The sequence below is a fragment of the Bradysia coprophila genome (genome assembly GCF_014529535.1).
Source record: "Bradysia coprophila strain Holo2 chromosome X unlocalized genomic scaffold, BU_Bcop_v1 contig_20, whole genome shotgun sequence".
Taxonomy (NCBI): domain Eukaryota; kingdom Metazoa; phylum Arthropoda; class Insecta; order Diptera; family Sciaridae; genus Bradysia; species Bradysia coprophila.
Window position 1 is genome coordinate 3895307 of NW_023503307.1, and position 132693 is coordinate 4027999.

Genomic DNA, 132693 nt, shown 5'->3' on the forward strand with positions numbered 1-132693 from the left:
TCTCCTCTCCCAAATTTATCCGTTATAAAAGAATAATACATCGAGTGGATGCTGCGCATTATAACCGAAATTGAATATAATTGGGAGAGAATGAAACGCTCCAAGGCGTATAGACATTCTTTACAGATATACAGACAGATAGATGTGATATGCATTAGAATCATACGCACATAATTCTAATCTTTGCTTTGTATACCAGCATGATGGAATTGAAAATTGCAACAATTGAGAAAGCAGTAAGCAATCAAAAGACGATAATAATTATGAGCTTGATTGCACACTATTTGTCAGGTCTATTGACCGTTTATATTAATCATTTGGAATCAATGCGTTTTGTGGCTAGAGGAAAAAAAGAGAAAAGCACTTGATGCTTCAAATGCTAATATTTGTTGAGCTTGAACTAAGGTCGTATATGCTGCTACGGTTAACACAAAGTGAATGCTACCGCAGGGTAGTTCAATAAATAATTGCGTGCAGATTCACCTTTTATACATAGTTCGCTGAATATATTGATGTGGTTTTTCATTTCATTAGGAAACATTTTGCTGATACTAATTCAAAACATTGATTTGTGGAAAGAGTAGAAATCTGCCGAGTTTGAGCTGAAAACGGGCCGCAGCACCCACTAAATTTTTAATCGACTGGAAGTCATAGGACACCGTTAGCCAAAGATAACGGGGGTTAATCGGTGACTGAGTATATCAGGGCCTCTTTTTCACATTTTTTAATGAATTTTCATTAAATTTTCAAATTGTTATGATCACGGGCTGATTAAAAATACTCGCTATGTGTTGCAGGTAAATTTCATATAAACCATATCGAGGGCAATATCACATATCAAGGAAAGATATTTGTCTATTTCGTTCACAAAAGATTTGCCAAACGACAGTCCTCTTAGGATTTTCAAGAATTTTCCTATATTAAAGGATTTTCTAAGAAATTTTTCCCATCGGGATGTAACAACCATAAAAGCCGTTAGTTTAAAATATATATTCATATACTTACTTACTTTACTTTACCGGCGCTACAGCCACTTGTGGGCCTTGGCCTGGTCGAGAATCCGGTTCCAGCGTGCCCGGTCATTCGCTGCACTTTGCCAACCTCTTATTCCCAGCGCCCGAAGATCTGATTCGACGCCATCTATCCATCGCATTTTAGGGCGTCCTACTCCTCTTCGCCCTTCTGGATCATTTCGGAATAACATTGAGGGGGCTCTGTTCCTGTCCATGCGTGCTACATGTCCTGCCCACCTCAACCGTTGGACTTTCACCACTGCCACAATATCCGGCTCGCCAAAATCACGTTTCAATTCAAAGTTGTATCGTCGCCGCCACCTTTCGCCTTCACGCATCGCTCCGAAAATAGTACGAAGGACCTTACGCTCGAACGTTAGGAGCAACTGTTCATCACTTCTCTTCACCGTCCAAGATTCGCATCCATAGATCAGAACTGGACGAATGAGCGTTTTGTAAACTTGGCACTTCGTTTTCTTCGATATCAACTTTGAGCGTAAATGTTTGATTAGACCGTAATAGCATCTGCTTGCCGCCATGATTCGTCTTTGGATTTCAGGTGTATTATCGCCATCCGAACGAATCAGCGCTCCAAGGTAGATGAATTCTTCGACTACCTCGAGGTTGTACTCTCCAATGCTTATCACGTCCCCTTGTTGATTGGCAACCGTATTGGGCTCGGCCTTCATGTACTTGGTTTTCGATTCGTTGATCATCAAACCCATTCTCTCCGCTTGGATTTTCAGATTTGTGAAAGTGTCTACCGCTGCTGCATGTGTACGACTGGCAAGATCCAAGTCATCTGCAAAGCCAAGAACTTGAACTGATCCATTCACCAGTGTTTTGTTGGTTTGGATACCAGCACGTCTCATTGCGATTTCCAAAGCCAAATTGAAGAGCAGGCAAGACAGTGCGTCGCCCTGTTTCAGCCCTTTCCTTACAGCAAAAACGTCAGACAAGTCATTTTGCACCTTGACACGACATCTGGTGCCCTCCAATGTCGCTTTCACAAGACGAATCAGTTTTGTTTCGAAGCCCAGCTCCTTCATCGCAACATACAATTCCCTACGCTTGGTCCTATCGTAGGCTTGCTTGAAGTCGATGAAAAGATGGTAAGTCTGGACTTGAAATTCCCTGCCTTTTTGCAGAATCAGACGAAGGTTGAATATTTGGTCAGTTGTTGAGCGATCTCGTCTGAATCCGCCTTGATAATCTCCAATGACTGCCTCAGCCCGTGGATTTAGTCACTCGAGCAAAAACCTTGTACGCCGTGTTAAGCAAAGCAATACCACGGTAGTTTTCGCAAATCATCCTGTCACCTTTCTTGTGCAGAGGTAAAATGGCACCCTCTAACCACTGATCCGGTAACGATTCGTTGTTCCATATTCGCTCGACTAATTCATAAATCACCTTAGCCAATTCCTCACCACCCATTTTCAGCAGTTCCGCTGGTATATTATCCGGACCTGAAGCTTTGTTGTTTTTGAGTGAGGAGATTGCTGCTGAGACTTCCTCCAATGTTGGTGCTGACACGATACGACCGTCGTCGTTGAGAAAAGAATCATCGGTAGCATTGCCGTCTTCAACATCCCCGTTTAACAGAGCACTGAAATGTTCCTTGAATCGTTCCAGGACATCATGTTTTGCTGTAAGCAAAGTGCCGTCAACTGCTCTGCAGATAGTCATTCGAGAATTGAAGCCTCTTCTTTGGTTGTTTATTCGTTTGTAGAACTTCCGTGATTCGTTTGCACTACATAATCTTTCCAACTGAAGAAGCGTCCTTTCTTCAAGTTCCTTTTTCTTGCGCCGGTGCAAGCGCTTTTCCTCCCTCCTCAGATCTTTGTAGCGCTGATCCGCTTCCGTTTTCCGTTCTCTAGTTCTCGCCGATTCCTTCTCAATTCGTGCAGCATTTTTACGATCTGTAACATCAGCACATTCTGCGTCAAACCAGGTCTTAAAATCATTAGGCCTCTGATATCCTAAGGTGTCGATTGCTTCCTGCTTAATCACATCACTCACCGATAGCCATTCGGGAGGAGTGTCGCCTGGCTGAGCTTGTCGTAATTGTTGAAGCTTTGTGCTAATGTTATCAGCAAACGTCTCCGCTATCCGTGTATCCTTTAATTTCTCCACCGAAAACGCCTCACAGTTTCACTACGTCCATTATGAAACCGGGCTAGATGTGCTCTCAACGTTGACACAACCAGATAATGATCAGAGTCGACATTTGCTTTCCAACATGATTTGACGTCAATGACGTCGGTGAGGTGCCGCCCGCTAATCAGTAGATGGTCAATCTGATTTGCTGGCAAATTGTCATTGGGATGCTTCGAGGTAGCCAGGTGTCTGCTTTTATGTTTATGGAAAGTACTTTTCACAACCAGGTTCCTTTCGGCAGCGAAGAAAATCATACGCTGACCGTTCTCATTCGTATTTTCATGCAGACTGTACCTTCCTATTGTTGGTCTGTACACTTCCTCCTTGCCTACTTTGGCGTTGAAATCTCCTATAACGATTTTAATATCGTGTGCCGGTAATTCATCGTAGGCTCTTGCAAGCGCTTCATAATAATCGTCCTTATCACCCTCCACCGATTCATTATGAGGTGCGTGTACGTTTATCACGGAGTAGTTTTTGAAACGGCCTTTCAGACGTAACACGCATAGGCGCTCGTTGACCTTTCGGAAGTCCAGTACCAGATGTTCCTTTTTTGTGGCTACCATGAAGGCAGTACCAAGTACATGGTCTCGACTGTTGCTGCTATGAAATGTAGTATAGCCATTGAAGCGGGAAGTTTGTGCATTTTGATTGTAACCGCTCTCTTGAATAGCAGCAATGTCGACTTTGGCTTTCTTCAGTTCATTTGTCAGTTTCATCAATCCTCCTGGCCTGTAAGTTTGACATCTTACATTCCAGGATCCAATTCTCATGTCCTTTAGGCGTTTCCGGGTCGTTACCGAAAGCCTCGAGCAATCCGAATGAGGCTGTGTTGCTCCGCTTTCGCTTTTTTCTCTTCCTTTCGTTGCAATCGTTTTTCCACAATCGCTCGCAGTCATGTGTCTCAGAGCCAGGTCGCAAGCCTCGGCTCAAACCCCCTCTTCATCGGAGGACCAATTTGTGTTTGATGGTAATCCAACTGACTAGGATTGTGTATGCTGCCGTTGTCTCTTGCTGTTGAGATCTTCCGCCACCATACTAGGCCGCTATCCCATCTTGATAGTGCCCAGCTGTCTCCGGCCCTCTCTATACGTAGCGTTAAGATACTACCCGAAGACAGTCCCCCTCATCCTTATGTTAAGTGACCCACACTACTACATCAGGGTTGGTTACCTGATCGTTCATGGGGTTGCTCACTATAACAGGTGTCACCACGGGTAGGATAGGATGTAGGAGTTGGTGAACAGAGGCTATGGTACATAAGGAGTACTACGATGCGCGTGAAACACCCTTTGACACCCACCAATCATATAATATACCATCATATAATATAATAAAAACCATTGTCACTAATTCCAACGATACACTGGAGGGTGAAGCAATATAAAAACCACATTTAAAAACCAACTTTTCTGAAATGTTTCAAAACATTTCTTTAGTCCAAATCAGTTTCACGACAGTTTCGTAGAACGTCGTTTATCCCACATTTTGATATTTTTGAAAAATTTCTCGTCGTGTCACATAGACCTACTTCACGATTTTTCGTGCAAGAGTGTTTGCGACAAAAAAATCATTTTACGTTGAATAACATCCTGGATAATTTGGTTGTTCTCAAAGTTTGTCGAAATTTGTTCGGTTTTTCGACCATATTGTTCCGATCCATTGGTCAGATTGATTCAAAATGCGGTTAAAAAATGACAAATAATTCTAGCTTTCAGGGGAAGTTTGTTATAATCGGTTGAGTAGTTTTAGAAATATAGTTGTTACGCTTGTAAGTAATCGTTAGTCGTGTTGCCCTCGATATTGCTTAGATGATACCTTGTCGTGTGAAAGTTGGTATCGACGTTGGTATCACTCGCACGGTGTGGCTGAACGAACTTTAAATAAACATGTCGACTTCCATCTCGGTTCTTTTCATAGCTGAGTTAGGGGAGGCGTGTACTATCGAACGGCACATGTTGCAGGCGCAACCGCTGAGCCGTTTCTGAGAACTAGGAAAATCATCGCCTGGCTCCGCGGAAATTGCTGGACCAGTGTTTGAAAGTGGAATCGGTAGAGGGACAAATTCTAAGAACAACCATGTAAAAATTATTGCTCTCGGTCATTTGATCGCAGAGCAATAGAAGCTGAAAGTCGAAAATTCCACCTCTTCAAGAGGTGATGCCTCCCCGACGAAGTTCTTGATCCAGCACTTTAATAGCGTTTCTAGACAAGGTTAATGTGCTCTTTCGAATGGCAATAAATTTTTTTTGAAAGTGGTCTCTTTTGGTACATTTTCAGAAAAGCTACTTTTTTGCTACCCTCGGTGAACTTTGGCTGCTTCCATACCTTGCCGGTTAAAATATTTCAACACAACATACCTTCTTAAAGTTAGCCTGAATTCCTACCTTTCCAATGATACCAAATATGCCATATATGATTCTCAGCAAGAACTGTTTATGATGAAGATTTTGCATCGAGGTCGTGCTACTGGCAAATTTAGGGTCATTGAAAACGAGCCCGAGAGCAATAATTTTTACATGTTTGTTCTAAGAATTTGTCCCTCTACCGATTCCACTTTCAAACACTGGTCCAGCAATTTCCGCGGAGCCAGGCGACGATATTCCTAGTTCTCAGGATAGTACGCGCCTCCCCTAACTCAGATATGAAAAGAACCGAGATGGAAGTCGACATGTTTATTTAAGGTTCGTTCAGCCCCACCGTGCTCGTCGCCGCCGGCCATTTTTTCGACTCCAAGATATAGCAGACTTATTGAACTTTATGAACTAGCTGTCCACTCTGTACTCTTTTTGTAGATCATTAAATTCGTCAATGGCAACAAGACTATAACAAGTATTTAAAATTCCAATTTATTTTATTAGTCCAGCAGTGTCTATTCTTTTGTGATGAGAATAATCCAGTCCATACTACATTAGAAAAATGACTACATATTATAGTCGTGGATGTGTTAAGTTCACCCTGTTCCCATAAATGAAAATTCAAGAAACTGATAAGAAGTGTTGCGAAGGGGGTTTCTTTCTCGCTCCTCGCTCCATGCATATGGTGCATGGTTTTATTATTGTAATCATGCAACACTTAATTTCTCCGAAGATCATTAACACAACGATGCACTTAGACTTTCAAGTTAGAGTGGCTCGTTATATTTATTCTTCAATGTTACTGTTGATGTCAAGCAGCACGTTGTGGTGGTTTTAATATATTCTATGTTATAGCTCTTTTTCACACTAAAACGGCTAAAACAGTATGTGATGAACATTTCATGGATTTGGTAAATGGGAAATTAAATGAGACGATGATAAAAAGTCAAATTGGAAATGATAATGAACTAGCAGCAACATTTATAAATTTATAATGACCGATATAGGTACTTTAGTAGAGCTTAATTGAACTAAATTGTATTCGGGTAGACAATAAAATAGTTTTCGATGACAAAAATTTCCAAGGAGAAACCCAAGCGATTCGTTGTTGCAACAACATCTATGAAATGCACTATATAACATTTTGAAGGCTAGGCGGAGAATGCAATGCCCTGTATTCATTCCAAGTACGTACACTAACAATGGTAAGAATGTTTACGTATGAAAATGGTTATATAATCGTTAAAAATGCCCCATCTTTGCTTTCTCCCACAGTAGCCTAGAAGCAAATATGAGATCATTTATGAATTCATTTTGGATATTCAACTTCATGGACCAATTAAAATGCTATATGAAGTGTTTCCGTAGCTTCGTTAAGTCAATCGTAAAGTTTTTGATCAAAATTTAATTTGAAATGTTTTTGTCCTTGGTCGCTTATTACGTTTTATACACAATCCATTCAGGACTATGTTTTATTGATGAGCATCTCGTTCAACAACCCCCCATATCTGTCTCTCAAGCATTTACCATACATTTTCATTTTTCTTGCTTTGTAATATAACATACAAATTGCATAAATTACACAAGAGACAAGAATCCAGCTGCTGCATACGATGTGAATACGATGTGATAATATGTCTTTTGCAATATCAAACGCAGCAGGTAGATACATTATCCAATAGACTTTAAAATGAAAATTGATGAGATTGCGGTTGATTTTTGTGGAATTTATTTTTTAAACTTTAATGACATTTCCAATTGTACCACCGAGGAGCGGATGAACTAGAAAATACTCTGTCAACCAAAAAAATTATTAGGAAATTCCTTCAAAAATTTTGAAAACTAGAAAATTCTTTCATCAGAAAATCCTACAAAGTTTTCTTTGAGTAAGTAATTTAATTTTATTGAAGCGAAATTATATCGTGCCATATTCATGTAGGTGTGTTATACGTTCATAGAATGAACCGCTCACTTACTTTTGCGTACTATCATGTTCGTGAATCTCCTAAGTTACCTTAAACAAAGTGAAGTTGCCAAAGTAAACAAACACAAAATCAACATTTTTATATTCGGTTGAAAATTTAGCAAGTGGAAAAAGTAAAAGTTTTTTCCAAACGAAATAACTAAATAAAATGGATAAACTATTGAAAACTGGGGACATTGAGTTTTTTCCCTCTGGAGTATTCAAGACTATATTGAATGAGGTGAAAAAATCATGTTTGGATAGTGATATAGCTGTCGATGAGCAACTGGTATCTGTTATCATTAAACTATTGAGTCTTGATCCATCATATGGCTTACATTCGGATGGTAAGATGGATCGTCGGTCATTAGGATCGTTTGCAAGGAAATGCATCGATATTCTGATTGGTAAAATGCATATTTTGAAATAAAGAGATAAATAACTTGCCCTCAACGAAAAATGTTTCGTTAGACAAATCCAGTGGCTTGTATCTGACTCTAAGTATGCAAATGTACTTTGCCAACCATTCGATTAATGTCGAACGCATATCTGAAACACACCGTCAGACCTTACGTGAAAGTACAGCTGCACTGACCAAAGAAATCATAACCGGTGAATATAAGATCAACTACGAGCAGGAACGATTATTGAAGAAAATTGCCGTCGATATTCTTGTCGCAATGTCTATGGGAAATCCAATAAATGGAAAGGTAATCTTGACTACTTCAAGTTAGACTTTAAAATGAGTTTAACGTCTTACAGCTCGTCCAAGAAACGTTGAGTGCATTGAAAAGTGTGCTGTCGAAAAATGAAATTGCTTCGTTTATAGCAGCAAAAGAAGTCGATAGGATGGAATCGCTAGAAGGGATTCGCGAGGTGGTTTGCGGTATTCTTATTTTTAACAGAGACAACGGATTTTATGTGGAGGATAAAATTGATGGTACGTGGTCTTATTACAGTCCGTCAGTGAAATTTATACAGGAATTTGCTTCAACTAATTTTCATCTGGTCTACTCATACAATCAAAACTGCTTATAGGTCTCTGTACGCATTTGCTACTATCACTCACGTGCTTGCAGCTATTCCAGCTGTATAGACAAGTACGTGTATGAGTGGAACAGCTGGAAAACAGCTGAATTAAATTCCCATCTAAATTCCAATGTCGTTTACTGTGCTGTTGCTGTTAGTATTAGGTTTCGCTTCCATTAATTCTACCTAATTAAAATTCGTTTTCTATTTTCCTTTATATTTGATTATATTCACCGCATGTGTTGAAAATCCATTCCTGAGCCTTATAGGGTAAAACTACCAGCTTCTGAAATAATCCTCTATTGTCTTATCTTTTGTTCGAACGGCAGAGGGCTCGTATTACCGTTCGTATTTGGTAGTTTTACGCTAACATGTTTGATAAAAAGGTTACAGCTGGTGTTGTTGTTGATGTTTTTTCTTTAAGAGATTGACTTTTTTTTATTATTTGGGTTGAGACGCACAATACGCCACCTTTAGAGTTTTGTGTGTTCCGCTTATCAAGTTACCATTAGCTATATCAGATGTTTTTGTAGGGAAAGCCACAAGAACCACAAATTAGAATTTATATGCTCACCTATCAACTGTGTCGTTTGCACAAACTCTCTAAGACGGTCTCACGTATGTTTCTTTGTTTGTTTAAAGTATCACCTGGTGTTTGATGCAAAATCATTTGTCTTGACATATACATTTTCACTGCATTGATGCTATGCAGATATCGCCGCTCATTTTTGTTGATAACAAATGTGTAGCCACTTCTGGAAAAAAATCTTTACTCTGAGGTACTACTACTCTTCGCGTTGTCATAATATTACTAGAAATGAAAGTAGCTTGTGCATCAAATTTATGAGGTTGAAAGGTTTCATTAAGTATGCCACTCACTAAAGTTTTCCAATTAGATGTCTTCAGTGTCGAAACAATATTATTTTTACCGTCTGTTCTTGCTATGTTTTCTGTGTCACTGGCTATTTTGTTGTTTCTTATGAATATCACCCACTTCATACAAATCCGTATAAAAAATGTAACGTACAATTTCCAGCATGCATGTTTAATTAATTATAAATTTTGCTTAATTCGCATTAATTCGGATCTCAATTAAAATTTGTTGAAAATTTATTGGCTTATGTGATGCGAGATATAATTCAATTTTATCATTAGCGACAACGTACAATCAGCAAATGAATTTCTTGTGCAGAATTAGCAACATTTGCTTATCCACCAGCTGGTAAGCGTAATAATAGGAACTGGAGCTTCACAAAAAAGACAGCACCACCTGCACATACTTTTTGAACAAAATTTACATTTGAATTTTCACAAGCAAATCTCTGACATTATGCAAAACGCATTGATCCTGTCATTTTCACTCCCTCCTCCCACCTAGTGCAATACAAGCCCTTATTACCGAACTTTGATTAAATCGTAGGGAATACGCTCCGATCGTTCGTGTTACCAATGTGACCTAGTGAAGGAAAGTCAATTAATGATTCATCAAGCTTACAGCAGAGTTAATGCTATAACAATTTGGGATTGCATTAATGCAATATAACAAACAGTAAAGTTATAAGCATCACGTCTAAAAAGTACATTCTAATGAATATTGTATTAAAGTTGTTCGTGCGAAAACAACAATCGTATGAACTGCATTCTGCAAAATCCAACATAGTATTGTATATATAGACTATAATGTTCAATAGTACATACTTCTGAAGAGCGATATCGCGAAAACGTCGAACAAAATCAAACATTTTGGGACACGGGATCACGGATCGGATTGAGTTATAGCTCTTTCGATTCGTTGAACTGTTGCGAGTAAAACGTAGTACTACGTTTGAAAAAATTCATTCATGTTCCGGCACCAAAGGTCGTGAAGTAACGGTCTGTCAAAAGTTGGTCAAAATCGATTTTTTGATATAACTCGAATGAAACAATTTTGGGAAATTATTTTTTTTTGCTAGGCTTGTAGGTCTTGACGAGACGCACAATTTGAGTATGCACACCACCAGGTCCATGTTGACCTGTCGGTGGTATCAGCCATTTTAGGTGAAAAAAATGATCGTTGTCCCGAGTCCCTGGCCAGCTGCAGTGTCCATATTCCGTGACATGTTATATATGGTAAGAAAGCCTAGTCTCTGTACTACCATACCATGAAAAAACATCCTTGGTATAGTCTCACTGCATCGGACGGGAGCGACTTTTGTGGAAGTCTACCCAAAATCGACAAAATTTGATCACTTTTTACCACGTTTTTAAGTCTTTTTGTGTGGTTATTCATTATAAAGTACTTAAAAGGGGTGAAAGAAACTAAAATAAGGAAAACCATGACATATCCACGACTGTCATCCACACCGACCACCCAAACTTCGACCTTTGTAGGCTATTTTCTGTATAAAAGTGTGGTATGAAGTATTTCTTAGACTTTTGGCGTACTTATTAATTATATGTTGTTAATAAAATAATTAGTAACAGCGAAATCAACTAAAATAAAGAGTCGAAGTATTTATCCACGTCGGTCACACTCACTACGAACTCATATTTCGATCGTTTTCCCGGATAATTTCACTATTTTCAAAGAAAATGTTTGTAAATGGTAAATTTCAGCTCTAGTTAGACTTGTCTCCTTCACCATACAATGAACTATAAACATTGCTGCTGTTGTAGTTGTAGTTGTAAGGAAATGCTGCTTAAATCACCCAAAAAGTAATTCTGAATGTTTTTCTCACCGGAAGAGCGATGAGTAATAAATCTCTAATCTTCTGTCTATCCTTGTCAGAATATCGGCTACAACTACAACAGCAGCAATGTTTATAGTTCATTGTAATGGTGAAGGAGACAAGTCTAACTAGAGCTGAAATTTACCATTTAACAAACATTTTCTTTGAAAATAGTGAAATTATCCGGGAAAACGATCGAAATATGAGTTCGTAGTGAGTGTGACCGACGTGGATAAATACTTCGACTCTTTATTTTAGTTTATTTCGCTGTTACTAATTATTTTATTAACAACATATAATTAATAAGTACGCCAAAAGTCTAAGAAATACTTCATACCACACTTTTATACAGAAAATAGCCTACAAAGGTCGAAGTTTGGGTGGTCGGTGTGGATGACAGTCGTGGATATGTCATGGTTTTCCTTATTTTAGTTTCTTTCACCCCTTTTAAGTACTTTATAATGAATAACCACACAAAAAGACTTAAAAACGTGGTAAAATTTGATCAAATTTTGTCGATTTTGAGTAGACTTCCACAAAAGTCGCTCCCGTCCGATGCAGTGGGACTATACCAAGGATGTTTTTTCATGGTATGGTAGTACAGAGGCTAGGCTTTCTTACCATATATAACATGTCACGGAATATGGACACTGCAGCTGGCCAGGGACTCGGGACAACGATCATTTTTTTCACCTAAAATGGCTGATACCACCGACAGGTCAACATGGACCTGGTGGTGTGCATACTCAAATTGTGCGTCTCGTCAAGACCTACAAGCCTATCAAAAAAAATAATTTCCCAAAATTGTTTCACTCGAGTTATATCAAAAAACGATTTTGACCAACTTTTGACAGACCGTTACTCCACGACCTTTGGTGCCGGAACATGAATGAATTTTTTCAAACGTAGTACTACGTTTTACTCGCAACAGTTCAACGAATCGAAAGAGCTATAACTCAATCCGATCCGTGATCCCTTGTCCCAAACTTGTTCGAAGATTTCGCGATATCGCTGTGAATAGTTGGAATGTATGTTATAATGTAGAACGCATATTACTTAGGGGCCGTTCATAAATTACGTAACGCAAATACCCGGGGGGGGGGGTGTTGACCTGGCGTTACGGTCCATACATTTTTTTTTAAGTTCCATACATTTTAGCGTTACAGACCCGGGGGGGGGGTCTGAAAATTATCAATTTTTGCGTTACGTAATTTATGAACGGCCCCTTATGGTGGATAGTAAATTAATTACAGTTCTATTTGGTTGGTAAAGTTACAGACTATTGTAATGTTGACCCACGGCAGAGTAAAATAAACCAGGAAGAGCGGTTCATTTTCGAAACGTCAAATAAGGGACCTAATACACCGTATGAAAATGAACACTGGGTGTTGAGGAATTTCGCATCGCGTCATTCACAATAGCCGCTAAAGTGATATTTTCCTTATACAAAATGTGTCATTTTGTCAATTATTGTGGATGACGCGTCGCGAAATTCCTAGCAGCCGAACACTGACATAAATTGAAAAATTTTGTTCGCAAAAAATATTGGCCTACTAGATTATTCAGGTCCCTTGTCGAATCAGTGCTACTGCCTGGTTATCTTTACTCTGTCGTGGTTGACCACTATTTCTGCTTGTTGAACACTCACATCTGTATTCGCCTAGTCGGTTGGCCTGTAGAGGCGCCACATTTTTTTATAGTACCTCATTCTCACTGTACTATTTTTTTGTGTAACAACTTCACATTGATTCATTCCCATGAAATGTCACTGCAGTGAAGTTTGTTCATGAAAAACAAATTCAGTGACAGCAGACTTCAGATGAAGAAAAGTACTAAATTGTAATAGATTCTACCCTTAGTTTCTAAACTCCATTCTCGTATTTACATTTGACTCAATTTATAATTGAATTGAAAGTGGATTCATGAAGTGAGAACCTGTTATTTTCGGAAGTCATGTGTTATCGATAACTAGTTCAAGAATAAACGACAAGCTCTAACAAGCTGTGTTAAATACCAAATAGAATGTTCAAAGAATTGAAGCAAAAGATTTGAAATCAATCTATTGGAAAAACTTTGAATGAAGTAATAGATCCGATAGCAGAACTGCTCATATGCTTGTCGTGGTGACCCGCAAAGTCGACCCGTCCAATATCGTACACAGTGTACAATTTAGTCCCAGTCCAATTTCGTTCTGTATATTTTCGTCCAGACCAATATCGTTAACTGCTTCAGTCCAATATCTTTTTGTCCAATATCGTTCTGTCCAATATCGTCAACCGTCCAATATTGTTCTATCCAATATCTTTCTTTCCAATATCTTTCTGCACAACATCGTCAACCGTCCAATTTCATTCTGTCCATTATCTTTCTTTCCAACATCTTTCTGTCCAATATCGTTCGCGGTCCAATTTCATTTTGTCCAATATCGTTCTGTCTAATATCGTACAGTTCAATATTGTCAACCGTCCAATTTCATTCAGCACAATATCGTTCTGTCCAATATCTTCCAGTCCAATATCTCTCAGTCCAATTTCATTCTGTCCAATATCTTTCTGCCCAATGTAATCGCTGTGTTCACTACAGAATGATATTGGACAGAATGAAATTGGACAGTAAGATATTGGACATTAAGATATTAGACAGATGGGCCGCACGGTAGTAAGTAATCTCAACTTAATTCATAATTTTCTTATCGCCATAAAGGCGTTTTGTTTGTTCCTAGGGAATTCATCCTTTTACGAAATGTAACGTAAAGTAGTTTAGCTTGTCCCTACAAAATTTATTTTTTACGAAATGAATACAAATATTCTTTGCACATAAAAAGCGTTTTAACACGCCGAGCGATCCGGCCCATTGCCCCGGAGCGAAGCGAAGGGCCGCAATGCGAGCCGGGCGCCGGAACGGTGTCGGTAACTTAGGAGTTAATTTTTTTTTCTCGCATCGTCTAAGCATTAGTCTGTGTCATTTGTTTTATATAAAATTTAAATTTACTGACAGCAAAAATAGACAGATAAAATTACATTATTAGACGATGCGAGAGAAAAAAATTAACTCATAAGTTACCGGTTCGTGTAGATGGAGAAATTTTTGTAAGAAAAGTGCAAGTTTTAGTTTTTGATCACCTTTCGCCAGCTACACAAACTTCGAAGAATTTTTTTGAAAGTGGTTTTGGCTTCTAGGGTCAAATACCTTTCTTGTCACATAACAAAAAATCCACTATTTGCACACAAATAGCCAAAAGTATGTAAAGACTTACTAACCTTAATATCTTTCTGTCAATATCGTCAACCGTCCAATTCCATTCAGCACAATATTGTTCTGTCCAATATCTTTCAGTCCAATATCTTTTCGTTCAATATCATTCAGTCCAATATTATTCAGTCCAATATTATTCAGTACAACAAAATGCGACTTGACGATTTTGGACTGAGAGAAATTGGCGAAATTGGACAGAAAGATATTCGACAGAACTGAGTGAAATTGGACCGTGAACGATATTGGACATAAATATATTGGACACAAAGACAATGGACAGAATGAAATTGGATCATGAACAATATTGGATAGAACGATGTTGGACAGAATGAAATTGGACGGTTGACGATATTGGACAGAAAGATGGTGGACATAAAGATAATGGACAGAATGAAATTAGACCGTGAACAATATTGGACAGAACGATATTGGAAAGAACGATATTGGAAGAAATGATATTGGATTGGACGATTTTGTAACAGATGAAGTTGCACGGGTCGATTTTTCATAGTGCCGCTTGTCGTCTGTGAAAGGTTAAACGTTAAACGTCACTTAGGTAGGGATAAAGAGATGAAAAATAGAGTTTTTGTGTGAATTTCATCTGAGACGAAACACACGAAAACCAAATTTTTCATTTTTATCTCGAGAACGTCGAAAGTAGTGCAAAACATGAGAAGTACGTCTTTCGACACATATAGCCGAGTTGTAGCCCGAACGACGGGAATCTATTGTTCTTAGATGAGCCCATTCTCACCATTATTTGTTGTCCTTACGTCTCTTTGACAGACCCCTTAATTTGAAATCCTCAGTTGAGCAAACATTACATTCCGGTTTCACAACAACAAGATCCCAATTGAACATTTCATTGAATGAATTACGATCTCGATTGGATCTCCTATCAACTGTACTAGCAAACTGCATTAACGTAACGGACGACGCAATTCAATTCGACAATTCAATGGACCCGGCAATATTTTCAAAATTAGTCAAAATATTGATTCTGTTCCGTCAGCACGACATCTACGTAACAAGTCTCACAAAATCTTTGGTCGACGCAAAAACGGTCATCGATGCCAGTCTAAAGACATTCCAGGATCAGCTTCGTCGCATCCACGAACTTGTCAAGTTTCGTACGGCAATTCCAACGGATAAGATTTTTGTAAGGATTTGGTGATACGTTGAATACGAACAGACAAAATAATTACCAATAATTCCAGCCTGAATTTACTGCACTAGCACAACATTGGCTCCGGTTACAAGACTTAATTCTACTGCTGTCGGAAATTAATCTTGTCAACGAGGAGTTGATGAAATTTGCGGACACCGTCCAATCTTGGGAGGACACCGCATACTTACTGTTAGGAGATAGTCAAATTGAGAGCGATTCAGAGAGAACAAAACAGTTTCAAAATTTCAAAATCGATTTTTTTTCTGCAGACGTGTCTGTTCTTAAATATTCCAGTGAAATGAAGGTTAATTTTGCACTCGAAACGCTAATTTCAGTTTAATTGACTGCTTGTCTTCTGATTCAAACAGATTGAAAATAATGGACTGTGTACATGGTGTTTGGTCAGCGGGAAAGGACTGTTGCTACCAGCAACGTTAACCATTGGTGTGTGCAAGTACAAAAAAAAGTTCTACGGTTTCATAAATAAATGGGCAGCAAATGAGTTCAAGAACAATCCCGAAAAGTAGTCAAACATGCTCACGATCCATATGGTCACTTAAGATTTAACATTTCAATTTTCACTTTGCAGATTCTTGTTTAGCATTATCGAAATATCTCGCACTAATCCCGAGTTAATTCACTTTCTGGACAAATTAGATGACCTCCAGAGCCACAGAAACGAATTGCACTACGTCGGAAGTCGGGCATGTGCATCGGTAACGACGTCACAGGACGTCGAAACGCAAACCGAAACTCATCCAATACCAGTGCATGTCGATAGGAACTACCATTGGAACATCTGGAATATAAGGCGTAAAGCTATACAATTGACCAATCTGATGAATAGCCAAACCCATTCCAGTCAAACAGTTCTGTCGTATGGTAACTATAACGCAAATACCCAAACGTATTCATCGAAAGCTGGAGAAACTCAGACGCGTCGCAACAGAAGTACGGACACCATGCCGAAGCCTACAAAAATGCTCAGTTATATACGTGACATCGATTTCGGAGGCATGTCCGATGAAATGCTAAGTTTGAATTTAGTTAAAGATTTGGATGTTGGATCGGCATTGAAGTTTTACGAGGCAGAGATGTCGTCAACAGTCAATGATGAAACGAGCACATTCGAATGAAAGGTTGTGGGTGGTGAGAGTGTTCCGCCAAATTTATATCGTAACTGTGTCACAAATAAAGAAAAAATTTTCTTTTTATCGCAAGCACGACGTATTTCTTCGAGAAGCAGAAGCTACAGAAGAACAGAAGTAGAAAATAGTTAAATTCTTGAACAGCAATGAGTACAGTTAGAAGGTGTGTATAAAGACTTATGACAACAATATGTTTCACCTCGGGTGTTTGGTTGGACAGTATAAATGATATTGAAAAAACTGCTGATGTATACGATATGTGGTCACTCTCAAGTGGATATAGCATGAAGGAATATAGATTCAGATTTAAAAGTCGAATGTAGACGACAAATCGGTCAACCTATATTATTTTGCAAATGAATGGAAAATCGTTTCACATTTCGTCTAACATACCTTACGAATTGTTGGGCTGCCAATACAATCGCTGAAATTAACAAACAACATTCTGCCTAGCCACAACCGTTCTGTTAGTTCAAAGAATTGAGTGATTCGTTCGTAAAAACTTCTTTATTTGAACATTTCCATTTAGTCCCAATACTTTATCAAACCATCCCAACCAGCTGTAACCAATCGACTAGGTTCGTGCGGATGCCAAAGTGTCGATATGCAAACACCTTCGTGTGCTTGCCATTTCTTGTATAGCTTCGTAGTCTTCCAGTCCCAAATGTATGCTTTACCATCTCCGTCACCCGATACCAGATAGCTGAAAACGTAGAAGAAAATTCTTAAATTTTTGTCTCCACAACCAACAAGCTTGGATTTTCTATTGAAAACAAGATAGTTACCTCATGTCCGGCGAAAAGTCTAAACTGCACGCATAACCAGACACCATATGACCGGTGAATGTCTTTTTGCGATTCATCTTGAATCGATTCAAAGCGGAGAAAATGACAATTTTGTTGTCTAAACTTTGACACGCCAACCATTTGCCATTCGGGGCCAATGTAACCGACGGCATCGAATGCATGGTCGGATCAGCAATGTATTTCACGTCAACGGGAATGTCCCATTCCCATATTCGCATACTTTTGTCGTCGGATGTGGTTACGAATCGACGGTTCTCATCAACGAATGTTATTGTATTTACAGCTCCCAGATGACGGTCATATTCCTGAACAATGTCACCGCTGCGAATGTCCCACTGAAATTGAAAAATTTATATTTTCAGAAATGATTCGACACTAAATGCCACAGCAGATATACTTACACAAATGATCTTTTTGTCTGACGTGCCGGCGACAAACAAATGTTGCTTGTTGTTATCCGGATGGAATTTGACGCAGAACGGAATTTTCCGTGAGGTAAATCTATGTACAACATCGCCGGTTTCAGTGTCCCATAACTTTATGTAGCGATCATATCCGGCTGACACAAACTGTGTTCCCTTGTTATTGAAGCCAATGTCTTTAACGGCTTGCCGGTGTCCGAAGTAGGTACGTATGCATCGTCGTTCATTGTACACCTCCCACAATTTTATGCGACAGTCCATACTCGATGACAAGAGTAGGTGAGCAGTCTTCGGAATGAAGCGAATAGCAGAAATGCCTTTCGTATGACCGGTCCACGAATGTATGTGCGATTTTGGCAGAAAACATCGGTCTGGCGGAGCGTCTGTTCTCAAATTGACGCCGAGATCGTGTGGAGCATGCAAAAAGGAGCGTCCCTGGTAATCCAGTGGATCTTTGACTGAAACAAACGGAACAATGTTAGTAAGCACAGTGAAAACTACGCCGATTCGATTAGACTTACTGTGCAAAATGGATTTTTCTTCCAGTGGTTTATCCTCTGGAATGCGACTGCGTCGGTGTCGTTTGGCTAACAGTTCTTCCAAGGCCGCTTTTTCTTCTTCAGATGGCTTTGCAACTGTTTGTTCATTTTCGTATTTACCCCATGGACCCAAAAATCCTTCAATGTCAGCCGGATCGTCATTTTTCTCCTGTTTTCGTTTCTTCTTCGGCTTGGGCGATTCAAAAACCGTTTTACCATCTGTATCGTATGCGGTTTGCAGATCTCCCACATAGCTGCTACCATCAGCTACTTCACCGTTTACTGACGGATCTAATGCAAAGCCGTAGGTGTGAAATGTTCTTCGTTGGTTTTCAAAGTTGAACGCTGAGATATGCGCCTTCTCCACGTATCCCGAAAGTGTGTTTCTCGGGGCTCTCATTTGTTCCGTTAAGAAAGGATTTTCTGGACCTTGAACCGGTGCAAACAATTCATCGAATTTGGGGTTATAGGCCAGTTCTTTAGTACTCGGGTCAATAGCACGCGCCACATCGCTGGCACCCTAAAATATATAAGTAAAATATTTATTTATTTATTTATTTCGTCAATGGCATCCGCCCCCTGACTACTTGCATTTTTAATATATTAATATAAGTATATAAGTAAGTATATCTACCTCATGAAAATACTTGTCACAGAAAATAAAATATGCTTAACTTACCACAGGAATAACATCCGGAGCAGCAACAACAGCTAACGTTTTTGCAATTGAAACACTCGGATCTACTGGCTTCAGGTGCAACGCCAATTCCGACTTTTTCTCAATAGATTCTGAATCAGAGTCAGTCTCTGTTTCGCTGCTACTTCCATAATTTTGCAGTGAATTCATGGCAAAATATCCTTTGTTGAACGTAAAATCAGGAAAATGGAGCGAAAACGATTGAAAACACAAATGAGACCAAAACAAAATATGTCATACACGAAACAGTGTGTACAGTTGTAAGGTCTGTATATGAATGTCACCGCTGTCATTTTGATTGATGGTGGAACAGATTGAGCCCATTGAGGCGATTGAGCCGCACGTCAATTTCAACGATTACAGCGACATCTCTTGCAAAAAAAAATAATTTCACAAGTGCGCTCAAAAATTGAAATTGGAAAGTACAATGCAGTATTAAATGCAAGGTATAAATACATAAGGTTACTGAGATCACTGAGATTATTACTATTAATTTAATTAATCGACAAAACAACGATTAATGAGTTCTAAATTAAACCACAACAGATTTTAGATTTCAACATTTAATTCTTCTAAAAAGACAATATACATTTCGCATGCAACGCATGCATTATCAAGTCTTGTATAATTTGAATATTTTTTATGAACTTTTGAATAAAAATCAATCAATTAATACAGTCACTGAGGTTGTTATCGCAAAAAACACCTCTACTCTGAACTGTGCCGTAATTGTCAAAATTTAAAGTGAAATTAGAAGAGAAATCGAATCAATGAAATTAAATCTGAAATAAAATTTTGATGCCACGACTGGGACCCGAACCCAGAATGTTCACCTTGACGAGGTGTTGCTCTAACCAATTGAGCTGCCGTGGACATTTTAATTTCAGATCTAATTTCGAACCGTCGCCGCTATAATAATGTAATTTCGAACCGTCGTTACATTACGAAAGCGGCGACGGTTCCAACCGTCGCCGCTTTAGTAATGTAATTTCGAACCGTCGTTATATTACTAGAGCGGCGACGGTTCGAAATTAGATCTGAAATTAAAATGTCCACGGCAGCTCAATTGGTTAGAGCAACACCCCGGCAAGGTGGGTTCGGGTCCCAGTCGTGACACCAAAATTTTATTTCAGTTTTAAGTTCATTGATTTCTCTTATAATTTCACTTCAAATTCTAAGTTCTAGATTATTTCAGTCACTATTCACGCCGTAAGTGCGCCATAATTGCGGAATTGATCACCTTCCGAAAGATTGTCTCCTCTCTTAAAAAGATTGTGAGTATTGTTAAAATACAATATTATCGATGAAAGGGACATTAACGAATCCATTATTCCCAATATCATTTGATCAATACATTCCAAATTGAATGAAATTGAATGCAAACAATGGATCACGTCAACAAAAGAATTTGGAATTTATTTATTTTTACATTGACAGACATGAAATTTTCCTGAACATTAAATCACCCCCGATCCGTTGCAAAATTTCAAAAATTGAGCGAACTGACGGCGTAAATTACTGATAAAAATATTCGATTATCAAAATTTAAGAACAATTTCAGTTCAGTTGAAATTTTGTATGGAAATGCAGTTGAAGTTACTGATTACGCCGATCGCCATATTTCACTGGTCTCGCAAAAAAAAAAAATGGCGGGTATCGGTAACTCACATAGTTTTGAGTTTTGTGTTTTCTGAGATCATGACACACTGACAGTTTGTTTGACCAAAATCCGTGGAGTTAAAATTGAAAATTTTTTCAGGTGAACTGTCAAAGCTATGCCATTTATACGCAATATAATAAAATATACTTCATATGCTAGATATACGCTCGTATATCGAGTATAAATAAAATGAAGGGAACAGCCCTGTTATGACAAACGTTACGGATGCAACATAACAAATTTTATATTCACCCGAAAGTTGAATTCCGTATTTTTGTAATCTACAGAAGGTTTGCATTACTTTCAGTGTTCATATACTTTATATTCATGGTTAAATCCAAGGTTTTATATGAATAGGTTTCGCCAATCAGTCTCACCAAAATCCACTGAACTTTGCTGTAATACAAACTTATAGAGCAATTTCAGTTCTGTTGAAATTTTGTACTGATATGCAAATAGAGTTACCGATAGCCCCCATGTTTTTTTTTAAGATACGGTCCCAGTGAAATATTAGCGATCGGCTTGACCTTCTCATTCTCATATACAACCTAACCTTTGTTAAATCACTCCCATTCTCACAAAATAAAATATTAGGTTAGGTGAAATTTTAAGCCGCACTTACGTAAAACTTCCCTGTGTACTCTTGCCTGGATAGCTTAAACAAACTGAAATATTCCGAAAGAGTTCAAAATAGCATCCAATTAAAGAAATCGCATATTCAGTGGAAGTAGACCAGTGAATTCAGATTCTAAATTTGAGTTCACAGTCATCTGTTTTCATTCCATTTTGAATATTAATTGATATGTCAACTGTCACGTACACGCAAAACTGTCATGCAAAACGGAAGGAAAACAGATAAAATAATTTTGCTAAAATTTGACTAAACAAAATCAAAAATAATTTAATTTTTAATGTCCAGTGTCGACATCTGTGACAATTTTATCAATTATTATCGACGCGGTACGTTGGCACCACTGCACCACTATCACTATTTTATTCTCTCACTGGCGTCTCGTCAAAACAGATGTAATTGTTTAATTTTGGAAGAAGTGTTTTGTCGATCGCCGTCGAATTTTATACTTTTTTTCATTGTCGATTGAAACAAATCTCAGCGATTTTCAAGTGGAATGAAACCGAATTAAGAACTTTAAATACAGACGGAAGTAAAAGTTGATGTGGACATCAATTTAAAGGTCTCCAAATGTTATCATAGGTAAGTAAACAACAAAAGATCACCTTTCAAATCGCGTTTCCTAATTCTGTCCGCAATCTAACTCTTCAATTTCCGTACCGTAGATTCGTCTATACAAATCATAGAGGATAAAAATTATCTGGACAATCAATCATCAGTGCGGCATCGTATAAACACAGCGTCAACAATGGACGAGAATGTTGAACAATCAAATAAAACAATAGGACAGATGGACGATTCATCAATTGATACAGAAATTGAAACGTGTCGTCTACGAAGTGGTCTGAACGAAGACTGTCTGTTGAAAATAATGGAATTTTTGAACGTTTACGATTTGATACAAATGTGTCACTTGGGCGCATACTACAAAGACTTGATAACCAAATGGATTATTGGCAAAAAAATGCTCAATCTGCGAGGCATGACACAATCGGCCAAGGATGAAATTTTCGAGATATTCGGCCAAACGATGAGAAAATGCATCATTTACGAGTCGGATTTTCTGAATTTTCTCGATACGATCATTAAGTATTGTGCACCAGGTAGACTCACCCAAGTGGAATTGAATTTGAAGCAACCGATGGCTGAAAACGCATTCCTTAACACTAATTACATTCCACTGTCGATGCCAATCTTATCGAACATCCGTAAATTCAAGCTGAATGTGTTGCGCTTTCAACGGTACAGCTCCTTCGACCATTTTCTGAACGCATTACTCGTTAATGCCACAAATCTCGCCTATTTGCATCTATTTCATGTGGATATAGAAGGTGATTGGTTGAAACAGACGAACAAGCTGAACTTATACGAACTACGAATACTCAAACCTTGCGTTATTTCCATGACGCATTTGAAGATATTTTTGAAGAGCTTACCGAAGCTAAACACATTCACATTTAAAGGTGACTCAGATATTACATCCATTGGCACGAGTTTAGTCGAAAGTTGCCCCAACTTAGAAGTGTTCGAAGATATACATACAGCAACTTCGTATCGCCGGAATACAATGTCAATGAGGCATACGCGTTATAATTTTCTAGCCTCGTTTAACAATTTGAAAATCGTTACCCTCACATCCTACACATTTTGCGGCTGTGACCTGTACTGTGCGCTGAGATATCTTGCCACTACGAATATTGTACAATTGAAGATTCATGCGAATTTGGAGCAATCGGAAACATTTAACGAAGAGGAACGCAAACAAATATTGCAGAGTTGTTCGTTCTCGCACTTTACCAGTTTGACCTGCTTGGAGCTTGACGTTCACAACTACAGACTGGACGGGTTGCTTCACTGTGAATTTTTAATGCTATTCGCCACACAGTTGAAGAATCTGGAAAAGTTCTCGCTGCAAAGCAGCAAACTGACCAATATAAACAAACTGATTGAAACGTTGCCGCAGATTCGTACCTTCTCCATTTCGCAGATTACGACCAAACATCTTCCGGTGGAAATGCGGAAAATTGTACGCACTTTGCGGGCGATACGACAGACGAGCGATATGTACGAAGATAAAGTGGTTTTACGGTTAATTGTGAATATCGAGCAATGGCGAGAACTTCAAGTGTACAAAGATATAGCCAAACTAACGGAAACAATTGTCGATCCGTTCTTGGAGCCATATAATCATTTTCGACGATGTCCTTCGGAAATTGAAAGTTAAATTTTCGAAAATCTGACTAGGAAAAAAGTTTTCATTTTAGGGATAGATCCGATTGTTATTATCATAGGAATTTGATTGGTTTTTTTTTAACGAAAAATATTTTGTTGGGTCAAAAACGATGTATAGTTTTTACATGAAACAATTAAATTAAATAGCACGGAATATTTGAATAAAGAAACATAAAAAAGAAAATTGTTCGTTTCGTATCATTTCGACTGCGGACGCTTTCAAGAGAAACGTACATATTAGGTAGAATCATTATTTGCATTTCACAATCATTAAAACATTAATTCATTTGAAGGCACACGTTAGTACTTAGTATAGAAGAAGAAGAAGAGATAGGTTAGCTTATCATGTGTTATCTATAGACTTCATTGGATTTCCATATAAAACTTACTAAAGGTGCACCAAAAACCCGGCCAAACGACCAACGGAAAGCCCAACCCGTACACGGCCAACCGAAGGACCGACCTGACATCGAATGAAAATTTTGAAACCCCATAGGCGAAGGGTGAATCGGGTCGGGTACTTTTTATCGAGTTCGGTTGGCCCGCTCATCTCAACCTTTCACAGACAACCAGGACCACTACCGAATCCGAAACTGTTAGTTCTTTTTGTCCAAGTATTTTGAACAGCTTGATCCGAAATCTTCTACTTTAATAGTTTCGCCTGTAAAACCCCACAAAATGTGCAATTGTAACTCATTTACACAAAGCTTTGCGATTTAAACTTACGACTATTAGGATTGTAGCTCCCGACTACGGCAAACAAACTTCCCGCCATAGTCATGTCCGAACAAGGCAGTCATTTTATATATGACCACATTAACTAGATATCTGTGAAAGAGAAGGTAAAACCGAATTGCCAGACCCACAGTTTTCCTTTCTTTTTAAAGAAGTCACTCAGCATAAATTAAGAACGGCAAAATTTCCATATTTTTTTCATAAACTTTGGTTTCCATCTCTTCCTTGTCGCAAGTGTTGGTTATTTTAATTTATTGGCAACGACAGGACAGGCAAGAATTACTATGACAAAATTTTAGCTTACTAACTCCTGACAACCAAGTCATTTTGATGTTAAAAGACATTTGAGGCATCGGTGCTTAGCTAATTGTAGTCTACATTTGCGTGTCTCGTATTTACTTTTTGTTGATATCTTTTCATCAGAATCCTTTTTGAAAAATGTACACGGACAAAATAGTATGTTACATACCAAGGATCAAAAAGGTGTGTTTTAGACCCAGGTGGTGAAAACGTCCAGGGATGGAGCGACGCGAAGCGGAGCGGAGACTAAGGACGTTTTCACCACCGTGGTCTAAAACACACCTTTTTGATCCGTGGTTTGTATACTATTTTTCTTCCTGGAGTACCAAAGTCACATTCCGAACAAAACATAACAACAAAACTGAACAACATACCGGTGCAAAAGCATTCCATATTAATGCCGAAAGTAGTCCGTATGAATGCCTAAAGAAGTCCGTTCCGTGTGCATGTATTCTCACAAATGTCGAAAAATAAGCAATCTGTAGGAATGCCGAAAGACATCCGAATGAATGCCGAAAGCAGTCCGTATGAATGCTGAAAGCAATCCTTATGAATGCATTGTCACAAAACACTAAAAACATTACATTCGCGTACATACAACAACTTGACACATTTGGGAAAGAATAAAGATAGGATCGAAAATGACATAAGCGGGAATGAAAATTGAGAGAAAATAGTAGGGGAGAATGTTGCTCTTTCGGTACTAAATTTGGTGAGTGAATGTGACGGTTTTGGTACTACAGGAAGAAAAATATTTTTTCGCATTACCTGTGACAGATAATATTTTCAATATGATTACCTACTGATGGTAATGTTAGGAATAGTTATCTGCTACAGCTAACATTACAGAAATGTATTACCTGTGATTGGTAACGTGTCCCAAAACGTTCTGTAAGTAGGTAATTTGTCAAAAATTACCTGTGGCAGATAATGTGACCGGCCAATGTTATCTGTCACATGTAAAGTGCATTATCTGTGGTAGGTAATCTACATTGGCTGTCATAGGTAATGTTTCAGCTTATAACGGGTTGCCGGATCGAACCCCAGAGCGTGCAACATTTTTTTTAATTTCATTTGGCACATTACCAGTCACAGGTAACGTTTCACATTACATGTCACAGATAATTTTCGAAAGATTACCTTTCACAAATAATGTAACGAAAAGACATTACCTGGAGACGCACATTACCTGTGTCCGCTGTTTAGTTTTCTGTCAGTGACGACCGCTATAATGATCACGAATGTGTTAGCTTTCAACAGAAAATAGATTTAGCTGTAGCCGTTTGACCAGCTCTGAAGAAAAATTAGCAGTTTGAGAGGAATCTTCATTTGGCAAAATTGAAGCTTACATTAGGGCGCAAAAATGTTTTATTTTTGTTAATGACTTTGGACTCGTATGCTTTTTGGAAAAAGTAAAAACATCGTTTGTGGTGATCTAACCTAGGTCCGATAAAACTCAAAATCTGGGACATAAGTTCCAGTGAAATAACGATTTATGTAAAGAAAAGTTTAATGAACCAGAACACGACAAACACACAATTTAGACTAAAGTTCCTATGATCACAAATTCGATGTGATTGCTAAGTTGATCTCCAACAGAGTCTTCCCTTCCTTCTGGGAAAATTGGGACCATCATTTTGTGCCTAAATGGGTTGGCTTTTAGGAAAATAAATAATTGTTTGTGGTGGTGTAACATACTACGAGAAAACGCAATAGTTCATAGTTCACGAAAATTGGCACAAGTTCTTAGTTTCCTCGTAGTTGGGCTACATCACCACAAATATTTATCATTTTCACTCAAACCCTACACTATTTGACACAGAGCGATGGTTCTCTTTTTTCAGATAGGACTAAATTACTAAAAATTAATGTGTAAATCGATGAAAAGTGCACGCATAGATCAAATCACTGAAGATGAACTGTGGTCGAAATATTTGGTCATCAATAAAGCTACCTATTCCGGAAAAAAAGACCTCATTTATTTAACAAAGCTCAAAAACGACCTAAATTTACCCTATATTACATCGATGGGGTTACCACTAGCGAAATTGCCTAAAATCAATCGTCCAACAGACATACGTATAAACTGTTGAAGTGAGCCAAGCCGACTTACCTACCAATTTTACTCAATTCTTTTGCGGTCTTCTTTGTAGTAAATAAATGAATTGAGAAGTGGTAACACTCCGGTTTTCATTGGTCGACTTGATCAAAACAGTGGCTTTCACAACAAAACTGGTCGACATACATACATTTTCAGAGTCTCCGTATATGTCTCGAGGCAAGCGTGTTTTTATAAAACTAGATCATCTCACCTGACAAAAATCCTGACATCATCGTCTGTATGAATTCTACATCTCTGCAGGGAAGGAACAAATGTATTCAAAACCACTTTCCATATTCGTTCCCCCAAAGGACTTTTTATTAAACTAAAAAAAACGATTTCACATGACACCACTAATAAAAATTAACTTCATAAAAATGCACAGAAACTTTTACTTGATCAGCGGCGTGTCGGATCATAGGTTACGTAATCAATTGTTAGCTCTTCTCCGGCCGCAATATTCCTGGCTGCATAGACACCGATTCGATGATCCCCATTCACCATCATCACTCTGCAGTAGCAGTTGGGCGTCTCAGAGAAATTCAAAAACCGAAGTTTATTACTGAAAAACCTAGCGTCTATCACACTATCGCCATTCAAGTTGAACATGTACGTGCAATGACTCTTATCGTAGAATTTTTCACGACGCTCGCACTCCTCAATTGAAATAATCTCACCCTTGTATTCGGATATGAAGTCGTCTTTTTGGCAAGTTTCATCGACCATGACACCCCAGCCATGGATGGACGATGAAATGATTTGCAATTTCTTCCCTTTAAAGAGTGAAAATCCGTTGAATTTCATTGAACGTTAAAAACATTTGTTGCGGCTCACGGTCACTTACCACGCCCAGTTTGAATTTCCATGTTCTTACATGAGTGGCATTCACACTCGGCATCGCATTCACGCTGGTCGAAATAGCAGAGACACTTCAATGTCGTGCACGAACCTTTGCATGAACAGTTGGGCATTCGTTTTTTGCAGTCCAGGCCGCAACTGCAATATTTCTCACAATTCTGGCACATACACTTCGTAGTCTGATCGCACGGTTCCATGTGGTTGCATGGTGAGTACGTTTGTGTTAGATGCCTCTGGAGTTTGCCATGAAACTTGGATCGTTCCTTTCGGATTGATTTTTTCTTTGCATCTGCTCGAACCGGAGGGTCCCTTAATACCATTTTCCTGTGAACCTAAAGCAAAACATTTAAAAACAAAGACCAGGTGTGATAAGTATTGAAAGTTACCTCTTCGCATGATTTACGCATCGTCATAGCAATTGCACAGCAATTGTAAGGAAAAACATTGAATAAAACTAGAAACAAAGATAGATCCGAGGAACTCCATTCAGGCTCTGGATCTGTTGCTGCATCCGCATCAGTTGCCACTGTTTGAATGATTGACGATTGAGCCATACTTTCGGAACTGTTGGTAACAATCTCCCCGAAAATTTGATCGAAAGTATTGAAGGATATATCACTCAGATTTGGAGAGAGATTTGAAGGTGAAATCTCATCGAAAGACTGATCAAAGTCTTCTGCTGACTCAGGGATGAAAATTTCGCCAAATTCAGTTGGGTTTTCTTTCTTCGTATTTTCCAATAACGTTGCATCGCCCGCTAGCGTCTTAGTTAAGTAACACGTATTACTACACGGCTCCGTAAATGGCATCAGTTCGTCGACGATTTTCTCGCGTACAAATGAAGTTTGATCAGCATTGTCCGCCGGAGGATGCAGCTGACAATTGTACAGACAACATCGACGACAAAAATATTTACGATATGATCGCAGAGATTGATGCGGTTGAATAGGTGCTCCCATTGGTTCATCAATGTTCGGTGTACATGATGTAGTTTTACATTTTGTGAGCTTCATGTACCTGTAACAAGCATCGGTTACTCGCTTCATAGTCATAAAATGTCACTAACGCTCATACTTGTCTGCCGTGTAATTTCCATCGAAAAACGAGCTGATGCTCTGAAATATCCCAGCATCTGGGACTTCTTCGTCGACTATCGGGTCTGCGCTCTGATGCCCATCAGTTGCTTCTGTTGATGATGTTGCGGACGTGCTACTTTGATAACGGACCATCCTCCGCACAAGCCATACAAACATTTCATCGTCAATGGACTCGCAGTTTGTATCACGTCCACTTCTATCACTTAAATGCGGTTCTTCAAAATCTCTTGTCACGAAATTTCGTGATATCGGTAACCACATTGTCATCGATTGCAAAGGAGTTTGTGGCGGTAACATAAACACATTAGGAATATCTCGCCCTTTTCCATGTGACGCATCGTTTTGCATACATGTGTCGCTTTCTGGGTTCCATTTTGCGCTACCTGCTTCTTCTGTTTGGGTAACAGCTGAAGTCGCTAACAAATTTTCATGCCAAATTCGGTTGATTTGCTTTTCCTTCTGAATCTTCACGTATTCGTATTCCTTTTTAATAATAGCTACCCAATCCATTTTTATTAATAAAAGTGTTTTGGATCGCAAATTTAGCGGGAAATCTACTTTTTAACAAATGAGCCTACTGTCATTTGAGCAAATTGCAATTTGTAATTGATTGTTGAGGTTATATGACCCACAATATATTGTAACAATGCAATGTGACGTATTAATACGACAATCGTGCTATTTAATTAGAAATGAATAAACGAAAGTGATGCAGGTTCACTTTGATAGACGATTCTCGTTTGAGAATGAATTCGTAATGTCTTCGTCCTTTCAATCAAGTTTCAAGCCACAGACCGATTTAAATGACTCGATGGAGCCTGATAAATTTGTGGAACATCTTTTTTCTGTAAGATCCTTTTTCCCAGTAGTTGCCAGTGGGTCTTATAGTGTAATTTAATTACTTGAAGCCATTGCCTGAAATTCCCAGACGCGAAACGAAATATCTGTAATTAAGTCGACCCTTTATTCACCAAATAATTGACGCCGTAAGCGCCTTAATAAAAATAGTTTGTTTGCTAGAAAGAGTATTGGCAGCATCGTGTTGACGATTTGCAACAAAGTGTGCCACGCGTATCGGAAAGCAATCAAACGTACTATTTAAATAGAATGTGGCGACAATTGTTTTCTTTGTGTGATAAATTTGAACAATTCGTTTGATATTCAAATATTTCAATATTTCTCATGAGAGTCTGTGAGTTTGTTTATATGAAATCGCTATGTCCTCCGCTACATACAAAATTTGACATTCGAACATATCTTGTGTAGACGTTCATTGCATTAGAGTGCGTTGAAGTTTTATTTTCAATTCATTTGTGCATCCACTGATTCATCCAGTTTCTTCACTGCTCATTATTGCCTAATACACAAAGTCTTACTTGTTGGCTTTCGAACGATTAGGACTCCTTATTGTAAGCGATTATGAGTATACGAGCTATGCTAAGTTTAACAAAATTTGCTTCATATCAACAATTTCACATTTTTTGTTGTACTAGACCGATGATCAGTCGGTGTATAGGATAATTTTGTGTTTAGCCAATATAGACCTTTTAAGTTGAAAAAAAGACTAGATGGTCTGGAGGGATGAATTGACAGTTAACAGCTGTGATCGGTTCGCTTTTGGTCACTATAGTTCACTTTTCACTTTTTTTCAACGAAAGTGAACACAGTCAATGAAAAGCGAACCGATTGCAGCTGTCAGCTGTCAATTCATCCCTCCAGACCATCTAGTCTTTTTATCAACTTAAAAGATATATTCTCTCTAGCAAACAAACAACTTTTATAGGTTTGTTCCAAGTAACTGTAAACACGAACTTTGACAACCCGAAAAACGCCTACGCGATTTACACAGAGGTATTATTGAGGTTATGGTTATATGGATGAAATTTGACAATTCATATGGCCTTGGAACAAACCAATTAAGGTGGTGAAACTGTCAAGTAGTCTTTGGAATTTACATGTTAATTACAGCGTAGTCAGTCAAAATGTAGGATGTTCGTAGAATACAAAGAATTAAGGTGTGAATTTGTGAAATTTTGTTTCAACAATTTATGTCTTTATGTTTTATGTAATCAGATTCTCCCACGTCGAGCAATCGCATAAAGAAACAAGTGATAAAATTCTCAACAAGTTATCAAATGTTAGGTATTATCACATTTTTGTTTTATGCAGGATCTGATATTTTTTGTCCTAAACATTCTAACAGCTGTTATTTTGAATGAAATATTTGAATTTTTTCCCATTTTTTACCAGTTTACTGGGATACAAAAAAACCATTCAATATCAAGACTGTCAAATCTGTGGATCTAGAAATTATGTAGAATCTGTTGAAAACGAAAATGTGATAATAAGTAAATTTTTTTAAGTGTCCTAACGGAACAATCTAAACTTCTCCTCGATATTTGCGACAAACAGGTGAATTAATGTTGTTAGTAGATGTAGGACTTGCATCATTGGTATACCCTTAATTATGATTAGTTATTATTATCGTAACATCAATATTTTTCAAAAGCGCACTGTCACTTTAATCACTTAGCTCTTAATTATATAATAGATTAAAGCCGTGAAGGTATGGTAGATGTATGATTTACATTTCATACAAATTGATTTGATAATAGCAATTTTGCTAACTAGTTAGTAAATTAGGTTGTTTTGCACACTAGATGTGAGATTTCACACGTCGTGTGCGCAAAACCTCCATTTACTAGCCAACAAGAAGTTACCAACAAGATTTTGTCTACTGTAATGTCAAAAATCATCACAAATTAACAAGATTTTAATCAAAAGACAACGTCAGCCATAACTGACCAACCAAACCAGACAGAAGCGGTTCATTTTCGAAACGTCAAATAAGTGACCTAATACACTGGATGAAAATGAACTCAAATGAACACTGACATAAATTGAAAAATATTGTTGGCAAAAAATATAGAGCTACTAGATTATTCAGGTCCCTAGTTAAATCAGCGCTCCTGCCTAGTTAACTTTACGCTGTCGTGACAAGGCAAGTTAAAATAAACTGGTCTTCTCTCCTCTCGCTCTCAACATACCACGTTGAAAGAGAAGCAAATACTTTGACAAGTACCTCAAGGCAAGTTATAATAACTAGTCTTCGGTTTTCTCGCTCTGATCATAAAACGCTCATACATCTTCTGTAATTCCTTCGTTTCGCTCAGAGATACATACTAGGCTTTAGATACTGAAACAGGGGTACCAATTATGAATGCTTTGACATTACAGTAGATAAATAAATATTTCTCAATCCAGTGACGAAATGTAAGATTTCCACACTTAATATACTTGTCGGAACTTGTTGATAAATAGCTATTATTATCCTGTTTTATGCCAGACACTTTCACACTTGAGACAGTGATTTTTAATTCACCAATTGATGTCGGTATGTGGCAAATGCGATAAATCCAACATTCAACGCATATTCTCAGGTTGTCAAACTTGACATTTCTGTGTGCAAGCAATGAAATTATAAAACACGTATGGCCGATCGGTCGATCTATCGTCAAAACGTGCTCACAATTTATGCCAACTAGCATATTGTTGTAGGAATTCATGTTTCCCGTTAATAAATTGTGGTTATTAGACAAACTCATTGTATTCTTATATGTAATAGGGATCGTCCATAAAGGACGTCAGCATGAGAAAAGGAGCGGGGGTCAAGCAACGTGTGACAAGCCATAGTGTGGTTCATTTTGGCAAAGTGTGGACAGGAGGATAGGGTTTCAAAAATTGTGGAAAAACGCATATGTCGTTCGTGGATGGCCCCATATACACACGTGAATAACTTTCTCCTTAAAAACGTACAACATGTAAATACTATTACCACCAACGTACTTCAAGCAAAAGTATCTACTTTGACAGCTGCCAAATAGAGTACTATTTTGTACTATAAAATTTTCCAGATTTTTTTGCAGTACAAAAATTTGTTTAATACACTGCCCCTTTCTGTCCTTTATTTAGAGCAGTACTCTACTCATGCTTGAAGTGCGTTGTTGCCACCTATAGATACTTTATTACGAAATGAAAACAAACATTTTCGTATTAATTATGATTATTAATTTCGCTTCAGATATTTTATTGAAGCGTTAGTTTTTCACAGCTAGTGCACTGGGATACCACAAAAAAAAGTCCATAAAAAAGTTATGTTATTTCTTGAGCAGTTCCATTTTTTCTTGAATTTTTTTTATGTCATTGGATTGAAACCGGCACTAAGGGCTAGAACGGAAATTAGAAAATTTGTCGACCTCGTTCCTGTAGTTATAACTTCATTTTTGTGCGGAACCACAACAGTTTATCTGTTATTTTATCCACATTTTACGTCATATGGCATAATCTTTGTTATGATTTACTATGGATCCCTTTTACCCTCACTCCTGATGATACTTAGTGCAACAGCACAATGCTATTTCAATAAGAGTGTCTATAAGACAGTTATAAATCGAATTGGAAAACTCGAGAAACAGTTAGATGAAAAATCCACAAGACTTTCGCTCAAGCGAGTTGCGTTCCGCTACAAGCTTAAATTCCTGATGGTCTACACAGTGTTCTTCGTTTCACAAATACTTGTATTCGTTGAGGTTGTGGTACTGCATCCTGGAAGAGAATGGTCATCATTGCTAATTTCCTCAATGCGAGCTACGTACCCTATTCAACTGTTGCATTTCGTGTTGTATGGTGACATCGCCACGATGTTTCTTAATCAACTTAATAGAAAATTTCGACACACACCAATGTTTCTTCTAAAGTCTGGTAAAATTGAATTTCTAAAATATGTTAAATTGGTGCACTACGACTTGTGGAAATTGGTTGACGGAATAAATAAGTTCTTCGGATGGAATTTGCTGTTCATTACAATGTACTGGTTTATTCACATAACTCATCAGTCGTACTGGATTTTCCTTAATACGCACTCAAAGCTAAATAAGCTAGAATTGTTCGGTTGGTATATAATGGTAGATCATCTCTATATGAGGGGAACAATCGAAGCCTGTCGATATTTCCCCAATATAGTGATATCCTACTTTTTCGTGTTTAAGCGAAATCTTGACAACAGTCATAGAGGAATGTTAAATTACTCTTATGATTTAAAATATTTCTGATGTATTTAACTAATACTATTTATTTAGTGACGTCACAAAAAGGCGCGTACACAATAAAACTAATTGAATTTTAAGTTAAAAAAGAGAAACTCTTACAGAGGGACTATCTTCAGTATGCTTTGCAGCGTTGTGTTTGATAATACTGGTCAATACATGCGAGTCTGGCACTTTAGAGGTATTTACGAAAAGTTTATCGGCTGACCATCCGGCAAGTCGAACGGTTCCAAACCACATAGCCACACTAGCTAAAACGTCTGTGCACTAGGAAAGGCCTAACGAGGGTTAGGTTTAGTGTAAATCTGAGTCAGCTTACTATTTATAAACTAAATTGGAGACAGACTTATTATGGTAATTAGTGTCACATCAGGAATACCATTTTTATGGAAGGATTTGTGCTGTATGACACATATTGCATGATTGTTTTTTGATGAGTCACCAGTATCTTCATTTTTCAACAAATCTGCTTTTCATCGATCGATGCATGCAAGCTTACTGAGATAAAATAACTCCTCTAACACTGTGTAATAGTATGGCATGGGTTTGAAATCGTGGTACTCTGGAAGAATTAATAAGCATATCAGCTCTCGGTCTCGCGTTACTCGTTTCTAAATTTGCTAACATTTTATTGTCAGGTTAAATCATTAATCGAAAATATTGAGCAATACACATTTTGGACTACAGATGATGTTCAGTTGCATCAATTGAAGCGGGAAGTCTTGAGTCAAATTGTTTATTTCCTGATAAACATATCAGCCAACCGTTTCTTTACGATTGACAGACGATTTTCGACTGGGGTAAGTTTTATCGTCTTGACAAATATTTTCTTTCGATTTTTACAAATTTTCTTCTATAGGTTGTCGCTAGTTGCTGCATGTACATAGTTATTTTCATACAATTTTACCAAAGCGTTGAGAAGATATAAAAGGAGATTGTGTTTGATTGATGCGCTATGTGCACTATAGTGAGGTATCAGCATTCTAGCTCAAACTTTATAGTCAACGTCAAACAAGAACATTAAAGAATACCAGAAAAAAAAATCTATTGTAAATGTATGTACTGTACTATCCAATCCAGTTAATCTTATGGTTAGCAATTGCACCTCTCATTTTTAACGGCTATATACTTTATCTGCTTTATGTAGTAAGTATGTAACAGAATATCGTGAATACACATATAGGTTTCTTCCATCGTACCAACGCACTTCAAGCAAAGGTTATATTGATGACAGCTGCCAAATAGAGTAGTTTTTGTATGGAATTTTATCCCCACTCTTTTTACAGCGTAAAATTTTGTATGGAGCACTGTCAAGTATCAGTACCCTATTTAGAGTACCACTTTTGCTAGAAGTGCGTTGATGTATGGTAAAAACGAATTTTGACAGGCCGAAAACGACCGACCGTCATCCACAGAAGCAAACATAACCGCAACTTAAACAAATTTGTTTGTGAAAACGTCAAAGTGAGGTTGTGTTGGCTTCTCTGTGGATGACGATTGACATTTTGAACGGCCTTGGAAGAAACCTATACGATGCTGCGTTTGGTTTGGGTTTGACACTTTAATTTTGACTCACTGCGGGAACAGCTAACAATCCGTAAGGAAAGGAATCAGACCGCAACCTTCTGTTTTGCTCATAAATTTCTTCATTTAGTTAGAATTCGGTTGTTTTCGTTATTCTGTAACTTTAGTGTTTGCAAGCCTTGCAATGCAAGGTCGCTGTCGTTTTCGAAAAACGTGCAAAAAGCGTGCAAGAGGGGACCTGACTGAAGTAGCTGCAAAAGATAGTTGCAAAATTCGTAAAGGGCAAATATTTTTTGCAATAACTCCTGCAACTCTTGCAACTTAAAAATACTTCAATAGGAACGTTTCAGACAACACGAAACGACATATTTTAATGTTAATATGGTTTTTACTTGAGTTATAGAATGAAATTTCATTAAACATTTTCGTCAACTTAGGACTGGTGCTGCCAGTTCTGTGGTACTTATCACAAAAATCACAACAAAGGCTGTCCACGTTAAGAAATGCTACCCACGCTAAAACAATTCATACGAAACGAAACTAAAGTGAATAATTTACGTCTGAAAGTACTGTAACCTGAAAATGACTTATAGACTTTCGATACGGTATATCCACTAGCATGAGTATTGTGAACGATTATTATTATGAGTTGTCATCGTGGATAACCTGCATATGTTCTGTTTAGCTTTATGTCAATGTTTATGTAAAGAACTGCGTCTCGAACTATGCTAACGTTCATTTTTGTTTTTGGTTTGTTACGAAAAGAAAATAAACTTTTTCGTATTAATTAGGATTATTAATTTCGCTTCAGATATTATATTGAAGCGTTAGTCTCACACTGTCAGTACGATTGTATATCACAAAAAAACCAAAATTATGATTTTTCTTGAGCAGTTCAATTTTTCATTGAATTTTCTTTATATCATTGGATTGAAACCGGCTATACGAACGAAAAAGCTCATCGATCTTGTTCCGGTTGTTGTTACTTCATTTTTATGCGGAACATTAACACTTTATCTGGTATTTTTTCCACATTTCACGTCATACGGCATAATTTTTGTCTTGATTTACTATGGTGCACTTTTACCGTCACTTCTGATGATTCTAACGGCTACTGGACAGTGCTATTTCAATAAAAATGACTATAAAACAATCATAAATCAAATTGGAAGACTCGAAAAACAGTTTGGCGAAAAATCCATAAGACTTTCGCTCAAGTGTATTGAATTCCGCTACAAGCTTAAATTTCTAATCGTTTATACAACTTATCTTGTTTCACAAATACTTGTACTCGTTGAAGTCTGGATAGTACATCCTGGGAGAGAATGGTCATCATTGCTAATTTCTTTAATTCGAGCTACGTACCCCATTCAACTGTTGCATTTCGTGTTATACAGTGACATCGTTACGATGTTTCTTCATCAACTTAATGGAAAATTTCGACATAAACCGATTTTTGTTCGTAAGTCTGACAAAATTGAATTTCTAAAATATGTTAAATTGGTGCACTACGACTTGTGGAAATTGATTGACGCAATCAATACGTTCTTCGGGTGGAATTTGCTGTTTATGACAATGTTCTGGTTCATTTACATAACGCATCAGTTGTATTGGATTTTCCTTAATACACAAGCAAAGCTGTACGTGCTGCAAGTGTTTGGTTAGTGAAGCAAAATTTTAGTTTAACGTTTAACTCGTTAATTTCAATGGGGAGGGGATTCTTTTGAAGATCGACTTCTAAAAATCGGACCCATTTTCGTGTGAGATGGTTTATATATACCGGGAGAGGTCTTGGGCCGTGCGCGCTGAAACTACTATAAAAAAAATCTTCATTATGCAGCTACTGATAGGCTTCTAAAAGTCTAGAAATTACTATATAAATGACTATATAGACAACATGACAATGGGTTCATTGGAGAGCTAAAGTCAAGATACTTCTCTTGCATATATTTTTTCCAGAAAATTACATCTCATATATCAAAGGATTTCTCGCCAACCAGCAGCTGCCTGCATATTAACAAGTTTCTTTTTAGAGTGGTTTTGGCAATGATATAATAGTTATTTGGTTTTGGTGCCTACGGTTTTATACCTGTGCAGGCATCTATTAAACAACCCACATCAATGGGATCGATTTTTGAAAGTCGATCTTCAAGAGTCTTCCTTGAAATATAACCTGTTATAGAGGGACTAGCATCACTTTTCTTTGCATTGTCATGTTTCACAACACTGGTTAATGCTTGTGAATCTGGTGTCTTAGAGGTATAAACCCGGAAAAATTGATAACCTCTTCTCATTCGTTTCTAAATTCGCTAACATTTTATTGTCAGGTTAAATCATTAATCGAAAATATTGAGCAATACACATTTTGGACTACAGATGATGTTCAGTTGCATCAATTGAAGCGGGAAGTCTTGAGTCAAATTGTTTATTTCCCGATAAACATATCAGCCAACCGTTTCTTTACAATTGACAGACGATTTTCGACTGGGGTAAGTTTTGTCGTCTTGACAAATATTTTATTTTGATTTTTACAGATTTTCTTTTAGGTTGTGGCTAGTTGCTGCATGTACATAGTTATTTTCATACAATTTTACCAAAGCGTTGAAAAGATGTAAAAGAGAACTGTGTTTGATTGATACGCTCTCAGAGTAATTATATAAAAAGATCTTAGAATGTCTTTTGTGCATCTAATATACAACCCCAATGTTCGTCAGAACATTTTTAGTAAATGCTTTACTTACAGCGTTAGTATGCGTTTATGGAGCTACAATGGGAGACTGAAGTTTTGACAAGATATTTTTAATCGACGTAAAACATTATTCTAAACAAAAAATTGTTTTACGGTATGTCTCTAAAATGCACTTATCTTTTTATAAGTTCGTCTAAACTTCGAAACTTACAGCCGTCCGTAAGAAAATTACAAAATGGCGGCCCTATATTTTAGATTTTACACTGTTTTAAGAAATTCTTTTGATCAGAATTGTCAATACTCATGTAGTTCTCGTTGCAGAACAACTTACACATACTTATTTTCATAGAGACTGGAAACGGCCTCCGGCACATTTTAAGCGGCTGACAAAATTGGGTCGATTTAGGGTCATACTTTGTAAACAAAATTAATTTTATAGAAAAAAGTGTGTATTTTAGAGGCATACAGTAGAACAATTTTTTGCTTAGAATAACGTTCTGCATCGAATTGGTCAAAAGTTCAATCCCTCATTGTCTAAGTCCTTCGAACTACACTGCCGTAATTTGAATAAGAAACACTTAACGGTACATTTCCATTTATTTTTTTTAAGAAATTTTACGTTTCATAAGAATCTACTTACTTGATCAAAAATGTCAATAAATAATTTGTAAAAAAAAATTTTCTTGCAAATAATTTGCATAAGAAACATTTTGAAGAAATTTTCATATAAAAGTATTTTACTTTACTAGTGAGGTAAAATTCCCTCACTAGTGAAAACCTTTTCTCTCGCTCGTAAAGTAATAGTACATTACTATACCAGTGAAGTAATTTGATATGTCGTATCCAGATGAGTAAAAGTATCCGAGGGCTTCACTGGTATAGTAATGTACTATTCTTATGCGAAAATGTTTCTTATGTTATTTTTCGACAAGTATAGTTTTTTATGAACAAATTGGTCACTTGTATGTTATGCAATTTTTCTCGATTTTTTTTTCAATAAACAACTTGCCGGAAAATGACCACAAATAATTCGCAAAAGAAACACTGGTTTCTTATGCAAATTACGGCAGAATATACCTCATTACAGATAACGTGTAAACGTTACTATCACAAATGGACGCGTGCAGTGCTAGTTTACATTGCTACTCTCTACAATTTAACGAACAATATTATCTGTCGATGTAATATTAGCATGACCTAATGACATCTAACTTCACAAAATCACGGGAAAAGCTATCAAACGTTGCTAATTCGAAGGAAACACCACAAATTGCTCGTCCCACTTGACTTAAATTGATTTGAGACTTATACACGAAAATGGTCACTCTTTACACGCTTCTAAACTTTTATGTTTCATTTCTCTTTTATTGTACATATTAAGTTCTATTTATATAAAATTGCCTTTCGCTGTTGTATACATAACCCCCTTTATGCAGACATTAGACATTATACAACTTGTCATCACATTCTCTATTTCGATGTAAATGACTTACGTATATTTTATATGGACGGGTCCTACCAATAAACGGTATATCCACACACAAAATGTTCTATATTATATTCGATCCAGCGCTATAGATATGAAGAGATGATTTTCCATTCATTGGACCTTTTTTACACTACAATTCATCGGAAGTGTATCACATGGATGATCCTTTTTGGTATTAAATGTTTATCACCTAGTCAAATTTGCTTCACAAAACTCATTTAAAAAAGATTTCGTTGTTAGAGTCACTTAACGGTAAATTGTAACACTTACGGGTGAATAGGATGGTCAAAGAAACGCAGCATTGACTACTTAGATAAACAATTTTGAAAATTTTTGTGACCGTGAATGATCACTGTTTTGTTTAGGCAAATCTTTAAGAAATGTTGGCTCGAGAATGATAAGTCATTATAAGTAAGACGAGGTATGAAGATAAAATTTCACAAAAACAAAAATTTCTTATATCATGGCAATGAATACCAACCATTTCTGCAGTGACTACGAGTAAAATTTAGTCTGCAAAATATTTAAAACTAGGCAACGCAACCCTCTACGATTGCTTCGTGAAAGCCTCCGATTCAACAAACGACCGTCCATAAATCCATCGGCATACATTATACATTTGCTACAGTTAATGTTGTTCTGTATGAGGAGACTGTAAAGTCTGACTGGCTTTGCTCGGGATTAATATCAGGAAATTTAGACATTGCTCAAAGTCTCTCTTTATAAGGTTTTATTACTACACACACATGCGTTTTTCACCCGACTAACAAGTAGGAGCAGTTTTGTTCGTATCAGTGCAGATTAATAACAACCGACGTAAATTCATGTCTAAGTTTCACTGATCTCGACTATAAAAATTTTTCTTCCGAAAATTCTTCCTAACTTTTAGTCGGGAATCTGTATTACAAGTTTCAAGCCTCTAAGACTGTCTGGGATACTATTGAGAGACAAACAAACAATATATTCTCGAATGACTTAAGTTTGATTTCCAGAAAAACGTGACAAGAAATGAAGTTTTTACGCAATTTGCTTCAGCTGTTTTTCAGCTGGTCCACAGTCCACTAATACAGCCTCATTATCTTCTACCAGCTGAACAGCTGAAGTAAATTGCTCACAGATTGGGTTGGGGTAAACTGCAAATTAAAAGTTTGAATGCTGGTACACTGTTACAAAAAGTTAATTTTATCGTACAGTTGGAGAAAAATCAGAAATCCAATGAAAATCCACGTGCTTTACGAATGCTAATCTGTTTACTTGTATATATCAACTCAACGTGGATATCGACGGTGGAATTAATTGGATATGAAGTCTTCACGATCTATTAATTATCAATGAGGCCTTACTGTTAACTGGGGCAGTATTATCGAAAAACGATAAGTGCTTCGCAAGAATACTATGTTTTATATTTATTATATGTGATTAAATCATATTAGTCGAACAATGGTTACATGGTTTAAATTGTATTATTTGTGAACATCAATTGAAATGTATATAAGTGGAGGAATAAAATATTTATGTAAACCCTAGTGAAAATGACAAACCCTTAAACTGCAAGATGATCGATTAAGTCCGTAAGGGGCCATCCACACAGTATTATGTACGTACTATGATGTAGCGATTTTTGGAAAATGTCGATCCGTGCTTGAAGACGCGGAAAAAATACATTTTTTTAAAAGCCGAAGCTTGAAGCTTTTTTGTTTAAAACTTTAAACTTCCGATTAATAATACATTATTGGCATTTAAGGGGAATGTCTATACCATCACTTTATTGCTCAAGCGAAAAAGAGAAAACGGTGCAGGGGAAGTGTAAATTATCGTGTTAGTTTTAATAATGTTTGCTTAAGATAATAATATTGAGGGAACTCATTGCGCGTAGGCAATAAATTTTATTTTTCTGTCAAAAGAATCATTTATCGATTTTATTGACAGATTAATTTTTTTCGAATTCAAGATGAATTTGTCGAAAACGAAAATCATGACAAACATTGATGACGACAGAGACATTAAAATTGGTGATACTGTAATTGAACGAGTCGACAGTTCACATAACTGGGTCACAAATTCAAGTCGGGTCTGGACAACCAAACTGCAAAAATAAAACGTAGAATTGGTGCATGGGCAGCGTTCGTGAAACTCAGGCTAATTTTCAAAAGCAAAATGAACAATAGTCTGAAACGTAAAGTGTTCGATATACGTATGTCCTTCCTGTGCTCACGTATGGAGCGGAAACGTTAATGTTAACACAAGCTTCCGAAAATAAATTAAGAGTTGCACAAAGAGCCATGGAACGGAGTATGACAAATCAATGGATTCGACAACAAACAAAAGTCGTTGATTCATGGACAGAATAGCATCTTTAAAGTGGAGCTGGGCGGGACATATTGCAGAGAGATGAAATAATGGTATAAAGAGAATTGCAGGCGCAAATTGGTAACAAGTGGCAACGGGTCGTTCGGAATAGAAGAGAATTGGGAAGGCATACGTCCAGCAGAGGATAGAAACAGGCTGAAAAAGAAGAAGAAGAAGGAGAGTTCATTGAAAATATTAAAATTTTGGTGATAGCTCGAACAAGTTTTGGTCATTTTTCCAAAATTCTTTTTTCCGGTTTTTTTATCAATGAAAATTTAAACTTACCTGCAGAGGTATGAGGTTGAAGATCTGAAACTTGAAAACACACCAAAAAATTTTACACACGAGAAACAATTGGTTCCTGAAAAAGTATTTCTCGAGTGGCTCATTGGGTTGGATTGGATTTGGATTTTTAATGGACTTGTTAGCTTAGTGTGTCTACAAATTATTAAACATTAAATCCATTTGATGATAACGCCCTCACTTGGAAGGGCTGACATTTAGGGTTTAGCAAAATGTTAGGATACATTTCAAGTGAATTCGATAATAAGATTATTCCTGTAAGCAGAAACACTTTCAAAGTAGAGGAAACATTAGAACAAATGTTATTGAGGTTTACAGAATCACCCAGACTAAGTAATTTTCAAAAAATCACTTTTTTAAAACCACATTTTCTTGGGAATTGAGCTGAGTTGAACCAGCTGGATCCTGAAGCACAGTTTGACATTTTCCGAAAATCGCTTCACTCTAATACACAATAAGTGACAATTTTCAGACTCCTCTCCGCCTCCATAGACCCTTTAAGCTTTTTGAGAAATTACAAACTTTTTCGAATTTTGATTGGTTGCGTAATAAACCACAACAAAGTGCAGTTTTTTTTTAAATTCAAATTTGTTACTAAGAAATATTACAGACAGAGGCAGTGAAATTTCAGCATGAATTTGCTTGAGCTGTTTTTCAGCTGATTGATACATACAATCAAAATAGTTTATATGGCTTTATATGGTTTTACCACTACCATGCGCGTGCGCGTAGCAGCTTCAATATGTATAAACAAGTATAAACAGTTTGGATTGTTTGTGTGGATCAGGTGAAAAATAGATGAAGCAGATTCATACCGAAATTACACTGTCTCAGTGCCTTTGACTGTAAATCTGCTTTCTAGAAGAATTCTTGCACATTTTTTGTGTAGTCACAAAAGTGTTTAAAATATAAAATACACATTTTTTAGAAACTGTTAGAAACATTGCGTAAATTACACGCTTGAAAAAGTCTGTACCTTGCGTACGCATTCTTGAAAATTTAGTGCGCTCCTTCTCCCCCCCTTAAAAAGCCTACTGCCAACATACTTTATGGAAGACTTCTAAGACAAGAGTTTGAGTTGTAGTTTGTCTTTATCCGAACCAAAAAAACTCTCATTCATCTAAACAAATCTTGATGAATGATTTTCCATTGTCTGGAAGTTTTATTATTATTTTTTTTGTATTCTTTGAGAAAGCGAAATTGTTGGAGAATATGTCTGAAAACTAAATGATAATTAATCGTAATCATGCGAAATGAATGAGTCCCTAGTGCTAACATCCTCTTACACTCATATTATATGTTGTTTCCTCAACGAAAATCGAAAGAATATTCCAGCATGCACAACTGTTGCTATTGAAGTACATAGAGACAACGTGTATTTTATACCAATCCGCGTCAAGCACATTTCCCATCACACATAAACAACCATAGGACGTCTGCGCACAAATCTATTTTTATACCAATCCAGATTATTGAAATTATTTGGAAGATTTTTTACTGTTGCCTGTCCAGTAGGCTATTGCCTCTGAACGGGAAACATTTTGGCTCCGGAATAACTGTGCTCGTTCCACATTCACTTAGATGTTTGTTTTAGTGGAAAAAAAGAATTAAATAAAATTTTAATTGTTTAGTTGTTAAGTGTATGAAGTGCTTTTTTGGCTATACGAATCAATGTTTTTGATTATGTTCGTCTGCAGTTATTTGAATTATTGAGTGTAAACTGGTGCAAAATCGAAACAGTGGAAATTTAACAACCAACCATCACATCCGGGGGTTAATATACATATATATACGAGTGTTACTTTTTTTTCCTTCTCTCGTCCTGTTTCAATCAGATGAGCTACAGCAGAATTAAAGGTCATTCAGCGCACGTTATTGTCGGTGGGAATTTTTCTTTTTTTTAATTTCGTATCAGTCCAAACTATATTAGTAAACCATATTACAATAATTGGTTTAATTTCCACAAAATTTATTTCCAAAATGATAATATTTGTTCAAATTCTGCAGAAATAATGTTGATATTACAATCGTTATGGGCAATAAAATCTGTGCTGTGGAATGGATTTGTAAAGAAACTGAAACCTTGTTGAGTCAAACTTTAAATTACATGCTCAACAAGAAGAAAATGTCTGTACGGTGTTGCTCTATATACCTGTTTTATGCTTGCTACAGCATCGTAAATGCGAAAAGTGAAAACTCTGGGTTACATAGTTGGTTGGTTCGTTGGTTTATGTATATATATATACGTTTGTATTTTCTTCGGTGTATATCCTTTTCGGTGGCTCCGTTGTCTCTTATGACTGTCTCATATACATATATTTTCTTCTCTAAAGGTGTAGGTGGTTAGGTGTACGATGGTACACACCATTAGCAATTCGCATTCATACAAAATATATATATTTATATACGTACCGTGTACACTGTTTTTCGGATGGGATGAATTGTGTGGTTCCAGGAATATTTATGTATACAATGTTTTTATTATTGATGTACAAACATGTATATTTGATGTGATGTATATACACTCGACTTCATTACATTGTATATATTTCGAGAATCTTTATGGCTATAAACATACACATCGCATTAGTTATATCAAACATAAAATAAGAAAATTTTTATGTATGAATGTTTTTAAGCGAAAAATGTATGTATTGTGAGTCTGGGAACACACAGTATCATAAAACATTTTCAGACATATTTCGCTATTGAGCAGAAAGTGTGTGTACGCGCGCGGTGTGATACGAACGGAGAGCGTTAAGTTTGTTTAGGATTTTGTATGACAAAAATTTTCGGGAATCGTACGATGGAAAACATGCAATCAAAACTTTTTATTGCAGGCTAATCAAATAGAGTAAGGCGTTTATGTATATATTTGGGAGGGTAGAGAAGAAAGAAAGCAAGAAAAAAATATGTCACAAAATCAATACAAATGTTTGGGAGACAATTCTTCGTTTTCTGTTTTGGGGGAGAATTTATGGGTTCCGTTAAATTATTTATTTATTGTATCGTTAATGCGATTCTATTAAGCGGCATTTTGGTTATTTATGCCAGATTGATGGTTCGGTCATTGGCGAGATGGCTCACATTAATACCGTAGATGTATAATCTTTCTATTTATAGCATTGTTGTGTTACACTACCTTTTTAACTATTGCTGAGTGTTTATTTTCCTATGTAGTATTGATGGCTTCTAAAGATAAATGCTACTGAAATGGCCCGAAGATTCCATAAAATAATTTGTGAGATAGATAGATAAAATGTGCCGATTTAATGTTATATTGGAGCTGTTAGTTATTGTCGGGGAAACCCTTGAGCTAAGTTCTTTCGAGTGAGCAAACTTTTCGAACAAAGGAAGGGAAAAATTGTTTGTTTGGTCAGAAAAATAGAGTAAAACTACCAAATACGAGCCACTACTCCATTACGAGTTCTCTATTGTCTATTCGTTGGAACGAACAAAATAAAAGCCAATAGAGCGCTTGCCATACATTAAACAGCTTAGCACCTGTACCAATTTCAATTGTCATCGTATTTGGTAGTTTTAGCCTATGTGCAAATTATGTTAGGAGTTAGGGTGTCGGCTCCAGTCTTCGGGCATGTATCATTAGTCTGTCACCAATTCATAAAAAAAAAACATACCAATGAAATACTACTGGTACATACATGTCCTGATGACTGGAATTTTTAATAATCATATTTTAAAGCAAGAGATTTTCCTTTGATATTCCGTCGAAAACCGCAAGGTAAAAGATTCAGATTAGAAAATTTCAGAGGTTTCAGAAGGCAAAATTATTTCACAAAGTTTCGGAAGCACCTGCCCTTCTTAATTTTCTTTCATTAATTGATGACGATATTTCTAATTTTAAGAAAATATTTTTTCATAAATCATAATTCATTCCATTTCGGAAATTGTCCACTTTTATGCTGCAGGGACACAATAGAAAAAAATATTTTCACTTTCTCTTTTGCCATTTTTGATATGGGATGTCGCGGGGACAAAGTTGTTCGAAATGTTTTCGAAATTCGAACTGGAACACTCTACAGCAAATTGCTGTGATTGTTAATTACGAATCGAGTTCGAAAGCCTGAAACGAACAGCATTTCGTCTCCACTTTTGCTACACGCGATCCATGGGAAAGGGAAGAGCAATTATGCTCAAAACAAACGAGGCATTGAAAACGTGTTTTGGTCCTAGTTTTCATTGACAGATGCAGCAATCGCGATTTTGAATAGAAAAAGTTCTAACTTCATTTGACAGTTTCGAAAATTTCGTCATGAAAAATAGGACCAAAACACGTTTTGAATGCCTCGTTTGTTTTGAGCATTATGCTCTGTTTGTTTGTTCTCGTGTATTCGATTGAACTTGATTTTTTCTGCGTATTAGATAACACCACCCCTGGAATTAGTGTGTTTTCCAGGGAAAATAAAGTTTTGTACCTTCAGAATATTGAATGAGTCTCTTCAGCTAGCTGTACATTGTGTGATGCTGAAGACAGCGTCCGTTGCACTTTCTTGTTGCAACGTTAAAACAACCAATAGGAGTGTCTTAATGTGATCCAATGAGGAAAGTACCGCATATACTTTTTCGTTGATTTTCTTGAAGAGCTCGGAAAATAAAGGGACCCGTGTTTTTACTTTTCAAAAAATCAAAATTACAAAAATTATCACTGTTTGAAGTTGAAAAAATTTTCACACCCGATCACACCCGCCATACAAATTATTGTTGTAATCGTCATTTACATGGGAAGTATAAAGTGCCCTATAGTGGGTACTATTGCTCGAATCAAAAAAGACAAAAACACGGGTCCTTTTATTTTCCAAACTCTTCAAGAAAATGTTAAAAAATTGAAAAAAAAAATGTTTTTGTCCCTTCCTCAGGTACAGATCATACTTTGTGAGATGGTCGCTTTTTATACTATATATGACAAACTTGATGATGTGAAAATTAAGCTTAACCAAACAATTGAAACAGAACTCTAATAAATCCTCAGTTTTCACATTATTACCTTTCGGTCTTCATCTTCCAAACAAAGAAAGAAAACATGAATCGGGTGAAATTCGCTCCAAATGTGAAAAAGATCTCAAAATTTCGAAAAACTTTTGATTTTTTTTTACCAGGGTTAACTTATGTCCGACTGTCAATTACGTCACTTAGGCGGCCTTAGTTCGGTGTAAGGGCTCAGGAGTATGTGTCGATTAAAAAAAAAATACAAAATAGCTGCGACCTGTCAATAAAACTGCGAGTATCGAAAAACTTCACAAAGAACAACCGTGTTTAATACTGTGAATGTCGTCACACGAACAACATCCATATTTTGGTATTTTAAATTGGAAGAACCTACGGTACATATAGCATATGAATGCTTCAATTACAGTTTCGCTAATCTTTGGCGGAAGCTCCATAATATGCACTGCACACCAGCACACTATGTACGTACATTGTAGATTCACTCATAGCTCTTACTTGCACATTTTACAAACAATTTTCATATTTTTTTCTCGCTATATATCTGTGCAATTGTATTCGAACAGAAATGATACGAATACCGAAAAAGGTAGATGTAGACAATAACGGCTTTTGAATAGAAATGTTGTTGATTTTGGAGTTTACATACTTCCTACCCTTAGGACGTTATCAGTTCATTCGACTGAAACATCGTTAATTGCCTTCAATTTAATGGAACATGGTCAATCGAAGTTTGTATTTCTTGTTTAACAGTAAAAAGTAGGTATGGGATGAGTAATTTCCCAATCTTGTCGATGTCGGTAATTTTTTTCTCATGTGATTAATGTCGTACCATTTTCTTGTATCGTCTTTCTATAAAACAAACCAGCCACAAATCCTGTCACATAACATAAATTAAAAGACCACGGGCACGATAAATTTTGCGTCGCGTGCGACTTTTTTTTCATTTGTCATAAAAATTCTTGTCAGAACATAAAAATTTCAATTTGTTGTAGAAATTGGAAAATATTGATTTTCTACTCCTGACACCGCAACCATAGAAATTGATGTGTTCACATAAAACTCTTCGTAGAATGTTGAATTATTGAACACGGTGCAATTCATTTGGATATTAATTTTCTCTAAAGACAACGGTTTAGGAATGGCTGATCATAATCAGTTAATTACAACGACGGCAAGAACAAGTGATGAGGTCGGTGTAGTGAAGTTTCATATGTTCAACATAATGAAGTTAAAGATTTAGCATTAAACAAAAGAAATAAAAGATTTAAAATGTATCCAAAGGAAGTCAAACTCAAAAATTGTATTCTTATATTCGTCTAGTAACCGATTTCTACATTCGCTCCAAACCAACAAATCCAGTCCATAAATTTATAGCCACTTCCATTTCAAACAATCATGGGTGTTACGAGGGAAATATGTGCAATAAACTTTATTGCTGCGAAGATCCGTCTGCTCCACAAACGACACATCAAAACTTTCTAAGCGGGGAGACATTGACGAAAGTTATATTAATGTCTGAATAAAGATTTTTACGAAAGCGTAAATTAATTAAGGGTTTCGCTTTTTATGGGGAAATTAAGACAAAGTATAGAAAGTGTAACGAAAATTGTTTGTTATATTAAAAACTTCGCATCAAATCCGTCGGTATTACGTTTTAAGCCTTATTCCACCATACATGCTTTTAAATAACGTAACAGAGCAAATGATTTTACAAAAGTACCAGCATAAATTTCATTATTCGTCTGTAGTAGATAAGGTTATCTGTTGGTTGGTTTCCATGGAACTTTTTTTTTATCACAGTTAAATATAGGAATACACTGAAATAAACTTGATATTTTTCTTTATTCATGCTAATGAACGATGTTGTAAAACGAAGGAGCAAAAAAAAGTTCATTCTGAAAATGCATCAAGTTACGTTGGCAGAGTGAGTGTTCGCCCAAACTCAATTAGTGAGAAAATTCATTGTTTCCTTTATGAAAGTTGTCTTTTGTTTGGATACAAAAAAAAGATTTCTTTCGATGAAAATAGAAAGAGTGAAACACCAAACTATGTGATCACCTGGTTGAATACAATATTGTAACATCGTGTGAAGCTAAACAATTTAAGAAAGTTTGTTAACAACACCAAAACTACGAAACAGAGTTTATTGGTCCCACAGGAATTCGACAGAAAAACACTAAAAAATAGGTATCGAGATACAATTACATTTTCATTGTACATTGAGCTTTCGCTCATTCATTCATTTGCAGTTTTCAGTAATCGGTATTTCCACAGCACTGCTTCTAGCATGAACATAGAAAATATTCGAAGGCCGATGAAATCACAGTAGGCAATGCGTATCTTATGTATGAGTTAAAACATAAAATATAAACAATCCTAAGCGGTGGCTCGTATCACAAAAGCCTCAAAATTTGACACTTGTCAGTATTCATGCTAGGAACAGTGCTGTGGTATTTCTCGTTACAACCACAACATACCTGTAAAATGTGTGCAATTAGAATTTTCTTTCATAACACTAAATGCCAATGAAATTCTTACTTGGCTTTGATTTCCGAATTATATTTAGACGAATTTCTCAAATAATATTTTAACGGCAAGAAAATGCTCACAATGTGTATAGTTTCTGGTTCAGTAATTGTGCCAGGACATCCTTACGTGTCGCCATTTTTTTGAATAGGAAAAAGATTTTGTATTGAATGAAACGTAACCAAATTTATTTTGTTCGTCAACAGAGCGTAGCTCTCAATTGATAAATTATAGAGAAACAAATTGTCTTGTAGACCAATTGAAAATGGTTTTCGCTCTCTCTCAAAATATTTTCTATTCACTCAAAATCATGTCCGGAGCGATAGCGGAGGACTTGACGCAGTCTAACTTCCAAAAAAAGAACGAAGAAATTTTTTTGAGACGCTATTCTTAAGGAAAATTTTGAGGGTTTCGAAAGCGCCATTCTCCTCTTTTCTTTTTTCCTTGGAACTAATATCATCAAATCATCTCACAGAGTGATCATGCAACAAACAGAGTTAAAACTCTTCTCTTCCCAAAAACTTTTACACGTTAAGTGAATCAAGATAGCTTGACTATCAAACAGAGAACTGTTTCGACCTCAGAACTCGGTGTCGGCCCTAGGATTTCATTCTGGATAGTTTGGATTTCATTCTGGATAGTTATATACACCCGAGTTAAATGGTGTGTATATATACAAATAAAACGCTACATACCTTCACCGAATTTTATCTACCGAATAATTTTATAGCTGGTGCTGGTATGTATATCATCTATATTTTAAGCACACACGAACCGTTACGCTATTACATCCAATAAAATTTCCCAATAAATTATCATTTGGGTCGTATAATTATGCTGCATCTGACGAATTGTGTGTGTATCATTTTTAACGAGAACTCATGGCGGCACAAATTAACCCTTTCAAATATAGTGCCTTCACGAAACACAACAAAAGTCTTCTATCCGCAAATATTATTTTGTTTGTATTGGCATTTAACCAACGAGCAAAATGCGTTTTAAAATTTATGTTTACTTTATTCTGATTTGAATATCTCGATGAGCAATAATTTACATGAATCCCGTGAAGAGATTTTCATTTATTATAGATTTTCCACATAATGTGTTGGAAGCGAATATTACAATTATCGACGTATACAATATAATGCGGTTCGGTTTTTTGATTACCAATATTTTCGAGGCTTAAGTTAAAATAATAAACATTTTGCTGTTATCGACTTAGCGTGAATAAATCCATAATGCTTTTGGATTTTCATAGAAGATGGAAATAATTGAGTGCATGTTCGGGGCGATAGATTTTTTTTTAGAAAAACAAGAAAAATTCGCACAGCGGACGTCCTTTATGGATATTCCGGGGAGCAGTCTGTTAGCGGATTAATTAGCATAATTTCTATTCAGAGTGCTGTTGCTTTTATTAGTAGCGTTCAGCTTTTCCGTCATTATTAACGGGATTATCACGTTAAAAAGAAGTGAAACTCGAAATTCTCATGTTACACTGACAGTTAAGAAGATTAGTATTTTCACATTGGGATTATTATAACAAACTTTACGTCTACAGTTATGAGTGGATGAATATTGATGGAGATTTTAAGACAGCCACATTTGGATTACTCGTAAATATTCTGGTGAAAAATCTAAAAATTTGAAAGCTTCACTGACAGGTCGGAAAATAGTTTCATTGTACAAAAGACATTAAAACTTTTGTTATCACTGCTGTTAAGACAATCGGTCCTCTATTCTATTTACTATTACTTTCATAGCTGTATTTCGATTACATACAGTTTAAGTGTTAATGTGGGGAAAGAAGGTCATACATGCAACACGTAAATCATACGTACGTCTCATGCGTTCATCATACATGCCACACGTTAACACCCATACGTTCTTATAAGCCGTGCCGAGATCACTTTCTTCTTTTCTTGAAGTTTAGTCTCTGTTTTATTTTGCTGTGTCGGTGGCCATTTAATACCAGTCCGGCCCTTGATGTAGACATACAGCTAAGTTACCACTTCATCTTTTCGCACGATTTTAATACGAAAATGCTATTTACAGTTCCTGCAAATAGTGTTTCATGGAGACTATTCGCAGTTCCTGCAAATAGTGTTTCATGAAGACCATTCGCAGGAACTGTAAATAGTGCTTCATGGAGACTATTCGCAGTAACTGCAAATAGTTTTTCATGGAGACTATTCGCAGAACAATTTGCTTATAAATGGAGAAATTCGAGTTCCAAATTTCGTTTATTTGAAGGCGAGTATACAGTTCCTGAAAATGGTTGAAAATGACTGAAAAATAGAATACGATCCACTGGCTGAATAAGGTTTAAAAAAAACTGTGGAATTCCAGTTCCTGGGAACTGGTTACGAATACTTTAATGGTATACGAACTCAACGATGTAGAGCACAGTATTTGAATTCCATTAGAATGTAAATTGGTAAGTTTACTGTAATTCCACATATTTTTCAAACATTTTTCAGCCAGTGGACCAGTATGCTATTTTTCAGTTATTTTTCAGGAGCTGTGTACTCATCTTAACGTACTTATAGTTTTTCTATTCTTCACTTATAATTATAATCGTCTCTTAAACAAATCTTAAGTACAACTAGTGCATATGATCGTTTGATAATTTTTGTGCCGAAAACTTTCAAAGTAGAACCAGTTCAAACAATAATCACATCGTACTTGATAGTTCGATAAAGCAGAGTTACATTTTGAACAATTCCAATGATCTTCTCAATGTTAGCTAATTCATTCTGTAGCAATGCAAAACATGTATCGTCGACTAAAACATTCAAATCGTCTACATTGTTCAAAAAAAAATTTATCGATTGTCCAAACATACTACTCTTCGTCTACCACTAGATGATTGATGTCGCTTCGGCTATTCTTTTGGATAGATTTGAGTTTTGTTGCTCGCTTTGCGTTTCGTTGCTATCGTCAACTTTGATCCTTTTGTTTGAGTCGGCCCAGAAATCTTATTATCAAGAATTTTGATATTGTAAATGCTTTACAATATCGCAATAGGTAGACTGCAACTGAATGTAGTTTGATTAATTTCAATCTTTTTTGACGGGAACACTTCAATCTCTTTGTCGATTTTATTGACCATTAAATCAACAATTGGATAGGAATCGGATGATGTTTTTGTCGATAAATCTAGAGTTGCCACGCCACAGTCAAATTACTAAGCTAGATCGGAACGGTCGGCTGCAAACATCAAGCCTGTATGGGTCATCATAGATAAATCTTATTTGAAATTTCGGCCTTTGTCCACAAAAAGATTTTGATTTGCAAGTTACTTTATTTAAAAGTTTTCTGCAAATTTTTTTCGAAATAAGATGCAAAATTTGCTTAAATATTGAATAAATTATTATTTTGATTAGTAGTCTACATGAAACACTATTTGCAGTTACAGCGAATAGTCTCCATGAAGAACTATTTACAGGAACTGCAAACAGCGTCGGTCATTTAAATACCTATGACCTGGCAAATCACACTTGTGTGGACTTCCTTTATGGATGGCCCTGAAGAGAAATGTCTGGATGTGCTTATCTTTTTAAAAACAAATCAGCTACTGTGGGTTTCCATTGATATTTGAATGAAACCCAAAAGTATTCTCAAAGTTTAGTTAGTTTCTCCAGATGTTATTGTTGCATGTATTCTGTGCCGCTTTCAATGAATCAAATTTGAGTTAAATTATGAACAATAATAAACAATCAACTGAATTAACAATTAATATTATTGCCCCGAGAGAGTATGTGAGCGGATGTGCACAATATGTTTACACATACTTATAAACAATCTATCGTTCAATTTTACAAATTTTGGTTCGTAGATACATGAAAGAAATCGAAGGGCATTCGTATTGAACAATTCTAGATTCATTCTGTGAACTTTTATTTTTACAATTGTTCAGTTATATCTCCATTTTTCCATTAATATTGAATCCTTTCACAATATGATAGTAACATTGGACTATGTGTGTAAGCATTTTCAAATATTGAGTTTGTCAATTTTTAAGTCGGCTGTAGTTTTCCCAAGGTGCTTTATATTTCTATCGTTTTTAGCAGACTCTGTTTCACATTACAGCCATACAAAGCAAAAAGGATGAGTTGACGGTTTTATCAAACACTGTGATGTGTATTGACATACGATTTGAAGGTATTGCTAGAATTAATGGTTATTTGTTTACCAAGGGGAGAAAATAGGAAATTCCAACAAGAGTGAAAGTTTGCGGCCAAGGGTGAAGCGATTTCTCAATTTTTCAAAACCAAAACAAAATGACAGCAGCAAAGAAAAAAAAATCATGTTCGCCCATGGAAATAAGAGTTCTCTCACCCTAACTGTCATCAGAGCGATAGATAGAGAGCCATCTTCTCACCGCATTTGAGTAGAGAAAATAAGGTTGATATATTTACATGCATCGGAGGGATTCTTTTGAATTTCGACTGACCGAAGGCACCTAGGCCTCAAAACCAGTGTCATATATTTTTGATCTTCCATACCTGGCTGGCTGTAAGTGGCCAAAAGTCGAAAAATGGGGTTTCGTAGTCCGAATTTCATTTCCGTAAGGTTTTGACTGGTTTTGGGGCCTAGGCACCAAGCCCTAACTAGGCATACATATATAAAAAAAAGTCCCGGAAAAAATAGCACCGATTTCGGCTAGTCGAAATTCAAAATAATCCCTCTCGTAAAAACTACCGAGAATGATAGTCTACCTAATTGTGGTCCATTCTATCTGTATGTATGTATCATCGTGCCCGAACATGTATTTGTAAAATTTGAAATTAGCATAATAATGGCAAAAGTCCAGTAAACTTTCACAATAAATTCCAGTCTGTGCGTTTGCTGTTTTCTTACATTCAATTTTCGTTTTTCTCGTCTGCCTTAGATCAGTATTATATTGAACGAATAAACGACATATTGAATTTCTATTGATTTTATGAAATCTTTTCCAAATGTATGAAGGTGTGAGGAAGTAAATGTTGAACACATGGCTTGGCTACATTACACAATTCGGTTACCGTTTAATTTATTAATATAAATTCAATATGTAAATATTCATGCATGGAATTGCTGTTACCAACATTTATAATTAAAAATGTTTTTTTTATTATTAAATAAAAATCAAACTGCAACTCGACTCTAGAGGGGATGGGGTTAATGGAATACACTTGGATAATTTATAGAGGGAAAAAAAGTTAATTAATGAAACATAATGCTAATGAAATATTGTGACTGTTGTTATTTGACCGTTCTGTAATAATAATAATAATAAAAAACATTTTAATAAAAAGTCTATTGACAAACTCACTCTTCATTTATTCTAGGTTTTAACTTTTTTTTTTAATTCCTCATGCAAATGACATGGAACATCGAGGAACAAAAATTAGAAAAACTGATTACGGCCGACAAAGTTAGGTTCGAAACATTTTTCTAATTCGACCCTTTTTCTGTTTTTTCAACCAAAGAAATTAAAATAACTCGAGCTCGAAACTAGCTCTGGAACCTCTGCAATTTAAATTTGGAAAACAAATGTAAAAATTGTCATTGGCGCCAAAAAAACTTAATGAGGTCAAAAATCTTAAAAGGTCTCTACAAACAAATTTATTTTTGTATTGCACCGAAATTGCCAAATCCAAAATATTACTAAGGCAACTACTAGATTTAGTAAATGACGTGCGCATTTTCTCTGTAAATGTGAAATCAACTACTTCAAAGTCTTTAAGAAGCACAAGTATTTCTGGATGGAGCTTGTGGAGTTTATAATGTGGAATTTGTTAAAAAGAAAAAAAACTTCCAACGTCCAGTTTTTCGAAGTGTGTGTAAAATTTTTCAATCAATTTTCCGCTGCATTCGGTCGAAATTCTTAACTTGTGCTTGCACAAAAATAGGAATAATTAAATAGCTTCGCATCATACCATATCACACCACATTAATCGATCGTACCACACGTTGTGAATTAAGTATAGTACCCGCTGTTGTAACATTTTATTGTTAAAAGCAGCACACTGAATTCACTGTTGTATCGTGATGCAGAACACAAAAGTCACTGTGGCGCTGTGATGCAGAACACATAAAATGTGCTGCTGTGTTCAGTTCGTTTTTTGTTTCTTTGAGAAAGTAATTTAGCATATAATATAGGACAAAGTTGCTCTGTTTCTGGCGTACTGTCGATGAATTTGTTGTCCTGCGTTGTGATAAAAGCTCAAAGAGGAACAGGCTGGTGTTTCTGCTTAATGAAGCAGGCCTGAAACATAATATTATAGTCACATGGGAAATGATACCGTTCTGCTGACCAATACCCACTGGTCACATTCTCAACCTGACGAAATATTTCTCATTTTTTCGGATAATATTTTTCACTTCAAATCAATTTTGTAATGAAGAAAATATTTCCCTTTATTAACCCAGCTCGTCGATAATTTGATTAACTTTTCCATTCACTACACATATACAACGATGATAAAGTTAATTATTCCAAGAAACAGACCGAAAAACACTATTTCAATTATCGTAAAAAAAAGTTAATGAGAAAATTGGAAGGAAAACCTAACGCACTATTAAACCAATTATTTATCAATTTTTCAATTTATTCAGTGAAAAACCATGTGTATTTTCGCAATAAGAAAATTGTGTATATATCTATAGAGAAGAGAGAGAGAGAGAGAGAGAAATCGGTATAGATATATGAATTCCACCAGCAGCGTTTGAACGAAAACGTTTCCAATATTATATTTATAATTTTTTTTCTCGAATGTATAAATAGATTGTTCGTAAATAATTGGAATTTCGTTGTAATGAGTAATTAAATTGTCCGCTACACGGTTTCACGAAATGCTAAATAATTTACAATCGGCAAATAACAACATTTTGTGTTACATAAGACATGGCATATATTTTCAATCGATCTGTCAATAATAATCGAAACAGAAACATTGGGCATTTAATTTTTTTTCATTTTTTTTACCAATTTTTTGCGTACACTTGTATGGCGGAGTAGCACAATTTCTCGTCATTAAGTATGGATCGTGCGCTGAGTCGTGGCCGATCGAATAATACCACTAATAGCGAGGGCTGATCCTCAGATTCGTTCCCACTTTAATTTTTCAATTTTTCTTACCAGTTTTTCGAACAAACTGAAAGTTGTTCTCTTTGTGGAAATTCAGGTTAAACTTTAAAATTGAACAAATTATTCGCTCTGAGTTCATTATGTAGTTTTCCAAACAGTTTATCTGTAGACGGCATTTTATTCGATTTTAATAGATGTCGATTTGAATGACGAACAGGTTTTCTCGTTGCGATTCTGATCCATATCGTATCAAAATAATACCGATTTACAAACCATTCTAATATTCATATTGATTTTTGTGGCATCTACTTCTCTATTAGCATCGTTATTGGCGACATATGTTCTATTTAAAATCTAAATGCTGAACAAACAATTCGACATGATGCTGAATTTATTATTAAAATTTATAAAACTATATTTAGGTTGCGGTTTCAAGCAATATGATGAGGTGAACGTATCAAGCGAATGAGAACTATGGGACGATTAAGGATTGAAATTTGTATGATATTGTAATGAGAAATCGAAAATAAGATGTCGATCAACACTTTATACACATATATATATATACCAAGTCAGGAAATGACGATTTTTTAAGCACCAGTCCTCGCTTCGCTCGTAAGAAAATTTAGGACGTGTGCTGAAAAAATCCATTTCCTATCGAGGTACGGACAACGTTTTGTGCACCGGACAACTGAAATAGACAAAACACATCAATTTACTTGAAAACATACACGCTTCATAAGAAAGAAGGAAATAATTTTTTTTCCTCACGATGTATCGTTCGGAAAAACCTGACATTTCATAACAAAAAATCATGGCAAAACATGTCGTATTTCCGTTGTCCGGTGCACAAAAATTGTTGCCTTCACTATAAAAAAAATCGTTAACCTATGTAAAATCGATTAAGTAAAATTTTCGAGTTTTGGTGTGACATCTAAAGAGTTTAGTTATGTTTGTTAGCCAAATTATTGTTTTTATGCCAGAAAATTATACCATTAAACCAGAAAATATTAAATCTGGAAAAAGTTGTCGAAAATATGATTTTGGTGAGTCGTCAATCTAAAATCACGCCGGTCTAAATTATTTTTTGGGTTATCAGAATTTTGTAAGTTTCTGAAGAATTTCTATAGAATTCTTTTGTTGTTTTACAAATTTCTTTGGAAACTTATAGAATTCCGAGAATCCAAAAAATAATTTCGACCGGCGTGATTTTAGATTGACCACGACCAGTCGTCAAAATTTCTAAACAAAAGTGTCTCATTTTTGTAATTTTTGCGACAAATAATTGGTTCGTCTATCAGCGTTTAGTGAAAACCTCAGCAAATTGCTTCGACCAACCCAATGAATCCTTATTTAACTCCACTTCACCGCTTTTATTGTAAGCATTGCCAAAATAAACGTTCTCAAAAGGGTCATAAACAAATACTTTCATGTAAAATGTAGACATATCTAAGAATAATTATTTATTCTGGGTTATAACTTCCAATTTCCGACAACCCATTATTATAAACTCGAATAAAATTTCAATATTTTTTCCTCGTCCTAAACAAACAGTATTTACCTGAAAGTTAGGACCAAAGTGGGATGACCATTTCCAATAAAGGAATTTATCTTTTAATAACTCAACTATCTCGAACAACCGAAGACCAATGTTAAATCTACTATTGTGATATGGAAAGTCGAGAAAAAGGTTCGAGAACATGTATCCTCCATAATATTTTCACCTTCTTCCTTTTCCTGTTTCATAAAAATTGTAATATGAAAATGGTATATTATGTATAGATGAGAAGTTCGGATAGCTCCGTGTTATGCATATATACTGCTTACACATATCGCACAATATAAAAGTTGGAAAAAGTTAGTTTTCAAGTGTATACGTTGAAGTTATTGAGATTTTTATGTTCACCTGGATAACATTGAATCGTATATGTAGTTACCCAACCAAATCACTGCACGAATTACGTTCCATGAATTTAATCTTTTTCAAAAAGAATTTTAAAGCGACATCTATATGCCTCTACATATATCTACATCTAAAGGTCGCTTAACTATAATAAGCGAATGAAATTATGAATACAGATACAGAGTAAAGAAAAAACAACATGTGTAGCATTCCGGACCATAAAAGTAAATATTTAAGAAAATTGAATGGGCAACTCATTTCATTTTCCAGTAAGAAATTTTCGAAAAGAGAAGAAACAAATTACACCGAACCGGGTGAACTGCAAGTATGAGGAAAAGATGCTTTCCATTAAGAGGAGAACGAGTAAAGGTATCATTTTTATTGTATTTCATTTTCGCATTCTCTTCACTTTTCACATTGTGTACATATATTTCTGGTTTATATATAAGTATAATACGTGTCGGACCGAGAATTTCCAGGACTACGAAAAAAAACAACCCAATTTCAACGATTTTTTTTTCTCTCTTACAGTTTTTTCCCCGACATACATGCTGTAATGCAATGTATGTACCGTGAATTATAGATGAAATACAAAAGAAAAATACTTATGAGCTTGGGTTCAGACGTTGGATTTTTAGGTAGACAAATGTTTGCGAATTTGTTCAGATCGCAAATTTACATTAAGATTAGTCTTCGCTTTTTTTTGGTTTGTAAAAACAGCTTCAACATTTTTCATTATTTTAGTTTATTAGTCATTTACGTACTCTCGGGATAAGAAGTTGAAAAGTACATTCTCAGTTTGAGTGTTATTGAACCCAGTTTACGCCTCGAAAAGAAAAGAAATCAGGACTTTTATTCCCACGTTATGTAACAGTACGGAAAGGTTAATATTAATACTGACATTATCGTCAGTAATTGTGAAACGTAATGCATTATCTACGCAGTCACACACTGTAAACATAACAGCAGCTCCTCATAAGGCAAGGCAATCCATTTCGATTGTTCACATTTTTACCGACATAAAAAGGGGTTTTTGCTTGGAGAAAATACGAATTTACTTACATTTTCGATTGCAGCAAATTTCGTCTGAAATAGTTAAGACATTTGACTTAAGTATAAGTCACTTGGTCCGTTTCATTTACATTATGAAATGAATATTTCGCAAAAAGCTAATTCCTCCATACAAATTGAGCCGTTTATGGAAATGAAAATGGATTGACTTGCCTTATTGATAGTAGTTTACGTCCATGCTAACACATAAAGTATTTTATTTACTAAGTCCCCAGGTCATTACTTCATCGACTCAACTCATTTTTCGTGGGCTTTATGAGTAAAATAACTTATGTAATTGTGTAGAACTTTATATGTTGCCCTGTGTGGTTGTGTGTAATCATTCAAAAACGTGAGGTAAAGATGTTAACTTTACTTTACGGAGCAAAGACTTTACTTAACGGAGCCAAAACTTTACTTCAAGTTTCTGAGTAAAAAGCTTACTTGGCAACGGGACAAACAATGAAAATTGTACGTCATGTGTATTCACACTTTCACTCAAGAAGTACCATTGCTATCATTTGCCCCATTGGTAAGTAATATACTATTACGTGCTAAAGACGTCGAGACAGTGAGATTTTCAACGCGAGTAGCATATAATATACTTTCAATGTAGTTCGCTCGACAAAAGGAACTCACGACTTACGATTAGGAATTTTGTTTTATCCTCTGATTGAGCCCAACATTGTTCAGGTAATGTACCTTCTAAAATGAGCCTTTGTACACTCTAGAGGACAGCACAACCATTCAATTTTATAAAAAATCATGACGTTGAAGAAATTGGTATTTTACTGGACAAAAAACTACTAGCGGGGTAAAATTGCTATTTTGTCCACTGAAATGTCACTTTTCACAAATATTGCACAACATCTTTTTCCTAGTAATCAATAACTGATTCGCTAACAAATACGTAAATGAAGCGAATGGAATATCATTTCGTGTCTAAGCGGTAAACTTATCCGAGATAAGTTATCTCACCGTCATAAAAACCATCTCGTTTCTGATCAATTTTATCGTTTTTTTTGCAATGTTTCCTCTAAACTTTTCCAGCATTTACATTTTCAACTGTGCCCTATTGAATTGAATAATAAGATGGCACAAAAGTAACAATTCAGTTTATACAGATGAAGAAAATGAATTTATAGAAAGTTGTCGTCTACACAAAATGTCTGCAAAAAATATTTATTAATTCAAATTGAATAACCAATGGAAAATGGTGACCAACCACCGAGAGTTAAGTAGAAGGTTTTTTTTATTTTCCGGATCATCCGATAAAATGTTCGAATTTAAACGATCGCTTTATTTCGTGGTTTTCTGCGATAAGTTTTCTCCATTGTGGATTAGGATTTCAATTGCAAATACCTAGGAGTATTTAGACGCTGTCGTGTACACCACAACAAAAGGTATATTTCCGAGCATTTCCCTCTTCTCATCTCGTGATGCATGTTTTGGTATCGGTTATATTACATTTTTTTTGTACTTTTTAAACTATGTGAACAGAAGGGAAATATACCAGCGGGATTTACACATAACAATCCTCTGTACATAATAGTTTTATGTAGAACGAAAATACCTGATTGTACACAAAAACCCATATCATTGGTATATTTTCCACTTGGAAAGTATTCTGAATGAGTATTTTCCACGTATAAACTGATGCACGTAACAATATCTAACATTTTATAAACGTAATGCATATATGTGTACTTTATTCATTTGTGGTGCTCAAATACTTCGGAATATAATTGTATCTCTATTTTATCCGTGTTTTCACGATGGGTTAGTATATGTAATACATCTACTCCGTAGAAGCTCCTGTAGAAGAGTATCAGCTGTAGCGTAACCAGAAATCTTCTATTCAATATATTAAAATGGTAAGGTTGCAGCTATACACAACAGCCTTGCATCATTTTCACAAAACAACCGCTTCGTATGTTGTTATGTATTATGTGGTGAAGTTTTACCTTTTTCTATATAGTACCTTCTAGATCACATGTTGAAAGTACGTACCTTCATTTATAAAATAGTGCATTCATGATACGGTTATGATGATGATAAACAAGAAAACATAAAAGGTTTCACATCTAAAATTGAGAGCAACGAGGAAATAATGTTTTTCCATGACGACATACATATATATTTGTATTACGGGTGTATATATGGTGCTGTTGTTGATGTTATTGTATAAAGTTAACCCCCTACAATATTATTATCATAGCAAAGTACAAAGCTTCAAAAGAAATTGTTTTTAAATCGACTGGTTTGGCCATAAAAAAAATCTGAAAAAGTACACAAATTTGCTTTTATGCTTGTGTATTCTAACAGTACACTACCCAGCGTTGGTTGTGTGTCTACACATTCGGGGTATTTCGGCTATCAAATTTCACAAATGTTTTCAAATTTATCAAACGACATACACAGTTTGTGGTGGTAAAGAAATAATGAGAAGGATGTTGCCAAAATGTGATAAAACATTGGCTGTACATGATAACGGGCAGTTTTTGTCCGGGTACACGTGAACACTGTGTGTCGTATTACAAATGCTAATAGCTCGGAAAAATTATTCTACTTAAAGCATCAGGTAAGGTTTTCATTTTTGAGGTAATCTGAAGCAGAATTTTTGAAACTTGTCAGGCCAGGTTTCAGGTTAACCTGAAATTTTTATAGAAATTTTCAGGTGTATCTGTCAAGTTTCAGGTCATGTCTGACCTGATCATTCAGGTTTCAGATAAATTCAGGTCAGATCAAAATTGGTTGTAGGTTCAGGTCCTAACGGGTTCAGGTAATTTCAGTTCAGATTTTAGGTAAACTGTCCCATTGATAGCTTTAAATAAACCAAAAATTTTAGAATTTTCTGAAAGAACAGTTTTAGTCACATACTAAGAAACTGGTACCATTCAAACGGTTCGGTGCATATTTTCCATAAAAATGTTTATTATACACAAAATTCTCTCCTAAGTTTGTGGAGGTGAGACTAGCAAATTTGGCTGATTCTACCTTCGTGATAAACTCCCTAAACCCCCTTTTTCAGAATCGAGTGAAACATGTTGAACAATCCTTCTTTCACTAATTAGACGATAATTTTTTCATGAATCCTCTTTATAGTATAAATGTATGTCGTGGTTACTGTCTCGATAAAACACTTTACCATTTTACTGTTAAACAAGCGCCACCGTTTTAATCTTTACCTTCGATCACAGCTGATTTGGAATCAACAACAACAACAACAAAAATTACTGCTAAACTGGTAATGGTTTTCCACGAAAAAAAGATGAAGAAAAAAAACGCCCGAAAGAAAACAGCATCATTGATAAATGATAAAATTTTATAATGTGGATGTGTCTTGGGAGGATAGGATATATCACGTTTCATTGTTGTGTGCCGCTTTGATAGTGATTTATCTGAAAGTACATTTTGCGGGCAAGATTCATCACATACACATAATGATAATCATCATCATCATTGAGGTCTGATTTTACATTTTTCTCATATTAAATATGGCTAAGTGTAATGCTACCGCACATAATATCGGAACGAGTGAATAAACTTTATGATTGATCGAAGTTTTGAGATTGATTTGCGTACCACCGTACTATTATGATTATTATTATTATTTTCTTGATGATGAATCGGGAGCAATGATCTCATCTGGAAATATTTTCCAAGTTTATTGTAATTTATTGTAATACATCATTCCGAAGAAAAGACGACCATCCTCTCAATTTCTTTAAGGGTTTGTTGCTATACATTTTAACGAAAGAAATGGAAGTCAGATATTTGTACTTCAAAGGTCAACGTATCCGCGATTCAATCCAAAGTGTCGGTATTTTATACAGTTCTTATCCACTATCGGTACGAATGACTACACATCAAAATACTTCCACTCATACAAGTAGATTATACTGGAGAAGATCATTTAACAACAACAACAATGGTCAACATGATATGACGACAAAATGTACCCAAAAATATTGAAAGTTTTTGGGTGTTTCTGACGGGCATGTCATTTTCTCCGCTATTAGGTGTGATGTTTTACGTCTCCCATGAGTTATTGTGAAAAAAAATGGTTACAGTTTGTAAGTAAAAAATAACAATAACGAGCATCCGTTTCGTGGGTTTTCTCATTTTTCTTTCATCGATAAATTTCACAAATTCGTCTAGTCTTATCCCTTTTTTCGAAAAACCAGCAAAAATGAAAGTTTTTTTTGTTGTAAAAAGTAAATGACCGAAAAATGGATATGAAGCGAAATTCCATTTTTTACTTACATTGGGTGAAAGCTGTATCACTCACTCGTTTCCGAAGACGATGGAGAAAATGCACAAAGAAATTGAATAAATTGAAAAGTTCAAGAAGTTGAACTCTTGTCCTTCCATTTATATTTGTAGCGAGATCGGGATATATCTCATTTTTGGTGTACACCGAAATTTACTTTGTCATTTATTTGAAAAGATATTCGAAATAAAATGTCGGTATTTTTTTTCGTCTTCTCTGCGGTATAAATATAAAATGATTTATGCCGGTGTCTCGTTTATAAATTACGACTCATTTATCTTCAAATTTTATCTGTCTTGACGAAGGTTCGAGCATACGTGAGCTAAACTTGATAATTTATATTATTTTTCTGTGTGAAAGTTTATTATCGATATGAAAGCTTAATATGACAAAGTGTGTTAGGATTACAGTGTACATTGCTCTCCCCGAAGTTGTTCACTCGATTAATTGTCACCAGACCCAATCTCGACAGAACTCTTTAAAGTTAATTAGACCTATTCCCTAAAAAACACATTAAATCCCTCCATAAAGTGGATGTGTTATACCTTGGCGTACGTACATACGCAAACGAAACCAGAATTTTATGTTTTACAATGCAAACAATAAAAGTTTATTAATCTTTGAATATTTTATATTGTTTTATATTGCATCATGAGCCTATAACCGTAATAGAAGCAACAATATTTACCAAACCATTCCGTACACTGTATACGTGTATACGATGTATACATAAACGTAATTATTTTTTTTCGGTAACCAACAAAAAATTATGTACCCCGACAATGTCGTTCGTAATGTTGTACAAGACACGTTATATTGTACGTACATTAGGCAACCTTAAATGATATTGATCCAAAATTAACACGACAAAACATATTTATGACAAGAAAAAAAGTACTGAAAAGAAAGGAAGAAAAAAAAGAGAGAAACAGAAAAGCTCAAAAACACAATTTTTATTTTAATGACATCATTAAAAGTGACTGGAAACTAAATTCCCCACAATTTCAGGTTTAATTATTGTTTTGACAGTTTTTGATTAATATTCCACAGCTCGAGCCAAGACGCTGGTTAGACACGTATACACACACATTTCTTTTTTTTCTTTCGAGGGTGTTAATAAATGTGTGTAATTAAATGCAAGAAAACTTGTGGCTTTACCAATGGCTTAACCATATTCCCGAATGTATTTTATGTGCTCAGTTAATACCTCATACAAATTTGTTTATTTAAACATTTTTACTTAGTAAAGGGAATTATTTTATTATACATTCAATTTAACAGAAAATGAGGAACACTTTGTCTTTTGCCCATTGGATGGAATAAGCGACGAAATGGAAGGAAGAAAAAAAAAATTGAATAAAATTCAACAAAGAAGCTTTGGACGTAGCGCTTAGTCATGATTGAAATCTTACCAGTGACAAAGTTTTCTTTTCATCCTTTTTTTATTTTAATATTTGTTTTTCTTTCTTCTTCTGAATAAAGAAAATTGACTTGAACTGGATAGACTAAACATGCTAAGGCAAACGTCATCAGTAGATATATTATTACACTTTTGGTTTTGTGCTATAACGACACATAATTTACAAAAATATTTGTAAAAGATGTAACAACCATGGTTCTTCGTAAAAAATAAAATAATTTTTTTTATAGAAAAATTTCATTGTTTCTGCTTGAAAGATAATAGAGAATGGAAACCAGCGACATTGTAGTCTTAAGCATCATATTATTCAATCGATTTTATTTCAAGTTATTATTATAAGTAAGTTTTCGGTTTTATGATTGTCTGGCAATGCACAGCATTGAAAGAAGCTTTTATATTGGCGCTCGTAAAGGAGGATATTAACGTTGTTATATCTTCATTGCTATCAACGGGAAAGATCTCGTTATTCGTAAGACTTTTTTAATTAAAAACTAAAATTTATTTTATGTTTGAAAATTCTCTACTTTGTCTTCACTTTTGAAATTTTAGTTCGGTTACGGCGCCATTCTTGATCATGAACTTCAATTTATTGGCATTTAAGTTTGCAACCGATTTTTTACAAGAAAAAATCTTTTTTTGGTTAAAATTTAATTAAAACAAAACGTAACGTACGTTTTCGATATTTAAACATTTAAACCATCCAAAATCAGAGCCTGACCTAAATAACTTCTGTTGAAATTATTTCGCAATTTAGCATTTTACATTACAGCTCATTTTGTGGGTACTCCGGTGTAGTTTAAATATAGGTTGAAATATGTTACATGACAAAAAAAAATATTTCAATTTTTGCGAATTACTGCCAGAAAGGTGAAGAGGTTTTTTGAAAGAGCATTTTAGTGCGGTTGTTAAATAAACTGAAATATGCAAGTTGTCATTATTTTTGACGGGAATGTGAGGATGAAATTGTTGCGCTAACTCTACAAACATGATGTCATAAAAGGCTGGGACTCTTCTGTGAATGAGATGAATTTGAATGAAGTGAAATGATAAACAAAAAAAATGGCGTCTGCCACTGAGGGGCGATTGTTTGTTTTACCGTAATAACCTCCACGGATTTTCAATGAATTTCCGAGGATTTTATGTGATGGAAAGAGGTTTTATTTGATCACAGTTGCTGGATTTTCACCTATTTTTAAGAACAGTGGGAAAGAGGTAACTTCAAGACGTTAGTCATACCTTTTTGCATGAAACTGTCTAGCGTAATATAAGGAAAATGAACGTAAATTTTCATGCCGCTTCGTCCACCACACATATCTTCCATCGTACTGGATTGTGGTACATTACCACGAAACTGATTTTAACCAATTACACATGCACGAGTGTTTTGTGCAAGAACGGATGAAATATGAGAATTTCATTCGCTCACATATGAGGTGTTAGCGGGGGTGTTAGGTTTTAGTACAATAACGTCGAAATGTTTCTATATGGTTTGGTTCAACTCACCAAACTCAGGGACTATTTTTGGGAAAACATTTTCCAACATTTTCCGAGATTTTTATTGTTTCCATTAACTTTCCCAAACAATATTATTCGTAAAATTCTAAAAAATATGAGAAATTGTTTTCCCAAAAATGTTCCCTGTTCAACCTAACGTCGACTATCAGATCACTATCAGAATGAGGTTAAAAGTACCATTCACCCCAGTAAAACAAAAAAAACTCAGATTTTTATTGACTGAACTCTCTTGAATTTTATAGCTCAAACTGACAAATATATCGAAGATAAATTTTCACCGTTTTACAGAATTGTACATAAAGTATAAATGTCGTGCTAATGGTTTTCCATGAAACATTTTATTGCACATTACGTTGGAGAAAAATCAATAGGTTTTATTCATGATGTTTACGTTCTCAAAAATCAGTAACCGAAAATTCATAAAAAAAATATTTCACTTTTTGGAAAGTATCAAATATCACCCAATCTATACATAACATATCTGATGCGCATACAGAACAGTACACCTTTCCAAACTAAATTTAAGCCAACCAACCGATGACGTTATCCGTCTTTCACTTTTCGCATTATTTTGATTTAGATCAATAACCACTTCCATTTCAGCTATGAACATGACCAGTTACGCGAAATCCTCGAAACAGAAATCAAAATTCAATAGAATGTAACAAATGCAAGTGCTTAGACCGACATTTGTTCGGCAAATAATTCTAACGAAAAAATGGAAAATGAAATAAATTCAAGTGTGGTGTATTGTCGTCGTCCAAGTGTGAATCATGTACGCGGTTTGGAAAATTTAAAAAATCGTCGAATCAGTCGACGCCAAAGTGTCGGTTGTAACAGTGATATTAATGCTAGCATAAATAGCAATTCGACAGTGATGGGTGGTGGTCGAAACTATTATCAGCACAGTAATAAACATCGTGTTGCTGGTAGCGGTGAATCGACATGCTCGAAAAGCACAAAATCGACCACATCGTCCGGCACATCATGTACGGGTATTTCATGTAGTGATGATGGCGAATCGAGTACAACATCCGGTGAGCCAAATCTTCCATATCCCGGATTTCCAGAAATTGCTTTGAAATATTTGCCACAAGATGCCTGGCCGAGGAGTTGCTGTTTGAGTCTGATTACGAATCCATATCCTTTTCAAGCAATTTATAATTTAACAATTACCTTCAATTTTATTTAATATTCATAATTCACTAAAATTCCGGTTTATGGCATGCGGAAATGTGACACAACAATACATATAAACGAAACAACATATAGTCTGTACGCTATCTTCTCCAACCATCTATAATCTTCCATGTAAACCATGTAAAGACCATAAAGAGGAAGCGTAAGAAATTTACTTATCAAACCATAACCTCGCATGCGAAAATTAACTTACTAAAATCCTTGAACAAAAATTCCAATAGAATCTATAGAAATACTCTAGAAATACTAATAATAATGTCAGTGATGGGTTACTACAAAGGAAATTCCACTGGATAGTAACAAAATAACACTTGCAAGAAATCCGGTTCGAATAAAGGATGTTGCCAACTGTAGATGGCAAATCAATCAGACTCTCTTTTACTTACAATACGTGCGTGTCTAAAAAAAGAAAAGAAAAAAAAATGGAATATTCATTTTAACACATGTTGCTCGTCAAATACATGCCTCAGTATGTGCGTTATAATACACTAACTGAACCATTTATTTAATCGAAAATCGATAACCGATTTACAGAAATTACGTTCGATCAATTTTCCACTAATGTGATTTTTTTCTTTCTTTATCGGATGGCTATAATGTTTGGTGCATGTTACAATTTATTGCTCCGTAATTCTGGCATTATTTGGGTAGACAGCTATTTCTATTGTGAGGAAAAATAACTTTTTTTATTTGATTACGCTAGGTTTATGTGTGGAACGCACAATAAAAAGGTAAATGAATTGCATAGCATTTGTTCTAGAGAAGGATATGGGTTGAAATAGAAACATTGTGGCAAGTCATTTTTAATTATTTTATTTCAATCGCGATTCACCGCAGGTGTTTAGTTAGTCCCCGTAGGTTGAGGTGGCGCTAGCAATGCTTATCAAAGTATATCAGTTGGAATGTGAGATTTATCATTCACCGTTTGTGTAATATGCTTTCATCTCAGACCAAATACTAGCCACTCAGTATAGGCCATTTATACTTCAACAAGAAGACCCTTTAAACCCATCTACCCCTCTTCTTTTTATTTACTCATGTGACGTCGAATGCGCTGCATTTTGAATAGAGTGGAAAAGAAAGGAAAACTGCAAAAAAACAAACGTTATTCAAGTGAAAACGTTCGCAAAATATATTTTTATTTACTCTATGTGACCTCACTTGAGATTCCACATTCTAGCATAAAATACAGACTGAAGGGGAATGGTTTTATGGATGATATAATTACAGTTATATTGGTACTCGAAGTGTAATTGATTCTTTTTCGAGTGGCCCCTATAGAAATGGTTTTCATTCGTAATTCATTTAATATGCAAATCCATATTTTCCATTTCTATTACAAAAACAACTCACTCTGAATGAATTCAATGGTCGATTTTAATAAAAATTTCTATGATTTTTTTTTTGAAAGGTACACATAATCAATGAATTTATGTGTGAAGCGAGATGATGTGCATACGAATTAACTGAAATCAACTTTGCCACTGTAAACTAATGAAGATGTGCAAAAGGATAATCAGTGGAAATGTGGCCTTCTATCTATGTAAATAGGGGATATTCATTTCAACTTTATCACGAACTATTCCGTGAATTGTATCGTTCACAAAATTTTATAAATTTCAGTTTACTATCGCCTCAAAATCAATAGAAACATTCAGGTAACATTCTGCGTTAAATTCCTTTCAGTCAACACCGAACCGAAGTGTTCCCACTTTTTGATTAAGTTTCTATCCGTAAATATTTGTTAGATTTAGCATGTGCGATTTTAGGTATGTCTAGTTCAAGGCAATTTATTTTTAGTGAATAAAGTTTGTGGACTTTGTGGACAAGAACTTTCTAGGTCAGAGACAAAGTTAAAAATGTAATCAACGCAATTCATAATTCATGTCATCTGACTCGAGTCAGGTAAATTCTACTCGGAAGAGGCGTCAAAATCGGAATTTTAAGTAGAAGATGCCATGGGAGCATTTAGATTTCGAGTGCGTGATATGTCGAAAATATTTCATGATTTTTTCGGTTCAGTAATTTCAGAAAAATAATTTCTCAGTAACGGAACACCCACTGTGATTAGTACAAAAAGACAATGCTTGAAAAATTGATTTGCTAATTTAGCCAATTTTGGTAAATTTTGTAAAGTCTTAGCAAATTGTGGAAAATATTAGCAAAGTTAGCACATCAATTTTCGCGGTCCTGGATGAAATATTGCAACAAATGTTGCATATCAAACTTTTCTTGTGACTGTAGGTTACAGACTCATCGTTATTAACCCATTAACCTAGCTGCTGCTGCTTAAATATGAATGAGCAACCATGAAGTAATTCAACCATAAAACACATTACTGTTTCTTGATAAAATTAATTTTCCAATGTCAACGTTAGAGTTTCTAATTAAAGCACACTGCACAGGCATACATTGTTACACGTACAGAAAATACATATCTGCCCACAGTGTTAAACAATCATCCGCTCCTAAAGACCATTATTATAGACATAGCTACATACATGCAGACATAGAATTCTATTTGAACAAATTGTCGATGAAATCAAGAACACAGCATAAAAACAATAACACTAAAGCTAAAATTCTACTAATCCTGGACATTTGTACAGGCAATAATCAATTTTCCTTAATTAATTAAATACATGGTTCGAACGTGTGTCCATCCTAGTAATTTTGCTCAATTGTGTTACATTGGGAATGTATCAACCATGTGTTGACGATGCCTGTGTAACGAATAGATGTAAAATATTGCAGGTAAATTGGTATTATTTTGTTAATGGTTCGTTCTTAATGAAATAGATATAAGTTTCGTTATCGTGTACCACTCATTCATAGAATGTATTTAAGTTGGTTCCTTTTGGTTATACGTATATATGCTCCCGGTATTTGTACATGTTTAATATATATTTCATTAAATACGTATGGTCGGATGTGTATACATATATATACGTAGTATATTTCTGCTAAGTTGATGAAAATTTATGAGCTTGAGCCCCACGGCAAGAGGAAAATGTTTTTTTTCCCTGTACATACACAGTTGAGAATTTGAATGCTTCAGAGACTTATTTACCTGTGTGATATGGGTCTGGGTGTATAGAATTTGACAAATTGGCTGTCAGTCATTTCTAATACCGTACCATACACAAGAACTTTGCAAGGGTTCGAGCAACCGACTACAATCTGTATAAATACACCCATACACAGCGAATGGGAGAAATGAAAGATATTTTTATATAATCCATAAATGGTTGTCGGAGAATTGTTCTTATTAATTAAAATGAAAAATACCATCTTACATCCTGAAAATACCTCATCTACTACCCCCATCCATGCCGGAGTAAGAAATTCGAAGATTTCGAATGGGTAAATTGAAATGGTACGTGTATATGAGCATCGTACCATCGTATATACCTTTTACCTTTAACCACGATGGCAAACATTAAAATCGCATCAGCCAGTGTCTAAAAAATTTAAAACTTTTATACTGTTCAGTAAACTCTATAAAAGTTCGAAATGAAATGACAAGTCAATGACAACAAAGCGCGGCACTGGCAACCTCTGAAGAAAAATAAATTAAAAATGTATGACATCGACCCAGTCAAGTCTGTCTGAGTTTACCTTTTTTTTCGGGGAAAGTGTGGTACAGTATTTACATTGTGTAGTGTGGAATTTTAATACATACAAACATACATTGTGGTGGATTGGTTTTCCTTACTGGAAAACTGATAATTATTGGGAAAAGAATTTTGTACAGAGTAACATGATAAATAGCTTAATATCGATTTGTTCAAGTTAATGGAGAGAATTTGTAACGATTAATATTAAAGAGAAAATTTTTCGTATGAAATTTTGAACATTGTTCACAGTAAGTTTACTTTAGGAAGTGAGTTTGTCATAGCGATAATATAATTCAGATCGCTGACATTAATTCAATTATAAAAATGCAAATTTGATGGACTAACTTTTCCGGTTGAATTTCTTTTATTGAAGTTCGCAGTAATCCTATAAGGAATGATTTGAAAGCTTAAAAATACTTAGCAATTTTGACCGAATTTTGTTCAGGACGAACCTTATTGTTGTAGGTCGGAGTGTAATTAAAATGAAATAATGCAAAACATTTACAAATACGTCGGGGAGCATTCAATATATTTTTTTAAAAACAGAAACAGATCAGAAACGAGGGACAGGTAAACAAAGAAAATCTTGTGAATGCACTTTAGACATCCTTTGCAAAAAAAAGGAATTCTCAAAATTTGATATAAATTCAATGTAAAACTCGCAAAAAGAAACAAAAAAAATCGAGAAATCATATGTCTCTGCCAATCCAAGAGTTTTCTTTGCACAACCACAATTACGTTTACCTGCTCCTCCATTTGAAATATTAATTTTCTAAGATCTTAAGTAGTTATTTATGTATCTGGGCAATTGATTTTAGTAGATTTATTACGTTAAAACGCAAGCGAAGCGAGTGAGTGATAAACGTCAATAATCGAAGGCAGATACATTCAACAAACAACCTGCAAGGGGACGAAACCAAGAGAAAAATTTAGGAAATCTGTTATTTTCGTCCCCGCAGTATGTGTAAATTATTATAAACAATCACAGCAACAGCGTCACGAAATCCCAATTAAAATAAATGTTCTCCTCATTTCTTCTTTTTTCTTTCCCCGACGAACAGATTTTCGACGACATTATATTCGCGTTCTTTTCATTAGAAATGACAATCAAAATGATGGCAATGGGGATGTGGGGTAAAAACACCTATCTGGCTGATTCATGGAATCGTTTGGATTTTTTCATTGTTTGTAGCGGTGCATTTGAATATTGTCTTCACATGGAAAATTTAAATTTAACAGCAATCAGAACAATACGGGTACTACGCCCGTTGAGAGCTATAAATCGCATTCCAAGTACGTGTGGTTTTTGCGTAATTTGTATATTATGGAATAAATTATTAGAATTATTAGTGTACAGTTGTTGACGGTGGAAATGGTTTACGATATTTGTTTTCCTGTTTTTGATGTTTTGCTGAAATTCCATAAATGAATAAAATTGTCAACCTTTCTAATTAATTATGGCTTCGCTGGATGGTGACTGAATGAATACATACCGAAAATCATGCCAATAAAATTATGAAATTAAAGTAATTATGTAATTAAAGCAGAACGTCAGTATTGTAATTGCAAAACATGAGAATAGACCTTGGCCCTTTCACGATTGATAATCGTTACTCGATTCACTATACTTTCATTTAGAATTAAGTGAGGAAATTGGCCTAGGCCCTTCCAAGATTGAGAGATTGACACTGAATTCACAATATATTTTCATAAAGAATTAAGTGAGAAAATAAGTCTGGACTCTCCATAAAGGCTAATTTAAAAAATAAACATTTTTTGCTAGAAAACACAAATTTAGGCCATTGAAAGAGAGACAAATAATTTACTGTGATAAATAAAACAAGACAGAAAAAATTAAAAGATATTTTGTCGACATACAAACAGATTGTAACATTGATAATGATGATATAAATGTCGGTACCCTTAACCCCCTTAACCCTCTGATGGCATCAATTAAAAATGATAAGAAAGCTCATTATTTATTGAAAGTCTAAATCACCCACCGATAATAATCCATTTCGCAACGACAACAACAATGACCGTTAAGATAACAAGGCTTTTTTTTTAAATGGTTGTAATTTAAAACAAATAAAAATTTATTTTATTCGCGATAAAAAAAAGGTATGCGAATTTTGGTAATGTTGCTGTTGGATACGCTCCCTATGCTTGGCAACGTGTTGCTGTTATGCTTTTTTGTATTTTTTATATTCGGAATAGTTGGAGTTCAATTGTGGGAAGGCATATTGAGACAAAGATGTGTTTTACAATTACCCGATCACGTGATCCCACCCAGGTGAGTCTGTTTATTCTACAATCAATGTGAAACGAAATTCAATATTTTCGAGCGAATTTATACAGAAAGGAAATAAACTTTCTTTTTGCATGTGTTTTTTTTAGTAAAAAAAATATTTTTAATTCTTTGATATAACCTGATCCAAATTTTATTTCTTTTTTGAAAAGAATTTTTTTAAATTGTAATAATGCTAGCTTATCTGAGTTAACAAACATTTTTTTATCATTAGCAGTAGTGTACTGCCATTTTGCACTGTTGTTTTACCCAATAAAATCCGTAAAAGAACTTGTAATATTTCGTAATAAACTTTATTGTGGGACTCGTTTGCAAGATATTTTCGTTTACTTTTGTTATTTTTCTGTTGGAGAATTAATTAATTGCGTCTCTCACTTTAAATTTTGTTACAAAATTCTTTTACACATAATAACATGCAACAGATAATGCTAGTACCAATAAAAAATAATATTTTATCGAATCCATGCTAATAATACAACAATAAAAAACATTATACCCTAAAAGCCATATCATGTAGAATAGAACACATAGATCCTCCCCACCAAACAAATCCAAACGAATATTATATGAGTAAATGTTTTCTTTTCTTTATTTTGGTTTGACAAAGAGTTTTTGTTATTATAAACAATTTTGGTTGAAAAAAAAAACATTTTTAATTTTCGAAATTAATTTTCTTAATCTTTTCAATCATTTTCATCCAACCCACAAACACACCTTGGATTTTAATTGCAGGGGACTGCCAGACGAGTACAGAGTTCGAGTCCGTGTCAATTCGTAAGATTCATTACATTTAAACAAAAAAATACAAAAAAAAAATTAAGAAAACCAAAAAAAGAACTTTATTTTAAATGTTTTGTTTTGGAAAATCTGGAAATTTAATTTATGATTTTTATAAAAAATTTTCTTTTAATAATTTTGTTTCTCTCATGAAATTAGAACAACAACAAAAAAAAATGCAAAAATTTAATGTGTGACTTTTGGATTTCACTTCACTTTGTGTTTTCTTTCTTTTTATACATTTTTTCCTTCTCATTTTGAAATCGGTGTGTTTATCATTTTCGTTTTTTCTTTCTTTCTTCATCAAAAAAAAACCAACTCCTTTTGTCAGTCAAGTTTTTGCATATAATTATATAACTTTCCTAATTGTTCACATATGTAATTTTCCGTCTAATTTTGTTTTCGTCTTCCGTTTGTTTACACTTAATTTAAACAAATTAAATGTTTATGTGTATACACTTTTCGAAAGGAGAATTTATTACAAAATAAACAAAACAAAAGTACTGTTACACCATTAATATATATACTAAAGTCGGATTATATATTCATTTTATTCTTGAATTCGTCCAGTTAAAAATGTACAAAATAAAACAGCCAATTTAGAACCTTCGTCATGCTTCTGTACAAGCGAGAATGTTATAACTTTTGCTCTTGGATTTTTTTAAACAGTTCTGCTAGTTATCCACTTAAAATGCATGGTATTTATACAAAATGTTACATAACCAACAATAATCGCTTGACTAAACAAATTTTTTATTTTTTTTTTGTTTCGACATATCTAAATAACAAGAAAAGAACAACGATCAGAATTAAGAATATTCGAAGCATGACCGTCAAAATTTACACCAAAATTGAGTTGAATCATGAGCAAAATTCTCGGATAAATTTCCTACATCAACCAATATACAACCGAAAATAGTTCTTTTCCTAACTCATGTTTTTTCAAGACATTTTATTTTTTTTTTGAGCAAATGAGAGGCTTCCAGCGAGTTCTGGAATCGAATTTGCTGAAAAAAACCTTTTAGCATGCGATAGGAACAACGTTTTGTTTATAGAGTGTGCCGGAAATGAGCGACAAAGTCACTATATTCCAACACTAAACAAACAAATAAAGTTCCTCAACAAAAAAATCAAATAAATAAATTTCAGAATGAAGTCATAAAAATTTGTTGTTTAAAAATTAATATCCTGCTAATAGCAACAGGTTACACAACAAAAGCCAGCGACGAAGAATATAATTTGTTGAGGCTAAAAACACAAGCACATACATCGGGTATGAGTGTTCATGTTCATATCGTTTATCGAACACGCACTGGATAAACTACCCTGTTGTGTGTTGGATGAAATTACACATTTTACGATTGTGTGGTTTGATTGAATGTCTGCCTAGACATTAATATAACTAATTTTACTAGTGATTTTCAAGTGAGAAACAATTAAGCTCTCAATGACTATTACCATGTTTAGTTACGAAATGGGTTTACTTCGAGCAATTTAGATATATATGCTGCCACGAACCAGAGTGGCTAGCTTAGCAAAACAGACATATTGTTTTTGATAAGTCGATTATCTCTTACTGACTCGTAAGACAACCGAAGAAAAAAGGTGCATGTTTACACAAAGACATCCTAATTACATTGAAGGGAAAATGAGCATTGCGTTTTATTGGTCGGTTAACTATTGGAGTTTATACAACGCTGCCATTCTATGTTATCCTTTTTACCCAGGCATTTGATTTTACAACTTAAAATATCACAAATACACCCTTCGTCTACTGAAACATTTAAATTGTGATACCGTACGCAAATATCAATTTCAATTCGAAAAATAATATTTTGAATCGAGAATAAATTTAATTTATATGCAAAATAGTATACTCCATATTTTGATCAAGTTGGGATTATAATATTTTCTTGAAACATAAACTCCAATTCAAATTGATTCGAAATTGAGTTCACCGTATAAAGGTACACACAGTTTTAACAATATATTTTCAACTGTACTAAACTCTTACCTTGGTCGTTCTCCTCTTTTTTTGTGACTTTCTTCATTTGGTGTAAATTGAGGAAAAGATGGCTGAGATAAAAGAGAATTGTTTTGAAAAAGAATATTAATCTCATTGTTAACATCAGTCGGTGAAATACCTGAAGAAACCTCATACTTTGGAACTAAGTTTACTTATGCTTTCATTCAATTAAAAAAGCAATTAAAATTCAAGCGGAGCGAGCTACACTCATTCTAAGGTCCATCACATTGATTCGTACTTTCCTTTTTTTTGGAATAATCTGATTCCTATCGTTGTCCAATAACATATTAATTCTGTCACATTAAACCTATTTCGGTGCTCCGACACAAATATGCTTCCGTTCAACAATGGGACTTTTTTTAAAGATCAAACCGCTCCAGAAATAAATGCAATCCCGTGTTTTGAACTGCCATAAAAATTTGATGTCTTTATGCCATTTATTTGCGCACAAAAAATGTTCTAATTTCTGAAATACTTTGGCAGCTGACATTAACGAATTTTCCTAAACTTTTTATGGTAAATAATTGGCTATTTACGGGTAAATATTCTTCCCATAAAAAAGTTTGAGTAGATTTACATATCTAATGAAAACTCAGAGTGATTAGTAATTTGGTTAAAAATGTGGATATCTACCTTGTACTGTCGAAAATATCATTTGTTGTCGACATTGACGACAAAAGTAAGTAATGAGCTTGAGTCCGTTGTCTTGTATGGCACATGTTAAGAAAAAACAAATGAAATAAAAGATTTTCAATCAATCTGATGAAAATAATTGGATCAAATCAAATACCTGATTCGATAAATATTCCGATGATAATACGTTTTCATTGCTTTCCGTCTGTCAAAGATTAACAATGAGATTCGTACGATTCGTAATTCACAATGCCATTAGCATAACCGAAAATTCAGTACTTAAACACAGTTCCACATTAGAGTAAAATCGCTTCACTTGCTTTGCTTATTTACGAAATCTTTTCGACTATACAAGGTCTGGGAATTTAATAACGCAGCATTTTCATCGTATTCTTCTTCCGTATTTATTCATGATTCTGTGTTTATTCCATATTTTATATCGTAAGTACACAAACTGAAACGTTCACCCTTCTCCCCATCTACGATTCGTTCACCTAAAAATATGATTACACATTTATAGCAATATCCATGTTCATGGTGATGATTTAACAGCGCGCCTTCGCCTTAAAATAAATGATAACTCACGAAACTGATATTTAGAGACTATACTCGTCACGTCATATCATTTGATGATGAAAATGAAAATGTTTATTTCGGTTAAACTGAATGTTTTCCTTGTCGACTTTGGGTGTCTCAAAATTAATTCGATAAATCAAAAAAAATACTGTCTGCATCTATTGAATAGCAGTAGAACGGGATTGACGGGGTGGGGCTTCAGAGCATTTTGGTTGTAAAATATGAAATGTGTGTAAAAAGTGTCAAGCTGTTTTTTTTGTCCCCCGAAGATTGATGCTTGAAACATAATTCGTCTAAATTGCAAAACGTTATTTGACAAAATATCAAAGAAATGTGTTTGGTTTCGATTTGATATCAAGGAAAAAGGGAGAAAATACACTTTAAATAACATATATGAAAATGTAGTTCTTAGGTTCCCGGATATTGATTTCGTTTGCCAATGGAATATTTTCAGGAATATGATTTTAGAGTGGGTTGGTTCCATCAGCGGATCACATATTTCATATAAATGTGTAGACGACAACCTATCATCAATTTAAATTTAAAAGGTTAATAGAGTCACAGAATGTTGTGAAGCGGTAGCAGTTGGATCAACTGATGCGTGTTTCAGACAGAGAGACTAATTCGACGCACTGTGCGTTCTTCATTTCATTTTTGTGGGACATTCAACGTGAATCAAGACCAGTTCTTTACATACCTGTTTTGAACGATTATTGGACTCCGGACGGAGTGAGAACTATATGTCAAATTGCCTCACATCATCCGTTCAAAGCAGATACGTATACAACTTTATAACCTGCCCCTGCGAAAAATTGCCTTTACACGACAGTTTACCACTGCGAAAACGATCCATTACATGAACAATATTTTCGGTTCATTTTCCTTTGTGAAAACCGGTTTTCGCTTGAAGCAGGCAATAAACCAGAAAACCTCAATTCGAGAAATGGCCTCGCAAACTCACTCGTGTGCTTTGAAGTAACCTGATTCGGAAACTGTAACCGAAGTTTGATGCTCAAGAAACACACTTTATCGCAGCAAATTGCTGCCTCATGTAATGAATTACTGTTACATGCAGAGAGACGAAAACAAAACAAATTAATAAATTATAAATGTCTTCATTTCCGTCCCCGCATGTGAATTATATTCCCACATTTCCAGCCGTCGCACCTATAATTGTCCTTAATAATATTCAAAATTTACATACTTTCTTATTTGCAATGTCACTTATTGAATCAAACATATCGTATTTGTGTTAAGCTGTTTTGTATTGTTTCGATCCACTACTGAATTATAAATACCATCGAATGTTGTTAGTTACAATTCAATTATTAATATGGCGTTTCTGTTTGGTTTGTGATGCATAAAATGAGCAGTAAAATTAGATTCAGTTCAACGTTAGGTTGATGTAAGTTGACCTCATTGTTGATTCTGTTTGTATTATCCGTAATAGATAAATTGACTCGTTTAAAAAACACTTTTATAAGTAAAACTCAATTATGACAAAAATTTTCCGTCGGTGTGGAATTCCGTGTGGAATTTTCACTTTAAAAACAAATGAGGCTCACAATTAATGTAACAATTTTGTATCATCATTACTCGCCAACTGTAGCGGATTTTTTTTTTTCGACCAGGAATTAAATGTAATGGCTAAACATAACCGAAACCTGATTTGTATGTTTGTTCTACAGCTTTGTTGCCGAATAATAATGTCTTGTTCAGTAAATATTGATTCATATCAATATTTCTCGTCATGATAATAAACGAAAATCAACTTGAAAAGATTTTTTGTTTGAATTCGCCTCTGGCGACCAAAAGTGGACTTATTATTCTGGTTGCTAGTCGCCCCCGGTGAGGTTTTCATTTAGTAACCCCTATTACACAAATTAAAGGAGCTTTGAAAAGACTTTTAATTTGTCTATATAAACGACTGTTGCTCCGCGTCTTATACCATATTAGTATACTAAAACCGTCAGACTGTCACACCGAAAACAGGTACGAAATAGTATTTGGTGCACCAGACAACTGAAATACGACATATTTTGCCATGATTTTTTGTTATGAAATGTCAGGTTTTTCCCGAACGATATAGCGTGCGGAAAAGAATCATTTCTTTACGATTTAAATCAAATGGAAAATGAATTTTTCCATGACTATTGAACAAATTTAATATGGTGAATGTGAAGTTTTAATTTTTTCAAGTAAATTGATGTGTTTTGTCTATTTCAGTTGTCCGGTGTACAAAACATTGTTCGTACCTCGGTTTGGTGCTGAAAAAATCGTCATTTACTGTCTTGGTACGAAAAATACTATTTTCTCAACGAAAAATCATGGCAAAATATGTCGTATTTGAGTTGTCGATGCACAATAGTACATTCACCATATTAAATTTCTTCAGTCGAATAGTCATGGAAAAATTCATTCAAAACCGTTCTCACACGATAAATCGTAAAGAAATGAAATTTTTTCCCGCACGATATATCGTTCGGGAAAACCTGACTTTTCATAACAAAATATCATGGCAAAATATGTCGTATTTCAGTTGTGGAGCGCACAAAAACGTTTATCATAACTAGTTTTGAAATACCGCGATTTCGTCGCGTATTTCTGGCATCGTTTAGGACAAATGTTGCTCCTAACTTACGTTGAAAGGCTTTTTTTTAGCGAATTAGAGGTTTACAGCAAGAGTCGGAGGCGAGTATTCGTTAGGGAAATGACTGTTCTATGTATGATGAGCGCTTTTAGTTTGCCAGGAAGATATAGGACAACATCTAGAAGAGTAAACTGCATTGAATCATATGAAAATATCTGTCGGTTTTAATGGCTAATTTTGGAGAAGCTTTAGCCAGCCCTGTATATGTAAATGAAAATATGCAACGGCCCCTCAAAAGACTCTACATGACTTTGCCTAAACTAACCTGGATCAAAATCGATTGTGGTTTTTAACATTGAGACATAGTTTGCAGTTTCGTTTTCTACGACTAATCAAAGATCCGATTGCACTAGTCGTTCTTTTCTTGATTGAATTCTGCATAAGGCGAGGTAATTAATGAAATTGAAAAAAAAAATCCGTCTCACGCGACAACCCACTGCATAATAAACTTAAAAAAAAAACAATTTCAATTTCAACTGTATTTTGAAGTTTTTTCATTAGTTCGCGAAGTGAACATTGAACAAAGTAAAAACTAATTTTCGCTTTAGATTTTCTATTATACAAAGTCATTAAAGTTTATATAAATATATCTATCGAGAATAAACCAAATAATTTACACTATTAGTGAAAAGCTTGAGTTGAGTATAACACAAAAGTTGTGATTATATATTTAAGGAAGTGATGGTATAAGAGTATTTGAATGACTACGACTACACTCTGAGTGAAAGAGAACATTTTATTTGGTTCAGCTTCTATATTGTATTCTAATGTATTTAAAATCATTTTCATCATTCAGCACATAGAAGTTTCAAAGTCCTTAAAGAATATAAAATGTGTTCCGGAATAATTTCTTCTTTTCTTTTTATTATAATTCCACCCTTAATTCGTTTCACTTTTCAAGGACTAATTACTTTTTAAAACGAAAACCAACCAAATATTTTATTTCAAAAGGGCTTATAATATTTCACTTCCATTCACAAGTTGTCACATTATAACACTCTGCTTTTTCTATACTTTTTCTGTATAAAAAAACATTTCAAATAAATAGGCAAACAACAACTGTTCCACTCCCCCATTTTGAAAGTGTTTCACTGGGTGTTTCGTTTATATATTCGAGGATGGAATTTGCCGGAATTTGCTTAATAATATTCGAATTGCATACTCGAATACCTATATCAGAACGCGAAATGCATGAACTTATCCATGAATAGATTCAAAATCGAATCGGTATCACATTTGAAGTCGATAGTATTAATTAAAGATGTGCGATGGATTTTAATTTGATTTGTATCTGAAGGTAAATCGTTCGACTTTAACAGTTGAAATGGAAAAACATTTATTTGAGTAATTCAAATTGTATGACTTGAACACATGAATATTGATTTATATTGGGACACATTCTGCAGAAACTATAAAAAGGATTTGATAACATGAAGATATTAAATAGTTTCTGATTTATAGATTTATATGAATCGTTCATGAATATATTGGACATAACGGGATTCTATTTAAGCACAAGTGTGCCATACCGAAAATATTTGGATAGCTCATGAATTTATCGTGCAGCAACATAACATTGACTTATCGTTTAGGAAATTCCAACAAATTAAGGTTGTTGAATCAGGGATTATTTTTGGTAAAACATTTTCCATACTATATCAAGTTTTCCGAAATTTTCCGATTATTCCCTAATTTTCCCAAGTTTTATTTTAGGAAACACGTTGGAAATTATGAGAAAATTTGGGAAACTGTTTGAACTGTTTCGGAAAAATAATACCCTTTTCCTACGCTTTACGACTATTTCGTCATACCGTCTATAGAATTTCGAGTGCGATGTACTACATGTCCACTAGTGCGGTAAAATCATTTTTGAAAAATTTTGACGTTACCTACATCAATACACTTTGCTCGATAGTATTGATTTTATATTTGCAACGAGATCGTGCTCTTTTATGGGTATCGGGTAATCTGGCACACGGTGCCAAAAGAACGCACTTTCAAACTACGTAAAAGGTGAACTCGCACGCGCAAGGTTATTGCTGCAAATAATTTTTAGCCATGTCATCGACTTTTACAAAATTTTGGTATCGAAAAATCGCGTGCGAGTTCACCTTTTACGTAGTTGAAAAATGCGTTCTTTTAGTACTGTGTGCCAAATTACCCAACGCCGTTTTATGCAATCGTTGAGTTTTTAAAACTCGTCTTTGGCTCGCATTCGCCATTTCGCATCCAGTGCATAAAGCAACTCCCACTGCGTGTAATACGTAAATCTTTTCCACGATGTGCGACTGATATTGAATACTACATTTGGAAGGCAAATAACTATTATACTTTCGTGCTGATAGAATTTGAAGTCTGCCTGCATTTTTGTAAAAGTATTGCGAAGGCGCAATGTTGGTCTATACACCTCCATATAAATCTCCACTCCATCTTTGCTATTTGAAGGGTTTTAGATTTCAAACTTTCTGAATATATGCATAAAGCGAAGAAGTTAATTGTACCCTCTCATCCTAAAAGCTTTCAAAACTCCTCGACTCGGTATGCTAAACTTGTTGGTTTTATCACTGACTCATAAAACATGAAATGCATCTAACTGCAGAACAAACTGAAATAAGTTCCCCAAATTTTCTCTTTTTTTAAACATTATTATCTCCCACATTTCGAAACAATGTGTGTTATAGTCATCAATCTTCTTAAAGAAACTTTGCTCCATATCAATAACAACGCTATGTATTAGTTAAATATGAACTGTGTAGATCAACCATAGTTCCAAAATTACACCCAGGATGATAATAAAACCCCAATTAAAATTGTAAGAATTGAAATATTCACCAAGCTTTTATTCATTGAATTCATTAACCAATTCTTTTTGGATTCTCTTTTTTTGGAAATTACTGATGCGAAATGCAAACAATTTTATCTTTGCACAAAGAATTTCTATAAATCCATCCATTCTGTACAGCTGTTTCCGGTAAAATATAGTAATTACCAGTCAGAGATGAATCATTGTACACCGTACATAAAGCTGCATAAACTGATTATTTGTTACGAGAGAGTTTCTTCATCGTAAAGTTTGAATATATACCCGTAATGTTGCTTAATTCAAGAGTTTCTGTGAACGTCAGACCGCAACAAAACATCCACATTTTTATTTCAATTCAATAAGATTGGAAAGATTTAGATTTTGCTCTAAGCTACAAAATTGGCTGAAATACACTGAACTCAAAGTGACCGAAGATTCGTATAAGAAGAAGACTAATTTCTTATGTAACAGATCGGATAACGCTAGCGTTTTGCTAACACAATTGAATAATATATAATGACAACACGGCGTATCCCACTTTTTGTATTAGACCAAACACTTCGCGTATATATATGTAGCTTTACGGGATATATAGTAAACATTTCCATAATAACATAGAACCCAACCAGACGACCACAGAATTGAATCATGTTTTAAACAAATTTCAAAATCTTATGTAGATGATTATATACACGAATATTTTCAAGAACATTTAGCAGAATATGCTAAGACATTTACCAGGCACACTGGGCACACCCACATTGCTCGATAATAATTTACGGTTTGCAGAGTCGAGAGTTTCTATAATGAACTAATTCATTTAGATGCAGCACTGTGGTTGATGTTGTATTTTAAGAGATTGATTATAAGTTGTGTAATTATAATTTCTCTTCATTATTATTTACTTTAATGATCAAACTGATATTTTCAGTGTTGCAATTCTTTTCGAAATGCTATCGATTGTAATTATTAACGCAACCAGATTTATTACAATGTCTTCAAGTAGATTTTATCGTAATTAATGATTCCGTTGTATTTTCTAGTGTTTCCTTTTACTACGAATTCTCCAAAGAACAAGATTACATCTGCTCTCGTCCGGAAGATTCGGGTATGCATCTGTGTTCCGAGCTTCCTCAGTACAGAGTTGGCGCTATGCTATGTAACGGTAAGTATTTTTCTATAATATACCGATGACATGAAGAACGATATTTCAGGATGTGAGTTAGGTTCGTTTCTTTTGAAAGAGATAATAGATTTCTCAAATAAAGATGTTGACAGATAGTTGCACACACAATAAACTGGGCTACCAGTAAGAGACTATTAGAAACAGAGACTATTCTTGGGAAATATATTTTGGTAAATTTCACTCATTTTCCGGAATTTTCTTTAATTTTCCCGTTCCATTTTAAATTTGAAAAAATATAGGAGAATTCACGAAAATAGTGGCATGTTGCCCTGAATCATTGGAGAACATTCTCCCATATTATCCCAAATTTTTCTGAATTTACCTACAACTTTTTAGACGTTCCCAAAAATATTTTTTCGGAAAAATTAGGAAATCCAGGAAAATGTTGGAAAGTTCAAGAAAATATGACAAATTGATTTCCTACAAATAGTCACTGATATGAATCACTACTACGTTGGCCCCAATCACCCCTTCGGACAGAGATGTGTGGAAAATAATTTTCTTCCAGATTTTGATATAAACAACAATAGCTGATGGAGACAATTGCGCTTGTATTTTCAACTCACACCACCGACCTCATCGACAACCAACCTTCTTTAATTTTTCGTCAGCAGAAATTCCAAAATTTCAATATTGTTACCTAGGGAATTGATCACGAACAATAATTTACAGAAAATTCTACGCTTATACGACTGAAATTGAACATTTATGACTTGTTGTTCACTTGTTGTATTTATACCTACAAGGTGGTGCTCTCGTTCAAATTCTATTTTATCTACAGAGCTTATTCACAATTACTTTGCATAATCGAATCGTTCGGTTCAATTAAACTGAAAATGTTCCCTTTGATTACTAAAGCAGAATTTCAATTAAAATTGACTTTTCCATTTCACATTTTCAATTTGCATTCTAAATTAGAAATTAGCATTAATTACCGCCTCAAAAAAATCCTGTAAAATCATTTTTTTTTCCAATTTTCCATTTTATATTTCAATTTTCTCTAAATTTGCTGTTTTTCCCGTATTTTTTCAGCATCTGCACAAACATTTTCCCCAAACCATCCCACTAACACATCATGTGTTAATTGGAACCAATACTACACAAATTGCACTCAGCTCGGTGGAAATCCGTTCCAAGGGACTATCTCTTTTGACAATATTGGCATGGCATGGGTGGCTATATTTCTGGTATGTAATTTTTTGCACATATATTTTGTTCAAACGTTAGAACTGATAAATCATGACCCGTATATGTATCCACACATTATATTATCTGTGAAGCAAAAGGTAAATCGATTTTTTTTTTTAAATTTAAAAGGTAATCTCGTTAGAGGGTTGGACCGATATAATGTACTATGTTCAGGTAATGGTATTCGTATATTGTTGACAAATTTAATAGAATGCTCTCATTCAGGATGCACATAGCTTTTGGGATTGGATCTATTTCGTGCTGCTTATTGTTGTGAGTAACAAAATAGAATATGCGGAAAAAAAATCATTCCGAAAAGAATCCCATTTTATTATGCCATTCGTTTCTGGCAATGGTTTTTTTTTTCTGCTGCCTTTTAACATGGTATCTAACTCGAGGAAAAAAAATTTCTGCTTCCATTCATTTCGTACAGATTGGGTCGTTTTTCATGATAAATCTGTGCTTAGTTGTTATCGCAACGCAATTTTCCGAAACGAAAAAACGTGAAATGGAGCGTATGAGACAAGAACGAGCTAGGTACACATCGAATTCCACGTTGGCGTCGAGTACAAACAACTCAGAACCAGCCACATGCTACGCAGAAATTGTTAAGTACATAGCTCATCTGTGGCGCAGGAATAAACGACGACTAATTAAGAAGTTACGATTGTATAAGTATGACAATTTTTCGTTTTTATTTTATTTTGTCCACGTTTTAGAGGAAATGCATCCAACTAACTATCCGTATTGTCAACAGAATGTGTGGTTTGAATCTATCCAAACTTTTAATTTCACTGATTTTTATTCTTAAGCTTTTGAACGAAGTGACATGCATAAATGATGGAAAATTGGTAAATTGCATTAAATTTTACCGAATTATAAATCATTCATGGATAACTTCCAACCTTTTGTATAATACGAGTTCACATGGTCAAGTATATACCGAAATCAAAATGCGAGACTGTTCGTTCGTAAATACAAAATCCATAAGTTACGAATAGCTGGTTCCGAAAATCGTTGCATATTTGAACTGGTTGTTCGTGCTTACTGATATACGGTACTGTGCAGATAATACAACAGACCTCATGACCGTCGAAAAATTAGTGAACAATTCTGTTCTGTTCAGACGAGGAGTTTTTTCTAAGAAGTGAAAATTTTCATCTTTCTGTTTAGGTGTAAAACCTAAAAATAAAACTGAAAATGATATTTGGACTTTAACTTCGAAATGACAATTTTTATGAGCTCCGAATGGTATGTAAATTCAAATTTATCCAGAATTGTGTCAGGTTTGTCTTCATGAAATTACCTGACCTGAAACCTAATTTTTCGAGTGCGGTTTTGCTATATCGAAATAAATGACTTTTCGCACTAGTGCGATTAAGTATTTTCAAATTTTGCGACAATTTCGACATCAAAGTGTAAAAAGTTTTACTCGAAATTTGTATTGAAATGGAATTTTATACACACGGGGTGTTGATAAATCCTCAATCTTATGCGTATAACACATAAATCAACACCATTTCCTTTGTCTGCGTGAGGTTTATAAGTTCACAATTTACGAAGCTGGTAATCTTCTTGAAAAACTTCTCGTCAGATTGTATTGAGCAAGTATTCGGTTTGTCTAACTTAAGCATGATTTATACGCGAATTTCACGTTTCCTCTTTGAATTTTACACAAAACGATTTCTCTGGGATCGTGTCATAATGCCGTCTACATTTTCCAGATTTTTCTCTTCTCTCTTGTCCATATATTACTCCAACACGGTGTAGGAAACCCTAATCTTCTGAATGTGGACTTCATTATTGTACGAGCTCAAAGGATAGTGAATGATTATCTGGTTTTTGCATATAATATTTCAATGCGGGCATACCCTATTTACTTAGCACAAAATTTCATGAATCAACACAAAGACTACAACAGAAACCACAGCAACAATTTTAACCGCCGAATTTACAGAAAATCATTTAAAATGTAATATCTACTTTTTCAAGGTTTTTTTTACAAGTAAATTACGTCCTTGTATTATACTTGGGAAGCACTAGACAGAATAATAGTACATTACTTACCACTGAGGTAAATGATGGAATCGTCTTCGTCTCATTGCCCCATTGCCAAGTATATTCTTTCCTAGTGAAATAATTTTGCTTTTCCCTCAAGGGTGAAAACCCTTACCTCGCTCGTAAAGGAAAATAGCTTACTAAATCAGTGAAGTAATTTGATATCTTGTATCACGATGTATCCGAGGTCTTCAGCCCGTTACGATTTGAATACGAGATATCTCATTACTATAGTAATCTACTATTACATAACTAGGTTTACTCGTTATCAAAATGTATAGTCAAGTTTCACAGAGAATAACAACAAATATTTCTCCAAAATCAGCGGTTGATACAATTTTCCGATTTTCTAAAAATCATCGAAATTGTCGATCAACGTAAAATTTATGGTGTGGTTTCTGCATGTGTTTATTATGTGGCTCGATTTACAAGTGATTTTCCATTCATACCTATTTTCAAAACATGTTCGTTCAGATATTTCAAGAGCTGTTTACGGCTCGAATTTATAAACATTTTTTGTCAGTCAAATATTTGCTTTTTTGTCTCTTGCAATGTGTTTCGTCATTTTTCATTCCTTGTCGTGCGTAGAAATTGAATGAAATAATTTCACTTTAATGTTGGAATGATAATTTTGAAATGTAATATGCACAGCATTTCTGTCAAAATTAATCAAAATTAATTAAATTTCATCAAAATTCTTGAAATTTATATCTTCAAATTCATTAAAAATTCATCAAAAATTTTTAAGTAAATGGGTACCGTTTCTACGGTATGAGCGTTAATTGCTCCGATATGCAGAGCCAATGTCATGAGTGTGTCTCTTTAATTAAATATCATCACAGAAACGTAATTTCTATGTCTTTTGTCACGGAATGTATAACTACTGTCCTTAGGACATAAACTTGCAAAAATGAAACGATTTGTTGAACTAACAAAAATGAGATTGAACTAAGAACTGGCAATTATATTTTGTGTGCAGCACGTTTAAACATACACAAAGCATACCGATTTTAAGTCAGTTGCTCAACCAACATTCTCTTCAATCAACAGATACCAGCGTCAATTACGCCAACAAGAGGAAGGTTTGCTACCAGATGGCGAAACGTTAACGTTATCGCCCAGCCGAATAAAATGTCATCATCCGAAATGTCCACGTACCAGTCAAAATTCTACAACCAACATTCAAGATCAATTGATTACCGTTATGGTACCGCTGAATGCTTCGCGTAGCGCGCCGCCTGCAAGTAGTAATGACAATCATATCTCTTCACCGGAAAATTCCGACTCCATGGATCACAGTAAGAATGCAACGAAGAAAAATGGTACGGTTCAGGACGGTAAAGATGAAAAACAGAAAACGTTCAGATTGAGATTACCGAGCACCAACGAAAGTGAACAATTAATTGTAAGATGATGTGGATTGACGAGACGAGTTTTTTTTCTATTTAACGGACGTCATTGCAGAATCCCTGTTCTTCGAATTATTTAAACACATGCAATTCGCCAACGGCAGCTCGGCGGCGATCGGCTGTAATGTTCAATGAGTATGTAATCCTGCATACTCCTCCAGCCAACCACCAAGCGAATGACAAGAACATCTGTTCAGCAGAGAAAACTACTCAAACTGGTGATGGTAACATTTGGCAGGTATACTACGGTCAACCCACATCCGTGGAAGAAGCAATCTTTTTTTTTTGCTAATTCACAATATCTACAATAGGTAAACCTTCCCCAACAGAATGTAAATTCGCAGACATTGTCCAATGTGTTTGCTGACTGTTCGGACTTGGGTCTAAATGAGACAATGACGTGTCAAGAGCTGCTTGCATTTTCCGTTGCTTTTTCGGCTGCATTGCCTACAAGTCAGACGACCCTTGAGTCATTTTATACATCGCTGGCCAGGAACGATACCGGTCAACAAGATAAACCAGTTCAAAATACTGCCAACTATTATGAAGACTTTTCGTGCTGTTATGATTTATATCAAAATGCTGCCCTGAATGACACCGTCGATGAGAAAAGGTCTCACAGTAAAGTTTACCGATCATGTGCGATAATGTGGAAAGTGGTGAATAAAGTGGCCGGTAAGTGGAAAATTTGTCATAACAAAAATCGGATAAAAATATTTCGTTCTGGTCTCACCCGGTCCGACCTGAAACAACTGACCATTTCGAAGTCAAAAATATTCGATATTATCCTTCATCAAAATATTCAAAATTACAGGATATGTCCGACGATATGTTCGTATGCTGGTCGAGTATAAATACTTTCAACAAGGAATTTTATTGGCCATATTGATAAACACTCTATCAATGGGAATTGAATACCATAATCAACCGGACGAGTTGACAGCTATTGTGGAAACGAGCAATATTGTGTTCTCGGGCATTTTTGCTGTGGAAATGTTGTTGAAAGTGATTGCCGAGGGGCCGTTCAAGTATATCGCTAATGGATTCAACGTTTTCGATGGAGTTATCGTTATATTGAGGTAAGATTTAAAGAGCAATTGCATTTCGAATAAAAAAAAACTGTTGAGAGCACTGTCGTTTGATATCTTCGTCACAGCATTATAATAATGCTGTTGGCAATGTGAATATCAAATATAAATCGGATGCACCGGATATACCATTCATAGGCGTCTTTGAATGTCATTTCGCTTTGAAAAATCAGTTTTATTCATCGTAGAATATCGTATTTATCTATTTATGTCACTTGAAAATTGATTTTGCAACTTAGAACAGGTCAATTTTGTGGTCTTGGAAAATAAACTGTGGCGTGAAGTGACACTTGTTTCCATTGTATAAAGCTTTTGGAACTGCAGAAAGTGAATTATAAGAAAAATGAAAATTAAATACTTTCCTTGTTTCTTTAAGCTAGACGACGTGAGTGACTTTCGTTTTTCTCGTAATTCGCTAATGCATGACTCATTCAGGTTTTCATTATATGTGAGGCTACAACTACTATTGATGTGTTTTGAGTTGTAACCTCATAGAAAGTCTTCTCTCTGAAACCTACAATTATTTCAGATTTTTTAGGCTCTACTCGACCATTGATATAATAAGTGTAGATAAAAGATGTCGAAGCCACTTTATGTGGAAAGATTGCATGGATGTATGTATAACGTAACTTACGTTCTGAGAAAGCGAGCGAAATAATGTCTTACAAATATTCGAAAATAATTAAAACTCTGCATTTCGCAAGTTTTTCTTTCTCTTCGTTTTGTGTTATGATTCGTATTTTTTGTGGTTGTATGTGTGCTATATTTCCGAAATTTCCTTGTCACTCCCTTGTCACCGACTACCACTACTGTGCTCTAGGGTGCAACAAAAGGTTTTGCAATTTCGCAATCAGCTTGAAACATTCACTGTCAGGGAATCCGTGAGACGAAATCGTAAGAGAAGCGTTGTCATTTTGATCTTTTCGAAGAAAAAAACTTCTCGCCATGGCACATTGACTTACTTTGCGATTTCTCGCGTAAGAATGCTCGTGACAAAATAATTGGACTCCATCTACCAATATCAGGGTTTAGTTCGGTAAAAACAAAAAAAAGTTTGACTCAAGTTACGGCATTGCGGTGAAGTTTTAACCAAAAACAAAACGACTGAACACATTTTCCTTGTACAAAACACAACTTAAGGTAGTGGAAATACTTTCGGTTGGCACGTTTCGTAGAACTTTTTACGGCAAATCCACGTTGGTACAATGAAAATATTTGTGGTCGTTTTGTTTTTGATTAAAACTTCACTGTATTAGTTACGGCCACGAGGTGTCATTAAAGTTTGAAAAGACGATTGAGTTAATTTTTCAAGTTCTATTTACCTGTAGATCGAGTATCCAAATCTTTCCCAATCAACTAAACTATTTTAACGAAAAACTTTTAAACTTAATAAAAAGTTCCCCAATGGACGCCTAAAAAATCCATCAAATTATTTTCCAGTGTCTTCGAACTGGCTCAGCAATTCCTCGGTGTTGGCGAAGGAAATTCCGGGCTCAGTGTTCTGAGGACATTCCGATTGTTGCGTATTCTAAAGTTGGTGCGTTTCATGCCAAATTTACGACGTCAACTATTTGTTATGCTACGGACAATGGACAATGTTGCGATATTTTTTTCGTTACTCATTTTATTTATCTTCATCTTCAGGTAAGCCGTGCCTTTCAAATGAATATAATTGAAATAGACAGAATTAGAAATTATCTCAGTTCAACAACGAATCATTAATTGAATAAGGTTTTAATTGGTTATTAATACAGGAAGGATTTATTTTCTATTCGTTTCGTTTTTGGTTTTAATTTTTTTTGGTATTTTTCTTCTTCTAATTATTGACTTTGGTTATTCAAATTTTATATGCATTTACCAGCATTTTAAATCCTTTTCATCTTTTTGTTTTTGTTTTATTTTAATTAAAACTGAAAATTGAAACTTTCACTCACATTTACACACTATAACTCACTTTTCTCCATGATATATGCTCTGTGGTCTTATTATAAATATATTTAAATCATTCAGATCTTTATTTTAAACACGTTATAATATTATTCCCGTATACACTGAACTACTTCTAAATATCTTTTTTTAGTCAGAAACTTACTATTAAGTGTGTAAATACTGTACTTCTATCTCTATTTTATACAATATGCTCCTTCTGTACATACACTTTTCCTATGATTCTTTATATCCATTAAATAAACTCACAAATTAAAACGCAAAAAAATATTTAAAAAAAAACAAATTAAAAGAAAATTTATTTCAAATTAAATCAAAACGTTCTGAGGTTATAAACGTTGAATGTTCATGCTGTTATATAGTTGACCAATTAGGTGGAATTTCTGAAATGTTTTCAGACATATTTTTCCTCTTAAGTGTACCAATTTTGCCTCTGTAATTTTAAATGGTATCCAGTGCTTTGCCGGTCCTTGGTACAAAGTGAATTTATTGGTTTTTGTGTTGTGTTGTCAGTAAAGGAAAAAGTTTGTTTTTTGATATTCTGTTTCTCATTATCATTTTAAAAATTTTAATTTTGATTTTTGACATATTTTATCCGAGAAGACTTAGACTGTGACAGTCACAATATATCTAATAAACATCCACATAATTATAACTCTCGAAACTATACAGTCTTTATAAAGGCACAGTCACACTGGAATTGTTGTTTTGTTGATAATTGTTTGGAGTGGATCGAATTAATTAATTTGTTGATTGGTTGGTGGAGAAAGTAAATAATTTTTGAAATATTTACCTACAAATTCATACAGGCAGTCAATAATCCTCGCCATAAATCAATGAATCGAGAGGCAAATAACTATTAGTTTGGCCATATGATTTTTATGTCCAGTGCGTTTTTATTGATGCGACATACCACTAATATTTTTGCTCACATTAAAACCTAAATGCACTTTCACGATTATTATGCGAATTAAACGAATAAAACTACATACGAAATGAACGTATATCTCCACTGGTATTTTGTCATTCTTGATGCAGTGGTAAATATAATTTATTTTTCTCAAAATAGCTCATCAAAATTTATGTGTCGAGAGAATTATAGCATACCGTTTGAGCTTCCGTTTCACGCATAAATTTTTACAGACCAAAAATTGTATCAATCATCACAGAGAATGAATCTTTGGTACTGAACTTCGAAGTACTTTCTTAGCAACAGAAACAGCATACACGACGTGTATTACACGTTAGTCATTACGACTTTTCGATACAATTGAAGCTAAATCACTTACCTCAATGATAGTTGAAGAATGTTCGAAAATTATTATGGAACGCGATGGCTTAGTGGGTGCATACCAGCCTACCACCAAAAATGGACCGGGTTCGACATAATTCCCACATGGAATTTTCTGGCGAGTATAATGTCCCAAAGTTTACTCAAGTTTTATGATTGGGGTAGTTGCGGTGTTTTTGGTGGTGACTGCAACGATGCATACACTGACTGTATGCCGTAACCGAAATACGATGTATTTTTCTACCTATGTCTGGTCTACGTCTATATTCCGATGAGATATTAGCGCCTCGATAAAATACTTTCTGAGGAAGTCATTTGGACAATAAGATAAAAAACGGTTTCGTGGAACATTTATAATAACTGTACGTAAGATGTGTTACTAGTTACAAGCTACACTTAACTAAATCCAAATTTTTGTTAGGTAAAACTAAGTGAATTGTTTTGGCTGAGACCAGCAGCGTATTGACGAGTTGCTTTAGAAACTTTTCAATATGTTAAACATGCTGTAGGCACCATTGACAATCTGGTCGAAATGAAGAATTTTATTGCAAAACATCTTATGTGTCTTTCGAATATTTACAATCACCTTCATAAAAGTTTCCAAATTCATGGGATAAATCAAGATGACCAGTTGTTGAGGTTTTTTTAACATTTCGGCCATGATGAGAACATACTTTTTACATGATTCGGTCTGCTCAATCCAATTTGACTCAAACAAGCAGTAAGATAATCGGTCACTCGATACGGTAATGTCGTTTGCCAGGTACATAACCATAAAAATATCGAAAAACCCATAGAGCAGTTCAACAACATTAAATTCCGTTTGTGCAATATTTCGGTTCGAACCCTAAATTTAGGTGAGACTATGAGCTGAATATCGTTGTAATTTTCAGTAATTTAATATAAAACTTACAAAGGCCAAACTGTAAACTGCAACACAAATAATAACGCCGCTGGTTGTGATTTGGGCCAAAAATATGGTTGAGAAACAGGATCGGAATCGCTCTACTGTTCTGTAATGAATATCACATTTTAATTGGAAATCCATCTTAGAATGTGGTACGTCTTACTCGGTAACGTTTCGATGAGCTTGTACCAAAACGATTAAGTCTTTGACGAATTTCTTACTTTCTGGTACCGAGCTTTTCTGGTTCAGTACTTTTTCCCTGATTGTCTTTTGTTTCTCGTTTTTGTCATGATTTTTGTCTGTTTTAGAATACACAAAGACGGCTTTTAAGCGATTCGGTGGCTTTCGTTATAATTACCTTTCACTGTTGTCACTCCTAAAGTTTTCAATTTATTTCCCAACAATTCGTACTCGACGGAATAATTCAACATTATGTACCAAACTAGCAGAGTCATAAAATTTATTACGCAGTACAATACTATTGACAGCGATACGAACAAATACGTCAACCAATAAACAATTTCTGAAACGTTCCACGTGAAGCTAATAAAAAACGGCAAACCTTTGTCGGCTGAGAATATGGGTAGTTTCGTAACAATGAGCAAAACATCTGTTATAAATATGACCAAACAATATGGACGTACGAATTTCATCAATTTCTTTATCTTTCTGTTCGCTTGCTCATATTCTTCTCGATTTTCATTTAAATGAACAATGATCGGATCATTCAAAAATGCAAGGATTTCTTGTTTCTTGAACAGAAGGTACAAACACTTCATGTATACAACCACCGTAATAACTGCAATATGTGCTGAATGAATAGATTCGTTCCGATCGACACACCGAAAAGCATTGGTTGCAAAGAAAATTGGCAGCCAAGCACCAAAAAAAGAGTAGAAAAATTTCTTGAACATTCGACGGTAATTCGATTCCTTGTCACTTTGCCATATTCCACTCAGGTAAAATACTCTTAAAATTTGCTGCATCATTTTATTGGCTTCAAACGTAACCATTCTCTTGGAAATTTTTTATCGACCGTTTTAACCTTTCGCTAAATTTATACTGATGGGATGGTGTAGTTACAGGGACTTCCACGTGATTCTCTATCAAAGTTAAAGTAACGATTGTGGCAAGGAGTATGATATGCTTGAATGACAAGCCTATTAATTAAATAATATTGACTTTGTACACTTGCTTAGTGCTGGTTTGAGCCACGTCAACCAAACGGTCAAGGTGTTTAGAATACTTTATTTCAAGTAAAAATTCGTCAATTACCATTTTATGTTGCATAATAGAAAACAGGTGAATACATTTATTGAATTCGAACGATCAGAAGAGGTATAAAATGTTTCGCTTTTGACGTCGAACAACTTTCATATTTGATAGATGCAAACGATCGACAGAATAATAATCAGAAAGAAGGTTGGATTGCCTCGTTTCTAATTGTCGTTTCACTGAAACTGTTTTAAAATGTTGAACATGCTGTACGCACCGTTGATTATCTATTCGCGACGAAAAGGTTCAATTTAATGAAACTTCACATTCAAAGCATTTCACCCACCGTCATAAAAGTTTCCAAATTCATGGGATAAATCAAGATGACCAGTTGTTGCGGTTGCTTCAACATTTCGGCCATGATGATAACATACTTTTTACATGATTCCGTCTGCTCAATCCAATTTGACTCAAACAAGCAGTAAGATAATCGGTCACTCGAAACGGTAATGTCGTTTGCCAGATACATAATCAAAAAAATATCAAAAATTCCATAGGCCAATACAACAACATACATTTGTGTTTGTACAATATTATGATTCGATGGAATATGGTTGAGAAACTGGATCGGAATCGCTCTACTGTTCTGTAATGAATATCACATTTTAATCGGAAATCTATCTTAGAATGTGTGAAGTCGTACTCGGTAACGTTTCGATGAGCTTTTACCAAAACGATTAAATCTTTGACAAATTTCTCACTTTCTGGTACCGAGCTTTTCTGGTTCAGTACTTTTTCCCCGATTTTCTTTTGTTTCTCGTTTTTGTCCTGATTTTTGGCTGTTTAATAACGCGAAAATGGTTTTAGAGTACACAAAAATTGTTATATTCAAGGAGGCCAAAAACGTCACATTCTCTCACCAGATTGAGACGGACAACAACAACCTTATCTCACATTTTTAAATCGCCCTTTTTCGTCAAGTTCTATCAATTTTACTTTATTTCGCAATTTTTCTTCCAAGTTGACCCATACATTATTGATTATTCCCTTGACTGAAAGTCATGAGTCTTACGAATGATAAACACTCTAAAATGTTTGTCACATAATGTTCACTACTATGATTGAACATACATGGAATGTATGACCAAAAACATTAAATACAGAAAATGTTTGTTACACTTTGTTCATTCCTTGTTACCACGATAACTTCAGTAATTCTAAACGGATTTCCAAAAACTTTTTTTTAATCAACGAGGAATTAAATTCCGCATCCGCAGGGTAAGTTCGAAAATGGGCTATGAAGGACCGATGATCTTAGAGATATTCCAAAAATAATTTTTGTATCGTCGCTTGTTACCACGATAGCTCGAGTAGTTTTCGACGGATTTCCAATTTTTTTTTTATCGACGAGGAATTAAATTTCTGAAGTTAATTTCGAAGATGGTCTATAACAGACGGGTGATCTTAGAGATATTCTAAATTATTTTTTTAAGTTATCGCTCGATAACTCGAGTAATTCTTAACGGATTTCCAAAAAAAAATTATTTGAAGGGGAATTAAATTTCTGAGGTTAATTTTGAAGACGGGCTATAACGGACAGATGATCTTAGAATACTCGAGTAATTCTTTAGGGATTTCCAAAAACTTCTTTTTATTCGAAGTGGAATTAAATTCCTGAGGTTAATTTTGAGGACGAACGATTGATCTTAGAGGTATTCTTAAAAGAATTAAGTAATCCTCAACAGATTTAAAAAAAATATTATTCGACTAAGAATGAAATTCGTGATGGTAACCGGATCATCATCTGTCTATATAGTCTACTTATCATACGGAGTAATTTTCGACAGCTTTCCAAAAACGTTTGTACTGAAATTACTCGGGCTAAATTCGTTAATCGAAATACTGGAGTAATAATCTGCGAAATATTCCGAAAAAACTTGCTGTCTATGCTAGAAAAAAAAATTAACGAGTGTGAACTGTGCGGCCAGAGCGAAGCGAGGACCGTAATCACACGAGTTGCATACCTTATTCATAAGCAAATAGGGCCAATTTTCAGTAGAACATCGAAAGTATTTGACATTTCATTTGAAACATTCAGCTACAACTTTGTCGAACAAAAATATTCCTTTAGAATAATTTGCTAAAAAAGTCTTATAATCTAGAAAATTTCAACGAATGTGAACTTTGCGGCCAGAGCGAAGCGAGGGCCGTATTCACACGAGTTAAAATTTATTCAGGAGTTTAGCAAGGAATACGTCCTCATTACAGCGTCTTTTAGCAGACACAGTAATATCGAAGCATCTTTTGTTTGAAAAGGAAATTTGTTTATTCTGAAATTTGATTTTCAATAAAATAAAAGGAGCGAACAATTTATGACAAAACAGAAAGAGCTTCTTTGATCAAGATCAATCTATGATATTTTTGTAACAATTACAAAAATCTATTGACAAAATATCAGCCAGTCAGTCAAGGGACCTGACCCACCCATAAGGTGGGGCCTTGTGATATACAATTGGACTTTTTGGTCAGCCTGAATACACATGTTATTCTACATCCGTACTAGGAACAAAAAAGTGTAATTCTGCCACAATGGAGTGTCAAAAATACACCTTTTTGTTCCTAGTGACATAATGTACTATTTTAAGATAATGACTCGGTTGTTTTCGTTGCATTTACCCATCACCGTTGTCACTCCCAAGTTTTTCATTTTATTTCCCAAAATTTCGTACTCGACGGAATAATTCAACATTATGTACCAAACTAGTGCATTCATAAAATTCATTAAGCTGTGAAATAGTATTGACAGCGATACGAGCAAATACGCGAGCCAATAGATAATTTCTGAGTCGTTCCACGAAAAGCTTATAAAAATTGGCAAACCTTTATCGTCTGAGAATATTGGCAGTTTTATAACAATGAGCAAAACAGCCGTTATAAATATGGTCAAACAATATGGACGTACGAATTTCATCAATTTCTTTATCTTTTTGTTCGTTCTCTCGTATTCTTCACGATTTTCAATTGAGTGAACAATGATCGGATCATATAAAAATGCGATGAGTTCCGGTTTCTTGAAGAGAAGATACAAAAATTTCATGTATGCAACCGAAATCAAAATTGCAGCCTGCGTTGAAAAAATCGATTCGTTCCGATCAACACATCGAAAAGCATTGGTTGCAAGAAAATTGGCAACCAAGCACCGAAACAAGTGTTAAATAATCTCTTGACGGTTTCACGGTAATTCGACTTCTCGTCACTTTGCCATACACCAATTTGGTAAAATATTTTTAAAATTTGCAGAATCGTTTTGTCTACTTGAATTGGAAACATTTTCTTAGAATTTGATTATCGACCGTTTCAATCCTTTGCTAAATTCATACTGTATACATACAGTGGATTTTCTAACAAACTTAAAACTAGGTGTCCCGCCATATTGGTGGACCAGGTCGCTTGACTGGATTTTCAAAGATTAAGTCTGATCATTCCATTCGCTCTTTTCGTCCCATAAACATAAAAGTAGCGACTATCTCTTTACTGTTTTGGGCTTAAGCCGGCGGAAAATAAAGGTATAAACGTTGATACATACGATTCTCAGGTTTTTTGTGGACTAAAAACTCGTGTTAACAACGAAAAAAAACTGTGGAGAATTACTTATATTTTCCATCTTGCAATCTTCACCAATTAAAACAACAATTTTGAAAATTTGTTGAGAATTAATGGACTATTACCCTCGTTTTTACTAATGTTGGACATTTTCAAAAGATCATAGTGAACTCAACTCAAATTTTAAGTAATTTTCTGTCATAAGAACCTGACTTTCAGTCAATAAGGGAATAACGATTATGGCGAGGATTATGATATACGTGAATGACAAGCCTTTTAATTAAATAATATTGACTTTGTACTGATTGGTATCACGTGAATCAAACGGTCAAGGTGTTTGAAATACTTGGATATTTATCGTCAATTACCATTTTGTGTAAAATAACAGCAAGCATTGATTGAATTCAAAATGATTTATTTATTTAATGTTTGAGGAAAAAACAAGAACAACAACAACAGTTTGCCAGAAAAATTGAAACATTTCACAAAAATAAACAACAACAACTCATAAATTGTTGTTAAACTTTATTATTTCTCCATTTGATTTTTAATTTTGCGAATATAATTTCGTTTTAATTCCAAATCATTGTTCATTAAACCAACAAATTGTTATTAATTATCCATTTTATTAAGTCTAAAAAAAATTGTGAAAATATTTTAAACAATTGACAAATTAATGAACTTTATTAGTATACTTGGCATGAATCTGTTCGGATGTAAATTCTGCGAGAATGTAAACGGCGAAACTCATTGTGATAGGAAAAATTTCGACAGCTTGTTATGGGCTCTAGTTACCGTTTTCCAGGTTCGAAATTATTATATTTGTTATGATTAATTTTATGTTTTCGTTTTTCCTTTATATTTTTCGAATATTAATCCGTTTCTTGATTTTGATTTAGTTTTCGTTTTTTATTTTTTATATCGACTTTTTTATTGTAACATTAAAATATTGTTGAATGGACACGCAAATGTAATAAAAAACAATTATAAAAATAATTTGCAAATCGTAAATAATTTATAAACCTATGGTCAGTTTTGCAAAAATCCTAAATTTTTGTATATTTATAATCCAAAATTTTATAATATTTTTCCTGTTAATTAACACCCTTGTTCGATATATTTTTTTTTTGATTATCTATATATATAACCGCATTTGTTGCATCGTGATTTCGTTCTTAAAAAAAAAAATTAATCCAGTTCGTTCAGTTTTAACACCTTGATTAATATACCCCCTCGTGTAATATATACATATATAAAGCAACAATAATAAAGTTGTCCACTTATTTATTGGCTGAATTGAAGGTAGGTTTTTTTCGTTAAGAAAATGAACATAAAGTTATCGCATTTAAAAAGCACTTCCTTTAAAAAGAAAAAAAAGTGAAAATCAAATTTATTTCTCATAATATTTTTGCACCTAATCCGCATGCACTAACAATTTTTACCACAAAATAAAATTTCTCTTTTTTTTAATTTTCTTGATATTCAAATCTCACCGATTTCACTGCATGAAATAAATCTGTAAAATCGGCACATTCCATATAAATATTATATAACACACCACATTATATTTCAAAATTGCATACAACTTTCTACATTTTGTTATCACCCCGGTGCTCCATATATAAAATAATATTTTATCGATATATGTTGAAATGGAAAGACCTAAAGCTTAAATACATTTATACATATCTCTAACATTCAAAAAATAAATCAGCTTACGTGCACGAAATTTAAATTACTTCAGAAAATGTAGAGATACACATTTTTGACTGTGCTCAAACAGAATTTATAACTTTCAGCAGACATTTGCAAGTACTTGCGGTGATAACAAAACTGTGACAGATTCAATTACATTTCGTTTTTTATATTCAATAACCTTCCAATTAATACACCAATTAAAGAAGATACCGAAAACGTGTAAAGATAGAAGTTTTATTATCACAACCGCATAGTGTACATAACTGTGCTAACAACAAAAGAGTTTAGTAGAAACACATAAAACTAAACCGAATCCAGTCGTAATTTCATTTAAAGTTTGAATTAATCGACCGATTTATGTTATATTTTTTTCCGTTTTAACCTTTTACGGACGGATGTTATCATCTGTTATCGATAATGACTACAATCGCTAGCAGGAGCTTGTATATAAAAAGTAACGAAGTAAAAGAAGTAATGAAGTAAAAGTTTTATTGAATCGTTTGGTGGTTAACAACGAAAGATGAAAAATAGAATCGATAATAATACTGCTGATATGCTCGCCATCTGTGAAAGGTTAATTAACAGGTCAACCATAAAATCTGGATATTTCTAACCATTCCATTTTTAAAATGATTTTCCCGTCATCACCATTTTCGTGTCACATGATTGGAAAAATTAATTTTCCTGAGATTCTATCGGTCAATTTGTCGTTCAATTTTTTATTTTTATTTCTATCGGGTTTTATAGTGAGAATATTTAGAGTGGAAAATTGTATATCTTTGTCCGTGGACAAATTATAAAAATCAATTTGAATCAGACTGTTTAGCTGCAGTTTATCGTTTTGAGAGCCCCAGGTCAATGAACTCACGAAGACTTTTACCCCGAGTATTAGCAACGTACGTAAAACACTGGCTTTTCAACATACGCGATGATTATACTTTAAGTACTTCAAAAAAAGTACCAAAAATGACCGCAAATGAGGGAGTTTTGAGATTTTTCTCTGGTTTTCGACCCCTTACATGATTTTTTTTTGAGTATCTGTTTTGGACGATTGATTTTAGGCACTCTCGCACAACTCGCGAAATTGCCTAAAAACAATCGTCCAAAACAGATACACAAATAACTATTTTGGACGCAATTAGGTACAAGATACGCCGAAAGAAGTTGTAGGAAGTGCTATTTTCGACTCATACAACATGTATAATATTACAACGGAAAACGGTTGTTGTTATGTTCACCACAATTTCGATTGGTTAAAATTGGTCATGTAACCGTTTGTGATAGTCATGTGACCGTTAGACATTTGAAAAACCCTGGCTCAGTAAACTGATTCAAATTTACGTGATTTTCCACTGTTATTCATATTCGAGTCTATCCCTTAGTTGTCTACGAAAGTAATGTGAACGTTAATATTGCTATCATTCTCTGTGCCATTTGTTCATACTAATTTGAGTATGGCCAGTAAAAAACTGTATAAAATGGACTGCCAGTCATCGCTCATAGATTTTTCGTTTGATTTAGCAGTATTGTCAACCAAATCTTGCTGAACATAAATATTTGTAATCAAATCTGTAGATCTCCAGTTTCTGAAGAGTAGCTACAGCCGGAAAACTTAATTTAAAAATAGGAATATGCTTGGTAAATATACCCTCGCATAGACAAAGTACGAACATTAAACCTTGTTTTACAAAGGCAAAATACGATTTAACGCTAACTCCAGCTATAGCTTCAGAAACTTATGGTATATAGATTTGATAAAAAAAATAATTCTTAGGTTTAGCCACATTTTGTGGACAAGGGAATTAAAAATTTATCAGTTGTGTTCATAACAGAGAATGAAAGGAATTGTCCCATGAACGAACTGGGACCAACAAAATACAGTTTGCTTTGAATTAATTTAATTTAACGATTTAATTATTTAACAAACCATTTACACCAAACCACAGCCAACATTACATTGAACTCTCAAATAAATTGAAATTTGAACTAATCAATAAATTAATTATTAATATTATATAAATATTAAAATGGTTATACATATGTTTTATCATTACATAAAATCAAATAAATAAACATTTTGTAGCATTCTTGGCATGTATCTCTTTGGGGGTAAGTTTTGTAAATTCACCGACGATGATGGACAAGAAAGAGAATGTACTTGTCCAGAAATCATTAGCAAACATCCATACTGCGAATGTGATCGTAAACATTTCAACAACATTTTATGGGCTACTGTTACCGTATTCCAAGTAAGCAAATCAAAATTAAATGAATTGTAGACTAGGTACACTTTCACATAAAATTTTATTGTCAAATTTTTTACCAAGAATTTTTTATCTTCGTTTGACTTCCAATTTATTTAAACTGATATTGTAACCGGCGAATTGATGACCTATATATTTGGTCTGTTCGTTGCATTTTAACGGAGAGAAAAGAGTTTCAATTGCAGAAAAACTAGTTCCCAACCCAAGTGAACAGAAGAAGATCTAACTTAGAAAAGCTCATTCATAGCTAAGATGGCGTTCGATATCGTTTCAACACACGACAAATACGAATAAAACCAACCAATCAACCTTAGTTCAGGCAAACTATACATTTTGTTAGAGTAACTACACAAAACCTCTGAAAATAGAAACAAAATCTGCGACTGAAATTGTGTCAGCGCTTCTGTTTTTCAGTTTATTGTAGAAATTTCCATGAATGAAAAACTTTTTCGCCCAAAATTTATTTTCAAAAGCCAAAGTAAAAGTTTACCTTGACACATATATTGAGTAATCAAAACACTGCGCATACATGAAGTAAATTTCTGATCTGCAAGTTTTCACAATTTCTGATAGCTGACAAAAACTGCATAACAATGACATTCATAAAGCACAAAGTTTCCTAATTAAATTTTACCGAAATTAATCAGTGAAGCAAAGCAAACATAGAGCTTGTGAGATAGCTATTTAAAATTTTATCATAAATTCGTTTTCATTAATAACACCAACCGTTCATAAATTTCTTCAATGGCTAGACGAACTGAAACATTATATTCAAAACGAAACACATTAAAAATTTGAAACAAAAACTCAAGCAACAGCACTCAAGCAAATCAATAAATCTTTTTTCCACAACTTTTTGTTTGTAATTAAAATTTTACATTTTCCAATTTTTCAAGAGGACCGAAATTGCCTTGCATGATCTTGCTTCAAAATGCATTATGAATTATATTTTATGAATTAACTCGATTAAGTTCTATGTTTCGTGTTTTTGATTTGCATCAATTAATATGATGATAACCCAGAAATAACCAGACTTTATTGAATTAGCTCCTTCAAAAAAAAAACACTCCCATCCACAATTATCTAGTAGGACAATTTAGTACGTTAGAGGTATACTAAGCTACAATTACTGTAGTAGCTTATCGTTAAAATATAAACTATAATCAATAAACTAGACTCGTTCATTAAACACGTATATCTGTGAATCATATCATGTCCTGATTTAATAGGGGAGAAACAATATTTAGCAAATCGATAGTTCAATAATATTTACATGAAAATATGTGGTAAATAATAATTCCCTCGCTGTGTTCGATTGCATTCTTCAATCACATTCTTATACTGTGTTAGTTAGGCAATTGTTATTACTTTACTCACTGCAAATCCAGAAAATTTCTTCATTAACACAAGCGTTACATCTCATTCCACAAGAGGCTTAGTGAGTAAAATAACTTAATTTATTGTGTGGTACTTTATACTTTGCCTTGTGTGATGGTAGCCCTTGTGTTCGGCTCTACTATTATTGTTCAATCGTTTGCGAATGTTGTTAACTACCTACGACTTATATCATTTAGTTTGTGTATTTTAGAGTTGATTGGATGAACGTTCTCACAAAAATGCAACTTTGGGAACGTTTGAAAATATTTTGATTATTCGCGAAGTATCACTTTAATATTTGATGAAGATAAGCCATTGTAATGGTGTGAGAAAGAAGCGATAACGTAAATTTCTTCACGGCTTCAATTTTCAAGTTAATTTTCAAGGATTTGCTACTTTTGAAGTCTCATTAATCTAGAGTTAGTTAGGAGGGATCAAGGCCGTCGTGGAGTTATAACTATCGAATCATAAGCCTCAAGTGATTATAACCCTTGACTGGTCAGGACTGTTTGTGCATGTATCTACGGATGCACCTTATAAAAAATGATGAAACCTGATACAAATTCTGTGATTTGCATTACATTTGTGGATTTTATGATTCGATATTTTTCTTAACAAATGAGGACCAAGATTGATCTGTACTGGATTTTTACTGGATACACAACTGAGGACAAAAGGCTGATAGTAGATTATTGTTTCGGCAAGTTTTAGCCTGTGTCATAGACTTTTAAATTATTATCCGTTTACTCCAATGCCGGACTGGCTACTAAAAGGTACATCCCGTGAAGGTTCGTGAATTCTATGAAAAGCCCATAAACTAAAATTTCGGAAAACTCTCGATTTCCCAGTACGACCAGTTCGGCACAGGTTTACTGGTATCAACACACCACGTGCGGTAACATTTAAAAATGTAGTTCTTCATCTGTTAATCAGAGTCATCAACCAGTAACCCATTTTCATATTTTCGATTTTCATATTTATCTGGGTGAGAATGGTTTTCTTTATGGAAACAAAGGCTGATTTAACGTCAGGCGTTCAAGAAACAATTCATGTTTATGCAAAAACTTATGTACAACAATTAGTTTAGATTTGTCCCCATTATTCTTAAAGTTCCGAATTATCATTCATGCGGGTTACGTGATTTTAAATGCGGATGTTTAGACTTTATATGTAATGAACACACACTCCACATTCTCTAGAACCGTAATCAGCCAAACTACTTAAGTAATGATCTGGCCCCCAACCCTTCGTTGGTTGTTTAGATAGCAGATTATTATTATTTACATACTATACTACACTCATTCATACGGGTTTAGTGTTAGCCTCAATATTTTGAATATAATCTCGCAGTAATTGATTCTATTATAACAAACAAAGAATGTAATGTAACATAAACTCTGAAACATCTATTGCGCCGCACCGTGTGTAAACATAATAAACACAAATTACTTTTTAAAAGTATGGTGAATTTTTCACTGTTCCCTGAATAAAAATAAAATTCGACCAACTATTTTGTGGTTGGAACTTTTCACAATTAAATTAAAAAACATTAAACTTCCCCACTATCATCATTTCATAATTAAAGTACCTATAATTACTCGCTTAGTGGTAACATCGTTTTACGATCAACCGAAGCACAAAATAAACAGTAAAACACCGTAATTTATGTTGTCAGGGAACAGACCACTGATGCATCAGTCAATCGTGATGTATGTTGAGACAGACAGATGTATTAAATTGGTATAATGTTTGATTCGATGTTATGGAATTTCGTAAATTAGAATAGGATTAATTGAAAGGTTTATTTTTGCGTGTTTAGGGGTAGTACTGAATAGAACTCCTAATGGTCAGAGGAGAAGAAGTTAACCTTTTGACTCATACATTGTCTCAGTTGACCTATTAGAAACGGCTATTTCGACAACGACTACAAGAATAGGCGATGAGCTCTGCTGTGGCTAGTATGTTCACTTACATAGCGAAATGTATGATAAAAATACTGAAGGAATAGATTTTGTATCGAAGATACTTTACACAAACTATTTAATAATTTTGTAGCGATACGCCAGCCGTTTCTAACAGGACGGTTAAAGCGCAGCTCAATCCAAAGTTATTATTGGATTGGATATTTGAATTAACGACTCAAACGAAACCATTTTATTAACGACTTTAACAACAAGTTCGATCATAAGATTAATTTTGCCTCCACACTTGTCACATATACCACACTCACCTATTAAGTTTACTTTGTAGCATAATAGCATAAGCATTAAATTTCATATTTAATGAAATCATAGGAAATTAAATGACAAACTTTGAAACTTATGTAGTAGGTTAGTAGTGTGTAGTTGTAGTACCCTCTGCACCTTATAATGTTATAAAGAAATACATAAATATAAACGGCAAAGTGATTATAATCGCATTTTCTTAAGAAATAATGTCGCGAAATTTCCTCAATTTAATTATGTTATTGGTATGACTCTGACTCCTGACGTGACTCCTTGTGCAGAGTTAAATCGTAATATTTTTCATTTGATAGTACAATAGAGATAAGTTAGGGTATTAGAGTATCCGTTATTTATCATCCAGACTCAGGATACTGAACTTTTACGTACAAGTCAACATGTCGCAAAATAACTTTATAAATATTGGCGTATGCATTTTGAATGTTAACTATATTTACTGTAAGTTGAATGGCTGGGGGTTTTTGTGTTGAAATATAATTCGCTTTTTTCAAGTATTCATGATATAATAACAACTGCTGTATGTTTTCAATTAAATTATTTTATGGATTCACGTCCGATGTTCAGAAAAATTAATTTTTAAGGAGAAACAAAGCATTAGTATGGGAAGTGTTTTGAATCCGACTAATCGTATAAATGAACGTAAACTACACAGATTCTAACACAAGAAGACTGGAATGTTGTGCTATTCAACGGTATGGAAAAAACAAGTCATTGGGCCGCATTATACTTCGTTGCTTTGATGACATTTGGCAATTACGTTTTGTTTAATTTATTGGTTGCCATTCTGGTAGAGGGATTCAGTTCAGAGGTTAATATCATAATTCGATAACGATATCAATGAAAATTTGTCAACAATACTATCTTATAGAGAAACGAACGAAGGGAACGAGAGCAAAGAGAATTGGTGAAAAAGCTAAGAGAAGAAAATGAAACGATAAACGATTTGATTTATGAGGAGGCGAGAAGTTGTTCCGAATCAACAACCACGAGTGATAGTTATCATGAAATTAAAAATAAATGGCACAGTGCAGAAGATGTGAGAAAGGTTCCTAAATGTAACATACAAAAGCAGAGAATGTTACAGCCAACTTTTACCAACGATGCCACATTGGAGCGGGAAGGCTCTAAACGGAATTCCGATAAGTCGATCGATAGATTCGTTCCAAATAAACAGTTAACTAAGGTCTCTATGACTTTCTCAGCGGTTTCAGGTTCATTAATGAAATTAATTTTATTTTTTGCATTCAGACCTACTCGATCAAGGAACGTCGAACTGACGGTCCTAAACTGAATATTAAATGTCGCAATCAAGATCCACCAATAATAACAACAACTGCCGCCACACCGCAAGACTCGCCTAATACGACATTAGAGCCGGGCGCCAGTTTCAGACATTGGGAGAGTGCGGATTTAGAAAGTTTGGGCAAAGTATTTTCTGTGTTCCATTTTCGCTACTCACGGAAATTAATCAAAAATTCATTTCTTTTAGTCGGATAGCATTCCATCACTTCTTAAACCTCCATCCATAATTGGCAGTTATAAATCGCTCAACCGAATTGAAGAACAAGCGCCAAAGATAATACAAATTGAGGCAAAATCAATATTACCGCTACAATCGTCCATTCAGGAGGATAAAGACGCCAAAGACAATGTACCTGATACAAATGACCCACCATCAACACCAACAGCAATACCTTCAGTCCAACCACTCATTCAGAAAAAATCTAGTTTTAAAAAATTTAGTCGAACAAGTTCAAAGAAGAAGAAAGGCCGCACAAAATGTGAAAGTGATACAGAAGTGGTATTGAACAATGGCCGTGATCAGCACGCTAATACCACCACGTCGCAAACGCTACGAAAAAATGACAATTTAATGCAAACAGCAAATCGAATACAAAACGACACCAAGGACACCAATCGAATTAGTCCGCAGAGTTCATTTCGTCAAACATTGGCCACACGACGAGCGTCGGCAATGATCAACAATTCACAATTGCTGCAGCACTTCGGTCAACAAAACGCACTGAAAAACCATCCAATTGCAAACTATCGACGAAGAATGTCTTCGATTGAACAGGTTTTCGAGAAGACTTCGAACATAAATCTGTGCAATTTGGAGAGCAACAAAAGCAGCGAGTTCATCGATTCCAAATTGAATTTACAAAATTTACATAAGTCTTTGCCCAGTGTTAATGAAGATGAACTGAATGTAACGTCCACTATACCAGAAAATGAGACTAAAATACAGAAAATGATACGCGAGTACACCGAGGAACGGGAAACGTACTCGTTGTACATTTTCGCAGAAGATAATCGGTGAGTTGACGGACATTATTTGAATAAAAGCCACATAAATGTACCCATCTTCTTCGACTCCATATCCATAGATTTCGTTACATATGTACATGGTTTGTTAACCAGAAATGGTTCGACAATGTAATTTTACTTTTTATTGCGCTGAATTGCATAACATTAGCAATGGAACGACCGAATATACCACCGAATTGTACCGAGCGATATTTCTTGGCGACGGCAAATTATGTGTTTACCGCAGTCTTTACGGTCGAAATGATGATCAAAGTATGTACTCCTCAAAGTCCTAATGGTCCCCTGCATCATTTGATCCAATTTCCTAATGAATTTCACAGGTCGTTGCTGCAGGAATGTTTTATGGTGACGATGCGTATTTCAACTCTGGATGGAATATAATGGATGGATCGCTTGTCAGTATATCAATTATCGATTTGCTGATGTCGCTTGTAAGCGATTCTAGTCCCAGAATTTTTGGAATTTTACGGGTAATTAAAGTGCAGCCATGATATCCCCTGTATCCACTTAAATCCGTCAATATTACCAGGTATTCCGTCTATTACGGTCACTTCGTCCGCTACGTGTAATTAATCGAGCGCCCGGTCTGAAATTGGTCGTTCAAACATTGCTGTCGTCACTGCGACCGATAGGAAATATCGTCCTAATTTGTTGCACATTTTTCATTATTTTCGGTATTCTTGGCGTACAGTTGTTCAAGGGAACATTTTTCTACTGCGAAGGTGTGGAAATTAAACACGTGAAAAATAAAACCGACTGCCTTGCCATACCGGGAAACGTCTGGATCAACCGCAAATACAATTTTGACGACTTGGGCAAAGCGCTAATGTCTTTGTTCGTGTTGTCGTCGCGTGATGGATGGGTGAACATTATGTACACTGGTCTGGATGCTGTAGGCGTCGATCAGCAACCTATTGTTAATTTCAACGAATGGCGTCTCTTATATTTCATTGCTTTTATTCTGTTAGTTGGATTTTTTGTGTTAAACATGTTTGTAGGCGTTGTGGTGGAGAACTTCCATCGCTGTCGCGAGGAACAAGAAAAAGAAGAGAAAATTCGCCGAGCGGCCAAACGAGCACTACAGATGGAGAAGAAGAGACGAAGTAAGTTGTAGTATTTTGATGATGGGTATTCAGCGAATAAATGGTTTGTTAAAAATGGTGTTAAATAAGCGAATTGGCCATCATTGAGAAACTACGATTCCCTTCGCTCTTTATGAGCTCACTTTCCCCATCCCTTTTCGTTGGAATAAGACAATCGAACACAACGGTTTTATCCTGTGAAAGCAAAGTTTTCCATTTTCCATTGATTAAACGTTTCTTGCCTATACGGTGGATCGCTTGTAAAGTGATTTAGCTTTTTATTGCGTTATCTTAATTGCTTTTAGTGCAGTTCTTCTTTGCTTAAACTTCTCTTTTCAATAATTTTATTTCTATCTCGGATGTGGAAAGAAAACTTTGTTCGCACAATAAAGCCGCAAAAAACCCAATTAACATTTTAATCTCTCCTATTGCTTCTTGCAAGTGAATGCTTTCATTAGCGTAACGGAAAACGAGAAGTTTTCTTACTTTTTGCACCATCTATACTAATTTTTAAATTGCAAATTATTTCAGAGCTTTTTTTTGAAATTCGTTTAAAGTTCCTTTGGTAAGGCACAAACCATTCCTATTACAACTCGTCTTACCTTTTATCAATCAAAATGTTTCTATTTAATAACGCCGAGAAAAGCTTTAGTAGATTTTAATCATCTGATCAGATGAGATTCTGTAATGTAATCGAAAGCGCATTGAGAATTTATCAATTCCTTCAGAACAGTCTGCAACCTTATACGACTGCTACACTTACTTTTTCGCTTTATTCTCTATTTATACTTTCCAAATTACATTGCTCCATTGCTTATTTTTCCGAATAAATCAAATGAAATTTATTTTCTTATTTCCATCGCATCGACACATTCTGTTTCAATTTCATTTTATTCTGCAGGAATGCACGAACCTCCGTATTATACAGGATATTCGCCGATTCGATTGTTTGTGCACAATGTTGTTACATCAAAGTACTTTGATTTAGCAATAGCTGCTGTAATCGGATTTAACGTTATCACAATGGCTTTGGAATATTATATGATGCCGATTGCATTGGAGTATACACTGAAAATATTCAATTATTTCTTTACGGCTGTTTTCATATTGTAAGTATATCGCAGCTACAGGGGGTTTTGTTATTGGGGAGGTGCTAAGTATGTCAACAGAAAATGAGCAATTTAAATGTGATCTGGATCGCAGGCGGAGATTTAAAAAGGTTCCGTTCACAAGCTCAATAATTTACCTGGCCTGTTAATAATTGAATCTGGTTTTACCTGACCTTATTTTAATGAGCTTGTTTAAAATCTGGCAGGCTTAGGGTGTTCCCGCAATTTTTAAATGCAAAATATTCTTGTGTTTAGCTGACCACAAAATAGGTACTCTTGTTGAGAATCAAGCTCGTGAGATCTTTTTTTTTGTGGCCTACGCTACGACGAGACATTGTTGCACTTTTGGTATTCGTTGGTGCAATTCGTGAATAGTAGCAGTTTGTCTTGCTCTTAGATTGATTGAAAATCCAATTTCATTTTAAAAAAGGAGTGTTTTGTGTCACTTTAAAGGACTTCGACACAAAAATACTTTTTGAAGGAGCTCAAAAAGTTCCGTAGACAATACAAGTTTTTGAATTTCTGAGGTCACATTTTAAATAAAAAAAAAATCTAGAGCTTCATTCACAACAACAATGTTTTGAGGATAGAGGATAGCTAAGCACTAGAATATTTAAACTGAAAAAAAAAATGCGGAAACACCCTAGGAACTTGTAAGATTTTTAACGACAATTTCAGGTTGTGGTTCTGAAACGATCTGACTTGAATTTTCTAATTCAACCGACTTTTTGTACGGTTGGCGTCAGTCGACCTATTCTGAACTTAATTGTTGCGTAAGAGTGGAACATGTACATAAAAAGCAAAATTCTACTTAAAAGTTACAATTACTCGACATGGTCTGAGCATATGGAATTGCTTACCATGTGTCCCGATCATGCTTAGCACCTCATTTTCTTATTAAATCAAATTTCTTTGTAATCACTTACAACATCACCCATTCAGGGAAGCTATCATGAAGCTAATTGCACTTGGATTCAAAATTTATATGAAAGAAAAATGGAATCAGCTCGATGTGGGTATTGTAATATTGTCTGTGGTCGGAATTGTGTTGGAAGAACTGGAAACCAACATCATACCAATAAATCCAACAATCATTCGAGTGATGCGCGTCATGCGAATCGCTAGAGTCCTCAAACTACTGAAAATGGCCAAGGGTATACGGGCTTTGCTGGATACGGTGATGCAAGCCCTTCCACAAGTAAGATATCCGAACAAATAGTTGCATTGTTTGATGACTAATCAGTTGATTAAACGTTTTTAGGTCGGAAATCTTGGTTTACTATTTTTCCTATTGTTTTTTATATTTGCCGCACTGGGAGTGGAACTGTTCGGTCGATTAGAATGTTCCGAAGAGAATCCGTGTCAAGGGCTTGGCGAGCACGCTCATTTCGCTAACTTTGGCATGGCTTTCTTGACGCTATTCCGTGTCGCCACCGGCGATAACTGGAATGGAATCATGAAAGACACGTTAAGAGATGAGTGTGATGATGCAGCCGATTGTGTGAAAAATTGCTGCGTTAGCACCGTCATTGCTCCCATATTTTTCGTAATTTTTGTGCTAATGGCACAATTTGTACTCGTTAATGTTGTGGTGGCTGTATTAATGAAGCACCTGGAAGAGAGCCACAAACAAATGGAAGATGAAATGGATATGGACACTGAATTGTAAGATTTATGAACAATTGATTGAGTAGCATTAGTTTTCCGCTGGTGTGTAGATTCACTAAGTGCGTTCACAGGACCATTTTCGATTACATTTTTATCACCTTTCATTTGTTCACTTTTATTTGCAATCCAACCTGTTTAAGCCTCGATTGGTATTTTTTTCACTTTTGATTTAGAGGAAAAAAATTATTTTTGAGTTAATTATGCACTTACGTTCTGTGGCCTAGTCCCAGCTTCTTGCGTAGGTACTAAGTGAATTTCCACTCCAACGGAATTCGAATAACACGTTCAGCATATTCGTTCGATACTAATAATTGTGAACTTTCGAAAATCGAGTTAATTTTTCCGTTGCCCGTTTCTGTTTCAAATTTGATTTACCTTTTATATTATATTCCCCAACTCCGTTTAAAGTGTATCATTGAATACCCTTCTGTACTCTTTTATTACATACATCCAATGTATCTTATCCTTATCCCAATTTTTTGATGTACAACTATTTTACAGTAATGGTGTACTAACACCGAGACTAACACTTACGTTTAACTATGTTACGTCCAGACAAAGGAGTATTATTGTATCACATGTGCCTTATATTCGTTTATACAAAATTAAATTAACTACATAGAGATTCAGTCGCCTTACCTGCAGACTGGATTTTGACAAAATTTGAGAGCCTTCAAAAATTTATCGAAATTTGATCGTTGACGTGGAAAGTTGTGACGGAAGCTTGACTTTTGGGTTCTCTCGAGAAAAAAAAAATTACGCAGACTGGGTATCATCCATAGGATAGGCTCACCATTTCAACTTCATCAATTAGATTTCGATAGAAGGAAAAACGTTTTATGGTAAATTAATTGAATTTTAATTTTAGGGAGCGTGAATTCCAACAGGAACAAGAGTTCGAAGAAGAGCAAGCTCTGTGCATGCAATTGCAAGAGGAAGAGAATTTGTTCCAGAAACGTCCACTAGCCAAAATCCAATCTCTTCCGCCTAATTTTACTTATAGTACGCCAATATTTGAAAATAAATTCAATGCACAACGTCGTCAAACCATGCACTATTTTAATCAAACACTTCGCCAGTCAACCGACCGTACTCACATATTCGATGAGAAGAATATTTTGGAGACCGTCGAAAATAATATCAATCGAGAAAGTGAACGATCGCGAAAGAGTTCAAAAGTAAGTACGGGACGGGGTTCCCAAGAAATTCCCAAAAAATCAAAAACTTTCAAAATGATTTTTTTGTATGTGCAGGGAAGTGGTGAATTGAAAAAAGAAATCAACCTACGACGAGCTGGACTGAGTAAAAGGCTAACCAAGGAAATGTCATTGGACGAAGATGCTGGCCGTCGGAAAAGTCGCAGTGAAATGAAACGGATGAGTTGTGACAATTTGCCGTGGAAAATGGAAAAGAATTGCGGCAAATCGAAATTCATCGAGTTGTCGCGCGAAGACAAAAACAAAGACGATTCAATGGCTGACATGATAATGAGATCGCTTGACGACAACAAAATTGGTCAGACCAAAGAGACTTCAGATGGGAACAAAGATTCCAGGGATAATACAGGAAATAAATTATTTTTATCGGTTCCAAAGCTACAGCCGGCACGAAATCGATCGGGTAGCACCAAGCAATTGTTCAAGCAGAAGGCAATGGACGATGAACAAGAGATTGACGAGAATTCATTACTGCTACCGTCAGTATCCAAATCCAGCAAGCAGTCAGACTATTGGGATGGAAAGGAATTGTCCAATATGCCTGATCGCAGTGATGGCGGTGAAAATACGATCAATAAATCGGATTCATCGGAAATTTTACGCATCATATCGGAGCGTAGAATGTTGGAGAAACGTGACATCGTCGATAATAGTGACACTTTTGAATACAATCAATTAATGAGTAAAAAATCACCTCATCCCTCATCTACATCTATTAATTGAGACAAAAGGTAAATTAAATAAATAAAAAAAATGGATGGACATTAAGAAGTTAAATATATATTTATCCTTCTAATAAGCCATACAACACACAAAGAATTTATTTTCAATAAAAAAAAACCAAGAAAAAAACAAAATAAATTTAGAGAAACATTCTTGATAATCAAATTTAATTATAGTGAAAAGAAATTTCTATATTAGTGAATGGAGCAATACTACTAACTAATTATATTATACTATAAAATGAAACAAAACAAAAGGAAAATATTTATAGAAATGACGAAATTATTATGAAAATGTGAGACAGTGGTGTCTCTGTCTTTTTCGAATCATTTTTTGCATCAACTAATTACTGTTTTAGATCAGTCAAAATGCTATTTTACAAATGGGACAAAATGTATTGCAGCGACAAAATTTCTGGGTTTACCAATAGAATGTTTCCTATTTACAAATATCTTTGAGCACTTTACCGTTATTTCACTTAATCTTGACCAATATCGGGAAAATATAATGGTAAGCCCGAATAAAACAACGTTAGAATATTACCATCCTTTCACATTCTCTTCTTCCCATTTCCATACACAATTTCCTATTTCCGCATCTCTATAGCACAAACATTTAATGAAAAATGTTCAGGTCGAATGAAGAACGAAAAATTTTAGTTTTCTGTTGCCTACGCCTCAACGGATTGGATTTACTAGAGCAGTTCGATCGAACTACTTCTTGTACATTGATACATTGATAAATGATTTACTTTTTCATGGGTTTTATTCGTTTCATTTGTTCAACGTTAAGTTGTTATCTTCATATTTCAAACATTGAAAACGATGTATACCTCTGTAATCGGTTAAAAACGATTATAGTCAATCAGTTCTACAATGACAACTAAAATAATAGACGAAATATCTGCTTAACGAAAGAAATAGAAGATTTGATATCCAACATTTGAGAATATTTCATACAAAAGAAGTAACAGATTTAATAGTTACACCGCTCATGCCGTGTATAAGTTACAATTTAAAATGTGAAAATCATAGAAAATGAACAGACCCACGTGGAGTGACCATCTCTCTCTCTCTCTCTCTCCGCAGTAGATCATTTAACGATCCCGATCATCAACACCACGTTACGCCCTTTTCCGTCTACTCAAATTGAATGTCATAGTTCGGACTGCGATGTAGCTGTATAACTGTATTTTGACTGATCTATCAAACATAAGAGTGCTGTTGTAGAAGAATGTTTTCGTTGTTGATGAAATCTAATCTTTTGCATTTTAGCTCGACCAAAATACTTGATTTTTGTAAAATTTGATGAACCATAATCACTAAATTAGGGAACATACTCAATATAATAACTCACTTGTATTCTACAAAGAACAAAAAAAATAAAATTTTATTTTCTTTGAATGTAAGTATTTAGATGTTGCAACAGAGCTCTATATATTCATACAACAAAAAAGCAGAAGAAGAAAACTAATTAATTAAATATATTCATAAAAAGTCGAAATATGAAATTGTTTGTAAAAAAAATTATTTTCGAGTAACAAAAAAAAAGGTTTTAGAACATTTTTATTGTATTCACTTTTCTCTATTGCTAGAGGTAATATGTGCCTATTATAACATACACAATTTAAACTATGAACTTTTTTCTATTAAGAAACTTTCAATTTTATGTGAATCGGCAATTTTGACTTCAAAACCTTATATGTGGGACGCTTGGGTAAGATTAGTTTCACCAAAAAATTACAGCTGCTCTAGAAATTCCAATTGAAAATTTCGTACGACGACTGTAAATAAGTTTACCTTACAAGGAAAGTAATAAGGCCATTACTGCCCTAGGGCAAAGCCTTTACCAACCTCGTAAGGTAAAATAGCATACAATAACTGGGAAGTAACTAGTTATCTCGTATCACGGTGAGTAAAAGTACCTCGGGCTGCCCTAGGAAACTTTTACTCACCTGGATACGAGATAACTCGTTACTTCCCAGTTATAGTAATCTACTATAAAACTACGAAAATTGACATGGAAATCGAACTATTAAGTGATAGGCTTCTGAATTCTGGAGTTCAAAACGAAAAATATCGTCTAGAGCGTCTGAATTGACAGTGAAACAATGAAGTGATATACAGGTATACCAACAAAAAAAAACAAAAGAAAAAATTGCCGATGCAAACTATGTTATTCTTGTGTAAATCTTCCTATCTCTTTACATTAAGAACTGTCTTCCAAAACTTTTCGCTCTTCAACGATTTGTATAGTTATTTGTAAGTAAAGTGTGTTTAAAGCCACAGAAAGACCATTTCTATTTCGATGGCAAGCAAGGTTAAATTCATCCTTCTTTGAAGAAAACAAACCCAGTGAAAATAGCAAAAATTGGTTTTCGTCTCCTTAATTTCCTTTGGTGAAAACAGAGTCACTGCGCAATGAACAGACTGAACTGTTGCTTACATTATTTTTGTTCACTGAATGAAACCGAAAGGGTATGTTTTGATAGTACGGATTGTGTAGATCTAAACACACAACTTTTCGGTTTCGAAATTTTTTTCACCGTGTGGAATACCCGAACGAATACTGCTGGTATCATCTATTTTTGGAACAAAAGAAGAATAATAACTTCCTACAGTATAGCTTAAATTTCCTTCCAAGTTCACCACATTTGGTTTAAAAAATGTTGAGTTAGTTAAGATTTGAATAGAAATGGCCTTTCTGATGCAAAAGGGAGTAGATGCTAGATTGAAAATGCGTGAGGATCTATAAATATCAGCAGAAATATTACTACGAATGATTTTGCTTTTTCGATAAAAGTATATAAACACGACAAACCATTACATAAAATATTTTATCATCGGCAATCATTAAAAGCTTAGTTAGAATAGAAGGACAACACGTCTGTTTGTTATCAGTGTTTTGTAGATTTGTGGAACATTGTTTAAAAAAAATTAAATAGATCTGGCGTTTCTCAGCCACCACACTTTCTCTCTTGGTTGAATTGTTGTTTTCTATTTCGTCGATAAGTTGATATATGTCAAAGCTAGAAACTTTTTTCTTCTATTAAATATTTCTCTAACCCACAAATACTGCCGACTTAAGATGAATTAGGGAGTCCTGGTAACTCAACCGGAAGAGCAAAGATTTTATTATAATAGGTCCCGGGTTCGACTCCCAGCGTCAATAGTGTATAACACATTGAAATTAATTGCGGCTTGCCAACTTTCGGCACCCTGGACTTTACTTAAATAGTCGAGGAATGCCTCCAAATAAATTTCTAAAAATCCGAAACTGAATTCTAGATTTTTAGAAATTTATTTGGAGTCATTCTACGACTATTTAAGTAAAGTCCAGGTGCCGAAAGTTGACAAGCCGCAATTATTTTGAATGTGTTAACGATCGATTTCTAATTATAAATGATTACTCTATTTGTTCACCCCACCAGGCTCTGTCGACCGTAACAAAGCCGTGAAGGAACATAAGAAATCTCAACGACTTTATACTATTTATAATATACTCTTACTATTTACACAACTCACAGATAGTTCAATCTGTGTTTCACTCATTAGATAAAGGAAGAGACCTGGTGCCATTAGCCACAGTATTATAAAGGCACCATTGGCACCCGGTATTATGAAGAGAAATTCGAGAAAATAATTTTCTGGAAAATCCTTGAATTTTCCTGAATTTCCCAAATTTTCTAAAAATTGAAGAAATTCGAGAAATATTTCTAGATTCTCTTTGATGTTGTTCGAATTTTCTCAGTCAAAATGGTCGAAATGTATAAGCCTTTGAAACATTATGTTCAGGTAAACGTACATATTACATAGTGAATGCAGGCTGCTTCAGAATTTCAGACATTTATGCTGTTGTGGATTGAAGTTGTGTAATTCATCAAAAAGGAAATAAGTTTCTAACGTAGGTTTGTCGGGTCGCAGTCCTTTATTAATTTACCGTCTTTTACAGAACAAAAAACTGGTAAATGCGTTGTTGTTAAGCTTTCTTTAAATCGAAATTCAATTTAAGTAGCGACAAAGTATCATGAAACTTTTATCGAAAATTGCGAATATAATATGTAATAGAGTCATAACTCAAAATACGATTTTCCGAACTGTTTAATTTCAATAAGCAATCATTATACTTCGAAAATAAAACCTTTCCTATGTAAGAAAAAAAGAAAGAAATTATTATAAATGGCAACCTAGTTACAAAGAAACATTATTATAGTAAAAACATTAAACTAAATTATTATTATGAAATTACATATTGACGAAATTTCTATAGAGGAACTATTTAAAAAAAACAATTTAGGTCGAAAATATAGGAAATTTTAAAGTTAAAAATAAATTCGTTAAACAAATAAAAACAAAGAAGAAAAACAACTAAAAACAATGGTGATCCTTTCTCGATATGAATATAAAAATTGTGATAACATTTTCAATATTAATTTCTATCTTTCTCATTCATTGAAATTTTTAAAAACCAATTATATATTATAATAAAAACAATGTCGAAAGTGCATGAAGAAATTACGAACAATAAGAGTATTTTATAGCATTTTGCTCAATCACTATTATATTTAAATGTATTTATTGAGAACACACACACATTACATACACTAATTTTTAGAATGACTTACACAACTTTCCAAAATATTTAAAAACCGAAACACTGTTTTACATTACAAAACTAAGAAGAAGTGAAAAATCTATTCGATACATATATAAAGCCAAACACCGCAAACCTGTCACTACAAAATACACACAATTATTATCGCCATTGTCTAATCAAAAAAAAAAAAAAGGAAAATGAGTAATTAAATTGTTACAATTATATATTGATGTTGTAATTTCATAAAGAAATGAGAAAATTTTTAAAAAACAAAACGTAAACACAAAAAAAATAATTAAAATTAAAAAAGAAAAATTTAAATAAAAATTTGAATTATATTTCTCGATTAAAAATCAGTTTTTAATTAATCTTCGGACACATTTGCAAAACTATCAAAAGAAAATGCTTTGTCGTTTGTTTTCAATTCAACTCTTTTTTCAAAAATTGGGATTCATTTTAAAATATTTTTAATGAAAATGAAATTTAAAAATAAAACAAAAAACTTTCAATTTTCTTACGAGAGAACGAAATGGAATTTAACTGCTTAAAATCATTTCACTCAAATTTCCGTTTAAAATGAAAATAAAGTATTTTTTCCAACTCAAAATACGAAAGAAAAAACGAAATATGTTTCAGTCAATTTTTCTCCTGTGCCTTCCCTGTCTGTCTTAAAAACAAAATAAATTAAAAAAATGAAAGAAAAAAAAACAATGAAAATTTGAAGAAGAAGAAAAAATCATATATACAAATTATAATAAATAAATTTAGACATTTAAGTATATATATGTAGCATATTATAATGAGAATTATTTTAGACATTAAATTTAAATTAGTCGTTTAAGTGAAAAAAAATAATATGTTACATTGCAAGTATTGGTATTAAATGAGTTGTGTAGAAAAAAAAAATGGTTTATGGAATTATCATGCACCAACTCTCGAGTATAACTCTATGGGCTTTATGCATGTCAAACACCGTCGCTTTACAGACCGCATGACATCGCTGTTTACGCTGTGGTAAATTTTTATAAAGTGTGTTTCAAGAGAAGTACCGTTCATTTAATATAATTCCTTGTTTCTTCTTTTCCTCTGCTACATGAGTGTTTACACTTTAATTTATCAAGGAAATAGAAATAGAAATTCTAGAGCCGAAAAAAATCAGATGAATTGTAAAGAAAGGTGATGGTATTGCGGTAAAGCTTGACACGGTGTGGTTGAATGGAGTTTAATTAAACATGTCGTCGCAAATTTGATATTTTTGGATATTCTTAGTCTGCTTGTGACCCTGAACAACGTTCCACAAAAATTTTTGATTTTCATCCATGCAGTCCGGAGCACCCGTACCAAGGCTCCCTAGAGTGCTCTGTGGGTGCGATAGAACTGATTGGGTTTGCAATCGATAGGATATGGAATTTTAATAGTCATAGTACAAAAAAAATTTCCCATGGATTCAAGGTGGACAGGTGGCGACTCATTGAAGTTGAAAAATGACGATCTTTGAAAGGTTCTACAGGCGTGGATACTTGAGTCACAGAGGTGGTAATTAGTTGTACAAGTAGAGAGACATTAGCTCTACCAATATCCAAAAAATTACTTTTCCAAATTTTCTATATAGCAACTTTATAGTGGTTCAAAATTTTTCTCTCTTTTTTGGTCATATTTGTGAAACTCAGCAACACCTAAGTCACACTCTTGATAGTTTTTCGCAGCCAAACTGCATGGATTTGTTTTGCTGCTAGTCTCAGCTTTCCAACAACACCCCACTTGCTATATCTCTGGTCAACAGTGCCGTTCTATTGAGTGCCTAAGTGAGGTAAGTCCATCTACGACGAAATTTTAAGCATGACTTCAGAAAACGGTGGGGATGATTTGTTTGATTGCGATTTATAAATAGAATTATTAAACTACATAAAAAGAGCAAAATATTACTGATATTTGGCCTCTATTACCGTCTATCACCTATTAAGTTTACTTTGTAGCATAATAGCATAAGCATTAAATTTCGTATTTAATGAAATCATAGGAAATTAAATGACAAACTTTGAAACTTATGTAGTAGGTTAGTAGTGTGTAGTTGTAGTACCCTCTGCACCTTATAATGTTATAAAGAAATACATAAATATAAACGGCAAAGTGATTATAATCGCATTTTCTTAAGAAATAATGTCGCGAAATTTCCTCAATTTAATTATGTTATTGGTATGACTCTGACTCCTGACGTGACTCCTTGTGCAGAGTTAAATCGTAATATTTTTCATTTGATAGTACAATAGAGATAAGTTAGGGTATTAGAGTATCCGTTATTTATCATCCAGACTCAGGATACTGAACTTTTACGTACAAGTCAACATGTCGCAAAATAACTTTATAAATATTGGCGTATGCATTTTGAATGTTAACTATATTTACTGTAAGTTGAATGGCTGGGGGTTTTTGTGTTGAAATATAATTCGCTTTTTTCAAGTATTCATGATATAATAACAACTGCTGTATGTTTTCAATTAAATTATTTTATGGATTCACGTCCGATGTTCAGAAAAATTAATTTTTAAGGAGAAACAAAGCATTAGTATGGGAAGTGTTTTGAATCCGACTAATCGTATAAATGAACGTAAACTACACAGATTCTAACACAAGAAGACTGGAATGTTGTGCTATTCAACGGTATGGAAAAAACAAGTCATTGGGCCGCATTATACTTCGTTGCTTTGATGACATTTGGCAATTACGTTTTGTTTAATTTATTGGTTGCCATTCTGGTAGAGGGATTCAGTTCAGAGGTTAATATCATAATTCGATAACGATATCAATGAAAATTTGTCAACAATACTATCTTATAGAGAAACGAACGAAGGGAACGAGAGCAAAGAGAATTGGTGAAAAAGCTAAGAGAAGAAAATGAAACGATAAACGATTTGATTTATGAGGAGGCGAGAAGTTGTTCCGAATCAACAACCACGAGTGATAGTTATCATGAAATTAAAAATAAATGGCACAGTGCAGAAGATGTGAGAAAGGTTCCTAAATGTAACATACAAAAGCAGAGAATGTTACAGCCAACTTTTACCAACGATGCCACATTGGAGCGGGAAGGCTCTAAACGGAATTCCGATAAGTCGATCGATAGATTCGTTCCAAATAAACAGTTAACTAAGGTCTCTATGACTTTCTCAGCGGTTTCAGGTTCATTAATGAAATTAATTTTATTTTTTGCATTCAGACCTACTCGATCAAGGAACGTCGAACTGACGGTCCTAAACTGAATATTAAATGTCGCAATCAAGATCCACCAATAATAACAACAACTGCCGCCACACCGCAAGACTCGCCTAATACGACATTAGAGCCGGGCGCCAGTTTCAGACATTGGGAGAGTGCGGATTTAGAAAGTTTGGGCAAAGTATTTTCTGTGTTCCATTTTCGCTACTCACGGAAATTAATCAAAAATTCATTTCTTTTAGTCGGATAGCATTCCATCACTTCTTAAACCTCCATCCATAATTGGCAGTTATAAATCGCTCAACCGAATTGAAGAACAAGCGCCAAAGATAATACAAATTGAGGCAAAATCAATATTACCGCTACAATCGTCCATTCAGGAGGATAAAGACGCCAAAGACAATGTACCTGATACAAATGACCCACCATCAACACCAACAGCAATACCTTCAGTCCAACCACTCATTCAGAAAAAATCTAGTTTTAAAAAATTTAGTCGAACAAGTTCAAAGAAGAAGAAAGGCCGCACAAAATGTGAAAGTGATACAGAAGTGGTATTGAACAATGGCCGTGATCAGCACGCTAATACCACCACGTCGCAAACGCTACGAAAAAATGACAATTTAATGCAAACAGCAAATCGAATACAAAACGACACCAAGGACACCAATCGAATTAGTCCGCAGAGTTCATTTCGTCAAACATTGGCCACACGACGAGCGTCGGCAATGATCAACAATTCACAATTGCTGCAGCACTTCGGTCAACAAAACGCACTGAAAAACCATCCAATTGCAAACTATCGACGAAGAATGTCTTCGATTGAACAGGTTTTCGAGAAGACTTCGAACATAAATCTGTGCAATTTGGAGAGCAACAAAAGCAGCGAGTTCATCGATTCCAAATTGAATTTACAAAATTTACATAAGTCTTTGCCCAGTGTTAATGAAGATGAACTGAATGTAACGTCCACTATACCAGAAAATGAGACTAAAATACAGAAAATGATACGCGAGTACACCGAGGAACGGGAAACGTACTCGTTGTACATTTTCGCAGAAGATAATCGGTGAGTTGACGGACATTATTTGAATAAAAGCCACATAAATGTACCCATCTTCTTCGACTCCATATCCATAGATTTCGTTACATATGTACATGGTTTGTTAACCAGAAATGGTTCGACAATGTAATTTTACTTTTTATTGCGCTGAATTGCATAACATTAGCAATGGAACGACCGAATATACCACCGAATTGTACCGAGCGATATTTCTTGGCGACGGCAAATTATGTGTTTACCGCAGTCTTTACGGTCGAAATGATGATCAAAGTATGTACTCCTCAAAGTCCTAATGGTCCCCTGCATCATTTGATCCAATTTCCTAATGAATTTCACAGGTCGTTGCTGCAGGAATGTTTTATGGTGACGATGCGTATTTCAACTCTGGATGGAATATAATGGATGGATCGCTTGTCAGTATATCAATTATCGATTTGCTGATGTCGCTTGTAAGCGATTCTAGTCCCAGAATTTTTGGAATTTTACGGGTAATTAAAGTGCAGCCATGATATCCCCTGTATCCACTTAAATCCGTCAATATTACCAGGTATTCCGTCTATTACGGTCACTTCGTCCGCTACGTGTAATTAATCGAGCGCCCGGTCTGAAATTGGTCGTTCAAACATTGCTGTCGTCACTGCGACCGATAGGAAATATCGTCCTAATTTGTTGCACATTTTTCATTATTTTCGGTATTCTTGGCGTACAGTTGTTCAAGGGAACATTTTTCTACTGCGAAGGTGTGGAAATTAAACACGTGAAAAATAAAACCGACTGCCTTGCCATACCGGGAAACGTCTGGATCAACCGCAAATACAATTTTGACGACTTGGGCAAAGCGCTAATGTCTTTGTTCGTGTTGTCGTCGCGTGATGGATGGGTGAACATTATGTACACTGGTCTGGATGCTGTAGGCGTCGATCAGCAACCTATTGTTAATTTCAACGAATGGCGTCTCTTATATTTCATTGCTTTTATTCTGTTAGTTGGATTTTTTGTGTTAAACATGTTTGTAGGCGTTGTGGTGGAGAACTTCCATCGCTGTCGCGAGGAACAAGAAAAAGAAGAGAAAATTCGCCGAGCGGCCAAACGAGCACTACAGATGGAGAAGAAGAGACGAAGTAAGTTGTAGTATTTTGATGATGGGTATTCAGCGAATAAATGGTTTGTTAAAAATGGTGTTAAATAAGCGAATTGGCCATCATTGAGAAACTACGATTCCCTTCGCTCTTTATGAGCTCACTTTCCCCATCCCTTTTCGTTGGAATAAGACAATCGAACACAACGGTTTTATCCTGTGAAAGCAAAGTTTTCCATTTTCCATTGATTAAACGTTTCTTGCCTATACGGTGGATCGCTTGTAAAGTGATTTAGCTTTTTATTGCGTTATCTTAATTGCTTTTAGTGCAGTTCTTCTTTGCTTAAACTTCTCTTTTCAATAATTTTATTTCTATCTCGGATGTGGAAAGAAAACTTTGTTCGCACAATAAAGCCGCAAAAACCCAATTAACATTTTAATCTCTCCTATTGCTTCTTGCAAGTGAATGCTTTCATTAGCGTAACGGAAAACGAGAAGTTTTCTTACTTTTTGCACCATCTATACTAATTTTTAAATTGCAAATTATTTCAGAGCTTTTTTTTTGAAATTCGTTTAAAGTTCCTTTGGTAAGGCACAAACCATTCCTATTACAACTCGTCTTACCTTTTATCAATCAAAATTTTTCTATTTAATAACGCCGAGAAAAGCTTTAGTAGATTTTAATCATCTGATCAGATGAGATTCTGTAATGTAATCGAAAGCGCATTGAGAATTATCAATTCCTTCAGAACAGTCTGCAACCTTATACGACTGCTACACTTACTTTTTCGCTTTATTCTCTATTTATACTTTCCAAATTACATTGCTCCATTGCTTATTTTTCCGAATAAATCAAATGAAATTTATTTTCTTATTTCCATCGCATCGACACATTCTGTTTCAATTTCATTTTATTCTGCAGGAATGCACGAACCTCCGTATTATACAGGATATTCGCCGATTCGATTGTTTGTGCACAATGTTGTTACATCAAAGTACTTTGATTTAGCAATAGCTGCTGTAATCGGATTTAACGTTATCACAATGGCTTTGGAATATTATATGATGCCGATTGCATTGGAGTATACACTGAAAATATTCAATTATTTCTTTACGGCTGTTTTCATATTGTAAGTATATCGCAGCTACAGGGGGTTTTGTTATTGGGGAGGTGCTAAGTATGTCAACAGAAAATGAGCAATTTAAATGTGATCTAGATCGCAGGCGGAGATTTAAAAAGGTTCCGTTCACAAGCTCAATAATTTACCTGGCCTGTTAATAATTGAATCTGGTTTTACCTGACCTTATTTTAATGAGCTTGTTTAAAATCTGGCAGGCTTAGGGTGTTCCCGCAATTTTTAAATGCAAAATATTCTTGTGTTTAGCTGACCACAAAATAGGTACTCTTGTTGAGAATCAAGCTCGTGAGATCTTTTTTTTTGTGGCCTACGCTACGACGAGACATTGTTGCACTTTTGGTATTCGTTGGTGCAATTCGTGAATAGTAGCAGTTTGTCTTGCTCTTAGATTGATTGAAAATCCAATTTCATTTTAAAAAAGGAGTGTTTTGTGTCACTTTAAAGGACTTCGACACAAAAATACTTTTTGAAGGAGCTCAAAAAGTTCCGTAGACAATACAAGTTTTTGAATTTCTGAGGTCACATTTTAAATAAAAAAAAAATCTAGAGCTTCATTCACAACAACAATGTTTTGAGGATAGAGGATAGCTAAGCACTAGAATATTTAAACTGAAAAAAAAAATGCGGAAACACCCTAGGAACTTGTAAGATTTTTAACGACAATTTCAGGTTGTGGTTCTGAAACGATCTGACTTGAATTTTCTAATTCAACCGACTTTTTGTACGGTTGGCGTCAGTCGACCTATTCTGAACTTAATTGTTGCGTAAGAGTGGAACATGTACATAAAAAGCAAAATTCTACTTAAAAGTTACAATTACTCGACATGGTCTGAGCATATGGAATTGCTTACCATGTGTCCCGATCATGCTTAGCACCTCATTTTCTTATTAAATCAAATTTCTTTGTAATCACTTACAACATCACCCATTCAGGGAAGCTATCATGAAGCTAATTGCACTTGGATTCAAAATTTATATGAAAGAAAAATGGAATCAGCTCGATGTGGGTATTGTAATATTGTCTGTGGTCGGAATTGTGTTGGAAGAACTGGGAAACCAACATCATACCAATAAATCCAACAATCATTCGAGTGATGCGCGTCATGCGAATCGCTAGAGTCCTCAAACTACTGAAAATGGCCAAGGGTATACGGGCTTTGCTGGATACGGTGATGCAAGCCCTTCCACAAGTAAGATATCCCGAACAAATAGTTGCATTGTTTGATGACTAATCAGTTGATTAAACGTTTTTAGGTCGGAAATCTTGGTTTACTATTTTTCCTATTGTTTTTTATATTTGCCGCACTGGGAGTGGAACTGTTCGGTCGATTAGAATGTTCCGAAGAGAATCCGTGTCAAGGGCTTGGCGAGCACGCTCATTTCGCTAACTTTGGCATGGCTTTCTTGACGCTATTCCGTGTCGCCACCGGCGATAACTGGAATGGAATCATGAAAGACACGTTAAGAGATGAGTGTGATGATGCAGCCGATTGTGTGAAAAATTGCTGCGTTAGCACCGTCATTGCTCCCATATTTTTCGTAATTTTTGTGCTAATGGCACAATTTGTACTCGTTAATGTTGTGGTGGCTGTATTAATGAAGCACCTGGAAGAGAGCCACAAACAAATGGAAGATGAAATGGATATGGACACTGAATTGTAAGATTTATGAACAATTGATTGAGTAGCATTAGTTTTCCGCTGGTGTGTAGATTCACTAAGTGCGTTCACAGGACCATTTTCGATTACATTTTTATCACCTTTCATTTGTTCACTTTTATTTGCAATCCAACCTGTTTAAGCCTCGATTGGTATTTTTTTCACTTTTGATTTAGAGGAAAAAAATTATTTTTGAGTTAATTATGCACTTACGTTCTGTGGCCTAGTCCCAGCTTCTTGCGTAGGTACTAAGTGAATTTCCACTCCAACGGAATTCGAATAACACGTTCAGCATATTCGTTCGATACTAATAATTGTGAACTTTCGAAAATCGAGTTAATTTTTCCGTTGCCCGTTTCTGTTTCAAATTTGATTTACCTTTTATATTATATTCCCCAACTCCGTTTAAAGTGTATCATTGAATACCCTTCTGTACTCTTTTATTACATACATCCAATGTATCTTATCCTTATCCCAATTTTTTGATGTACAACTATTTTACAGTAATGGTGTACTAACACCGAGACTAACACTTACGTTTAACTATGTTACGTCCAGACAAAGGAGTATTATTGTATCACATGTGCCTTATATTCGTTTATACAAAATTAAATTAACTACATAGAGATTCAGTCGCCTTACCTGCAGGACTGGATTTTGACAAAATTTGAGAGCCTTCAAAAATTTATCGAAATTTGATCGTTGACGTTGGAAAGTTGTGACGGAAGCTTGACTTTTGGGTTCTCTCGAGAAAAAAAAAATTACGCAGACTGGGTATCATCCATAGGATAGGCTCACCATTTCAACTTCATCAATTAGATTTCGATAGAAGGAAAAACGTTTTATGGTAAATTAATTGAATTTTAATTTTAGGGAGCGTGAATTCCAACAGGAACAAGAGTTCGAAGAAGAGCAAGCTCTGTGCATGCAATTGCAAGAGGAAGAGAATTTGTTCCAGAAACGTCCACTAGCCAAAATCCAATCTCTTCCGCCTAATTTTACTTATAGTACGCCAATATTTGAAAATAAATTCAATGCACAACGTCGTCAAACCATGCACTATTTTAATCAAACACTTCGCCAGTCAACCGACCGTACTCACATATTCGATGAGAAGAATATTTTGGAGACCGTCGAAATAATATCAATCGAGAAAGTGAACGATCGCGAAAGAGTTCAAAAGTAAGTACGGGACGGGGTTCCCAAGAAATTCCCAAAAATCAAAAACTTTCAAAATGATTTTTTTGTATGTGCAGGGAAGTGGTGAATTGAAAAAAGAAATCAACCTACGACGAGCTGGACTGAGTAAAAGGCTAACCAAGGAAATGTCATTGGACGAAGATGCTGGCCGTCGGAAAAGTCGCAGTGAAATGAAACGGATGAGTTGTGACAATTTGCCGTGGAAAATGGAAAAGAATTGCGGCAAATCGAAATTCATCGAGTTGTCGCGCGAAGACGAAAACAAAGACGATTCAATGGCTGACATGATAATGAGATCGCTTGACGACAACAAAATTGGTCAGACCAAAGAGACTTCAGATGGGAACAAAGATTCCAGGGATAATACAGGAAATAAATTATTTTATCGGTTCCAAAGCTACAGCCGGCACGAAATCGATCGGGTAGCACCAAGCAATTGTTCAAGCAGAAGGCAATGGACGATGAACAAGAGATTGACGAGAATTCATTACTGCTACCGTCAGTATCCAAATCCAGCAAGCAGTCAGACTATTGGGATGGAAAGGAATTGTCCAATATGCCTGATCGCAGTGATGGCGGTGAAAATACGATCAATAAATCGGATTCATCGGAAATTTTACGCATCATATCGGAGCGTAGAATGTTGGAGAAACGTGACATCGTCGATAATAGTGACACTTTTGAATACAATCAATTAATGAGTAAAAAATCACCTCATCCCTCATCTACATCTATTAATTGAGACAAAAGGTAAATTAAATAAATAAAAAAAATGGATGGACATTAAGAAGTTAAATATATATTTATCCTTCTAATAAGCCATACAACACACAAAGAATTTATTTTCAATAAAAAAAAACCAAGAAAAAAAACAAAATAAATTTAGAGAAACATTCTTGATAATCAAATTTAATTATAGTGAAAAGAAATTTCTATATTAGTGAATGGAGCAATACTACTAACTAATTATATTATACTATAAATGAAACAAAACAAAAGGAAAATATTTATAGAAATGACGAAATTATTATGAAAATGTGAGACAGTGGTGTCTCTGTCTTTTTCGAATCATTTTTTGCATCAACTAATTACTGTTTTAGATCAGTCAAAATGCTATTTTACAAATGGGACAAAATGTATTGCAGCGACAAAATTTCTGGGTTTACCAATAGAATGTTTCCTATTTACAAATATCTTTGAGCACTTTACGTTATTTCACTTAATCTTGACCAATATCGGGAAAATATAATGGTAAGCCCGAATAAAACAACGTTAGAATATTACCATCCTTTCACATTCTCTTCTTCCCATTTCCATACACAATTTCCTATTTCCGCATCTCTATAGCACAAACATTTAATGAAAAATGTTCAGGTCGAATGAAGAACGAAAAATTTTAGTTTTCTGTTGCCTACGCCTCAACGGATTGGATTTACTAGAGCAGTTCGATCGAACTACTTCTTGTACATTGATACATTGATAAATGATTTACTTTTTCATGGGTTTTATTCGTTTCATTTGTTCAACGTTAAGTTGTTATCTTCATATTTCAAACATTGAAAACGATGTATACCTCTGTAATCGGTTAAAAACGATTATAGTCAATCAGTTCTACAATGACAACTAAAATAATAGACGAAATATCTGCTTAACGAAAGAAATAGAAGATTTGATATCCAACATTTGAGAATATTTCATACAAAAGAAGTAACAGATTTAATAGTTACACCGCTCATGCCGTGTATAAGTTACAATTTAAAATGTGAAAATCATAGAAAATGAACAGACCCACGTGGAGTGACCATCTCTCTCTCTCTCTCTCTCCGCAGTAGATCATTTAACGATCCCGATCATCAACACCACGTTACGCCCTTTTCCGTCTACTCAAATTGAATGTCATAGTTCGGACTGCGATGTAGCTGTATAACTGTATTTTGACTGATCTATCAAACATAAGAGTGCTGTTGTAGAAGAATGTTTTCGTTGTTGATGAAATCTAATCTTTTGCATTTTAGCTCGACCAAAATACTTGATTTTTGTAAAATTTGATGAACCATAATCACTAAATTAGGGAACATACTCAATATAATAACTCACTTGTATTCTACAAAGAACAAAAAAAATAAAATTTTATTTTCTTTGAATGTAAGTATTTAGATGTTGCAACAGAGCTCTATATATTCATACAACAAAAAAGCAGAAGAAGAAAACTAATTAATTAAATATATTCATAAAAAGTCGAAATATGAAATTGTTTGTAAAAAAATTATTTCGAGTAACAAAAAAAAAGGTTTTAGAACATTTTTATTGTATTCACTTTTCTCTATTGCTAGAGGTAATATGTGCCTATTATAACATACACAATTTAAACTATGAACTTTTTTCTATTAAGAAACTTTCAATTTTATGAATCGGCAATTTTGACTTCAAAACCTTATATGGGACGCTTGGTAAGATTAGTTTCACCAAAAAATTACAGCTGCTCTAGAAATTCCAATTGAAAATTTCGTACGACGACTGTAAATAAGTTTACCTTACAAGGAAAGTAATAAGGCCATTACTGCCCTAGGGCAAAGCCTTTACCAACCTCGTAAGGTAAAATAGCATACAATAACTGGGAAGTAACTAGTTATCTCGTATCACGGTGAAAAGTACCTCGGGCTGCCCTAGAAACTTTTACTCACCTGGATACGAGATAACTCGTTACTTCCAGTTATAGTAATCTACTATAAAACTACGAAAATTGACATGGAAATCGAACTATTAAGTAAAGAGAGAGATGATCTGTTGCATAAACGTTCAAGTTGTATGAAATCTCGGTGCGAATACTTGATCAGGCTCACGATGTGTATTATGACACACGGGCTGCGGCCTCGTGTCATAATTACACATCTACAGCCTAATAAAGTACTTTTGCACTCGATGTTCATAATAAATATGCAACGCTTACTCGTATGAAAATGACGCTGGCGTTAGAAAGACTTGCTGTAGAAAGATTTTGAATTTCTACCGAACTTACGGCGTGAATTGTGTTGCTATTTGCATTCTAATATCATTCTCTGATTAGGAAAGGGAAGACAGGTTGAATGAATAAGTTGCAAACACGTTAAATGAACATATTTTCTAAAACTTTTAAGGATAAGAGAATGTCCGAAAAATGTATGCAGCTTACAATAGAAATGCTGATAAAAATGACTGGCTAAAAGGTTAACCAAAAAGCCATAATCTATTATGTTCCTGTCACGTTAAGTATCTTTCTTGCAAGACGTTGAATAGTCATCTTTCATATCACTCTGGTTTATACATTTCAAACATTGTAGTGATGAAAAAAGTCCTTATCTTAAATAATTGTTCTCGAAATTGTTTGGAGCAGTTTAAGCAGTTAAATAATATAAAAAAAAGTGGTCTCAAACCCCTTTACGAACTTTACTGTACATTCCGTTTGTAATTCGCCATGTTTATAATCGTTTCGATGATAAAAAGAAGTGAT

At 34.8% G+C, this 132693-nt stretch overlaps 7 protein-coding genes and 2 pseudogenes across 11 annotated transcripts; 4 read left to right on the plus strand and 5 right to left on the minus strand.

Annotated features, from left to right (window-relative positions):
• Nucleotides 1–2240: 2240 nt before the first annotated feature.
• On the minus strand, nucleotides 2241–5583 carry LOC119068940. Its single transcript, XM_037172805.1, has 3 exons — nucleotides 5558–5583; nucleotides 3433–3902; nucleotides 2241–3118 (listed from the first exon to the last, which is right to left on the minus strand). Exons 1-3 carry the CDS (start codon nucleotides 5581–5583, stop codon nucleotides 2241–2243), a joined length of 1374 nt encoding a protein of 457 aa, XP_037028700.1.
• Nucleotides 5584–7580: 1997 nt separating this feature from the next.
• LOC119068655 (cilia- and flagella-associated protein 206) lies at nucleotides 7581–16864 on the plus strand. Its single transcript, XM_037172333.1, has 7 exons — nucleotides 7581–7897; nucleotides 7962–8200; nucleotides 8253–8430; nucleotides 15292–15641; nucleotides 15700–15954; nucleotides 16019–16173; nucleotides 16240–16864. The coding sequence occupies exons 1-7, from the start codon at nucleotides 7660–7662 to the stop codon at nucleotides 16784–16786; spliced, it is 1962 nt and encodes a 653-aa protein (XP_037028228.1). The 5' UTR covers nucleotides 7581–7659; the 3' UTR covers nucleotides 16787–16864.
• A 422-nt stretch (nucleotides 16865–17286) lies between these two features.
• On the minus strand, nucleotides 17287–19583 carry LOC119068958 (pre-mRNA-processing factor 17). Its single transcript, XM_037172826.1, has 5 exons — nucleotides 19245–19583; nucleotides 18548–19085; nucleotides 18006–18484; nucleotides 17584–17939; nucleotides 17287–17501 (listed from the first exon to the last, which is right to left on the minus strand). The coding sequence occupies exons 1-5, from the start codon at nucleotides 19410–19412 to the stop codon at nucleotides 17324–17326; spliced, it is 1719 nt and encodes a 572-aa protein (XP_037028721.1). The 5' UTR covers nucleotides 19413–19583; the 3' UTR covers nucleotides 17287–17323.
• A 2333-nt stretch (nucleotides 19584–21916) lies between these two features.
• LOC119068924 lies at nucleotides 21917–23969 on the plus strand. Its single transcript, XM_037172787.1, has 2 exons — nucleotides 21917–22135; nucleotides 22219–23969. The coding sequence occupies exon 2, from the start codon at nucleotides 22302–22304 to the stop codon at nucleotides 23775–23777; it is 1476 nt and encodes a 491-aa protein (XP_037028682.1). The 5' UTR covers nucleotides 21917–22135; nucleotides 22219–22301; the 3' UTR covers nucleotides 23778–23969.
• Nucleotides 23970–27191: 3222 nt separating this feature from the next.
• LOC119068923 (histone-lysine N-methyltransferase EZH2-like) lies at nucleotides 27192–29478 on the minus strand. Its single transcript, XM_037172786.1, has 4 exons — nucleotides 28854–29478; nucleotides 28166–28796; nucleotides 27766–28111; nucleotides 27192–27694 (listed from the first exon to the last, which is right to left on the minus strand). The coding sequence occupies exons 1-4, from the start codon at nucleotides 29384–29386 to the stop codon at nucleotides 27321–27323; spliced, it is 1884 nt and encodes a 627-aa protein (XP_037028681.1). The 5' UTR covers nucleotides 29387–29478; the 3' UTR covers nucleotides 27192–27320.
• A 14386-nt stretch (nucleotides 29479–43864) lies between these two features.
• Nucleotides 43865–116985, plus strand: LOC119068954 (voltage-dependent T-type calcium channel subunit alpha-1G). 5 transcript variants are annotated; one of them, XM_037172820.1, is made up of 29 exons: nucleotides 43865–44108; nucleotides 67666–68202; nucleotides 70905–71016; nucleotides 72941–73172; nucleotides 74001–74172; nucleotides 74920–74961; nucleotides 84696–84817; nucleotides 85871–86025; nucleotides 86156–86200; nucleotides 86252–86299; nucleotides 86460–86701; nucleotides 89135–89489; nucleotides 89549–89731; nucleotides 89805–90168; nucleotides 90308–90572; nucleotides 92022–92225; nucleotides 100235–100349; nucleotides 107779–107934; nucleotides 107995–108309; nucleotides 108375–108554; nucleotides 108616–109442; nucleotides 109514–109706; nucleotides 109775–109924; nucleotides 109984–110557; nucleotides 111438–111645; nucleotides 112588–112843; nucleotides 112907–113310; nucleotides 114182–114491; nucleotides 114567–116985. In XM_037172820.1, exons 2-29 carry the CDS (start codon nucleotides 67781–67783, stop codon nucleotides 115251–115253), a joined length of 7338 nt encoding a protein of 2445 aa, XP_037028715.1. In that variant the 5' UTR covers nucleotides 43865–44108; nucleotides 67666–67780; the 3' UTR covers nucleotides 115254–116985. The 5 variants fall into 5 exon arrangements, with proteins under 5 accessions (XP_037028715.1, XP_037028713.1, XP_037028717.1 ...); XM_037172818.1 differs by lacking the exon at nucleotides 100235–100349 and adding an exon at nucleotides 103326–103491; XM_037172822.1 differs by lacking the exon at nucleotides 74920–74961.
• LOC119068957 (odorant receptor 94a-like) lies at nucleotides 94228–95739 on the minus strand. Its single transcript, XM_037172825.1, has 5 exons — nucleotides 95085–95739; nucleotides 94890–95025; nucleotides 94733–94832; nucleotides 94406–94666; nucleotides 94228–94342 (listed from the first exon to the last, which is right to left on the minus strand). Exons 1-5 carry the CDS (start codon nucleotides 95737–95739, stop codon nucleotides 94295–94297), a joined length of 1200 nt encoding a protein of 399 aa, XP_037028720.1. The 3' UTR covers nucleotides 94228–94294.
• LOC119068956 lies at nucleotides 96178–99271 on the minus strand (annotated as a pseudogene).
• Nucleotides 116986–122461: 5476 nt separating the features above from the next.
• On the plus strand, nucleotides 122462–130087 carry LOC119068941 (annotated as a pseudogene).
• The last annotated feature ends 2606 nt before the right edge of the window (nucleotides 130088–132693 follow it).

What these genes read in the sequence shown, in the direction of transcription:
- LOC119068923 (XM_037172786.1), bottom strand. Translation starts at nt 29,386, where the DNA reads ATGGATTGGGTAGCTATTATTAAAAAGGAATACGAATACGTGAAGATT. An exon ending in GGAAATTACACGGCAGACAA is followed by an intron (nt 28,797 to 28,853) that starts GTATGAGCGTTA and finishes TGCTTGTTACAG; the next exon opens with GTACATGAAGCTCACAAAAT. An exon ending in GGAAATTCAAACTGGGCGTG is followed by an intron (nt 27,695 to 27,765) that starts GTAAGTGACCGT and finishes CACTCTTTAAAG; the next exon opens with GGAAGAAATTGCAAATCATT.
- LOC119068958 (XM_037172826.1), bottom strand. Translation starts at nt 19,412, where the DNA reads ATGAATTCACTGCAAAATTATGGAAGTAGCAGCGAAACAGAGACTGAC. An exon ending in AGAAAAATCCATTTTGCACA is followed by an intron (nt 18,485 to 18,547) that starts GTAAGTCTAATC and finishes CGTTTGTTTCAG; the next exon opens with TCAAAGATCCACTGGATTAC. An exon ending in GACTTTTCGCCGGACATGAG is followed by an intron (nt 17,502 to 17,583) that starts GTAACTATCTTG and finishes CTACGTTTTCAG; the next exon opens with CTATCTGGTATCGGGTGACG.
- LOC119068924 (XM_037172787.1), top strand. Translation starts at nt 22,302, where the DNA reads ATGGACGAGAATGTTGAACAATCAAATAAAACAATAGGACAGATGGAC.
- LOC119068940 (XM_037172805.1), bottom strand. Translation starts at nt 5,583, where the DNA reads ATGGCATATTTGGTATCATTGGAAAG. An exon ending in TATTTGGTATCATTGGAAAG is followed by an intron (nt 3,903 to 5,557) that starts GTAGGAATTCAG and finishes TCAAACTTACAG; the next exon opens with GCCAGGAGGATTGATGAAAC. An exon ending in TGAAAATACGAATGAGAACG is followed by an intron (nt 3,119 to 3,432) that starts GTCAGCGTATGA and finishes ATACACGGATAG; the next exon opens with CGGAGACGTTTGCTGATAAC.
- LOC119068954 (XM_037172818.1), top strand. Translation starts at nt 67,781, where the DNA reads ATGGAAAATGAAATAAATTCAAGTGTGGTGTATTGTCGTCGTCCAAGT. An exon ending in GATCACGTGATCCCACCCAG is followed by an intron (nt 74,173 to 74,919) that starts GTGAGTCTGTTT and finishes TTTTAATTGCAG; the next exon opens with GGGACTGCCAGACGAGTACA. An exon ending in TAGAGGGATTCAGTTCAGAG is followed by an intron (nt 107,935 to 107,994) that starts GTTAATATCATA and finishes ACTATCTTATAG; the next exon opens with AGAAACGAACGAAGGGAACG.
- LOC119068957 (XM_037172825.1), bottom strand. Translation starts at nt 95,739, where the DNA reads ATGGTTACGTTTGAAGCCAATAAAATGATGCAGCAAATTTTAAGAGTA. An exon ending in GCTCATCGAAACGTTACCGA is followed by an intron (nt 94,833 to 94,889) that starts GTAAGACGTACC and finishes TATTCATTACAG; the next exon opens with AACAGTAGAGCGATTCCGAT. An exon ending in ATTTGGAAACTTTTATGAAG is followed by an intron (nt 94,343 to 94,405) that starts GTGATTGTAAAT and finishes CATTTCGACCAG; the next exon opens with ATTGTCAATGGTGCCTACAG.
- LOC119068655 (XM_037172333.1), top strand. Translation starts at nt 7,660, where the DNA reads ATGGATAAACTATTGAAAACTGGGGACATTGAGTTTTTTCCCTCTGGA. An exon ending in TGTGGAGGATAAAATTGATG is followed by an intron (nt 8,431 to 15,291) that starts GTACGTGGTCTT and finishes TGAAATCCTCAG; the next exon opens with TTGAGCAAACATTACATTCC. An exon ending in TTCAAGAACAATCCCGAAAA is followed by an intron (nt 16,174 to 16,239) that starts GTAGTCAAACAT and finishes TTCACTTTGCAG; the next exon opens with ATTCTTGTTTAGCATTATCG.